The sequence below is a fragment of the Onychostoma macrolepis genome, chromosome 01 (assembly GCF_012432095.1).
Source record: "Onychostoma macrolepis isolate SWU-2019 chromosome 01, ASM1243209v1, whole genome shotgun sequence".
Classification (NCBI taxonomy): Eukaryota; Metazoa; Chordata; class Actinopteri; order Cypriniformes; family Cyprinidae; genus Onychostoma; species Onychostoma macrolepis.
In genome coordinates, this window is record NC_081155.1 from 25,556,586 (window position 1) to 25,675,978 (window position 119,393).

A 119,393-nucleotide genomic window follows, 5' to 3' on the forward strand; every position below is an offset into this window, starting at 1 on the left:
ATTTAATTCCGATTTATATTGCTTAGCAAAAAACACAAGTACACCCTGCAGTTGCTGGAATATTTTTTATTGTACATCAGTCAATCAGTTTTAAATGGAACTGCATGCTTCGGTTATGCTGATTGTCATTCTGACCAGCGGCTCAGCAGAGATAATCTACTTTCAATATGGAGCTACAAAATGCCATCTGTTAGAGGCTTCATATGGTCACACGTTACATTGAAATTTACAACACAGCCCACACCAAGACAAACAGAAGGAGACAAAATGTCTAGAGCAAAATGGTTTATCATAAATCTTTATGATATTGGCAGTTTACAGTGTCAGTAGTGAACAGTGCTTTTGCCTTGTTCTCCTTTCTCTTGCATTATGCTCAGATTTGTTTTGTTAATGACATTTATCTGCATGCATTGCTTCTTTACTTTCAGCTGCTTTTCTTTTCTTTTGCCCTGTGCTTCACTCGACTCATCTCAGAAGCACTAAGATGGTGACCTAGTTGTAATTGTCAGGGAGATTAAACTCAGATATGGCATCTATGTGGCCCAGAATGCTGGTGTATGGAACATTGTAACTGTTTCATTGCATGGATGATTTGAGATCCCAAATTTATTTATTTATTTATTTATCTAGTTAGGCTAGTTAATATTTTAGATCCAAAAAAGAGTAAAACTGTGTTTAGACTCTACCTTCAAATGATTAAAATGTTTTAAAACATTTTTATTCACTCAGGAAAGCTTTGGGGATAATATTAGAGTATTTTATACATTCGAATCACATCATTTGGGAAATGTAGCATATTTTTGTCATTATTCAAACAGGCCTACATAATGTCTATAACAGGCTACATTAGCCCCTAGTCCTTCTCTGAATTTAGCTGTTACTTTATGGATGAGATTACTGACTTTCCCACGGTTGTCCAAGTATTTTTTTTCTCTCTCTGCCCCTTTGTGCGCGCGCTTGCTTACTCGCGAGCAGCGGGTATGGCGCTGAAGGAGGAGCGCGCATGTGGGGATAAGGTTTGTTGAGCTGGTTACACTCAAGGAGACAGACATGTAGACTTCGGAGAAAGAAATGTCGACGAATAGTCTAAGAAGTTTGTGAGTGTTTGGTCATGGTTTCTCACATCTTCCGAAAGTCGGAATGAATGAGGTTCAGGTAGGGTTAAACTCGTTTATCCGGTCGTATTATTTTCGAAAATAGAAAGATAAACTTCCTTACAGAAACTTCAACTAGCCCGGCTTCATTAGGATTGAAGTCGGTTACAGCAGTCAATGGGAAAAGATCGACTGTCAAAAGGAAGGGGTGTAAATATGGTCATACGATGTACTTGAGCACCTGCTACCTGTAAAAAATGCAAATTTAAAAAGTAATGTTGGACTATGCTACAATGTAGACCTGTCAATTGATTAACGGTAAGGCAAATATTACTGCTTTAAAAGATGTAGCCTACTTATATAATAAAAAGCAGTATGCACAATTTAAGGATGAATATTTACACTAAAATAAGTTTAAAATATGAATGTCTTGATAATTTATGAGGAAAAGGGAATTATCAGAATTCCTTGCATGAGCGATTAACCTACGTTTGTTTGGATTTTATTTAAAAATGTATTATTTATTACTTCTTATAAGTTTCTTATTTTTATATTACATAGTGTGTTTATGTTATATTTCATATTATTATCCAATGTTAATATTATTGTGGCATTACCCTGGTGGTGTTTGTGTGGATAACAGTGTTATGTTTTTAAAGGGCAAAATTGCTGGAGAGGCCTTGTATTGTCCATAATGTGCTGTCAATACATTTCAAAATAACAAAATATATTATAAAATTATTAATTATGGGATATTTTACAGTTTCTGGCATTTTTAAAGTTAAATGTAACACACACACACACATATATATATATATATATATATGTGTGTGTGTGTGTGTGTGTGTGTGTGTATGTATGTACGTGTATGCATTTACAGTGCAAAAGAGTGTTGCCAGATAAATAGTTGCTGTGAATTACAGACTGACAGGTGTCTTCATTTCTCTTTCCTGTAGGTAAGAGCGGTTGGCACTCCGTTAGTCACTCGGTACCGTCTGTATCTGCAATCTCAGCCAGTGTGAATGAGGATGTACCATGCTCCTGGATATACGCTGCTTTTTTAGTTCCAGTTTTATCTATTTTACTTACTGAGACCTTAAAATCTGTTCTTTTCATCTGTGATCATGATTAAAAGTGAAAACAAAAGTGAACGGGCACTGAGAAGTGCATCTCCACACAGGAATGCTTATAAATCAGACTTCCATTCCATCAAATGCTCATTTGATGGGAGCGCATCAATCAGCTCAACCTCACCCTTCTCCAACGGAGGCAGTGACTCCCGAGGCAGACCGTCGGGCAACAAAGTGAACAAAATAAAAAATATATTCTTGCAAATGGATGGAAAACAGAGTCAAGACGGTCCCAATATCAGCAAACCCACGTCACCCAAATTTCCACTGGATTCCACCCCTTACAGGTCCAGTCTGAGTAGTGTTACCAGTCTAGATTCAGCCTCCTTTGAGGCACGGAAAACGGAGGATGTTTCCATTGACAAGGCAGCACTGGCTGAGAAGTTCTCAATGACCAGGAAGCTGTTTGAGAGTGGCCTTAAAGAGCAGTCTCCAACAGAGAGATCTGGTTCTCCAAAAGTTATCTGGCCTCAGCAAGCGGAGAGACAAGACAGGAAAGCGTCATTTACTGGAGAGAGAAATGACAAACCTAAAGAGCTAGAGAAACAGGGAAAAGAAAGGGAAGACAAGGAAAAGGGAAGAAGTGAAAGTGAGACACCACCACATAAGCTGAGCATGTCAATGAATGCCGGGCCAATATCCAGACGTCTGGAGAGTTTTATGTTGGACAGTGATAGTGAATCCCTGTCAGCTGCTCCTTCCACAGAATCCCATAGTCCCATTAGTCATTCCCAGTCACCCTCCGCTGCTAGCGACCATTCGGATCCCCCTTCATCACCAGACAGCTGTAGTTCCCCTACTTCTTATTCACTATGGGCTGATTCTCCTGCTGAAACATGTTTGCCCAAGTTAAATGGTTCAGATTCTCACAGTACCCCTTTGAATGGAGTCTGTACGGAGAAGACATTACATAACACTAGTTCCACAGCTGAAGAACATATTAAGTCCTCAGGAGATACAGAACCCACTCTTGTGTATACAAGCGAAAAGATCCACCACTTGTCTGCAAGGAGTACCAGTAGTCAAGCATCTGTAGCTGAGGATCCTGCACTTCAAGAGCAGCAAGATGAAGGCAAGAACACGGAGAAGGTTCCTGGTTTGTCCACGGTCAGAGCTGAGCTGGTGGTGGTGAAGACCGAATCATCTGAAAGCGAGGGCAATGAGGAGGAACATATTGAGGATGATGTTTTTGAAGAGGCTGGAAAGGAGAACCAATCCCCAAATCGCAATTCTGAGGGGGTGTTGACCAGCGGCGAGGCGCTCCAATTAACATTCCTTGGGAAGGAATCAAAACAGAGCATTAGGGAACATGAGGAGGAATGGAGGGCGTGTGAGGAATCTGTACAGACTGGAAGAGAGGAAGACCATAGAGGGGAGGGAAAGTTTCTTGAGGAGAACATAATGGATAAGGAAGACGAGGAGGAGGAGGAGAAAAAAGACAACGAGGAAGTAGAACTAAAGACAGACCAAACTGAAGAGGAGGCAGTACTGGAGACTGTTATGAGGGAGAGTGAGCAGAGAGCTAACAATGTTGAAGACAAGGAACAGCAGGATGAACAGAGAGAAGGAGAGGACGAGGAAGAGGATGAGAGAGTAGAGAAAGCTGTTGAAGCTTTAGAGGAGGACGATGATGAACGAGAGATGGAAGATGTCTTAACAGGAAAAGAGAGGCAACAGCAAGATGATCAGGGATCAGTGGGGAAGAGATCTTTAATTTGTGGAATTGAGAATGCTGCCTTCGTGGATGACAAGGACAACAGAACCGATTTGGATGAATGTCAAGTGAAGGAGGAATTCCAGGAATCTGAGGAACTTCCAGGACTCTCTGATGAGGAAGACCTCACTCCAAAGAGAAAGATCACGTTCTCTACAGCACCAATCAAGGTATGTCTCATTCAATCTTACTTTATGTTTAGAAGAAACTCTATGTTTATATTTAGTACTTCAATGTCTTTTTTATTCAGCTTTAGCATTTATTTGTTGGTCCCTCTGAAATGGTTTAGAAGGTTTTTGTTAGAGCCTGAAGGAATTAGCCTGCCGGCAGTGACCCAAATCTGTGTTTGCACCTTTAGCAGATGCCTGTGGCTCAATTCGGTCAGCACCTCAGCTCTTATTAACTCAGCTATTATTCATGTTTATATGACAAGATCCTACTTGCTTTAAGGTATTTGGCACCCATGTCCTGTATTTTTGTTTTTTGCCCCAAAACACAAACAAACTTTTCTTTTAGTGTGAGGAAAACATTCTACTTATCGGAGACTTGTTTCACTTTTTTATTGATACTTACGAATTGTGACTTCGGCAGGGTTCCTGCTACAGTGTAAAAAACCTGCTACCCAGAACATTTAAGATAACAGCTCTCAACCAAGGTGTTGTCTGAGCTTGCATTACTTCAGGCATGTAATATCCTATGTCTCATGTTCTGACAGGTTTTTTTTGTTTGTTTTATTTACAGAGAAATGTCATTTAGTTCCATATCTTAGGGCTTTACCTCTGGTCTCAGGTGATGTAACAGATAAACAAGATTTTCTGAAATAGAAAGTTTATGTTAAAGTGATCACTCAAGTCTCACTAAAACTGCTTATAGAAACTGACTGTTGCATCAGTTTAATCTGTTTGCATACAACTAATTGTAATATTGAGTTCAGTCTCAGAATACAGATCACAGACCCACTGACACCATCAGATGCACACTGCACTCAAACACAATACAAAAACTGGGTTCCTAACCCAATTCATTGCTTGATACAATGACCGGCCGCTTTTAAGAGCTAATGAACTAATCACTGGATTTGCCCAAGTTTACCAGGTTAGTGGTATAAAATCTCTGGCACATCAGTATTTTTTGTTTTGTTTTCCAGTACAAATAACTAAACATTCATAAATCAAGAGACGTTTGCTTGAAAACCCAAATAATGTGAGATAAATCTTCTTTGACACATTTTTTTTTTTTTTTAATGTTAAGTGAGTTTATGCTTAAAATGAGGAAAAATAGTAGCCTGTAGGGTAAGAAAATAAATAACTTCTCGTAAAGTGTACGAATGGAACTCTGGTGTCCTTGCCAAATTGACTCCTTGGCCCTCATCAGTTGAATTGACTCAATCACTTTACTTTCTTCTCTCCACCTATAGCTGTTGCATATTGACTACCGTCACACCATCTAGGATGCTGGTGGTTGAGGAGAGACCCCTGATCCCATTGTAAAGCGCTTTGAGTATACATTAGTATCTAAAAGCACTATGTAAATGCTTCATTCGTTCATTCATTCATTCATTCAAAGGGAAAACGGGTTTTCTTATGCCATTTGAAGATATATTTTTAATACTCATTTAATTGTGATAAATGTATTTTGCACCTTTTTTTAACTTGATAGCAAGTAAACCAGATATCAACATTAGTATTTGTATATGTCTGTGAATAAATGTTTTTAGAGAAACTTTTGGAGAGACATTTTTGTGTAAATCTTAAACACAAAGTTATATATGTACATATATTTAGCAAATTTCTTGTGTTCTTCTAATTTATTTAATTATTTATTTATTTGAGTTATTAGTGTTTTCTCATGTGTATTTGTTAACGTAAATACGCAATTGTTAACGCAAACTGTGATTGGTCATTTTACTTGTCTTTGGCTACAGGAGACTAATGCTAGGCAGTACAGAATTTCAAATGTTAGTCATAACAGATCAAAGCAAAACACACAACTCTTTGATCTTACTTCATCTGTCAGAGACCAGGCACTGGGTTGCATCAAACAGAAAGTGCATTGTGCTGTCATTCATGTGTCTGACTTTGGGACCTCTTGAACGTGGAGTGTTTTAAAAGGATCCTGTTAAGGGAAGGGAAGGGAAGGTGTTCTGTCTTTGTCTGTGTGATTGGATATGAATATAAATCATATCATCATCTGTCCGTACCAATTCAATGCTGTGGAAGCTCTTGCCTTTGCATATTAATTGGAGTATAAATCTAATATACTAAACAGCTGATCAAAGGAAATAAAGATACATTAAGTGCGTTACAGTAGGTGGCAAAAGTCCACCGTTTTAACTGCCCAAAACCAGTCAATAACTGTTTGTGTGTAAGGGTGTTTCATTCCCTGTGGACCTTGCAGTTGTTCTCTAAGCACTCTTAAAAGATCTCTTAAGTTTGGAAACCAGGTCATGTATTTCTTCAGAGCCTGGCAGACTGAAGACGCCATGGATCTATAGTCTGGGTCAGAACACACACCGAATCAGAATACCATAGCTCAATGTTTAATGTGTCACTCTCCCCATCATCCCTTCCTCCTTGGTGTGTCCTCCTCGAGCGTGTAGAGTAGGTCAGTGTCAGTTTGTTTGCTGTGTATTTATAGAAGTGGGATGAGCGGGTGGTAACTAACATTTGTCTTACACTATGATGCATTTTCTCTCTAAATCAGGAAGCTTGGGTCTCCCTTTGTAAACATATTATAGTGTTCCTACATGTTTAGTTTCTACATTTTTGTTTCCTCTACCCTCAGGATGCTGCTGTTTCTGTATTTGTGGAGCTCTTGTGTTTACTCATCCTGTTTTCCATATATAGGATCAGCAGGAAGTGAGTTGCCTGTCTCATAGGTTGTGAATGAGGATTTCCTTTCAACAGATGTTTGTGTTGGACATCTTTTGAACTTTGATAAGACAATGGACTTTGAATATTAGCTCATAAAGTCTTTTTTTCTCTTCTAGACAAAATATTGTGTCTTCAAAATCCATCTTTAACCCAAAAATGCAGGGTTTTTTTTAAAATCACCCTTCAAAAAGAAAATCCTGCCATTTACTTACCCTCATGTCATTCCAAACCTGTATGACTTACTGTATTCTGTGGAACACAAAATATGATATTTTGAGAACTTTTTTGTCCATACAGTAGAGAAGTCAATGGTCACCAAAACTGTTGGTTTCCATTTATTCCATTAAAAATGTAAAGTTTTAAATCCCATTAAATTACTAAAGGCCAGGATTTCTTAATTATTTTTGATGGCTTGTTCTTACAACCAAGTTTGTTTTAATACTGTCAAAGGATGTATTTCTTTATTGGAACAGTTTAGTATTTCATTCTTAATCATCTTAATATTTCTTGGTCATGGCGCTGTTATGTTATTCCAACTGTGGGATTCAGGTTTGACTGAACGCAGTGACATCTGTTGTTTTTTCCTTATTGTAAGTCATGGTTCACTGACAGACTCTCTCAGTCCCAGGAAGAAATAGTCCTGTGTTCTTGCTAAAAAGCCACGGCTTAAAGGAGTGAGAGAGGGAGGGAGCGAGATAGAAAGAGACACTGTGCTTGAGCATGTTTGGGAAGAAAAGGACATTGTTCAGAGGTGCACGCTTACTCCATGACAACTAGAGTTGCTAGACAAAAGAAAGCGGGGAGAGAATAAATGAAGGGAAGGAAAAATGGGATTGTAGTGGAGAAGAAAAAAAAAGATGAAGGGGAAGTATGGGTGGAGAAAGCAAAAGTAAAATGGTATAAGAAAAGACAAATAAAGAGGAAATACTGTTACTTTGCAATGTCCAATTGATTTTTAGACAGTGTTTTCCTTCTGTTTAATTCTACTGCTGTACTCAGTCCAAGTCTGGTGCCAGTATTAGGAATGCATACCATTGACTGACCTGCTTTTTAACTGCCTGTGTCAGCCTAAATAAGCCAATGACAAAATGCTGTGGGCATGTAATTTAGCTAGCAACTTCATTAGGGTGCGCTCACTTTTACCTTTGTTTGGCGAAATTCTGCAGGTGAAATGCAACATCTCAATAGTTATCTGCATCAGAAGACAGTTAAGTTAAACTTTGAACATGCAAATTCACCATTTTAGCCAATATAAAACTGTGCTTCATGCATATTGACAGTGGACTTTCTTAGCCTGTAAAATTTCACTAGTACGTTTTAATAATGCAAATTAATTATTTTGCACTTTTGTAGCATGTGGAATGAAGAATTGTATTGGTCACTCTTTTTTCTTGTGATTCAAAGAATAGATACTGGCGCTTTCAAGCTTGAAAAAGGATGCAAAAAAACATATCATAAAAGTAGTCTATATGACCGTTGTGCTGTATTCCATTTCCAAGTGTTCTTGCTTTATGTGTGGAACCAGCCAAAATTGAATTCATTATTCACAGAAAAATCTTGACATCTTTCCTAACTCTTCTTGGCATGTTGTTGAGAGAAATGGCTGTCTGATTTGTAAACTAATCACTCTTGACTCATATCTTTTCAATAAATTATCTCGTTCACAAAACTGGTCTGAATGATTTGTTCACAGATGAGATTAGTCAGCCCCATTTCTTGAGTTCAGCTTAATGAATGAATAATCCATTCTTAGCTGTTAACAGCTCACTGAAAAAAAATGATCAGGGAGTAATAACTTAAATTTCAGTCTATTCCTCACACAAAGAAATTATATCTCTTCAGAAGACTTGGAATACAGTTGGAGGTCATATAGACAGCTTTTATAAAGTTGTAATGTGTGTTTTGAGCTTAAATGCCTGAGTCCTTATTCATCAGGATGGGTCAAGTTGCTATTATAATCAAGTAGGTATTAACATGTAAATGTGGGCAGTCATAAACGGGAAGATTTGAATGAGTCTGAATGACTTATTTTTTCAGAAATGGTCTGTGTGGACTTTCTTATCAGAACATTATTTTGCATCAACATTAATTGTGAAATCAATAAATCACAAATTCAGCTATGCAAGGTGATGGCCTTTGTGTGGGTGTGCACAGGTGTGTTATTTAATGTATTTCCTCTTCTCCAGGTGTACTTTACCTTCTCTAATGAGGATTATGATCGCAGAAATGATGATGTGGACCCAGTGTCTGCATCTGCTGAGTACGAGCTGGAAAAGAGGGTGGAAAAGATGGATGTTTTACCTATAGATATTCAGAAAGGTTTCTTTTAAACTTTTATCACAAAATGTATTTCCCCTGGTATGAAGTTCTAATTAACTGTAGAAGTATTTTATTTGAGATGCCTGTTTTGTTGTGTAGGAAATGATGGCCTGGGAATCAGTATAATTGGTATGGGAGTTGGGGCAGATCAAGGACTGGAGAAGCTGGGAATTTTTGTGAAGACCATCACCGAAGGAGGTGCAGCTCACCGGGATGGACGGTAAGAACTTGTCTTTTGACTTGGACTTATGAAATCCAGAATAAAACCTTCTCGGTGTGATAGCGAACAATGTGAGTAACAGATTCTGATTATTCTGCTTCCAAATAAAACAAGCATTGTTGTTTTGTCTTAACAGAGTTCGGGTAAATGATCAGATTGTGGAGGTAGATGGAATCAGTCTAGTTGGTGTCACTCAACTCTTTGCTGCTACCACATTGAAGAACACCAAAGGTCTGGTCAAGTGAGTATCGACAAAACAAACTGGACAAAAAGTGACCTGTGTACAGTTGTAGCTAAAGTTCACTAAGGTTGTGGGTTCAAACCCCACCAGGAACAAGCTTTTAGCTCACACCATTGTGTCTTGATCAAAGCAGCCCACTCCACGTTGCTCTAAAGGGATTTTCCCTCTATTTATGTAAGTAATGAACATGCATTACATATTAAGGAGGAAATGTCTGGTAATGATTCACCAGGGCAAATCTAATCTCACAGTCAGTAAAATAGCAGCAACGGTCATAGTTCTAGAATTGCATGAAGGAATTTTATGTCCTCCAATGCAGGTTTCTCATTGGCCGGGAGAAACCAGGAGTGGAGAGCGAAGTGGCCCGTCTGATCAGTGAGACTCTACAACACGAGACAAGCCCTGAAAACCAGGAGCCAAATGATGAAGATCACCATGAACCCCAAAACCATCTGCTGCAGGATGAAAAACAGATTTCTCAATTCCATGACCAATATCATGATCAACAGGAAATTGAACCACTGGCTGAAAAGAGTGTTGTGCAACAGGTATTTGAACATATAAAGATAAGCTTGATGTCATGAATAAATGAGTCACTAATCATTGTTGGGCCCATATTATGACTGATACAGGATAAACAGAAAGAGACCGAAAAGAAGCAGGGGGCGGAGGATGCATCAGATGACTTGGCACAAAAAGTGTTTTCACAACTGAGGAGCCAAGGCGTTGATCTACCTGAAGATATCGATCCTACTGAGCTAAAACAAAAATTCAAAGAGGTATAATGTGAATTTACACATACTGTAACTTATTCATTGTGAAATGCTTCTTTTTCACTTTTAATTCTCTCTTATAGCTGCAGATAAAACATAGTGTCACAGTAACAGAACTCAATCAGTTGAGAGAGAAGGTAGGATGCTTATAAAAATGCTCATTTCTTATTTAGTAACTTGTCTTACCTGCAAGTTTATTTAACTTTTTGTGTGTTTGCAATTTTAAAGCTGCAAATGAGCGAAGCCGAACGTAAGTCTTGGGAGACTCGAGGTGCAGCTCTTGAAAGGAGTGTGGAAGAGAGCAAGGAGCGCATTGAAAAGTTGGAAAAATACTGGCTTGATGCTCAGGCCCTCTGCAAAGCCATCAACCAGCGTTTTAATGAAGCCCAGAGTCAACATGATTCTCTGAAGCTCAAATACAATAACAGCATGATGCTTCTACAGGAGCATGAACAGAGGTGTGTTTGAGCATGTAATGTGTTGTCATAGCAGAATCTTTCTGGGAAGTTTGGTCAGGCGTTCTTGGAAATGTACAGATTTGTGAAAGCCTGTATCAAGGTCAATTATTAGAAATTCTAATGCTACATAGAGAAATACATGAGACAAGAGAATTGAGAAAAAGAAAATGTGAATTGTCATGTTTTGTTAATGGTGGGGCTGTTCTTGACTTGTAGAAAAGCTGAATATGCAAGGAAAGAGGCGGAGCTGATGAGAAAACTGGAGCAAAGGGAGAGAGAGTACAAGAGCACTGTGAGGCAATTACAACATAAGGTAAAACTGCAGCCTGCTCATGTTAATCTCTCTAATTTTGAACGAAATGAGATTACAAATATGAACATATTTTGTGATATGGCTTCACTGGGTGAATGATTGAATGTGCTATACAGTATATGTTTCAGTTACTTGTTTCTGTAACTTCCAGAGTGTTCGGCACAAAAAACAATTGGTCAGATTTTCCATGTGATTTGTCTTTTCAGACATTAGGTGGCTCTTTTAGAAAAGCAGAAAAACCCCGGTTACTACAGTACACAGAACTCTATGCAACCTTTCGTTTCTGATGCCCACTTGTCACAGAAATTAAGTAAAAAAGCATTTACATGTTTCAAACTGCATTTTGATATTTTTGTAATCCCTCTGGTGTTTAGCCAGCCACACCAAATATAAGAGTACAGAGGCAAGAGAGCTGATTCTGGATTTTTCCTCTGCTATTTACTGGTTCTATCCTAGTATTAGAGATTGTGTGGATTTCATGTGCGCTGAGCTTTGGCATTTTTCAAACCTGGGACAGTCTTGTGCACTTACTTACTGTTGTGTGAGACTGCAAGGGTGGGTATTGGGACAAATTTACTATTGCTTAACAAAATAAGGCAGCAGCTTTTCACTCTAAACATTCTTCTTGATTTTTCATTTGTTGCGGTCTTTATGTTTAGGGTTGGTTGTGGCTGTTAGAGTTGGTGTTGCATGTAATGATTAAGCTATTAAACAAATTAACTGAACATATATATATATATATATATATATATATATATATATATATATATATATATATATATATATATATATATATATATATATATATATATATATATATATTAGTTATCCATGTGAAAATAGAGCAGAAAAATATAGAGCCTTTTCTGCCTCATGCTTATCCTAGTATGGCACTAGCAATGCCAAGGTTATGGGTTCAAATCCCAGGGAAAGCAAAAGCTGTAATCTGAAGAAAAAAAAAAGTGTAACATGGATAAAAGCATCTGCCAAATACATAACTTTTAGTCATCATAGAAACAAAGATAACAGGATAGAGTCTTGTGATTTATATGCACATAATACCTCTCTGCATTTCTCAGATAGCTTGTCTGGAGGGCCGTACTGGATCAGACCAGCCAGAAGAGTCTTGCAGCCCTGCAGGAGAGAGTCAACCTAGCAGTCCAACCTCTGGTTCCTCTGAAAGAAATGGGCTATCTACAGATGACCTTCACTCTGGTACAGAAGAGCTCGACCAATCATTTATTCTGTATAAGAGCTGGTCAGATATATATAGTTTGATTTATAAAATATATAGTTTAGCTGTAATATCTTACACTAGTTTATTTGGCCAGATTGTAACACCTTTTATTAATAATAACCTTATAATCTGTTAAAGCATTTTTTTCTGGTTTTGAGATGTTGGTGTATGTCTGTTTGTCCTCAGATGCAGACTGGGGAGATGTTCCTCAGACAGCTCGCCTGGACTGCAGTGTATACAGAGCCAAAGCCAAGCTGGCACAGGGATCTCAGCGCAAGCGGCCCTCCCGAAGTAAACTCAGAGAGTCAGCGAAAGGCTCACAGGCACCAAGCCAATCACAGGTGCGTTGAACCACAAACATTCAAAAATACCTCACAGAGTTTCACTGCAGGACATTGCCAGTTTAAACTAAGCACTCCTAAAGAATCTCTGCTTCTTTCTTGCTATTAGAATAGTTTCACTCAGAAAGTCTCACACTTTCTTGATATGCTGATGCATCAGACTTTTTGTTTTGGGAAAAACAACAGTGTCACCTGTCCTGTTTTTTTTTTCTTATGGTTTATTATACAAAACAAAAGTTTTTCCAGTTTGACTAGAAGCAGCTTCTTAAAAGGAGAATTTAAAGAATTTAATTCAGATTCTTACAAATACATTTTTCATAATTATGGTAACAGGTTTTACATTTTAAGATTGTCCCCTACCGACAAACATAGCGCATAATATTTTGAAATAGTTTATTATTTTACAGAAGGAAAATATGAAGAGGCCCAAACTAACTTTTGTTTGCATCAAAACGTGCAAAATCATATTACTCAGTTAAATTGTTGGATTTTCATTGATGTGTTGAGAAAAGCCTATATGAACACTTTGAAAATTGGATCATTGGATATTTATATTTCACTCTACTGGTCTTATGGGTCTTTTGTGATGAGTCGTCACTGGGTGTATGATTGAATGCTATACACTAACGTTAGGTTCTGTAACTTACAGGGTGATCATTGTATTTACACACACCATCTGTTTAACATATTACCGTCATCCTGAATGTTTTGATTAACAATTTGGATTGAAGAAATCAGTTTAATTTTATCTCATTTTTAGGAATCTGTGTGCGTACAAGACAACAAACAGGAAAGAACAAACAGTGAAAGAAGGCGGTCTTACCTCGAGAGCCTAGCCATACCTGTTCCATCTATTCAGTTTGGTCATGACCAAACACTTGAACCAAGAAGTGAAGGCAGAGGTGATGTATTTATGCAGAGTCAAACACCCCAAGGAAGCAGCAGTACACAAGCCAGCTTGTCTCCACCTAAAGACTCATCCACTCCCCAGTCCCCATCCTCCTCACAGTCCTCCTCTAGTATGTTCCTCAACCTGAGAAACAGGAGGAGCAAAGGCAAGGAGCGCAGCAAGAGCAGAGCGAGCAGAGGTACAACTGATTTCTTAAGTATTTTTTATTTATATCTCCTGCTTCTACTGCTTATCTGCTTAGGCTCTTCAATATCAGTCTGAAGACTATTAGGAAATGTAAAAGATATTGAATTGTTCTTTTGTTTTTCAGATGAAGAGAGTGATTGTTCACCAACACGAAAGACCAAAAGACGATTCCCAGATTTCAGGTATGGCCTGGCCAGCAACTTCTTCTTGTGTGCCAAAATTACAATGGGACATTACAATAGGAGGAGATGAACCACTTGTAGAAAAAAAATTAATGGGACAAATCACAAAACTGCAAGTTCACTATTTATTCACCCTGATGTCATTTCAAATTTGTATGGCTTTCTTTCTTTTGTAGAACATAAAGTTTTTTTTTTGGTTTTTTTTGTAAGTTTCAGCTGTTTTTGTCCATTATTATGAAAGTTAATTGGACTAAAACTTTCAGGCTCTCCAAAGGCTAGAAAGAATTAAATTCATATGACTCAAATGGTAAATTCAGAGATCATAAAACATCATGGTATTTGATAATAAGTCATGAGAACCAATGAGGTATCTCATTAAGGCCAATTCACACTGCACCGACATACGCCGACCAACCAATCATCAGATTGCAGTACGTTACTTCTCAGACATTCCACGACCGGACTAGAGTCAATTTAGCATGTTCAATCAGCAAAAACTAGATATTCAACAGATGCCAACGGGGGTCGAATCAGACAAAACCTGACAAAATGTCTGTTGGCATTTGTCGAGAATTGGCCTTTAGTTGACATTTAAGCTTTGTGTTATCATATTTGATAACAGTTTTGATTTCAAAGTGAAAGGCTTTTTGATATATTCATTATACAAAGTGACACTGTTGTCTTTTCAGGAAGCTTTGTATAGATTAATTTCTCGCTACTTTTATGTCCTTTTTTGGCGCTTGAAAGTTTTGGACCCCATTGACTTTCAGAACATGAAAAAAACCCAATGAAAATATAAGGAAAGCCATTGTAGTTTGGAAGGACACAGGGAGAGCTTGAATTATCACAGTTTTTATTCCTGGGTGTTGTTTACTCTAAAACATGCATGTGCATAATTTTATAATTAAGCATGATATAATTTAGAATATATTATTAAAATGTAATCTTGACAGAAAGATGTCTGTCTTTCCACAATCAAGTAGATAAGGCCTGAAATTTAAACTGTTCTTCCGCTTTCTTTTGTGTTGCCCTGTAGTGGTATCCGCAGATCCGGAGGCAAAGGCAAAAAACGGGACAGCATCACACTGAGAGGATCTGTAGGGAGCAGGTGGGAATATTAAATCTGCTAATATTAACCTGCTACATTAGCTGAAGTTAAACAGTTTCAAATCATTTTAAAATGTGCAGGTCTTCTCTGATATAGGTCAGTTAGCATTGATTCTTTGTTGTCCAAACTCAGGGGATCGGGAGAGTTACTGGATGAGTCCAGCGGCAATGTTTCCCCCTCTGGCTCCATCTCTTCCATCCCTTCCTGCATGCCATTTTCCTGGTTTGGGGACAGAGAGAAGGAAAAAGAGAGAGAGAGAGAAAAAGAGCGTTCGGCGTCCAGTGGCAGTCTGCCTCGTACTCCTTCAGAGGCATACATAGAGGATCGTGCAAACAAAGTGAGTGGGGTCCAGATGTTTTATTTTCATAACAGAGAAATTAATTAACAAGTTATGTTGTCAGTGATTTAATGCATGCATTTTATGTGATTAATTAATTCAGCTTAAGCCATTTAAAATGAATTCAGTTTGCAAGGTTGCAGTTGGTTGCATTTCTGGATGTCATTTAAAGTTAATATGTAAGCAGTCTCATTGTGTTCAGCCTTTGATCTTAACAGGAAGTGAAGTTTTGTAATTAGACATATTCTGAAGGCTGCACTGTACTGTTTTTGTTTTGAAAAGAGAGTTACTGCACAAAAGTCTGAAACCATATTGAATATCTGCTATTTAAAATCTCATTTTAAGACGGCAATAAACAAAGTTTTAGGAATTTGTTAAAAAACAAATTAATAAGAGATGTTTACGAGTCTACACTATTGTCACTACAACTCCTTTGTATAAAAGGTCAGATGTTCTTGCTTCTTTTTGAACGTTCTTGAATTTTGCTGAATAACATGATCATCACATTAGACTGTATGTCATTTTGCTTATGCAGAATGTGCTTTTTTTGGAATCATCTTTAAAACAGACCAATCTCTCCTGGCCATCTCTCCTCTCTCACTCCTTAGATTTGGTACAGTATTCAGTTGGTACTCCAGCTAATGTATCTTTTGTGTGAGGACAGTAATACACTCAGTTTATAGCAGTTGCTACTAACCCTAGTGGACTAGTTTTTGGTGTGGCTTTGTTGAAAGATGAAATGCTCCATTGTAGTAAATGCATTCTTTCACAATATACCCTTTGGCCCACATTGATAAAGCCCAATCCTGTTTCTTAATGGAGCATTGCCATGAACTGTGTTAATTTAGAGACTAGATGTAGTTTTGTGTCTGAGAACACACCCTAGGGAATGATAGTTCTTGATGGTTTTAATACTTTAATAACTTGATTTAATTCAGGTTTAGACATTCATTAGTTTCACTAACACACGATAGGGATGCATGATAGTAGATGTAGTGTGTGATAACGCTCCATTGCCAGCTCTTACAAGTAATACAATGTAGTTTTGTGTTTCTACTGGTTTTGGTTTCTGGAATTGTTCTCCACTGGTACAGTTTTCCAGACTCTGAAGGTAATATCACCGCTTGTCACCACTACATTTCACCACATTTAGTCCAAACAAGCATTCAAGAGGAAAAAAAGAATCAATTGAAGCACCGAATACAGTAAATAAACGTGTTTAGGGTAATTTACAAATTGTGTCAATTAAATTTATTTTTCTTTTTCTTTCTTTCTTTCTTTCTTTCACAGATCTATTAAAGTACAATTCATACATACCGTGACTTGAACACACACCTTATATATATTTTTATGTAACATGTTTTTAATTTGTGCTGTCAAACGATTAAGTGCTGTCGCGATTAATCGCATCCAAAATAAAAGTTTGTTTACATAATATACGTGTATGTATATATATATATATATATATATATCTCAAATCTATTCATTTATTATAATTTATGATATGACATTTGTCAACTTTTTAAAATTAAGATGTGTACACTCACATGTATTCAAAGTCTAAGGGTTTTTATTTTTACTTTTTACAACATTGATCTCATTTAAATTTACATACATAAATTTCTGTTAATTTTGAACATAAACTATTTTTTCTTAAGTTTTCATTATCTTGTTTGTCAGTGACTCAATTACACTGAAACTGTCTTGCGTAAAAGGTTTTTTAGTGAACGTTGAGGAACTTGTTAGATATTTGCATTGATATTACACACATAGTGGCCCTTAAGCCATTAGCATTATCTGCTTTAAAAGTGCATGCCAATTAGCATCCCATCCTGTAAATACTGTATTGTGGAAACTGTTTGTAAGTAATTGTTTGTGTATGTTTACATGTGTATGTCCCCGTGTCCTACTTATTACAGAGCTTGTCTGTTACGGATGATTCGATCGCAGGTAGTCCTCGCTCTGTGTTGGCGGGGTTACTCAAAGAGCCCCGTCTCCTTGGGCGCTCGCACACACATACCTTCTCCTCCTGCGAGGTGAGAGGCCGCGGGGTCACCACTGCATGAGCTTTTCCTGTAGTTAATGTTTAGCAATCGTCATATGTGTATATGTGATCAGCCCTGAACTTGAACTTTTAGTTTGTGAGGTGAGGTTGAAGAGGAGAGCAAGTATCGCCGGTGGAATGTGTGCGTCATGAGAGAGGAATGGAAAGAATGAGATTATACTCATAGCTTTGAGAAAGAGAGGTGATAGTTCAGCACGCATGTTGTATAGCATGGCTAAGGCCTGCAGTATACAGGTGCAGTCACATTAGTTAAACTTCAGCGAGTCACTTTTAAACCAAACAGCTTTCTGTTGCTCAATGTGACGAATATGTGTGAACTTTTCGCATGGATTTCTATTGAAATGACTGGATTTCACTTGTGAAATTTCATCAGGCAACAGTAAATGTGATTTTTAGGCTCTTCCATCTGTGCATAGTGAGGCACAGGATAGCAGGTTTCTCCCGTCTTAATACATCCAGGCTGTTCATTCTGTGCTTCCTGCCTATGGTTAGGATCTTTCCGCAGTAAATTCTGTTATCCATGTGGAGTATATGGGTGTGGTTGTGAGTGAAGCAGCTCTCCAGTGTCATTTTTATGTATATGGTATGTGGAATTTCCCAAATGATTGCAACAGTCTTCCTACGCCCTGTTGGTAAGATGTTGCCACAGGTAACATTATTTTACAAGTTGTGGTGGGTGTGTCAGTGGCTCAGTATTAAAAGAATAATTTATAAAAAAAAAAAAAAAAAACAATGATTAGTAATACCCCCTCATGTCTTTACAAACCTGTATGACGTACTGTACATTCTTCAGGGGAACACAAAAGGAAGTGTTCTGAAAAATGGTCGTACTGCTCTTTTCTATAAAATGGAAGCATTTTATGAAATGGCCAACTCTAAAATGGTCAAAAAAGCACAATGAAAGTCTCATAAAAGTAGTTTATGACTCCCACGCTATATTACAAGCCTTCTGAAGCCATACAATACTCTGTTTTTATGTGAGAACCAACATTTCTCACCTTCCAGAAATAGTGGCAGGTAAATACCCAATTTTATCACCTCTTAAGATTTTTCACACACACACACACACACACATACACACATATATATATATATATATATATATATATTTCAAATTTTTTAAAACCCACTATATATGAAATTACATTAAAGTGCAAAGTAAATCTCAACAGAACATGTTCATTTTTGTTTTGTCAAAATTAATGAATAAATCAAAAGTTATTGACAGATTGATTGTTCCTCTATTATAAATTACTTTGGCAAAAGGGATCTGCTAAATGCATAAATCTTAAAGGGATAGTTTCTGAACTTTTCAGTTGCATTGCTGTCTATGCAGGGTCAGAAAGCTCTCGGATTTCATCAAAAATATCTTTGTGTTCTGAAGATGAACGAAGATCTTATGGGTTTGTAACAACATGAGGGTGAGTCATTAATGACAGAATTTTCAGATTATGATTGATCGGTTGTGCTTTTTTGAGCTTTGATGCCCCTGATCACTACATTTTATTGAAAAGAGCTGCAACAAAATATTTCGGAACATCTAATTTCAGACTTCAGTCTGTCTTGGTTCTTGATGTCTTCCACTGCTTCTGACCTGATTTCATAAGTGTGCTCTAGATTCTGTCTGCCCTGGTAGGAGTCTGTTGATCTGTAAACAGACACTTTTAATTCAGGCACACAAAATTAAAAGAAAGTTTGCTTGAAATATGCCAAACATATGTAGGTTAGCATTCGTTTTTTTGCATGGGAGAATGGTGTATTGCAGTCTTCCACACCTTATGACTCTTCTCATGTTTCCAGTTCAAACATAAATACAGTATATAATTCTCTTATTTTCAGACTCTTGATGATGGCCCTCTTCCAGCAGTGAAGCAATACCTGTGGCAGAACCGCCCTCTTTCCGAGTGGACCAATCAGCAGGTCTGTCACTGGTTGATGGGCATGAATATGGAACAGTATATAGCAGAGTTTACAGCGAAAGGTGTGGATGGCCAACATCTCTTGTGCATGGACAGCAGTAAACTTAAGGTTGGTCCATTTATTTTCTGATTGTAGTATTAATTTAAATAATATTCCACTGAAATATGTGTTGTCTTCCAGGAGCTTGGCGTTTCTAGTCAAAGAGATCGCTCCACCATTAAGAGGAGACTAAAAGACATGAAGAAGGCTCAGGAAAAATTTGAAAAGCAGCAAGTAAAAAAAGAAAAAGAAAGGGGGAGAGAAAAAGAGACCAAGAGTAAATGCAGCCAACCAACAAACCTTGAATCGGCCTGCTGAGGTAGTAACAAAGTCAAGGACCGCAAACATGCACGCTCACCGTCCCAAGTAATGATAATGTGTGCTGATAGAAATGGAGTAGACTGTCTCACTCACAGATGATTTGTAGACCGTTCAGAAAGTAACCATATGGGTGAACACAGAGGATTTCTGCCTGTAAAGCCTGACAGAACACATATTTTTTACTGCAAATGTGTCTTTGATAAGCTTGTTATTAATGTCTCTTTTTGACACAACCCAGGAGTTAAAGAATCGATTCCTGTCTGTCACACTGACATTCAACATGCATAATGGCACTTTGAGAACACGGGAATCTAATTATCTAGAAAGGATATGTCATTGCCTTTAACTGATTTGCTTGAGTGTTTTGGGATGCTGTACATGATACTAAAAACGATTTTACGGCTGTTCACCAGAGGGCGCCGATGTTAAATATCTAGCAGTCAGTAAAGATGTTGAGATCTTCAATCTCGTTTTTTAGAATTAGCCAAATTATCATGAGCCAAGCTGCTAGTGCACACTCTGCACTTTAGCCAAACGTTAACTAACAATCCACGTGTGAATCTCTCAAAGTGATGCACACACATTCCCAGGGTTAATAGAACACACCAGGTAAGCTTCGGCTCCCTCTTCTAGTGTGCACTTTTAAGTGAGCACTTCACCACCCTAGACAGACTTCTTTTCTTTTTTTGGAAAGAATCATCATTTTTCTTTCTTTTTTTTAATGTCTACTGTACATAACTCTTAGTGATGTACATTTTACTGCAGAGAGGAGAGCAAGGGGGAGAGTCTTCTGTCACAAATGATGATGATTTTACATGTGTATTAATAAATAAATATTTTACAACTACATATTTTAATTTATTTTTATGTCTTTTTTAATGAATTTCTGTTTAATTTTAGGGCATTTGTTTGTACCTCATGACACATGTAGCTTCAAAGATATTTAATGAACTGTCAATTAAATGATCTTTCAAAGTACACCTGACAAATTGATTTTGCATTCATTCTGATGATGCACCCAACATTTTGCATCACTGTCATCTTAGCGATCTACCTACATTTTATGTGTGATTTCATATCGACATGTGTGAAAATGCTTTATTGGCTTAATAGCCTTATTATTATTTGATACTTTATCTTATGCAGGTTGGTACAGGCACTACAGATATAGGATCCCAGTAACCCTTCAGTTTATTATTAAGTGTTCTTAGTGTTCAACCCACAAACTTTGAAGAAGGCATGTTTGTAGCAAAATTAATTTGGCAAAGTATGCTACCGTTTTAAATGTGATGACAAAGATTAAATTATTTCACAATTAATTACAATTACATGCATTACGTTATTAATTACATGTCCAATTTTTAAGTAGAAAGACTAAAATAGTATTTTCTTGTAAAATGCACTCCAATAATCTGTTCACAGCTTACATTTTTTAGTGCAAAGGGATAGAAAATACAGTTTGTACAGTATAAAAACCATTACGTCTATGGAATGTCACCATTATGATAGGAAAACATGTATGTGTGTGTGTACCTACTTAACCATATTTTGGGGACAAATTTGTACCCAAAAGTGAGCTAAACCTGACAAAATATCCAAAAACCTCCCTTTGGGGACGTCCTCATTTGTAAAACCAGTTTAAAAATAGAGTAAACAAAGGTTTTTTGAAATTGTAAAAATGCAGAAAGTTTCCTGTAAGGGGTAGGTTTAGGTGTAGGATTGGTGTAGGGCAATAGAATATACGGTTTGTACAGTATAAAAACCATTACGCCTATGGAATGTCCCCATTTAGATAGCTAAGTAAACGTGTGTGTGTGTGTGTGTGTGCATGCATATGTACTGTATGCATGTAATAGCCTCTAGTCCATATATACATACACTATAGCGCATTGCTTGTCTCTAAGCTATACACTAATAGGCACAAAACTCAACATTTTATCTAATAGTCACTATTATCTAAGAGTCAATACTTTATGAGAACATTAAAAAGTTGAGTTTCTGATAAAAGCAGACCATGTTTCACTAGCTTGAGCTTGTGGCATTAGTGACTTGGTAAGACAAAGACTGGAGGGGATTCACTAAGTCTGGATGAATGCCTCAGTATGAGTCTTGGTCTGCGTCACCTGCATCAGTTTCTGTGCCTGTCTACCACACAAGTCTGTGCCCGTTTATCAGCACAACACCTGTGCCATTCACGCCAATCACTAATCCTGCGCTCATGTCTCCGGGCTAAGTATTAGAGCCACTGTCTGCTGTGGAACTCTATCTTGAGTTGTCTGTATACCTTCTGTTCAGGTATCTGTTCTATCAGACCCATTACGTGTCTCTATATTCCATCAATTAGTCTGATTACGTTCTCACCCTCTATGTCTTTTGTTTCTGTCCGCAGCACCATCTCACATGTGTCTTTCTTTTAAAGGTATATTCAAAGAAAAATCATATTTACAGCTGACAAAACCACCAAAACAATATGTTTAAAAACATTGCACCTCTTATATAAATTTAGGTCCAGCAAAACTTTATTTGGAAAATGAATACCAAATATCTAATAATCAGTTTTGTTACTTCAGTGTCAATTTTGTGTGAGCTAATACATTTGTTAAGTGGCTAAAATTCAGACATCACCACTGTCCACTCAACAAGCCACTTTACAAATTAATACAGAATTAATACTTTTCATTATTTGAGCATTGCATTGCCAAAAGGTACTGTTTTAAAAAAATAAAAGCAACTTCACATTTATACAATGATATTTTCAAATGACCTTCAAAAACTAAAAGAAACCTTTAGAATCTGGTCTTACAATGGATTGTGGCAGTCAACCGATAATATATCAAACTGTTCATAACAAAGTAGTTCTTATTAAAATCAGTCCCAGTTGTAGTAGTTTAAGTACAGTGAAAAAAAACACCTATGAAAATAAAATATGTACCTGATTGGTTTTAACAATTAAGCAACAAATAGAAAAAAAAAATCCAAAAAGACACAAATATTTACATTCATCCATGTAGTTTTAGCTGGCTATCAAGATAAGAAAAAAAATATGAACCACGCAGTCCGGACTCACACAAGCCATTCATAAAACAAAACTCTTTGGCCTTTGTACAACAGAAATCTCTGCTGAGAATAAATACATTAAATGTATATACATTACTGTATGCATGAGAATTGAACTGTGATATGAAAATGGGGTGGAACATGGAAGCAAACACTCAACATGGAACAAAACTCAAGTAAACCTATTTTTTATCCTTGTTCATCATTCGTCTTCCAGGCACCATTTTGTAATACACTCTCCATCAAGCTCAAATGTTTCCTTTCAGGTTTTGATGGAATAGTAACAGTAAGAAAAGTTCAGTGTGTGCAAAAGTAAGCATTAAAGGCCTTAGGAAGGGAGTCTTTGGTTTGATTTCAATCAGATTAGCAATTAGCTATGAGTAGCTCTCATTTTCATTCCAAGAAGTCATCCATTGTTTCTTCTCCGGAGGATCCATTTCCTCTTTCCCCGGCTCTTTTCCCCTCTCTTCCCTCTTTATCCGCACAGCATTATAACTAGGGACGCTGTCATCATACTTGGTACGTTTGAAAAATCCACACTGTTCAGAAAAAAAGACAATTAGCCCAAGGTAATGCTAACAATGCTAAACAGCATCTTTATACAGGAAAATGTGCAAAAAACAAAGACGTAGTGATGTTTGCAGTGTGTGCAGCATGCCTTGCATGAGGAAAGAACGAAACATTCAATGTTTTAAAGAAGATAAGCAAGAATCTGGCTGTAGAAAGAACCGTATGCGCTGAAAGCGAGAGAGATGCTTCGGGAAACATCCCAAGCAGGCCAGAGAAATGCGCAAGTTCCCAAATCAAGCCACATCTAAAGGCTTCAAAGAGCTTTAGAGATTCAGACATTCAGTCATACCCAGTCACACGCACCTGAAGCTGAGTCAATGCAAACAAGTATAAACCCTTTTCCAACAACTTCACGCATGATTAGTTTGCATTCCTCATAGCATTTCGCTTATGTCTGAGCAATGAAAGCCATGGAAACTTCCACCGTTACCCCACATCTAGGCACTGACAGGCAGCACGTGCTTCAGGCTAAAGTGGGTTAGCATGGGCTAACTCTTCATGCTAGCTCTGAGCACGCAGGTCAACTTGATCTGTGAGATCTTTTACCCTAAGAAAGAGGTTCTCGTTCTCTGTTTACGCATCTGAAGTCAGCCTCTCTTTTTCAGGTTCTTTGCCGCTTTTGCCGAAAAAACCACACTAAAAGGGGTAAAGGTTTGTGTTTTAAATACTTAATGTCATGTGCATAGTACAATATGTTGAGAATCTGTTTTCAGTGTTCAATACAAGTGACAGTAAACACAGGGTTTGGTAGTCCTAAATGGGTCTGGTTGTGAGTTTAGTCATATCATCTTACCTTCCAAAGCAAGAAGACCAAAAGGCCCAGCAAAAGGAGTCCAAGTAAAATGGCCACCAGTATGACCCACCAGGGCATACCGCCGTACTGAGCAACTTTGCGCTCTGGAAACACGGTAATGCGTGCCTGTAACAGGACAAACGGTCTTTTATTAAAATGCATTTATCACCTCAAGATGAGTTTTCAGACCTGCATATAAAGTCAGTTTGATAGAAAAGACAAATTGATCAAAACATGGAAGGAGAAGTATATATGGATAGAAGCTGAAAATGTCCTCACCAATGCTGGTTCATTTTTCAGCTGTACATTTGTAGCTGAGGTCTTGAAATCAAGTGATGCCTTGACAATAATATCAATGTAGTTCAATTTTGCATAGTCCTGCAAGAAATAGTTTATTGATAGTTTAATGACATATAGTGTCCATGATAAAGAAAAGGAAAAAAATATTTAAAAAGGAAGGAGAAGGATCTAGTTATAACACCTGCCAAATTATTAGAAATATTTGATCTGTAGGCTATATATTGATGATATAAAAGAAAAATGTAATGCCTCATCTTATGTAACCGTCATGAAATACGAAGAAAAAAATCATCTTGAATACATGAGTGAACATCTCATATGATGATTAAAAGGTAAAAAGTATTTTTTATGGATTTCATTAATTAATCCTACCACATGACATTTTTACCTTGACGCAATAAGCAGTGGAGCAGTTTTGTTAAAACACAATTTTATTACTTTATTAATAATACAATTAATAGTTTATGCCATTTAAAAAAAATGAGGGTCACAAAAAAACGAACTGCCACACACACCTCCAGGAAGGTAGCGTTCCAAAGGTAAGCTCTCAGGCTGATGACAGCATTGCTGTCCATTCCCGTTAGAGGACATCTGAATGTTATACACTCCGCCCCGTCCTCACACGACTAAAAACACAAGAAGAAGACAGGACGCTGAATATCAGCTCAAGGACACACATACAGGGCATTCAAAAATACTTCATTATTGCATTATTGCTTAATTATTAAGCTTAAATACTTCTAATTATTGTTTTGAGGGTCTGAATAATTCTGTCAATGTGACATTTCAGTTTTTTCTTTTTAAAATATTTGCTAAGTTAAAACACATGTTGGGCTATTAAGTGTAGAGTGATGTAAAAAATTAGTCTATTAGTCTAAATGCATTGTATTCTTCATGTTTGGTTGACTTTACCAAAACTGTGTATTTCCTCTTGTCAGTAAAAAGAGAGACTGTTCCCTCTTTTGCAGGAGTTTCCCCAATTTCACGTTTAGTTCGTGACACTGAAGGCTCCTAGATAACCATAAGACAGAACAATAATCAGTTTATTTCAAAAAGGATGCAACGTTTCAATAACAAAAACTGTGACTTTTACCAAGATATTAGAACTACCTTCAAACCGAGTTTGTTGACCTCATCTTGATTGGAGCAGCTGAAGCTGTCTAAACCGGATGGGGTCATCTTCATGAGGTACAGCAGCCACTTGCCCTGAGAGTTATGCTTAGGCCATTGAATAATCATAGAAGCCGTGCCGAATGATTTAAGGGGTTTGCCCAAATTTGTAACCTGCAAATCAATATATTTAAAAAAAAAAAAAAAAAAAACTCTAAATACTGACATGTAAGATAGTTTGTATGCAAATAAAGATATATTTTCTAAACAAACCAAAGGAGGTATTGTAAATGTACAAAATGTATGCTTTATATACAAAATCTTAAGTTTTATGTAAGGAAATCTAATAGTTACCCTGAATTCATAGTCAATTGGACTGCCGACATCAGTTGCCAACTTCATTGCGCTCTCTCCTTTAACTTCTCCAGTAAAGTAGACCTGAGATGGCTTAGCAATGCTGGAGATGGTACATGATGACAGTACATGAAGATAATGAAAATAAAGGACACTGATATTATCACCATCAGAAGATGAGAAATGATAACCTACCCTGAGAGGGACAACAGCAGCTGGATCTTAACAATGGCTTTGGCTTTGATTGCTTGTAACTGCTTCTGTTCACTTGTTCTGCAAGAAAAATGGAAATATGAATCTATGCTAAAAACAAAAGAAAATACTAAGAAAGTTTTGATACTGTGCCTTTGGCAAGAGTTATGTTGCTACTCACGTTTTGAGCATAAGGTCAATTTCAATTTCAGTGGTATCCAAAGAAATTCCTCCCGTGTTCAGAATGATGTAAAAAGTTGTCTGAAAAAGTTTTGTTTTTTTTCACATGTAAGTCAAAACACCAAAAATAGAGCTTTTCTATCGTAATGACATAAAATACAAATAAAAAACTATTATATTGTCTAATATAATACAAATATTCACCTCAGCATCTTTTTTGAATGGATTTCCGAAGTCACAATCGGCTTGTGAGCCATTCTGATTGGCTAGACAGATGACTGGTTTATCCTGTAAAGATTTAGGAGCACTTCAAAACAAATTCTTAATAAAAAATATTGATGATAATAAAAATAACGAACAATAAATAAGTTGGTCGTAAGTTAGACATCTAGCAGCTGAACTTACACCAGATTTAGTGCGAACGGCAGAATAAGAGAGGGATTTGGGGAAAGAGGAAGACAGCTGCGCTTCATAAGCATCTTCACCCTGGTTCACCACCTTGATCTCCAAGGCGATGTCCTTCTGATCACTAAGAGACAGGATGGGAACTCCATTTTCCCTGTGAGAAAAACCAAGAGATTCAAATTAATTCTTCTTCTTCGTGACACTTTATTTTGCCATTTGTTTTGACATGAGGGAGCAGCTGCATGCTTTCCAAAATTCCGACATATTAAAAACATGATATAGTAGACATTTCATTAAAAAAAAACATACAAGAATAAAAACTTACTCAGGTAATGGATGAAAGATGTCTCTGTTTTTTTCCCTGGTGTGGAATTTATACTGTAGTTGCAGGTCACTCTGACAGATAAGATCAGCACCACATCCTTCCTTGATAAATTGAACCTGAAAGCCAATATGATCCGTACTGAATGAGATCTGTAGACGTGTTTGGTTCTGGTTTACTTCAGTTCAAGTTGAGCGCTTGTTGCTAAACCATTTTAAAACTATGGATTTAAGAGTAACAAACAGAAAATTGAAATAAAATGTTCACTATGAATATGAAAATCAACATACATTTGATAATATTCAACATACTATGATAATATTTCGATTAAAATATGATAAAAAAAAAATAATCCAAAGTTTGGGGTCAACATGATTTTTTTTTTTTTAAGAATTTAAGGATTCAGCACGGATGGATTAGATTGAACAAAAGATACATTAAAGATCACTTTTGCATTGTTATAAAAAAATTGTGCTGCTTTATACAAAAATACAAAGTCTTCATAATAATCAGAAATGTTTCCTGAGCAGCAAATCAGCATATTAGAATGATTTCTGAAGGATCATGTGAACCTGAAGACTACTGAAAATTCAGCTTTGCAACATAGGTATAAATTACATTTTAAAACAAATTCACATAGACAAAAGTTACTTTAAACTGTAAACATTTTTCACAGTATTATTGTTTTTACTGTATATCTGATCAAATCATTTCAGCATTGGTGAGAATAAGAGTTTTTTTTTTTCAAAAACATTCAAAAGTTTGGGGTTGGTAAGATTTTTCAATGACAGTGTATATCGTATATTATAAATAAGATCATGGTAGATCACTGAAAATGCAAAGATTGCTTAAGAAGATGATGGTACCTTGGTAACAGTGGTGGCTTCTTGGTTAGAGTCCAGGATGGGAAGCAGGTTAGGGAGAGCGCTCTGTCTCTTCCTGCGTGTGGATGAGTTCATGATCTCCACGGAGACTTCAATCGGGATACCTCTCAGTTTGTCTTTTAGGGTTTCCTTTGTACATAATATACTTGCATTATTAAAAGACATTAACATTTTACATTGTTTGCAGCATAATGCCATTCCATAACTAAAGCGTCAAACGTGCCCTTAATTCAGAAGTAAAAACAATCACCACTAGATGGCAGTACTTCCTTTTTTACTGCCATTCCTTACTACCCCTGTTGATTTATTTTCCCTGTAAGGTTATTCTGAAGTCCTCAATTTAACATCATGTCACTCAGTAGTTGTAATTTTCCCCTCTGAATGGGACCTGCTGTACCTGCAGTTTGAGGCCTCTGGTAACGCAGCTTTCTGTGCCCTGACCCGAGAGCTCTACGGATCCTGTGCTTTCGTACTCATTGGCTAAGTGATTGTTGAAGATGACTCTTGAAGGAAGACTAAGTTTCTTCCTTTCAGTTTCAACCTTGATAGTGTATTTCACCTCTAAAGAAGGAAAAAAAGACAAGGTCAAACAAAGCAATAACAAAATGTTGCCAGTTGTTTACAGAGATGAGAGATAAGAATTACTGAGTAGTAATTTACCTGTGAAGGGAAACTAGAAACATGTACTTACTCAGAGTAGGATTGTAGGTTTTGGGTTTGACTGAAAATTTGAAGCAGGCTTTTACATCAAGGCTAAAAAACACAATAAAACCTTGCTTTTAGATGGGGGTTACTGGCTGTTTGCTCATTTAATAAGGATTGCTTGTTTTGATTATAGTTTCTCACCATATAGTGTCTCCACAGTTTTTCTGAGTGAGGTCTAGCTCCTTTGGAGTGGTGGTGACAGTCTTTTCAATGCTGATAACTGACCGTGCCCTATAGTGTAAGACCCATAATTAATGCATTTAATCATTCATCCATATTGCTAAATGAAGATAAATAATAAATGATAATAATGATAATGATAATAAAACGAGGAGATATGAAAATTCATGTTAATAAAAATGTAATTAAATTGTTTATAAAAAAAAAAATCCTTAATAATCATTATAGGTTGTCTATCAATATGATCATACCTGTACACAAACACTGAATCAGATAGAGATCCGATAGCCAGATCAGGGTAATTATTTCTGTCTAAATCCATGTTCCCAGCAAGAGAGTATCCAAAGAGTTTCACGTTGTGATTTTGTCCTTCAAGAAGCTGAAATTATTGAATTTGAAAAATCAATGAGTGAATACTGATGGAAAACTGAAAGAAAAGAAAAGTGAATATATGGCTTTACCTGGGCTTTTTTAAGGCCTTGAGGTGAACCATGGAAGATATATACGTTTCCAGCTCCATTACTGTCATATGGGGCACCAACTGCAACATCTGAAAAACAGCAGGATTACATTAAGAAAATTTGTTACATATTACATCCAAATATTATTGTGGTTATCACCATTAACATAGAAATGTTTTAATGTTAATTGATGTATATTACGGCATCCTTTCTTCTCTTGAATCTGTTGGTTCTGGATGTTTTGCATTAGCTGTATTCATAAAAGAGACTATATACTAAACACATACCATGATAACCATCCAGGTTCACATCTCCCATGTTTTCCACAGCCAAACCAAACATGGAATAAGCAGCTCCCTCAATTCTCTTGGGGGTGATCTTGTCCCAAGCCCCTTCCTCGTTAAGATAGACATAGATGGCCCCACCGATATCACCGTCCTTAATAAAGTACTGAGGTGCTCCGACTACAATGTCCTGCCACCTGTTTTAATAATCAGTACAGAATAATTATACATCTAGCGTAGCTATTGATAAATAAATCTAAAACTCTAAAAATTTTAAAATACTTTAATTCGAAATAAAGCTGGAATAATAAAATTTATCAAATAAAACAAACATTAGATGAATAAAATAAAATAAAAATAAACCTTAGATAAAAAACCTTAACAACATTTTGAAATGTTGTCTCTAAAAAAAAGGTTAATTTGAAGAATCAAATTACTACAACTACAACAAAAACAAATGAAAACTAAACAGACATATTAAAAAAATTAAATATCAAAACCACATAATAAATTAACTAAAACTTAAATTATAACAACAGAAAATATATATATATAAAAAAGCTAATTTATGAATAAATAAAAGTATATAAATACTACTAAAGTAACACTGATCTACAACAAATAAAACACACATGTAAAACATATGCTTAATGACACTATTTTAGAAATAATATATTATAATATAATATATAATTCTGTTGTACTGTATCTTACCCATCTCCATTAATGTCAAGCACTGCAAGATCATAACCAAAGGAAGAGGCAAGTCCGGCACCCTCCAGGATGTATTCAGCTGTCAACATGGATGATTTAACGTCGTCTTTCTTTAACAGCACAACTGCCCCACTGTGATTGGCTCTTGGAGCCCCAGCAACTATAGTCAACTGACCTCTCTTGGTCAGCATTTTTCCAGAGTCCAGAGAGAAACCTGTGACAGATCCAACCAATTAGAAGATTTGGTAAAGATTAGTGAACCAAAAGAATAATCTTTTAGTGATGATGGAATATGCAATGATAAAACCCATGAACAACATTAACGCCAACATGCACGATTCTGACTGACTCGGACACTCATGTCACAGTTTTGCTCATGCAATGTGGATGTCAACACAAAGACAGCTTCAAAACAATAATGTAGCAACAACATTCACATGTGTTCACTAAAAGGACACAATGTATAGGATGTAGGTTGAACGCAAATAATTGATCAAGTTGGCGTCCGTGAAATCCCACAAACCTAAATAGCTATTGGAGGCCACATCGTAAACGTTCTCCTTTGCCACCTGAAGGGGAGGTGACTGATACACAAACTGATCAGGATGGCTACTGGATATGCTAGTCATGAACAGCACACCTACATTTACACAAACAAGATTTGCACCCAATAAAGCACAAACAACCAACCAGACCTAAAATGGATTAAAACCAAACAAAAGATAGGAAAAGCAATCTATTTCTATGCCTGTGCTGAAAACGTTTATACATCCTCCTAAACACACCAGAATTCTTTAGCGAGACTGAGTCGCATGATGGAGCAAGGATCGAGTGATATGGATGATGAATAGAATGTCATGTGATGATGGACTCACCTAAATAACTGTTACCAGGGACAGGCACCAGGTCTGGATCAAGTCGGCCCTCATCTCCAACTTCATATGGGCCGTCATCAAAGCTGTCCCACAGAGAGCTGTTCTTCTGCTCCATCCGCACCACTCCTGACATCCACCCAGCGGAGGAGTGAGTGAAAAGGAAAGGAAAAGGGTGAAGGGTTGAGGATGGAGAAAGTGAATGAGTGAAGAGGTGAAGCAAAGATGTCAGAAAAGAAGTTTCAAAAGGGGGGATAAAATACAATATGTCAGATGCAATGAACTGAAAAATAAAATGAACATGTCGTGAAGGTGCAAAAATTTAGGGATGTGGGGAATTATGGGTCTTGTTCGACCTTCCCATAACAACTGGGTTTTCACTTAACATTAAATATTGAGATTTAACTATACTTCAACACAAACATACATACAAGCACTCTAATCCAACTTGTCCTCCAATACCTTTCCAGTTGTAAGCCCCCGGTGCTCCAAACACCAGGTAGTGATAGTCCTTTGTGAATGTGGCAGAGAGACCCTGCTGGCATGATCCAAAGCGCTCATGTCCTCTGTTTCTCCCGCTACAGAACATCCAATCCCCTCCATCTTCATCAGCGGCATCATTAATCGTTAGGTCCTCACTTAGTACATAGCAACGACCCGTCACGTCACGCAGCTCCTGAACTGTGTTCACAAATAAGCGTCGCTGGTAGCGATGCGCACAGACCTGGAGAGAGACAGCAGAAGTTTGATGTAAATCAGTGAAATAAATAGCATAAAACTGTAATAAATAAATAAATAAAAAACTAAAAGAAACAATCATAAGAAATAAATTAAAAAAATAAATAAATAAAAACTTTTTTGCACAGTTACAAAAAGGATATTTCTATGACTTTTTTTCTCAGAATTCTGACTTCTTTTCTCAGAATTGTGAGATATAAAGTCGCAATTCTGAGATATAAACTCGCAATTGCGACTTTTTATCTCGCAATTCTGACTTTTTTCTCAGAATTCTGAGATATAAACCGCAATTGCGACTTTTTATCTCGCAATTCTGACTTTTTTCTCAGAATTCTGAGATATAAAGTCGCAATTCTGAGATATAAACCGCAATTGCGACTTTTTATCTCGCAATTCTGACTTTTTTCTCAGAATTCTGAGATATAAACTCGCAATTCTGACTTTTTTCTCAGAATTCTGAGATATAAAGTCGCAATTCTGAGATATAAACTCGCAATTGCGACTTTTTATCTCGCAATTCTGACTTTTTTCTCAGAATTCTGAGATATAAAGTCGCAATTCTGAGATATAAAGTCGCAATTCTGAGATATAAACTCGCAATTCTGACTTTTTTCTCAGAATTCTGACTTCTTTTCTCAGAATTGTGAGATATAAAGTCGCAATTCTGAGATATAAAGTCGCAATTCTGAGATATAAACTCGCAATTGCGACTTTTTATCTCGCAATTCTGACTTTTTTCTCAGAATTCTGACTTCTTTTCTCAGAATTGTGAGATATAAAGTCGCAATTCTGAGATATAAACTCGCAATTGCGACTTTTTATCTCGCAATTCTGACTTTTTTCTCAGAATTCTGAGATATAAACTCGCAATTCTGACTTTTTTCTCAGAATTCTGAGATATAAACTCGCAATTGCGACTTTTTATCTCGCAATTCTGACTTTTTTCTCAGAATTCTGACTTCTTTTCTCAGAATTGTGAGATATAAAGTCGCAATTCTGAGATATAAAGTCGCAATTCTGAGATATAAAGTCGCAATTCTGAGATATAAACCGCAATTGCGACTTTTTATCTCGCAATTCTGACTTTTTTCTCAGAATTCTGAGATATAAACTCGCAATTCTGACTTTTTTCTCAGAATTCTGACTTCTTTTCTCAGAATTGTGAGATATAAAGTCGCAATTCTGAGATATAAACTCGCAATTCTGACTTTTTTCTCAGAATTCTGAGATATAAAGTCGCAATTCTGAGATATAAAGTCGCAATTCTGAGATATAAAGTCGCAATTGCGACTTTTTATCTCAGAATTCTGACTTTTTTCTCGCAATTGCGGTTTATATCTCACAACTCTGACTTTCTCTCACAATAGGAAACTCCGTGTAAGGCTTTGCAGTGCTTTGTTCAATTTGCACTATCAAAATGAACTAGATAAATGCTGCGTCCGAATATGATTGTTGAACAAACATACAAATGACTAATTATTCTCCATTTCTGTGTTCTGCGCCGTTGGACAGTACCATTACCGCCGGGCAGGGTGCGGGAGGGGCGGCACGCACAGCTTTCAGACACAATATTCTTCATTTCTTTATATTTCTGCGTTTGAGGCAGCTTCTATCGCGTTATTTTAACAACAGCTGTCAAGTAAAGAGCGTATTATTGTAACATGAGTGTGAATGAATGCACGCAGGTGGATTTCCTTCACTCGCATAAACGCGCTTTCATCTCTGTTCTTGCTCTATCTTATCTCCTGTATTTAATGTTGTAAGATATCGACCAAGCAAGGCATCTCCGATGAAAATTGTAAATAAATTAAGGATTCATTATTTATTAGTTAGTAGCCTATTAGTTATTATTTTAAGTTTTTTTATTTTTTTATTTTTTTATTTAGTCAATTATATATGAAGGGTTCAGATGCAAAAGCCTCTAAGTGCTATCTGAAATTTTCTTCTAAAATGAGAGCATTTTCTCAGGTACAGCTTCTTTTCATTGTCATTAAAGTGAAATAACTGAACATAAACATAGGAGCCTGAGAAAATGCTCATTTTAGAAGAAAAATTCAGATAGCACTTCATATATAATTGACTAAATAATTAAAAAAAATACTTAAAATAATAACTAATAAAGAATCCTTAATTTATTTACAATTTTCATTGGGGATGTCTTGCTTGGTCGATATCTTACAACATTAAATACAGGAGATAAGATAATTCTAGAGCAAGAACAGAGATGAAAGCGCGTTTTATGCGAGTGAAGGAAATCCACCTGCGTGCATTCATATACTCACTCATGTTACAATAATACGCCTTTACTTGACAGCTGTTGTTAAAATAACGCGATAGAAGCTGCCTCAAACGCAGAAATATAAAGAAATGAAGAATATTGTGTCTGAAAGCTGTGCGTGCCGTCCCCCCTCCCGCACCCTGCCCGGCGGTAATGGTACTGTCCAACCGCGAGCGCAGAACACAGAAATGGAGAATAATTAGTCATTTGTATGTTTGTTCAACAATCATATTCGGACGCAGCATTTATCTAGTTCATTTTGATAGTGCAAATTGAACAAAGCACTGCAAAGCCTTACACGGAGTTTCCTATTGTGAGAGAAAGTCAGAGTTGTGAGATATAAACTCGCAATTGCGAGAAAAAAAGTCAGAATTGCGAGATAAAAAGTCGCAATTGCGAGTTTATATCTCAGAATTGCGACTTTATATCTCAGGATTCTGAGAAAAAAAGTCAGAATTGCGACTTTATATCTCAGAATTGCGACTTTATATCTCAGAATTGCGACTTTATATCTCAGAATTCTGAGAAAAAAAGTCAGAATTGCGAGTTTATATCTCAGAATTCTGAGATAAAAAGTCGCAATAACCTTTTTTATTTTTTTATTCAGTGGCGGAAACGGGCTTCCATATATTTCAGCTATATACTATTGTTTAAAAAAAAACAAAAAAACGGTTGTTTTTTTGTAACTTTCTTTTTTTTACCAAAGTTGCATTTATTTGATCAAAAATAGAGTAAAATATTGTGAAACATTATTACAGTCTAAAATAACATTATTCTATTGTAATATATTTTCAAATGTATTTAAGTTTACTAAATATCGAAAGAACAGCATTGATTTGAAATAAAAAAGCTTCTGTAACATTTGATCAATTTAATTCGTCCTTGCCGAATAAAACATTTTTAATACTGACCTTAAAACATTTTTCACCTTATTTTTACATTTAGATTACCTTGGCTGTCATCTTTAGAAAATCTCAAAATGAATATCTATTTTTTATACTGTACACTGTAATTCCTAAATTCACTTGTAGTGATTTCAGTTTTTTTGTTGTTGTTGTTGTTGTTGTTGTTTTAATTAACCGCGATTAATCTTATATCCAAATATATGTGTGTGTGTACTCTGTGTATTTATATGTATATATTAATATACACACATAATTGTATACTTACGTATATGTAATATTTACATTTCTATATAATATAAATCATATTATATATATATATATATTAGTGCTGTCAATCGATTAAACAATAATCATGATTAATCGCAAATTTAAAATACTAGGATTTACCTGTAAATGTGTTGAAAAACAGTTTAAGGAAACAGAACCTTTCACACTTCCGCCAGGTACGAGACATAATCCTTATTATTCTTTTGTTTTTATTCAGCCATTATCAGCCTTTATACTGGCAATAAAACATTTACCAAGCCACATCGCTTCAATCCCAGTATACATTTACCCAACTATTATCAAAAGTATTTCTAAATAAATACAACAAAACATTTTCTTGTGACCGTACGTGAAGTATTATGACCAAATGCATTATGAAGAAGAATTGGACCTGTTCTGCAGCTGCATTAGAGCTAATATTCCAATATTAGCGTCATGCTTCATAAGACAATTTATGAGATTAATACACTTTTACTCAGAACTCACTTCAAACCACCATCGAGTGTTTGTAATAACTTCCTTTTACGATCACATGTGGAATTTGGTCGTTTACTGTTGTTAAAATATGCTATTTATAGCCTTTTATATCGCCGCACAAATTAGCATTTCAGATGTACACATTCGTCTCAAGTAGCCCAAAAAACCGCAACCCACGGCTCTGTAATTTTTCCTGCGACTGTATTTTCAAAATACTTGTGCCGTTACCCTGGCAACACTGGTTCGCTGCACCCTCATCACACAATGATAGATAACCTTCCGTGCTGCGATGACGGGAAGAAGTTGGGGTCAAACCTTATTAAACGATTAATTTGCGTTAAAAAAATATTAACCCGTTAAAATTTTTAGATTAATCGCATGAGTTAACACGTTAACGTTGACACCCCTAATATATATATATATATATATATATATATATATATATATATATATATATATATATATATATACACCTGTAAATATTTTTGAAATATATACTTGTAGCCTATGTGTGTATTTATATATACATATAAATATACACAGTACACGATATATGTAAACACAGACTTTTATTTTGGATGCGATTTGACAGCACTATTTTATTTTTACTCATTTAGATTAAATAGTGTATCATTAATATTCTGCACCATTTACCAATTAGTGCTGGCAATAATTTTAATAACGGTGCATCCATAATGTAAGCATGCACGCACACACAGACACAGACACGTCTGGTTTGCTATCCTTGTGGGGACTCTCCATCAGCATAATGCTTTTTCTACTGTACAGACTGTATATTCTATCACCTTACACCAACCCTACACCTAAACCTACCCCTTACAGGAAACTTTCTGCATTTTTAGATTTTCCAAAAACTTCATTCTGTGTGATTTATTAGCTTGTTTACCCATGGGGACCTCGATTTAGGTCCCCACCGTGACACGAGTGTCCATGAGTCTGTGTGTATTCAGGTTTAAGTCCCCACCTGAATAGAAAAACAGGTACACACACAGACACACACACACACACACTCTCTCTCTCTCTCTCTCTCTTACCAATATCTTTCCTCCAGGTCCCTGGCTCTGTACTGTAACTCCCATCCACTGGTTTTCCTTATTTTCAGATGCCAGGTTTTCTACATGCACAATAAAAATGCTCACTTAACACATGCAGTAACTCATTATAATGTGTCTTACTTTCATGTGTTTGAGTTTACCTTCATTGTCAAACATCACTCGTTGGCATGACTGACTGAGAGAATTTATGTCACAGTTGTACATGCCTCCCGTAATTGTTGACCTCTGCCTGGGCAATGCTCTAGCTTTTGGGGCACCAACCAGCAACCTGTAAACCAACAGAAATGTATTCATGGATTTGCAATATATTGAATTTCATATTACAAATCTGCAATGTGCTTTGACTCCCCCTCTTATGCCAATGCAGCTCCAAATAACAAAAAAGAATCATGTGTAAATAGTGTTTTAATATGTTTTCCATTGAGAAAATGGCATTTTTGAGAAACATGATCAACAGTGTGGTCAGATTGGTGGTCATAATAGTCCTAATAAATTGAAAATCTGTTTACACCGATTCAGTCATTAGTTGCACACACAACAAACCACTTATGAAAGTTCGGAGCAATATTTCAAACTCTATAAATGGATATTTGTTCATTAAATATGGACAACGTGTTATGAAGCAAATGGCTCAAGCATCTCTAGCATTTCATTATTATCTTCTATTTCTCCCCACATGGGTCTTCGGTAGGATCTTCAGTGGAAACAATGCAGATTCAACAGCCCACATAGAAAATGAGCCATTGTCTGGACACACTACTTGTGCACTGTGTATTAGAGAGTGGCGGAAAGTCTTCTGTTCACTCTTTGTATTCTTTCAACTGAAAAACTCCAGAGAATATCTTTTCTCTTCTGAATAAAAGAAATTTAGTCCACAGAAAACCTAGGACATTCACCACCAAAGGCTGTATCTCTGGTTTCACTTCATTTATGCGAGTCAAAGCCTCTTTTCTCTTCTTTGGATTGACTGGTTCAGCGATAACATTCATCCCAACACTTCACAGATTTTAGCTACACAAGCTCTCTTTGTGGGCATAGACAAAAAGGGTCTGACAGAAGAAAAGCCTACATTTCCCACAATACCCTCACCAAAGAGTTGAAGGAAGAGTAAAAGCACTTGGCAATGTCCTAGAACTCTTTAGATACATACACTGTTCTACTTTTAGGGGTACAGCAGCTTGACATGGGACTTTATCGTTTACATTTTACTATCTACCCCTTAAAAGGTGCATATTATTACTACTCTAACGTACTATGTATACTCAAGCCACGGGGGGGGGGAATTCCTTTCATTTCATGCTTTGATCTACAGATAATTCCAACAATCACTACTAATTCCTTCTGTGAGTGAACAACTATATAGACCAAGATCTGTCTGGATCACAAAAAAAAGAGAATAGCTTTAAAGTCACATTTTCCAACAGACAGAGACAGCACTGTTTTTCTGAAAGGGCAACACAAACTTTTTTTGTGCTGGGCAAAAATAGCCACTGAATACCTGCTATTCATTGCACTCTTGAGAGCATACCGATTGCTATATCTGATGAAAATGTTCATGATTACATTAAATTTAATGCAATGCACAGGCCTGAAAATCACCATATTACACATTACACATCCTACAACTCAACAAAGAATGTTCTAGTGTCCATTAACTTTAGCCATAAAAGTAAATAAAAACAACAACAAAAGATATTACTGACAAACATATTCATACGAATATATTCATACACACAGTCAACAGCAATTCACAACTGTTTTATGTTTTGCAAACTGGTTTCAAATTCATATTGTATTATGTAATTTGTATTTGAAATTCAGTCTCATTCATACATTTTCATGCAGTCTTCTTACACCTCAGAAAATAAGTATGTTTTCTTATGATCAGGTTGATTTATACTCTGGAGCCGCAATATTTCCTAAAATGAATGCAGACAAAACCCCTTCATTTTATTAAAAGCTTTGTTATTGGATCAGCATCCCTTATGTTAATTGACCTACTCCACAACAACCCCATAATTGATTTGTGGGTAATGTAATGTGTCTCCATTAATCACTCCCCAGAGAGATGTAACGAATAGCACAACAAGGATACGCCTCACTACCACTATTGAGATGGTTTGCTCCGTTACAGTTAGCCTATATCTACAAGACAACAAGCCCAAATTCCAAGAAAAAAAAAAAAAGATGAAACTGGAAAGAACATTGCACATTTTTATTTCATATCTTTGGAAACTTTAAAGAGAGAGAATGCCCACAGAACAACAGAGGGGAGAAGAAGAAAGATTCAGAAAGTGAGAGGGATTAAGTGATAGAAGGAATGAAAAGAGAGAGGTGGAGGTGGGGGAGGGGAGAACAGAGAGGACAAGTAATCTATTTACTAAGAGCTTTTTCAGAGAGAGTCCTGAGGCCAGAGTCTGACACTGGCATTCAGAGAAATATGTCTCATCTATTAAAAATGTAAGGCTCTCAACATACTCAGAAAGAAGCAATTAAGCAATTACTCATTCTAGAGAGTGAATGGTCTTGACTTCTAAAGCATTTCATAAAACAGGAAAGCAGAAACTGCAGGCCTGGCAAATTGAAAAACGTTACTCTGATCTAGTAAAGTATTCGCAAGATGTTTTACTCTTGCAGCGCTAGCCACTCATGTGTTGAGATGTTTGACCAAATAGATTTCAAACTGCTGATTTTAATTCATCTTTTCATTAAACAGCAATAAAGCAAAATACCCCATTAACTTTTAATGCAAAGTGTAAGAGTGTTTGGCACTGGTGTCAATAAAATGATTCTGGCTAGCTAAATATTATGGTGCATTTGACCTGTGCCATGTCAGAATTACTGTAATTACGAGCTTCCAACTTGTCCTTTCATATCTTTGTCAAACACATAATTATATAGACCATGTAAAAACAACCAAAATTGTTGCTAACAGTAACAATCTCTACGCACATTTCTGTTGTGCCACTTTACAATAGCCAGTGTTACTTGTTGCGCTTTCTTTGGTTTTACAAGAGAATATGAATTTTGCTGTCATTACAAACAAAGCCACACTTGGAATCATTTTTGCATTTATGACTGTTGCTGTAGAAACAATTATTTCTGAAACAGAGTAGTATCATCTTGTAACTACGATAATTCCAATATGGCATGAACACTGTGCATTTAATCCAAAACTTTTTGCCTCAATTCTTAACCCACGCTTGTTTACTCACTGATACGACTAAAAGCATGTTATTATTTGAAAAGCAGTAAATCATGGTTATATTGTAGTAGGCCAAACTATTTTATAAACACGCTCTCATAATTTTGCATGGAATGCTAAGCATTGATGTTTTGAGGAATCTACAGAGGAGGCCATTGCTATGGTGCAAGAGTTGGGTCTGCTGAGGAGGTTTGGAGTGTCATGGTTCACATTACGGTCTGACAGCAGCTGAATTACAGCTCCAGATGTGCCTCAAACATTTCAAAGACTCCAGGCTTATAGATACAGACTGAAAACTGATATTACCTGACCTACTGTGCACAACAACGGTGCTGTTGGAGAACAAGACTTTCCAACTCCCTTTAGGCAATAGGGGTCAGTATTCACAAAATATGAATTGAATAGAGCCAAGTTCATTGCTAACATTCACAGGGCCTAGCTTTGATCTTTTCGGTGGTTTGATATTTCTCTATGGTTCAATAGGCTATACTATTCAAGACCTTAGTGGGCCCCCTTATCACGGGGTCTAAACTGGAGGCTACAATGCACATGCATGAAGTCCATCAAATATGGTGAACAAAAGCTCAAACATGCTTGCTTGATATACAAGAAGCAATGTAGTTTGTTCCGGTGCATCAAGCAATTACTATGATGCTGCCATTGACCATATTTAATGTGCTCTTTGCTCTATGTATGTGCATTGTTCAGTGTCTACTTGTAAATAACAGTTCGATTTCAATCTATGGGCTTTTTGAGATTGAAGAAATGAGAAAGTAGAGAGACAATGGGATTGGGAAATGACACATCGAATGGGCAAACTACAGTGGGTTAATAATACTTGAGACTGGCCAACGCAATGTAACAGATGAATAAGACCAATACCTGCCTGTTCTTACTGACGTACAAATTCAGCCCAATCTTTATGCCTACTCCTGCACAGGAAGCTAAGAGAATCACAGGAAGGAAGCAGTAGCCCATTTCCATGCAGACTGGACCCACTGCACTCTGGGATATGAGCCAACATATTATTGTATATATTGAATGTGTTTTCAGTGGCTACATTGTTCCACCATATGTTAAAGCCAAATTAGATTAAAGTTTGATTATTATTGTTCAAGCACGTGTTGAGGAAACACTAGATTCAACCTTCAAAATATGTCACACAGCAAAGTTAACTGTGAAAGTTGGAAGACACAACACCCCTTCCCCCACAGACACTCAGATCCTGTTTGCACCAGGACATGCATCTCAGATATGTCTCCTGTGACCACTTGTGATCAGATTTCAAAAGGAGGATCTCAGATTTCAACAATAAGTGATTTTGTGACTAGATACATCACTCACAAATGTCAGAGTGTTATCGCAGGTGGATAAATGCCAACCAAAGTAAAAAATATATAAATAAGACAAGCACTAAAAGTTGGTGCATGTCATATGTGACCCTGGACCACAAAACCAGTCTTAAGTCGCTGGGGTATATTTGTAGCAATAGCCAAAAATACATTGTATGAGTCAAAATTATCCATTTTTATTTTATGCCAAAAATCATTAGGATATTAAATAAAGATCATGTTCCATGAAGATATTTTGTAAATGTCTTACCATAAATATATCAAAACTTCATTTTTATTAGTAATATGCATTGCTAAGAACTTCATTTGGACAACTTTAAAGGCGATTTTCTCAATATTTTTTTTTTTTTTCACCCTCTGATTCCAGATTTTCAAATAGTTGTATTTCAGCCAAATAATGTCCTATCCTAACAAACCATACATCAATGGAATGCTTATTTATTCAGCTTTCATATGACATATAAATCTCAATTTAAAATCAATTCACATATTTCAGGTTGAATGCTCACTGTTATTTTTTAGGTGGATACCAGCATTACATGAACTGAGGTCACTGCATGTTCTGTGAAGCCTTCTGCATGTGTATGTATGGGCTTGTCAGAATGTTTCAATTGGATGTTTATTTAATTTAATTTCTGCACAAACTTTTAAAACCCTTATCACAGTGATTCATTGACAGGTGACTAGGCGGTGCTTCACTCTTGCCCAGAACACATTTTACTATTGAATGAACTGGTGGATACCATTTTGTTTAACTAAATCTTTTAAAACAAAAAGAAAAGAAAGTGCTGCAATGTACTTGTGAAACAACTCCCATTATGAAAGCACCACCAGCCCAGACTGCTTCAGTGAAGTACTGGCAAGTCAAAACCAATCAATTACTGGTGCCAAGATGAGGGCTCAGGTTCAGTGAGAGCTTAGATCTTAAAATTACTTTCTGTCAGGTTCTGCCTCCTGAGTTAAAATCTGGGCACACTTGCTGAATAGTGTTTCCCACTATTCTTACAGGTTCTCTGTTACAACAGGATCATTTCACAAAGAGTAACACAGAATAAATGAGACTCCAGGGTACTGACAATACCTCCCTATGTTATGCTGACCACAATTACATGTTAATATTCCACACCTTTGACTGAGACATTGGGGGAAAATGCATTGATAAATAATACTTATTATAGCTGTGAGAAACAGTATTGTAGACAGAGATATCTGTAATGTAGAAAAATAAATAAAAGTACTTAACATTTGAAAAAAATTTAATTATTTTTTTAAAAATCAGGTCCTGGTCAGGACATTTGATATATTCATGTACCAGACTTAACATCAAGGTGTCTTACTCTATTTCTGCATTTGTGTCCACTAACAAAGTAGCCATTGTCTGTTTGTATCTGCCTGTATGAGGTGGTTTGCTCAGATAGAGAATCTGTTTTCCGAGTCCCCTTTAATTAGCAGCATTATGCATTTTAGTAGTGAGCACACACAGAATAAGAACGGAATCACTTCTCAGGTTTGTGTTCCTCATTTCCAACTTTGGACAGTGTTTGACTGTCACAAGATAAATGTCAAGGTGCCAGACAAACACACACACTGCCTACATTACCAAATAGCGGCTCCATCCTGCCAGCTATGACAAGCCAAGGAATTCTACATCAATGCTACACTCCCCCAACACACACATCCTGCCCTGCCTTGGCCTGCAGTAATGTGAATCACCTCCACACATACACACACCTGTAGGGCATGTGTTACTGACTAGAAGATTTGTTGTGTTCCAACACAGCCAGCCAATCTGCCAAGCCCATGAGATACACACTGAGGATATGAGTCAGAGCGCACACACACACACACACACACACAAAAATGTGACTTTCATACACTGGGTGTGGTTTGCAATATTTGAAATACATCATAAATCCATACAAATAAGATGCTGCTATATGAATTGCACAATTCAGGGGTTGCAAAATGTGGGTGATGTGAGGTTTGCTACTAAGCAACAGTTTGTCTTTCTTAAATTGTTATTCTGATAACCAAAAGTATGATGTTTGAATTTTACTGGACATATAACCACAACTATGATAAAAGGCTGTTCTCATAATCTTCTTGTTCCCTCTTTTTCCTGCTTTCCGCAGTTTTGTTTCTGTGGTAGTCTTGCTTAATCATCAAACCTGGCATTGTGCTAATTCAAGTATTGTTGGCTCTTGTATGATCAACAGCATGTGGTGTTCTACATTTGTTGCTTTGTATAAAAGAACGTGCTAAATAACTAAATGCAAATGTAAATCTAACACATCAAAACTCTACACCAGTCCCTTGTATAACTGGTAGACTCACTCTCTGCAGGACAAACATGAGGTCAATCCTGGCAGTCTCTCTCCTGTGCTGCCAGGGTTGATGGCAGCAGTGAGGTTCAGGAATGAGTTACAGGCTTCTGCACACATTCTTTCACTTGTGTGTTAGGCTTGAAACTTACAATGCATGTCTGACGCTGCCAAGGCAACACGGGTGTGTTTTTTAGTGAACCACCAAAACAATATCAAATTGTCAATTCCATAAAATGCGTTCTAGAAACACTTTCAATAGTCTGCAAATCTCAAATAACCTTAAGTACTAAGGATCCCACCTACAGTCTAATCCTTGAAGTGCTTGAGGTCAAAGAGGTTTAAAATTAAAGGATGAAGGAGACCAGACATCTCCACAGCGAGGAAGGAGAAGGAGACCAGACATCTCTAATGAGCTCCATGAAGCTAAATATGCATGCAGAACTTATTTCCCAGTAATGAGCACAGAAGTGGGTGGATAACGTTATGCCCTGAAATGACATAAACCTCAGAGTCTCAAATAAAAATGTTCCTAAAGTCAATATTTAAGCTCCTCTCCCTCATACTGTTCCAAATCCGTATTACATTACGTTTTCCATTTTCCATGAGTGTCAACCCTCAAAACACCAAAAAAGTGTCTTAAAATTGACTACACGACTTTTGTGCTATATTCCATGTGATACAGCTTCAGAAATAAACTCAAAATAATGGCATTATTTGCTAATATTCTTCACCATATAGCAAATCGCGAGAAACAAATCTGTTCGAATCATTCAGACCCCGAATCAGATCTACTACAGATTCGTTTAAAAGATCCGACTCGTGTGAAACAGACTCGTTCACGAATCGGACATGCTACTCCTGTCGTGAACGATCTAAGAAGAGCTAGGGGAGGATGTTAAGATTATCAGCGAATAATAAATTACATTTCAGTTTTTTTGTTTACATAATGACTGTTTTGCTTCGAATATAGCGCGCGAGTATGCTATGATATATTTTGGTGATGTTGCAGCTTCGCCTTTTTTGAAATTTGGCATCTTCAGTCAACATTTTAATTACATGGAAAAGTAATTCTTCGAAACTTCTCCTTTTGTTTTCCGCAGAAACATATGCTATGGGTTTAAAACGAAATGAGAGTGAGTAGCCTAGCTTAATTTTCGGTTGAACTAATTGTTTGGGTCACATTATCTAATGCACTTGCTTGGAATGTGGAGCAGTGCATGGGGGCGCATATGCCTTGAGGCTTAACATTAAGGTCAGGTGTGGATTTCCTATGAGAATAGCATATCATATGTGCATTGGTGTATACTGCCAAAAAGAATCCAGCTACATACTATTAAATGTGGAATAAACTCCACACGAAAGACACGATACCCGGACTCCAAAGAGGATAAGTAAATGCTTACATTCTTTTATCAGCTGGTCTGAGTTGTCGGTGCATGGCAAGGGAGAAACCGAACAAGCTGTTGGCATCTCCTGTTTTCCTGATAACATTGTCTTCGTCCAGGTTGAAGGCAGAGATCAGCGTCCATCCCAACAAACTGAGAAGCGGCAAAGTTAAAGTCCTGTAAGATCCCATTGCGATGTTGGGTTGAGTTCGTGTCGGGTTCTTGCTTTAGAGATGAGACTGCAGCCCGCTTCTGCTGGGTTTGTGGATGTCTATAAGGGAGGTATCTGTCTTACGTCCCTCCTCTCCTCCTCCACCCGTCCCCACCCTCAGCCGTGTCCCTACCTGCTGATGCAGCTCCGGGCTTCGTTTTTTCTCGTTATTCTGCATTCTTGGAGTTATTCGAGCGTATTTTAACGGCTTATAGAGGTTTTTGTGTGTGTGTGTGTGTGTGTGTGGAGTGTCATTATTCTTTCACAACACTCATGATAAGCTAGCTGTGTTGTGGATAAAACTGTATTTAGAGACCAGGGAGTAACACATTTTGTAACACATGCCTGTAACAGCTTTTGCTTTTCTAAAACCACATCCCTATATTTATTTGATTATATTTTATCTAATTTACCCATTTATAAATTTACAACCCTAAACTGTGCAAGATTAACATGAGCCTATACTGTGCAAAAATGTACCTTACTATTAATACCTTAAAATACTTATTATATTGTAGGGTACTAATTTAACAGCTAAGATAAACATTGTTACATTGTTACTTTTTTCTTTCACATTTTACGCTCATACGCTCATAATGTTTCATTTATTTATTTATGTTATTTTTTTTATTATTATTTTACACAGACTTGCTGTCATCTCATATGTGATCAGTGTAGCTCATTTCTAATTGGTTTGACTGATTTTACAACTCATCCTATGTTAAATCACGTTCACATAAATGTTATGCACGTTCACCCCCATGCACAGCAATATTACAAATTAAAATTTGCTGATCTACATCAGGAGGTTATTGCTGCGAACGACACAAACATTACACCTTTATCTCTGTTTATCTCTTTGTCTATGAGCATGTATTCTCAGATGCAAATTAACACAGACATCACAGCCTCTAATCTCTGGTTTATTAGACTCCTGAGTTTTGCATGATTTGGTTGAACCTGGCTAAAAGCCTAGTAGATATACTGTCCCAGATCTGTTTTTAGACAATTGGGACATTGAGACAATATAAGCATTGTAACCAACCATAAGACTAAAACTATGAGCTTGTTTAATGCTACCAAGGGGATTGGGGATTGGGGATTGGGGTTGGGGGAAGTACAAAAAAGGAATGAAAGACAAAGGTTAAATAGCCTAATAAACAAAATTGACATTTGAAATAGAGACAAATGGTCACTCATTGACTGGTTAATACTGTCATTGAATCTACTATCACACATATTATCAGAACATCACTTCATCAAAATGCCACCATAATCCTGAAATAAAAACTTCAGAACTTTAGAAACAGAACATCAGATGCATTGGAACAATTAGGTTTAACTCAATTAAGGTGAATTGGACAAAAAGAACACAGTCACATGAACTTTATTGAGAATGACCACTAAAAGATCAAGATGAACTTTAACCTCTATGTACTCTCCTCTCACAAAAATGTGTAAAAATGTCACGACAGGAATCTAGTCCTATTTAATACATTTTTCAGCTATAATAATATCATTATTGGCTTAAAAAGTACCGCCTGTGCAAGTCAGGCCCTTCTGATTATTTTTATAGCCTAGTAAATTACATCTGGGATAGTAATGCATGAAGCCACTTTTCATGTGGGAGATTCACCCAAAATTAAAAAAACAAAAAAACAAAAAAAAACAAATATCTTTTACCATTTGGCATTTACTCACCTTTATGTCATACCGAACCTGTATGTCATACTATTCTCCTGTGGAACAAATATATATATATATATATATATATATATATAAAACAAGTATATTTCTAAGTGTATTTTTAATCCATGCACAAAAAATCAGTAAGGTCCAGTTGTTGTTTTGGACCCCACTGACTTTCATTGTACGAACAAAAACAGTTGAAACATACTTCAGATTATCTAGTGAGTAAATGATGACAGATATTTAATTTTTGGAACCGTTTTAAGCCTCGATTGTTCTACTATAAACTTAGCCACTCATAAATATTTATTCCTTTTTAGCTCTGGAGAAAGGAAAGAAATCTGTAGAAGGGAAAAAGCCCAGTCTCATGAAAATCAACAGCACATATTTTTTTTTAATTATTTTTTTTATTTTATGTGCTATTTATACGCAGAAACTGACTTTACCATATGCACGTGTTTGACATGCATATAATACACAGTTTTTGCATGCATATGATATGCACTCCAAAGTCCATTTTTGCGTAAATAGTACGCCAAATAGAAACAGAAAATCGTGCCATTGAAATGCACATTCATGAGATCGGGTCATTGTGGCTACCACAGAGAATCTCTAGGTGAGACATTGCGAAAACAAATGGGCACACAAAATTGTCTGATTCATTGACCTGGAATAGCCTTACAGCCACACCCTTTGAAAGAGGACACAGCATCTCTCTCTGTTCTTTACCCAGGTGAATTTTGCTGTTCTGATGTCAGTAGTGTTGAAATGCAATGCCTGAGGCCGGGAATGTTCAGAAACACTGGGCGTTCCTGGATCAAAGTCTGCAATCAGACCCCTCATCCCCCCCCCGCCTTTACCTCCATACCTTTCTCCCTTTCTCTATCCACCCACTTCCCACTTCCCTCAAACACAAGCACTCCAATCACTTAGTATGCACTCCCTCTCACTCCCTCCTCCTCTTTTTTTTTTCTTTTCTAAGTGACATTGGTGGTCGGTGTTTCCACACAGCAGCAGCAAATAAATCTGTATGGAGAGCAGAATTATCCAAGAGTCGTAAATCTCAATCTTCTGTTCCAGTTCCATTCCGGTTGCTTTAAATCATATTAATGTTCCCTCTGTTCTGTACCTTTAGATTTTTTGTTCTGGATTTCTCTGAAAGTTTGTAAACAGATTCATAGACGTAGTGCTTTAAAGACAGCTCTGGGACACTGCAGTCTGACCAGAGAGAGTGTATTCTGTCCGCTACTGTGTCTTCAGGGGTTGGGCTGGGGCTGCTAATGGAGAGATATGTTGACAGACTCAGGTTTTGTCATGTTCAAGGATGTAAGTGATCTCTTAAGTTGCTTGCATTTTTTTTGCCTGTTTTTGAATTCTGAGAGCTCTGTGACCCTCCCATAGACAGCAAGGACCCTAACACGTTCAAGGCTCAGAAACGTAGCAAGGACATTGTTAAAATAATCCATGTGACATCAGTGGTTAAACTGTAATTTTACGAAATTCTACGAAAATACTTTTTGTGCGCAAAGAAAACAAAAATAACGACTTTATTCAACAGTTTTTCTCTTCCATGTCACCCTATAGTGCCATTTTGAAGAGTATCCCAAACATGATGTATCCCTGGCTTTAACATGATGTTATCATATTTTATCAAAAGAAAAAAAAAAAATCTGAATTTAAGAATTTTTATATATATATATATATATATATATATTTGGTGTGAATTAAATTGGCCATACCACACAGGATGTTGAATTAAAATAAAAAATAGAAATAGAATTATAAATAGAATTTATTTGTATTGTTATTCGCAGTCCTTCAAAAGGTAACTGTATCATTCATTTTGACTAATTATAAATTCAGTGCTGTCAAAATATTGACATTATTGATATTTAGGTTACATTTAAGGATTCTGATAAATTAATGTAATTAAAAAACTACACTTACAGCGTCACAGTAATTTATTTGCTTTGCATTGCATTTTTAATTCTTCTTACCTAAATAAACAATATGCATTCTATTTGCTACCTCGCTTCATATTCACAAATTTGGAACTGAAACCACAAAGGACTTCTCTGTTTAATTCTGACAGGAGCACATCCCTCCTGTACATTGACAATATTGATCTTTTCACCCTATATTAAACACATGACTAATTTATGTTTCTGAGGGCCAAACATGACATATTTCATATTTCAAAGCACTCACTTTCTCGCTGAAGTTATTTAACCACATTGCAAATAAAAGTTTGTCAGCATCAGTTTGCTAAGAAAGAGAGACCTCTAGCTTTCAATAGTAGGTGACAAGAGTGAAGAAACACATAACAAGTATTGTGGATGATTACAAGCAGTACAATTTTTATTTTATTTTTTATCTGAAATATGCAGAATTTTAGGGCCTTAGTGATTAGAAATGTATACAGTCTACATGTGTGTAGGCGCAAATTGGTATTGATCTGAATCTCATTGCTCTTTCCTCTCTATTGATTATTGACAATTCAGTTCTACAATTCTAGATCCCATTCCTCATGACCTCCTTTCTCTCTCTTGGGCCCTTCTGCTGTAAGCTCCTCTTTCCTCTCAGCCAGGTGGGATAATCCATTAATTTTTACTTGCCCGGCAGGGTGAGAGCCAATACTCAGGGTCTCTGTGTCTGTGTGTAAGAGACACTGAAACGAGAGAGGGTGAAATCTGTGAATTTTACACATTTTATTAAACAAAACAGCCAAAAAAAAAAAAATTTAAATCACCAGATTAATCTAACTTTGTACAATCTAAAGTTTGTACACTTTTAATCTATGTGTATTCTATATCATTACAGACAGACATAACATTAACTTCACAGTCTTTACATACACTGTCTATTCATTCACATACATTTTGTTCACACTTTCTATGTTAACTCCCTCTTTCTTCTCAACACAGGGCTCAACAAGTAGAGACAAATTAGAATGAGTAATCCCTCAAGTAGCCTCAAATCCCTCAATAACCCCCGTCAGTCACTCTCTTACTGCAATCAGTGCAGTCTTAACACCACTTTATCCTTCATTTTTGTTCATTTTTCATGGTGATTTTAAATAAAATCATGATATGAAGATTACAAGTTTTAGTACAATTCTATATGCACACCCCGAAAAAAAATGCAGTCATTGAATATTAATGGATAGTGCCAGTTCTGGATGCAAATGTACACTTTTCCAGCTGTACTAACATAGACTGTGCAGTAACAGCTATGATGTGCAACAGTTGTTAATCTTAGTACTGTACAATACCAATAGAATAGCATTTTGAAAATGCTTGCGTGAAGTAACTGTTTTATAAAAGAAACGAGTCACTCAAGACCAGGCTATATAATTTCTCTTTGTGTTGTTCTGAATTTGTATGAACATAGCCTACTGTTTAATATTTTATCAAGTGTATGTAATTCATTTTAAATTGGCATGTAACAAATGGATTTTTTTCAATGACAAATATTCCAGTTAGTGTCTCAATTAATGTAACTTTCAAAATACTTTTGAATTGAATATAGCATGTCATACTGCAAAACATGAACTTTTCAAAAGTATTTAGGCTAATGCAATCAAGTGCTGAAGAGGACATGTGGCGAAAGTGTTAAGTGAAAAGGGAAAAGATCTTCTCTGGGATGGCAGATATGGAGCCAAACAGAGGAATAAGGTGTTTAATTGAGTCATTGGGCATTGTTTTTGCAGTTCAAGTAGTTCAATTTTAGTACCTACTTATCTGGTGTAGAACAGCAGGGAACAGTAGAACAGTAAAGGGCCCAACGCTGAACCCTGTGGGCCCTCAGTTGTGAGAATGCAGGGAGTGAGCCTTTTCAGCTGTATAACCTGTTATCTAAGCATTATATGTGACCCTGGACCACAAAACCAGTCATAAGTGTCAGTTTTTCGAAATTGAGATTTCTACATCATCTGAAAGCTGAATAAATAAGCTTGAAATAAGCTGTTAGGATAGGACAATATTTGGCCGAGATACAACTATTTGAAAATCTGGAATCTGAGGGTGCAAAAAAATCTAAATACTGAGAAAATCGCCTTTAAAGTTGTCTAAATTAAGTTCTTAGCTATGCATATTACTGATCAAAAATTAAGTTTTGATATATTTACAGTAGGAAATTCACTAAATATCTTCACGGAACATCTTTACTTAATATCCTAATGATTTTTGGCATAAAAGAAAAATTTATCATTTTGACCCATACAATGTATTTTTGGCTATTGCTACAAATATACCCCATTGACTTAAGACTGGTTTTGTGGTCCAGGGTCACATATGAGTAAAACCCAAATTCAATTGCTTGTAATACCAGCAGAATGATCTTTGAAAAATCATATTGATTTATTGCTTTGGCTGACATAAGCACTTTCAAAATGGCAAGTAAAACAGTTTCAGTAGGATGACCATGTTAAGCCTGATTGATTGGGGTCCAATATGATATTGGCATGAAAGACTGACATCATGTTAAATTTAACAGTATCTTAACAGAGGTTTAAGCAAATAGTTTTTACAGCAAGTTTTACTACAAGTGTTTATTTTAGAGGATATTATGAACTTTTGCTACACTGCATACCTTTTTATGTGTTTTGGGGGACTGAAAATGCAAAATTTTAAAAACTGATTTCAAAATGAAAATCGATACTGTTATCACCTCTGTGGAAAATACAAAAACGTGATTTTATGAAAACAGTGGCATCATGCGCATACATATTATGTGCTCAGTGTGTGCTCAGGAGTGTAGCGTTTCTTTACAAAGTCACATTGCCAACTATATAGACATTTACACAGAGCGCTGTGTACGGAGAGCTGGTAGTATCCTGAAGGACTGCATACATCCACTTAATGGATTGTTCTCATTGATGCAGTCAGGAAAAAGATACCGTAGCATAAAAACCAGAACTTCTCGGCTGTTGAATAGCTTTCTTCCCACAGCAATTAGGCTGCTAAATCAGAGTTTGTGACTCTTTTGTGATTTATTCTTTTAACATTTTAGAGCATTTGAAATAATTTTATTAGAATATTTATGCTTTATTATTTTAAATAATTTTATTGAACTGATTTATATGTATTATATAATGCACTGAATTGTAAGATGTGGACGTGTGAAACACAATTTCGTTTCTATGTGACATAGAAATGACAAATAAAGTATCATCATCATCATATATGCATAATATAACATTTTTAGTTATGTGGATCTGTGTAAACAGGGATCGTTTTGACAACATTGTCATATGTAAAACTTTTCAAAAACTCAAAGAAAAAACTTTTCTGCCATTAGTTTATTGTTGTTGTGTAATTGTACCCTAAATGATTTAAGTGAATGACTATTAATCATATTCAGCTTCACTGTATCACTCAGTGTTATTCACATCGAGTTTGTTTAAAGACTTCGGGAGTTACTTGATGTTCAGCCAGTTTAGGGGGATTTGACCTCTGTAAAGCAAACAGTAAAGCATTATATAGATTATGTTATTTTATACATATGCAATGACTAAGAAATCATGATAAGCTTGTTAAACTTGATGACTGCAAAACTGTGAGACTGACAGATGGGCGTGATTGAGGGAAAGAAAAATAGAAATTAAGAGAAAAACAGTAAATGCTATAATAATTATTTGTACTGTACACCACAGATTTGTGGCTGTTTCTGCCTGAGCAAACAAAAGCAAACTAAACCCTGCTGGGAGTCATGGCTAAACACACACACACACACACACTCACACACACACACAGAGGGAGTGAGGTGGAAAACAGAGTAATGCCATAGCAACAGGAAACAATACTGTAAGAACTTGTACCCAGAATGCATATTTGGTGAGTGAATAAGATTACCGTGCCTTTTTATTACAGTTTGGCTGAGCCCAGTGCACTCTGGAACACTGGGTATTTTTAGGAGCCACTTCACACAAGTTTTTGAAAATATAAATTCGTTAAGTTTTAATGTGCAGAATTATTGCACACAAAACCCATTAGCCATCTCCTCGTGATCACCATCGGTTTGGCAGATGGAGAGCTTATAGTTGCAAAATGTTACAATGAAACAAGTGGAAAACTATGTCCCATTTCTGGTGGAGAACATGGGGAAAAAAGCTGATTTTGTAACACTGGCCTGTGACATTTACCGTAGATTTATTTTTAACAATGTAAAGAGGTTTGTGTGTGAGAATCCCAAGGCTTTGTAGCATATGTGACTGTGTTGGTGCATATGTATACGTGTCTGTTCTTTTCAGATGTCTTGACATTCTCATTGCTGTCGTCCTCAGCTATTCCCTGTTCTCTTCCCTCTGCTCAAGACTTCCTTCCAGTTGTTATTGTTGAGTCCAACAGCCATTAAGCCATTGTTGTTAAAAATAAAACTTTAGTGGAAAAAGACAGAAAGGTTGGGAAACATGACTGGTAGTCAGAGCAGAAACAGCCATCTGTGTCAATGGTTTCACATAGAAAAGTTCAACTGCAGCTACTGGGTGGGTCTAGATCTGCCTCTGTCATTATATACTCTGGAATTTGTTTCCAACACACTGTTATAAACCTGAATCAAATGTGCGAACAGATGCTGTTTTGTATGTTGTTCCATACTATCTGTTACTGTCTGCTCATACTGTACTCTATTCATTTTCTCCATGCTAATTTCACAGTGCATTCTTTATGTTCATGTTGGGTGTGGAAAAGAGAGAGGGAGGAAGAGAGGAAAAGAGAAATAAAGCAAGAATGTGACTGTGCCAGTTTTCCTCGCATTTGTATTGATCTTTTTCAAAACCATGTGTTTGTGTGTGTGTGTGTGAGAACTGGTATATATGGTTTATGAGGACACAAATCTGTATAGTAACATGGGTACTACAACGTGAAGGTGGTTTATGAGGACACTGTGTCCCCGTAAACCAAAAGGCTTAAAAAACATACTAAATGGTGTTTTTTTGAAAATCTAAAAATGCAGAAAGTTCCTGTAAGGGGTAGGTTTAGGTGTAGGGTTGGTGTAGGGCAATAGCACATACAGTTTGTACAGTATAAAAACCATTACACCTATGGAGAGTCCCCGTAAACCACATATACCAGACTGTGTGTGTGTGAGTGTATTCAACCTTTTTGTTTTGCTCAGCATTGGAGAAAACCGGTTTGACAATTTCAGTCTCATAGACGCCAGTGGGGCCTATTTTCTTCCACCAGAAAAGGAGGTAGAATGAATGACAGAGTTCACACACACACAAACAAACACAAAATGCACCCTCAGGGCACACATAGCTGCCAGTGTTCAGCCCTGTCTTTTAAGGGAAAGTACAAGCAGATTGTATCTGTGTCTCACACAGACACTCACATACAAAGCCACTCATTTTTCCCTCTTGAAAACCCACAGAACAGCTACATTAGATGCAATACTGAGGAAACTGGAATACTGGGTCTGTTTTCTCAAGGCAAAAGACCTTAAATCTTCAGCTAAAGATGTCACTCTGAAAAACTGTTAACCTTAAAAGTGAGCTTCATAATGTGTAAATTTAATTGGTTTTGTTTACGTCAAAAATCTAATTTAACACACTTAAATCCATTTGGTTATATCAGCAAAATTATTTCTACTTTTTACAGTGTTTGTGCAGACATTTCTTAGCAGCACTTTGCATTTTTCCTTATTTTGGATATAGTGACATCGCAGAATTTTATTTTTCATTTTTAGATTTTTTTAGTTTTTGTTACATTTGATTAATCAAAAAAGATCGAAATCTATTTTGGATTATGATGATCCTTGTTTATGTGGTAGGGCAGCTCTTTTAGCAATGAACATTTGAAGCAAAGGTTCAGATACAGGTCAAATTCAGTAACCTGGACTCATGAAAGGCACTTCATTAAGTTAAGTCTTTTTACCTTAAGAAGAACATAATTCAGTTTAGGCAGACATCCCTCCAGAGACAAAATAATTGAACTCCACAGCTGTTGCCCTCGAGACGTGATACTCTAAAACATTTTAAAAGTTACACTTAAGTTGTTATTGATTTATGTACATTTTTTAGTGACTTTAACCCTCACTTGTTTTGTATCTCTCACACAAACCTTTCAGCCTCTCCTAAATTCAGTCACTTAGAAGCTTTGATGTCGCATTAACAATAACAGCACAAAGGGGGACGTTTGTTTCAAAGTTACAGCTAATAAACTCAGGAAGCTCTCACTATTTTGTGTGTTAAGGACCGGCTTTAAAAAGGAAGAAGGAGACGAACAGGGAGACAAACAAACAGTTTTACGTGTGCATCTTTATCACCCTTCTTTCTTTTCATCTTTCACTCTCTTTTCAGGGTCAGGTGATAGGCAATGCATTCCTGTGGGTTAGCCATAATTAATGACCATGTGATGCCACTACAGATTGATAGACTGATTTACTGTGAGAATGTAAAGACCTTCACCAAGTTCACAGTCTAAAAGTCATTTTCTTGACAAAAAGTCTTTTTAAAATAATTGTCTCACACTTACAAATTGCAATCAAATTTACAAGCATTTAACAACACAAATATAGACATTCTCAGCTGAAAGCCCTTTAAAATTAGCTGTTTATTTATGATGAAATAATCTTTTGGACTTTTGGACTTACAGTATCCTATATTGCTGGTATTTAGATGTTTTATTAGAGTGCCCAACTCTTTTTAGTAGCTATTTAAAATCCATGATTTTTTTCTTATAATATTGGTTTGTAAAGAGTTTGTAACTAAGCAGGTCTACCTGGAGAAAGCTATCTATTTCCATTTCCATTAATCTCAATGGCAGTTGCTTGGCTGGTGCAGGACCCATTACGTTGGGGTATGTAATTTGATATCTGACACCTTTTCTCATGGTCATAATTGTATTTCAGCCAATTGTCTGAGCCGTAAATGCCGCATAACTTTGGAACAACAGGACAAAGCTGATTGGCTGATTGATCATCATTGGTCCAAACTCACTGTAAAAAAAGATCCATCATTTTTTCAGCCAACTTATATGTTCTAAAGATAATAAAGGAGACGAAGAAATAAATATTTATTTTACAATTCATTTCACTGTTCAGACATTAGCCTACATGTTTTCAGTGACTTTATAAAATAATGCAAATGACTTTATCATCTTGAAAGAAATCGTTCACCCCAAAAATTTTAATTTCTTGTTAATTTACTCACCCTCAGGCCATTCAATATATATGTGACTTTATTTCTTCAGTAGAACGCTAAAGACTATTTTTAGCTGAAACCATGGAGATTCAAAATATGCAAGTCAATGGGTGCCATCACTTTGAGAGTTAAAAAATAAGGTACAGGAAACACAAAATTAATACCCACAGCTCCTGACGATATATAGAGGTCTTATGACATTTACATATATTCATTTAGCAGACGTTTTTATCCAAAGCGACTTACAATTGAGGAATACAATAAGCAATTCATCATAAAGAGGCAAATAAACACAGGAAGTGCTTGCAATACAAAGTTTCAGGCATTGTTCAGAATAATGCAAGCTAGACAGGGAGTGGTTAAGGAAAGAGAAAGCAAAGTGTTTTTTTTTTTTTTTAGATGAAGTCAAATGATGACGGAAAAGATGAGTTTTCAGGTGTCGCTTGAAAATTGTTTAAATTTTCAAACTCGAAAATTATGAAGCAAAACAATCCATCTGTGCAAGAAACTGATTATTACTTGCTATATTCAATCAATACAACATGAATCACCAAGGTTCAGCTAAATCATCTTTGTTGTACTGAAGAAGGAAAGTCACCAGATGTTTATGACGGTTTGCTGCATAGTTATTTTCCTGTGTGGATATGTAAATTAAATCTCACCCCAAGCTCTATAATCTTAAACAGATGCACTGACAAACTTTTACTGTCTGAGCTCCGAATGCCTGAACCACACCCAGAGGGTTCATAAACCACTGTAATAAAGGAATGGAGAGGGAGGGTGAAGAGGGAGAGGAGATGAGGAAGATGATTAGGACATACACGCACTGATTCACACCCTACTCACTGTGCAACACACTTCATAACATGAGTGTTTGACCTCCGGCAAGGATGAAGGTGAAAGATGGTATTTTATTTGCAATTAAATAGCTTTGTTCCCTTGGAGAATATAACACACCCACAGTTACGGAAGACACACTTACACGCACATCCTCACTGACACCAATAAGAAGAAGAGAGTTCTAAACCAATCATGACCTCCTGCCGACTGCAGCTTTGGTCCATTACATCTCACAGAAGGATTAAACATGTTTTAAAACCATAACCTGCTTGAACTGGCTCTTTTTATAAAGCATTGCGTGTTATGGAATCATATGAACTGTGTAAATTCTTTGTACAGTAATATTAAAAAATGCATAATTACTACTTTTAACCTCTCTAATGTTATGATTGTTTGTAGTTTCTGATGTTACTCTGATGTTATATAAATTATATATTGAGAGTTACCTTCAGACCTATTAAAAAACCCACACATTAATAAAACAGAAACATTCCCAGAATTCATTACATACACCAACACAATTCCTCACCCTTCTGTCTTCTTTATTTAAAACATATTTAATTTCTCCTGTAACATATTATTGCAGTTACCCGTCCTCCTTTTCCTCCTTTCATCAAAAAATTAGTACATGTTATAGGGAGAATACTGTTTTCTGTTTTTCCCTCTACTCCCTAAAGACATAAAAAAGTGAAATGTGCTTGAGGATATTACTTCTTTCATGACTGTAGAAGCTTTCATCCATGAACAGTCACTAAGGTATGTCATTGCATGAACCTGTAGTGACAAGACTGCAAAAGTTACCTTTAAAAGACCTTTATCGTTGTTGTCATACATTTTACGTTTTATCATCTAAAATTTAAGTCAGTGTGGGATTTCTAACTAACTATGTATATCAAGTGCACATGTAGAACATTTTTATATAGTTATTATTGCTATTTCTCTCAATTTTGACACAATTTTGTGGGCTTCAGCTTTTCTCATTGCCTCACTCTTTCTCAGTCAGATACAAGAGTGCTGTGGTTGAAGCATATGGGATTCTTTCCTACATATAAAGCTTTAAAAAAACAGCCAACTTCATAACTGGCAAGTTACTTATAGTCAGTATAATGTCTGTTGGGGTACCATCATAATAAAGTGTTAACAGATATAAGCAGACAGTCTACTAATACTCTAATGACTGCTAGGTGACATGTAGTTGCCAAAGTTACTTATATAGTGTTACACAGTAAGGTAGCAGCTGCTTGGGAAGGCTGTTAAATTTCTTTTTTGGTGGGTACAAGTCTGGAAGCTCCAGAAATTACAGCTGCATAAATGCATTGCATGGATTGCATATTTATTTAGTTGAGAATTTAGATATTTCCCCCCAAATAATGTTGTAAAACACTCCAAAGCCTTGTTGGCTGATGGTACATGCAAGGTTTGTATGTGGTACTCCTTCCAAAAGAGTGTTGCATATTCATTTGTGTTGCACATCATGTTTTCATTTTCAGCATTTCTCGTCAAATTTATGTGAATTTGCAAGTGTAAAGAAACTGTTTGAAGAAAGGTCATAAACATATCCTCAGAAAAGCAGATCAAGCACAGCAGGGATTGTGGAAACCTTCATAATAATTTAAAACACTCAAAATATGCTGCGATGTTGTGTTTCTAAGAAATTCTTTTACTGAGGCTCACATATTTTCTCATTATTCAGCAACATTCATTTGCAAGTAAGACAAACAGAGATATTTCCTGAGCAAAGCTGTTTCTTATGTTAAGATTTAAATTGAATCTGATTTCATTTAAAGTGTGTGAATGAGCTAGTAGTGTAGTAGTGTCTCTTCTCCCTGTTGTACACTGTAAAACTTAACAGTCATGAAAATGAAATAAATGAATTTCAATCAAATATTACTGAACATTCTTCAGATATCATTCAATCAGTATGCTGATTTGCTGCTTATGAAACATTTCTTATTATTATGAAAGTTAAAAACAGTTGTGCTGCTTAATATGTTTGTGTGTGAGATTTTTCAGTATTCTTTGATTAATAAGGTCACTGTCACTTTTGATCAAAGTGTCATTTAAAAAAAAGAAAAAAAAAGAAAGAAATCTAATGACCTCCAAACTTTTGAACAGTAATTCAAGTGAATTCATGGTTTTCTGAACATTGTGAGGAAATTTGGCCATCACAGTGATGGTAAAAGCTCACATGCACACACACACACACACACGTGGCTGCCCCACCCAGCCCCTCCTCACTTTCCAAACACACCTCACCTCCCAGCCCTCCAGCTCTGTTTTTAACATGTTCCTGCAGGTCGTCCTGTTCTCAGAATGCATTTGAGCTGCTGACGAAGGATCAGCAAAAACAGCGAACATTTTATGCAACCTGACTTATGATTGAAACTTTGGCTGCTTACCAGTGATTTTCAAAAAACGGCTGTACATGCTGTCCCAAAACAAAATGTCCTCAATGCCTTGAAAATGTGCACTCATATTTATTTATTTAACAGCATTAATGTGTTTGTGTGTGTGCTAATCAAACACTGACTGAGATTAATAGTAATGACATTCGTATATCAACCTCAAGAATACCTGACAGACAGACAGACAGACAGAGAGACAGAGATCTCTATAACCTTGAAATTCTATTCTATGAGACCATGAGAGCAGCAGATCTATCAACTTCATCTGGAAGTGATATTCACAAAAGCGCAACTGACAGGTGTGCAGGTCACATCACGGAAAAAAGGATTGGAGTTGGGGAGAAGAAAGAATGCTGGAATGTTAAAATCCTATTTGCCTTGTTTGTTTGTTTTGTTATATATTATACCCTTTGGCACAACACATTCTTTTCTTACTTTCTTCAAAGCCATAAGAAAAGTGAATATTTGTCTTGCTGCAGAAAAAATCCCGGAAATCTGGATTATGAATCCACAAACTAATTTGTCAAGTAGGATTGGCTGTCGGGTCTTTCCTCAGAGTACAAAGCACACACCCACAGGAAGTTCACACTCCTTGGGACAAGGATGATTACTAAGAATCACTCACTCAGGGCAGCACAACAAATTCATGCTTATAGCAACCCATTTAGAGAGTCTTTTTAATAGCTGAGAGCTTATGTGTCATATTCTTGTAATATAAGAAGTATGTAGGGCATTGAATTTAATATTGTGCATGTAACCGGACGTTATGAATCATAAACTGACTTCAGAGAAAAGTACACCAAACTAATTTCAGCTAAATCTAAATAGATGATTTACAGTAAGAACACAGGAAAAGCATAAATAAAGAAAACTTTACTATGAAAGGAAGCCTAATTTTTTCTTGTATGTGTACATATTTGTATACTTCTGATTTGGTCTTCTCTAAAGAAAGCTGATATTTATATTGATGAAAGCTAGGTGTATCTATTGTTGGACCAAAGATAGATTTTATGTTTGCCTTTTGTTTTGTCAAGTGACCTCTCTATTGGGTTCTTGTTAATGGATGCCATTGCTTAGTTTGCAATATTAAAAGGCATTCTGTTCTGCATTTGATTCAGCAAAAACAACATGCATTTAGTGTATCAGTCTCAATGAATAGAGTATTAGTTGTGATATAATAGCATAAAGTTGATATCTGCATTTGATGTTTAGGCTACCTAAACCTAAATCATTTCTTTTTATAACTACACTTATATGACCTCTTTGCTCTGAGTCTCTGACACACACAAAATAGCCTGAATTGGTATTTAAGCAAACAGTGCCATCTCGTGTTTACTAATGCAGTTCAGCGGTGCAAGAGCAACTTGTATAATTTTACAATGCACATTCGGTAAATGTCATAAACTATAATGGATTTTAAGTTTTAAAACAGCTACAATTAGCTACAGTTTAAATAAAATGGACTTCTTGTTTTCCTTCTGTGTTGTATTCACCCACCATCTTAAAAACACCTTTTGTTAGCTTCTAAATTTAAAGTCTAACTTTTTCCCATTATATATAGCCTATACATATATATATATATATATATATATATATATATATATATATATATATATATATATATATATATATATATATATATATATATATATATATATGTATATATATACACACACACACACACACAGATTTGTTTGGTGGCTTATTATATGCTAGTAAAACAAATTAAAAAATAAAATAAAATAAAATAAATAAATACGGAAAATTGTTGTTGTTGTTATTTTATCCTCTTGCAGAAGTATCATCATATTTTAATTGTATTTATTTAATAGCATGTAATAAGCCACCAAACAAATCTGAATCGGTATAGCTGCGGGTGGGGTGAATTTGGAGTGCATTGAGGGAAGATAGACATCATCTCGAAAAAGGTAGTTTTATATCTATGGACGCAGGAGGGCGCCAGAGGTCCTCTCGAAGACTTGTCCCCTGAACACCTGACCTGAGCAGAAAAGGAACCAGGGACTGACTTCACCTGCGAAACTTTTTTTTTTTTTTAATATCTATATAACTTTACAGTAATTTTGTGCATACTGTAGCCTATAATGACCAACCATGTTTTGAGTCATCCTTCATCCAACTAACCTAATCGAGTGTCGACAACATTAACATTATCAATTTCATTGGAGACTTTAAATAAGGCTCGCATAATAGTAATACTTTTAATTTTATTTATTTATTTATTCATTATTATTTTTTTTAATATAAAATAACAAAATTCTATTTTAAATCGCTCTACAGCAGAGACAAGTCACCCAGGGATTATAGCTGGCAGAGCTCAGGCCACAAGGTTTGTTGAGTTGACAGAATACTTAGTAAATTGCCAGTTCTCGTGACTGAGGTAGTTTTCTATGTAGGTCTGTGCACGAGGCGTTTGGCGCGACAGAGCATCATATAGGGCTGGTTCCGCGCTTTATCCCTGGTGTTTACCGGGGAATAATTGCTGTTTTGCGCACCTGTGGGTGTGAGGAGACTGGCGCCGTCTGTGATTAGTCAGAGGAATGCAGACTGCTTCCGTAAGATACACTGACAACATTTCAACGATAGATGGCATTCCAGTTAAACCGTGCTTCTCAACAATGGGGAAATATATCCCTTTAATCAAGACTGTAAGCTTCATTTGATACTTTTAGACTATTAGTCGGTTTAAATGTAGACCATTGATCGAGTAATTTACATGCGCACTGCTCAATTTGAAAGGCTAAAGGTTCAGGGTTCATCTTAGGTTGCATATAAACAAGAAAATCACATTCGAATTACATGATTCAGTTAGATGCACAAAAAATGTTCATACTACAGAAAAAGACAATGCTCCTTTATATATTTCATACTCCCTGGCTATTCTCCATCTGCAAAAAAAAAATAGTCCTGTCTTCTTTCATTTTGTCTCTATAGTTAGTTATTTTCTCTCTCTTTTTGAAATTCACCAATTTTGCTATTTAAATTTATTTAGTAAGTGAATAGTTATATTTTTCAACTCTTGCAAAGAGCAGCTAAATCCCTTAAGACCAAGGCTGCAAGATATTTTGTTATTTCGACTTGTCAGAGGTCTTCCTTCAGCTGGCAGTACTTCTTAGGACTGCCTGCTAACCGATTGGTTCGCTCTGCCACATGACGCCCAGTATATGGCCCGCCCGTCAGCATCTCCAAGGCAGAGACCGCCGCGGAGCTCAAACCCTCTATCAACTATGGATATGTAACTTAAGGCGAAACAAACTACCTCCATAAGTTGTGTGCTTTTGTATCACCGGTTATTTGTTAGAGGTGCAGATTTTGAATAGGCTATTTTAAGTGGTCACGGTAAGTAAATTCAGTTCACTGTTTTTTCCTGCAAAATGACCGCTGTTCTGGATAGCCTTGGCTCGGATATGCATACAAACCATATTACCTCGAGCAGCTTCAGTACCGTTCACAAGTCGCAGGATTCCCCAACATTGCCGGTGTCAACTGTGACCGACAGCAGCTTCTACAGTAGTTCACAGACAGGTCACTGCGCGGGGACAGCGTACGCACAACTGGCATCTTATTCCTATCATCCTGGTACAGTGGGTAATGTTCACTACAGCCCAAAGGCGTACGATTTGGGCTATGCTTCATCCTATGGCGCTTATGGAACGTATGGACCCAGTTCTTCACCAACTCCAACCGAACCAGGTAAGACCGCCTCAGTATTCCCAAATGTCGTTTTCAGTGGTGATATTTTACAATGACAACTTGTGTGGTGAATTTTCATAGAGAAAGAAGAGAGTGAGCCAGAGGTGCGCATGGTGAATGGAAAGCCAAAGAAAATCCGGAAACCGCGAACCATCTACTCCAGTTTTCAGCTGGCGGCTCTCCAGCGCAGATTCCAGAAGACCCAGTATCTCGCGCTCCCAGAACGCGCTGAACTGGCGGCGTCTTTGGGCCTCACACAGACCCAGGTCAAACGCGGCTCTTTTACGGCATACTGTGGCTATAAGTTTAAAGCTGTATTTCTGTAGTTTTATTTATTTTAAGGTAGAGTTGTGTTGGTTGTATTTCATGTTTAACTTAGATGCGCTTTGTTTTGCACCACAGGTGAAGATATGGTTTCAGAACCGGCGCTCAAAATTCAAAAAGTTGTGGAAAAACGGCGAGATTCCGCCAGACCAGCAGGTCGCTGCCGGTGACTCTCCCTCTAGCACTCCTCCACCACAAGCAGGTTGGGATTTCCCACCGAACCAGACACCGAACGACGGAGACACAGTTTCAGAGCAGCCCACCGGGCCACCAAACACCACCGCCCCATCGTTTTTGACAAACTATTCATGGTACTCATCCACGAATACGGTCACACATCTACAGCCCAGCACCTTAATACAACCTCACCACAGCTCTGCCATGAGTGCTGGGACCATATTCTAACAGAGGACTAAAATGGCCGAATACACCTGTTGTAGGAGGATATAGGCCTATTCTGTCACTGGACTTATATCTTAGGAAAACATTAACTCTAAAATCTATTTTCAGGCTGGGTTTGCTAAAGATGTTTGCCGTGGAAATTCTTTGGCGCCACTAACGCGCGCAAGCAACGCACATTAAATTATTTTTCTATTTATTTATTTGTTTTCGTTATAGTCAAAATGAAAGGGGTAATCAGATATGTTTATTTCACATTCCAAGTACAAACGGGTAGCCTTTTTTCGTGTGTTGTACAGAATATATTAGATTTAGTGATAAATCTATTAAAATGCTTATAACCTGCAGTCATAATTAAATGTGCGTTTTACTATCAGTTTAACGTTTGGTTCTTTGATTGTCGTTTCAAGTTGTTTTTCTTCAACCCAAGGATTTTGTGGAGCTGTTTTTTTTTCTTTCAGGTTTTGCTCTGTAAAAACGATTCTTGGTAGCCTACCTATTATCACTGGTCGTAAAAATCTCGTAAAGGATCGTAGGCTACAACTGGTCTGTAACGTGTGTGTGTGTGTTGATATTTCCACGTTGTTTTAACCTGGCATCTAACAATGTTTACTTTTATAGTGGCAACCAATCACTTTTTGACTAAAACGCATAAATCGTTTGAATGAAACCGTATAAATGAAAGAAACCCAGTTTGAATTTGGAACGCTCGCTGCGTAAATACAACATGGGTTCATGTGCACTAATTTAATTTTTACAAAAATTAAGAAATTAGGTCTGCATAGGTTTGTAAAGAACATTACTCTTAGCCTGTGTACCCTATGCAGACTTTTTCTGTGCATTTCTCCGTTTCTTTTGCACGCGTAATGCATGTGTGATTATTCAGTAGGACGAATCGGATCCTATTTAATCCTTTGTAAATGTTTTTGGTAAGGAGGTATCCTGTACCTCTGGGCATGAGAGGGAACGCCTGGCATTCGGACGCGTCTTGGCATGCGCAGAAGGAGATGCGAGGGCGTTCCGCGTGCGGCGAGGGCTCTTCCCACTCCAGACTCTCTGGAGTCAGCTCGCTCCTCTTCCAGACGTTTTATGAACGCCACTCAACCAGAGAAAAAATACATAAAACCGCCTCAAGCAGACCGCCCTGGAAACATTCTCCTCGAGTCCTCGCTTCCAGCTCCAGCACAGCCTTGAGCTATTCTTGTACGGGGACACGCAGTTTCTCATAGCTTGCCTCACGTCTTTACATGGTCAAGTTCAATATTTTTGGAACTAAAATAGTTACTGGAATAGGTGGGAGACCCGGTTTATACTCTAAGGGCAAAACACCACTTGCACCAATTATACAAATTAATATGAGGCTTTGCTCATGTTTCGTATACAGCACCTGTAATCTAGCCCATGTGTTTATTTGTCATTGTGAAACTGGGATTAAAAGTTGCTTTACCTAATTGTAATTAAGGCAAATGCATATTACAAATGGATTTGCTTTATTAGGCCCTCAAATCGTGTGAATATTTTTGTATACATTTCTTGAACTATTATTAATCGCTAAAATTAACTAAATAAATAAACATTTGAAGAGTTCCAATGCAAAAGCCTCTAAAAGCCATCTTGGTCAAAAATGAGATAATGATACTGAGTGAATGCTCTCCACACATAGTATATGTTCATCAAGTACTTTCACTTCAAAAGCACTAAATCCCAGCCTCAACCCATTCAGAAGTACCAGTACTTACATAGAAACCCATACATAGTAGCCAGTAAGAAATGCTAATTATAGCGAAAATATCAAATCAATCAGCTCGGCCGAACAAACATAGAGCAGCATAACAAAACAGCATCATAACAAAATCATCAGTAGGCCTATTCCCGAAGTTTACCCACGAACTATCTATAAAGAATAACGTTTCAGGGGCTGTTGTAACTAATCGTTTATCTTATATGATTTGTTTCTTTTGAGGTTCATACGAGCTTCCGCGGTTTTTCTAAATATGGACACAGTGGTTGAGGCCCGGATCCTTTCATTCTTATTGAAAAAGACGTCTATTTTTATTCTGATTTTGGGAATCTCATTCTCAAACCCACCAGGTCACCATGACATATCTTTGCAGGTACAGCAAATGCTACTATGATTGTAGCACATTTTAACGTTCTGCTTCATTCCTTATGTCAACATTCACAGCTGGCAGTAATTGAAATGCCAGGGCTTATTTGCAACCACACCACTATGAGTCCAAATGACTGCTTCCGTTTGGATTCAAAGCTACATCTGCATGAAGCAGAGCAGAGGGTCTCTGTAATATTTCTAGAACAGAAAAGAAAGGAAACATTTTGCGGTTTAATCTGTAATGATATTTTGTAGTCCATTGGCATTATTAATCACGCACTTTCTGTGTAGTCCTAGCCCACTACTGGTGGGCTGTCAGTAACGCAAAAGTTGATTTGCATTGCCAATATTCTGCTGGATCTCATGAATTGTTTTTTTTTTATGTGCTATAATGACAAATGCATTGTACGATTAAGGAGAAAGCAAATAACTACAGAGCATTCACGTAGCCAAACCAAGCCCAAATGAAACGAACAACAAATAAAAAAATATATATAGCCTATACTTCAGATAGGAACAGATCACGAAATGTCGTAAACTAAATAAAACAGTAAAAGAAATATGGAAAGATGCAACGAAAAGTGAGCGAAAATACGAGATTTTAAGTTTAAAATCAATTAAAGTCAATATAATGATGATCAGGAACATCCTTAATGACAGAATACAGCACCTGCAAACGGTTCAGCGCTGTATATCTACATAAGAAAAACGCCTATTGATTCCCTGCCTATTCCTTTTTCTTTTGTCCGACTGAAAAGATTCCCTCCGCGCCAGAAATTGCTCGTAATTGCGACAGACAGATGAAAATGCGTGAGGATGCACAAAAACCAAATGGCTGCAATTATGATTCGATTTAATGAGCACAGCTTAGAAAGGCAGGCACCATGCGGTCAGAAAGTGCGATCAAATCACATAAACTAATAGACCTACTGAAATAAACAGATTATATGCTTAATAATAATAATAATATTGTAGAAACGATTCCTTTTAAGCTTAATAATAATAATGTAGCCTATAGAAATAATTCTTGGTCTTTACATAGTCCATCATCTTCATAATCTAAGGAGTTTAGTTCTTTGTGATTAAAAATAATAAGATGAACAATGCGCGTTGAAATGTTATGTGGTGTCGTTTACATCTCGTTTTATACGTACACATTATTTGCTTTATACTACCGATTCTTAAAAACCAAACAAACGGCGTTAAGTGCGCGTTTCTTTAGTCTAAATATAGCTCTTATACGGACTGTTTCAAGCAAAAGCAGAAGGAAACTTCCCAGATGGCACAGCCACCGAAAGCTACGGATTAACTAGTAAGGGTCACAATGTAATTAACTTTAATTGTACACATCATAGAGGCACAGCCATTAAACAGATGCAGAATAAGCCGGTTCGTGGAGAGAGTATCTAGGCTATTTCATTCAGTGTGTGTTTTTAGCGATTTAATATTTGCAAAATATGATTTTTTTTTTTTTACCATCCACACACTCTCAATAGTGAGAATACATGCGCATTTCAGACAGCAGAATTCAAACTCTGTCAAATGTCAGACAGCATAAGCAGTTTGCCAATGATGTCGTGAAGCAGATATGATTATAGGGTATTCTTGATACGCTACACATGGCTCATACGGAAACCCATGGCCCATAAATATAATCACCTCTCGAGAGATGCACAGCGCTAACTACATTACTGCGGAGTAATATTATGATGTACGGAGAAACCCCGCCATAATAATAAGACGTAATGACATTTCATTCCCTGTGCTTTCAATGAGTTCAGTCAGAGATGACATCAGAAACCAAAGAGTTTGGAATAGTGAAGAGATTCTGAAACTCATTACATAATAACCAGCATGCATTAAACAATTAACCCCATTAATTCAAATGTACAAACCCAGGGCTGGAGACAGAGTTACACAGCTGTTTCAGGAAGCCATTTGCTCAGGCTAACAAAATAAGATGAAACACTGGATAAATGTTAAGAAACGTTTATTTAAATAACAGATTCTATTACTCTAAAAATGCAGATCCGTCTCACAGGTCACACTTCAAGATGTCCCATAATTCTTGTCCAGTCAATCTTCATCTGGTAGTTTAGTCAGAATCTCTACACCGTCGCTGGTGATTACAACCGTGTGTTCAAATTGGGCCGATCTGAGTATTAACACAAAAGAAAACAAAAACACACAGGTGAACATGCTGAGATTTAGTCATTCATCTAAAATCAGTGGTTCTCAACCAGGGGTCCAGGGCCCACAAGAGGGCATCTCAGCAAACTTCTATGGGTGCCGCAAGATGACAAAGTAATTTAAAATAAGAACCGAAACGAGCATTAACAACTAAAATATATAAATGTGTGATTTTTTATACCTGGGAAAAAAAATCTAAAATAATAATAATAATAATAATAATAATGAGATCTTACACCATTAGCATTTTTATATATTTATATACAATTGTCTAGTTATGCCAAGCTCTAAAATATTTTGTCAGGTAAAAAGTGTCAGTTACTTATTTTTTTTAAATCCTTTTTCAGTAAATCACAATGAGAGCTTTGGGGTCAAAAAGGTTGAGAACAACTGCCTTAGATGTAGAATTAAAATAAGGAATCTATCCATTTTCTTATATTGCACATTACCCCAGTCAACCTTAAAAATCAGAGCTCTAATCAACCACTGACCAAGTAGTAACACTCTGCTCTCACCTGCCAACAGGGCAATCAGCTCATTTGCAATTAACACTGAAGTGCTCTCCAGTGAAATATATGCAGTTAAAGGAAAGTTTATCCCAGAGCACTTAGCTCTATATGTGCTTCAAATGCTGAGGGTACTTAGTCTTTCAAAGCTAAATGTCAACAGCCAATAGAAATAAAGTTCTTGAAGATTCTCAATAGAAATTGGCCACTTATTCTTGCATGAAGTAATGAATGATTAATGTAGGCTACATTTAAATGGCTGCATTGGGCTCTCGTTAGAAAGGTGGTGAGAGAAGTGTGGGAGGGGAAATTGAACACAACATGCACCTTTTGTCGTCCACAGATACAGCAGTCCACTTGTCCCTCAGGATCTTGAATTCTGAGGATCCTTCCATAAGAATGGGTTCTGTAAAAATGGACGGATGGTTTAACTTCCTGAAAATGTACAAATTCATGCTTCTGTTGATGTTCTTAATAATATTCAATCAGTCGGTCACCTAAAACAATGAGTACACACATACAGACCTATGGTGAAGGACATGCCCTCTTCCATCTGTAGGTCATTGTCATTGGCTGCAAAAGAGAAAAGAAGCATGATCGACCATTGGTGCTTGGGCCCTAATTAATGGTAAAACATCTTAGCTGATCACATTAATGAACTGTATTCATATGGCTACAACAGAGTTTAATAAATGAACTAATTAAATTGAAAATTTAAATCAATTAAAGAGTTAGTTCACCCAAAACTAAAAATGATGCCATCATTTACTAACATCCATATTAATCTAAACCTGCACTAAAGAAGATATTAGGGTCCAAACTATATTTGACTTTATTATTATTATTTTACCAGGAAAAGAAGCACATTGAGATTAAAAATCTCTTTTACAAGAGCATCCTGGCTGAGATTGACAGTAACACACAGCTCACGTGGGTTCAATAGATAACATCCATACTTGCATGCACAGTTATCAGTTTCATTGTAGGGACAAACAAAAACAACAACAAAAACCCCTGTTATGTTTTTCAAAATAATGTTGGCTAAAGAAATTTAGTCATACGGGTTTGGAACAACATAAAGAGTAAATAATGACAGAACTTTCATTTTTGAGTGAAGTATTAAGTATAAGTCAACCATAGCTAACTGAGATATAATTTCTAAATAATGATGTATAAACTCTCACCATGATGCCATATCTCTGGATAACCATGGAAATACGTTCCGATCCCATGACCGATAAAATATGGACACACACAGAATCCATTTGAATTTGCTATTTTGCTGTAATTCAGAAACAAAAAAGAAACTCAAATTTATGTTTAGCCAGGTTTATTATGGTTGATGTATAAATTGCTTGTATATCTTCCTCTTTTGGATAAAAGTGTCTGTTAAATGATTCTAAGTGTAAAATTAAATTTTCTAAAATTCTGGTTTACCCACGAGCCTACACCCAATTAGGGCGTTGCCTTGGAGATGTCAAATTTAACTATGTTGTCTACATGTAAATAACATTTTCACTGAATAAGGCATGTTTGAAATGTTCTCACATAGTTGTTTTTTTATATTCCGGGAGGGGGAAGGTAGAGGACAAAGGTGTATAACAGACAAAAAGAAAAAGACGAAAGAGAAAGAATAAAAGACAGACAAAGAATTGCAAAGAGAGAACAGCAGAGAGGATGCTAGGGTGCCAGCATGATAAAAAAAAATAAAAGCAAGAGATGGAGAGAAGGAGTGAAAGAGAGGTCTAAGTGCTTTTTCCTGAGGAGAGGTAATTGTTCCCTCTGTGTGTATATAATAACAGTGTATGTCCCTGCAGAAGCTCAGAATCCTACGCAGGGAGAGAGAAAGAGAGGGAGAAACAAAAGCATTGCTTCCTCAGACACAGAGGAAATATCTATTGCTGCACTGCACAAAATGCACAAAAAGCTCATTTAATCACTTAATTGGATTATTTTCAAGATACAAGTACAATCACATTTATATCATGAAAGTAATAATAAAATATTCACACTTAATAGCTATACATTTTGACCTTGAACCCATTTCAGCATCTTCACAATTGATATTGTGCACATTTAAGTCTTTGTACTAGAAGTGGAAATTCAATAGGATTTTGTTAAAGATGTTTCTGTACTGCATGTGAGTGATTGAGTATGTCCTCTCTCTGTGAAAAGGCTCCTGCGGATCTTTTCGTGTCTCTGTGGGGAGCTGAATCCACCCTGGCAGAGTCTACGATTCTCAAAGACAGCAGGAGCAAGCCTGTAATTTACATCGCTCTCTCTCTCTCTCTCTCTCCCCCTCACACACACACACACACACACGGACACTTGCACACATGCACACATCCAACAAGACAAACTAACCTGTAATTTACATCCCATTGCAGGAAAAACCCCATTGCACTCTGGGTAATTGCTTGCTCGGAGCTCACTGAGAAATACATTAACTCTGTGCAGTCCTTCTTCTGACACTACACTATCAAATAAGGACTGACAAGGCAAGATTGCTGTCTTTTTTCTACTTTTGCACACAAGAAGGATAACAGAGAGGTTTAGGGGTTAGATGTGCTATTTTTAACAAGAGCAAGTTGGAAAATGCAATGAATAAAAGAACATTTCCCACAGACATCACTCTTGAAGGTGCGAGATGCTGTCAGGTATTCAACTTGTGATGCAATCTGGGATGAGTGTGGGAATGAACACACCTGATAGTGTTGCCAATGACACACAGAGGTTGACCTGGTCCACAGGCGGCGATTGCCTGATCTCTGCACTGTCGAGCCACATCCACTAACTTCCTGCCCTGTTCATTCACTGAGCCAATCAGAAATGTTTCTGAGGTGTCTCCGTGGAAACCTTCTAGATAAACCTACAGAATACATATAGCATCCACTATTTACATTTTAGGAATTAGCCGACTCTTTTATCCAAAGCAACTTTCAAATGACAGGCCCGGATTAACACAGTGTAGTGCCCTAGGGTGACCACATTTGAAGTGCCCCCCCGTTTTTTTAATAAAAAAATTCCATAAGAACAGGTAGAATAAGAAGAATAAGTTACTAATCAAAAGAAATCATTTAACAAAATTAGTTTCCACTACAAAGGTGGCACAGAAGAACACAAAAGTGGCATGTAGGTAAATTTACAGACATTTAGAGAGGCTCAGAGGTGGCATGGATGTTTTAAATTCATAACAATGTTGTGAGATTAATGTTTTAAATATAACATTTTGAATATAGAACTATTGTTTGATTGAAATTATTTAAATAACTGAAAGGACACTTTAAACATAAAAATAAAACTGCCAACAGGTGGCGGTAAATCACTGATTCGTTTGAACAGCTGATTCATTCAGGAACGAAGCAAGTGACTCACTTTATGAGTGGGTAATTGAATCACAGGCAATATTGTTAAAAGTAATACAATGTACATCATTTTATATAACTTATTGTTTATTGAGCTGTTGTATTAATTTAATATCACATTTACAAACACCTTTAATAATCTTTAAAAGCTGTTACTCACTTCAGCAATCTCACAAAACTCCATTATAATCAATGAAGCTCTCTACACTGCACAACGAATCTCTTATTTACACCATCTACACTTTGTTTGTTATAACGAGAGCATTTGTGAGCGTGCATAACTCAGCAATGAACAAAAGTATTTTGAGCAGTGAGTGGATTCTGATTAACATTGCATTCAAGGAATCAACATATGTCTGCGATACATTACTCAACGCTGCACAAACACGCAAGTAGAAATCTTTGAAGCTCCTCTCAGCGCAAACACAAATAGCCTATGCTGATCCAACCCATTCTCACACCCAACTCGTCACATATTGAAGCTTGGTCAGGACCACTTGGCGTCGCTTTTGACGCTCAAGGTACCCTTAGCGTCATTTTTCGACTTGCAGGGTCCTCCGTTGCTTTAAATAGGAAACCCTTAGCGTCAATATGCCGACGCCATACTGGGAATTTTATCGTCATAATTAAATTATATATTGTGTAATAACATTGCCATTATTGCATATATGTTGGGGTGTGATTTTTCAATGTAAACAGCCACAACAGTTTTATTTATATTACATTATTTACACATTATGAGCACATAACCCAACCCCTGCCCCTAAATTTGTCAATAAAACACAAGATATAACAGGCAGATACAACTACTGTCATAATTTATTCAAAAATATTAATATTCCAAGTCTTCCGAGGCAAAACATTTGATTTGTGAGAGGAGTAGACGCGTTAAGCTCATCCCGTATGCAGTCTGTGCGCGAATTCAAAAATGCCGCCAGAAGAAGCCTTGGTTGTGAAATGCTATTGGCTCTTGTGTGTCTCGTGACCGATTATGCTTTTGCTGTTCTGACAGGCTATTGGCTCTTCTGTGTCTCGTGACCAATTGCGTCATGCTACGGACTTGAGTATCTTTTGAATGAGATGTGAGCGTTAACGGAGCGGGATCATTTTCAGCGATTAAAACCTTATGTTTTGCTCTCTTCTTCTCATAAAGACTTCGTATGGCTTCAGAAGACCTGGAATGCAGCACGACTTGTTTGTAATGCTTTTATACTGCTTGTTTATGGGCAGTTTTGCAATAAACACCGGTGACTTAACTTACATTTGCCTGTTAACTGTTACGTGTTTTATGTTGTTCAGAAGTGGGTAGGCTTAGGGTAGGGGTGGGTAAGGTGCTCCAATAAAAGTATAAATGTATATAAAATTATTTATATTTTTACAAATGCATGCAAACCATTAAACTAAGACAAACAACTGAAAACAACGGCGGAGAACGTGTTGTCATTTTCCATAAGCGTCTTGACCTGACGCATAAAGCAAGCAATTGAAAGCAATGGAGTTCCTATTTTGTCATATAATGACGCCTAGGGGCACTTTTGGCGTCTTCATAGTGACGCGAAAGGCGTTTGACCATGCTTCAGTTTTTGACGCCTTGGGAGTGAGAATGGGTTGGCTGATCGGGTTAGTCGCACAGGTGCTCCTAAATATGTTTTGATAGTCGCACAGTAGCTACTTTTCAGTCGCCCTGTATAGCCCTGGCAATGTGTCATGATATTTTCTCTTCTTTTTTTTAAATTTACGTTGCACAACCGCCAAGTCGATGCTGCCTATCCATTTGTGAATAAATATGCTCGACTCTGACTGGGGGGAAGGGGCAAATACACTGGGACCTGACCCAATCGCAATTCTTTATATGCGTGCATATATTTGATATTCTCTCTGTATATTGTATCATTAACTGTTCATTTTCTATGCATCTGTATCTCTTCCAGCAAAATAATATATACAAAACATGAAAAATATTTTAAAGGTCTTGTCATTATCGTAATCACTTGGTGCCCCCTATTGGCTGGTGCCCCAGGGCACTCGCCCAATCCGTCTATGGATAATCCGGCCCTGTCAAATGAGGGTATCGAAACAACAAAAGAGTAACAATATATAAGTGTTGTGACAAGTCTAATGCAGTGTACATAGCACGTTTTTTTATTTATTTTTTTATTTTTCAGAGTAAATTAAAAGAATAAAAAGTAGACAGAAAAGAGATAGAATAGATAGAGCTAGTGTTAGAGGATCAAGTTATTATAACTGTATAATAATTAAAAAGAAAACAAATAAATAAAATAGAAAAAGAATATAGAACACTAGTGTTAGAGGGTCAAGTTTTTTTTAAAAAGTAAAATAAATAAATAGAATAGAAATAAAATAGAGAGATTTAGTGATAGAGGGTCAAGTGTAGATGGAAGAGATGTGTCAAACTATGTACAGATTCTGAGGTGCATAAACAAAAACTTTATTAATTTGAAATCTAACAGCAATTAACTAGCTTAGAATTTAAACAGAGGACTCACTGTGACATCTATATTGATGATATCGCCATCTTGCAATGGCCGACTAGAAAACAAAACACAACACTGACAGTATGCAAGGTGATAAAAATACATAAATACAAAAAATAAAAATGCAATTCATACATACATGCTTTTAACTTCTGAATTAAAATTAATTTCTATATATTTTTGGGTGCATAAAGTACGAAATGCAGTGTTCTTCAGACACAATAAGAAAAGAAGCCTCAGTAGAGAAGAATAAAATTATAAAAAATATTAAGTAGCTGGTATTTTCTTAGAAAAATGTTTTAACAAAACTGCTTATTAATATTTGAAAAAACAAATTGTAGTCATGAGGTGCAACCATTAAAATTACGTAGTGCAACTATAACCAGGGTTCCCACACCTTGGTTAACTTCAAATTCAAGGACCTTTCAAGGACTTTCCAGGTCCAATACCCTCAAATTCAAGGACTTAATGTGGGGACACATTTCAAGTGAAAACAAAGGTTACATCGCATCACCTTGTAAGATACATTGTTACAGTTTTCATGTGTCAAACACAACTATGCAAAAAAGCAATTTATGTTTTTTGTTTTTTTTGCATTTATTTTTGGCCATATGACAGAAATCTAATATTTGTTGTATTTCTGTTTTGCATAAAATTGAATAATATTTGGTACATACTATACTGTATTCTAAAATGATCTGATATTAACTTTTGCATGGATTTTATTGAAAAGAGCTTAGGCTCATGTAACCAGAAGTTTTAAGATATATGAATATGCTTTTAAGTTTTTCTTGCCTCATGGCTTTACATTATCTTAACAAGCAAAGCAATTCAACATTACATCCTTTGGATCTCTGGCAAGCCATTCTTTGTAATCTTCTTTGGTGAGCCAAATATCTTGAAATTTGCATTTTCCAGGCATCACGTTTCAGCCTATTTTTGCAATGTTTCACGGTGTGTCTGTGAAACGTTGAGGTACCATCCTAATGGTTAGGGAGTCGGGCTTGTAACCTGAAGGTTCTGGAATTGAAGGTGGGGATTGTGAATGAACAGCACTCTCTCCACCTTCGATACCATGACTAAGGTGCCCTTGAGCAAGGCACCGAACCCCTAATTGCTCCCCGGGCGGTGGAGCAATGGCTGCCCACTGCCCGGTGTGTGTTCACTGTGTGTGTGTGTGTGCATTTGTTCACTACTCACTGCTGTGTGTGTGCACTTGGATGGGTTAAATGCAGAGCACCAATTTCGAGTATGGGTCACCATACTTGACAATACGTCACGACTTAACTTAACTTAACACAAAGTACCTCACGTGGGAAACACTTAACGTAACGCATTAGCGGACCGGAGGAAATAATATGGAATTTTCAAGGACCTGTATCTATGTTTGTTTATTTTCAAAAACTTTCCAGGGCCTTGAAAATTTTTAATCAGATTCACAAACTTTCAAGGATTTCAAGGACCCGTGGGAACCCTGTATAACATCCAGAAAAAAACCCTGATGTTGTGACTCTCTAAAAACTTTTTAGTTATAAATTAAAAATTATATTTTTTTTATCTTGACATATTTATTTATTTATCACAATAACTCGCATCTATTCCAGCAAAATATGTTATTACTTCTTACTTGGTTACACCACTTGACTTTTTGAGTCATTGAATTCAGACCTTTCTTGAAAATGGTATAAGTTTTTAAACAATGAATACAACAAGCATACAAAGAGGGCTGCTACTAGAGGGCAAATATCCTGAAATGTTTAGCTCCAACCCTAAACATACCTACTCTAATTAACCAATATCTTTAGGAGTGGTAGAAACATAGCCGCATTAGGTCAAGTCTCCAATGTTAACAGAAAATGTGTAATGCTGCAGTACACTACTAGAGAGAATGGATGTCAATGGACAGGCTTCAGAACACTGAACAATATGCTCTTTTGAGAAAGCAGCTTATCAATTAATGAACCGACAACCTGTCCACTAATCTTCAACCTGTTTGCCATTAAACATTTATTTTGGAGTGACAAATATTTTAGTTAAAAATAGTTTTATAAGAGTAGTCACAGACCATTTTGAAAGAGGTAGGAATCAGTTAAGACACTTCTCATTCATTTCTATGAAATCTGTGAACAGTGATTTGACCGTCACACAACAGACAAACACCATTGACACATATATTAACAAACAAAAGTATAGACATGCAGTCACAACAAAGCACTAATGTTTGATAGCACCGAGTTACCTGTCTGGAATGCCATGGCATACTACATTGTTAACAGAGGTACAGACTGACTTCGGAAAGCCCCCGTAACGTAAAGGAGAGGGGTAGGCATTGTGACGAATGGCTTCCTGATGGACTATAAAGTCTACTTCATCTGTCGTCATACCAACCTAGAAAACAAACAATATAGGTGACAGCGTCTGCAAAAAAACAGTTCATGGATGTGTCACATCAAGCTTATTCACCGTTACATTCTCAAATTTCAGGAAAGTGTAGACCAGAGTATACCTTCAAACTCTTTCCTGCCAGAAGCAGTATGTGTCTGGCTAGTTGACATGCTCGTCTCAATCCCTGGATCTGCTCCTCATCTTTAATCTCTATGTAATCTGGCCAATCTGGTACTTTTCTGGATGACACATAGTCAGGCTTCTGGATGTGCTGAGAGAAGAGAGTATATAAAGCTCAAAATCAATTATTTTTCCAAATTAATCAACATTAAATTGTTAGTGTCACTTGGGCCGAATTACCTTGGGTACAGCATAAGAGGGCCGTACTACAGCAGGCCGGATCACACTGTGGGAACTATTTGATTTCTTCCAGAAGAAACATCGGTGAGGTGGGCATTGGTGGACAGCAGATGAGCTTCTATGGCAGCTGGGCAGCTGTGCTACTCTCTGTAGCAGCCTTGAACCACCTATACACAGCCAAAGAGATGATCAAATGATGTGCAAAGTGGATTTCTCAGAGGTGTGTGAAGTATGATGTTTGTTTGTTTATTCATTTTTTTAACACCATGTTAGCATTGGGGCTATTTACATGGCAAACACAAGGTCAGCATCATAATCAACTGATGCCGTAGGTCACATGACAGTGAAAACATGAAACGGAAACGTTTTTTAAATTTGAATAAAATGAAAACTAAAAGACTTTCAAATCACACGAGCCAATATTTTATTCACAATATAACGTAGAGAACATAACAAATGTTTAAACTGAGAAGTTTTACACTTTTATCCACTAAATGAGCTCATTTCAAATTTGATGCCTGCTACAGATCTCAAAAAAGTTGGCACGGGGGCAACAAAGGGCTGAAAAAGCAAGACATTTTGAAAAGATTCAGCTGGGAGAACATCTAGCAACTAATTAAGTTAATTGACATCAGGTCTGTAACATGATTAGCTATAAAAGGGATGTCTTAGAGCAGGGATGTCAAACTCAGTTCCTGGAGGGCCGTAGCCCTGCAGAGTTTAGTTCCAACCCTGCTCCAACTCACATAACGTGTAGTTTTCAAATAAGCCTTAAACACTTGATCAGCTGGATCAGGTGTGTTTAATTAGGGTTGCATCTAAACTGTGCAGGGCTCCGGCCCTCCAGGAACTGAGTTTGACACCCCTGTCTTAGAGAGGCAGAGTCTCTCAGAAGTAAAGATGGGCAGAGGCTCTCCAATCTGTGAAAGAGTGCATAAAAAGATAGTGGAATACTTTAAAAACAATGTTCCTCAACGTCAAATTGCAAAGGCTTTGCAAATCTCATCATCTACAGTGCATAACATCATTAAAAGATTCAGAGAAACTGGAGAAATCTCTGTGGTTAAGGGACAAGGCCGAAGATCTCTGTTGGATACCCGTGGTCTTCGGGCCCTCAGACGACACTGCATCACTCATCGGCATGATTCTGTGGTTGACATTACTAAATGGGCCCAGGAATACTTCCAGAAACCACTGTCGGTAAACACAATCCGCCGTGCCATCTGCAGATGCCAACTAAAGCTCTATCATGCAAAAAGGAAGCCATATGTGAACATGGTCTCTGAACTCTTCAGCAGCTGGAAAACTATATCAGGCAAGAATGGGACCAAATTCCAACACCAAAACTCCAGAAACTCATAACCTCTATGCCCAGACGTCTTCAAAATGTTTTGAAAAGAAGAGGAGATGCTAAACCATGGTAGACATGCCCTGTCCCAACTATTTTGAGACCTGTAGCAGGCATCAAATTTGAAATGAGCTCATTTTGTGCATAAAATTTCTCTGCTAATGTCTTCACTGCTAAAACAATTCGCCTAACTCTCGCATGCTCCGTCAAACATTTTCCTCCCTCCTTTGTCCTCCTCCTCCCCCTCCTTCATCAACTCTAACAGGTGACGACTTTGCCACATTCTTCATTAATAAAATTACAAACCTCACTGCACAATTCTCCACACCACAGTCAAACACATCTTACCAGCAAACATACACTCGTTCACATCCTTCTATCAGCTCTCTGAGGCAGAAGTCTCCAAACTCATCCTTTCCAGTCATCCTACTACTTGTCTGCTTGATCCTATTCCATCTCATCTCCTTCAAGCCATTTCTCCTGCAGTTGTACCTGCATTCACTCACATCGTTAACACATCCCTTCACACTGGAGTTTTTCCCTCAGCATTTAAACAGGCTCGAATAACCCCACTTCTTAAGAAACCCACTCTTAACCCAACTCTTTTAGGGAACTATAGACCGGTTTCCCTTCTACCTTTCATTGCAAAAACACTTGAACGAGTTGTGTTCAACCAAGTCTCTGCCTTTCTCACACAGAACAACCTCCTGGACAGCAATCAATCTGGCTTCAGAAGTGGACATTCGACCGAAACTGCCTTGCTCTTAGTTGTTGAAGCCCTAAGACTTGCGAGAGCAGCCTCCAAGTCTTCATTACGTATTTTGCTGGATCTGTCCGCTGCTTTTTATATGGTCAACCACCAGATCCTCCAATCAGCCCTTATGAGAAAGGGCATCTCAGGAACCGCACTCCAGTGGTTTGAGTTTTACGTCTCAGATAGGTCCTTCAAGGTATCTTGGAGAGGTGAGGTATCCAAGTCGCAACATCTAGCTACTGTGGTGCCTCAGGGCTCAGTTCTTGGACCACTTCTCTTCTCTTCTCAACATGGCATCACTAGGTTCTGTCATTCAGAAACATGGCTTTTCATATCACTGCTATGCTGATGAAACTCAACTCTACCTCTCATTCCATCCTGATGATCTGACGATAGCTACTCGCATTTCAGCATGTCTAACAGACATTTCTTGCTGGATGAAGGACCATCACCTTCAACTCAACCTAGCTAAGACAGAACTGCTTATAGTTTCAGCAAACCCATCACTTCATCACAATTTCACCTTCCAGTTAGGCTCATCAACCATAACTCCTTCAAAAACAGCCAGAAACCTTGGAGTTGTGATTGATGATAAGCTGAATTTCTCAGACCACACTGCTAAAACTGCTTGGTCCTGCAGATTTGCTTTATACAATATTAGGAAGATCAGGCCCTTTCTTTCGGAACATGCAACACAATTCCTTGTTCAAGCTCTTGTTCTATCCAGACTAGACTATTGCAATGCTCTCTTGGCAGGTCTTCCAGCCAATTTCATCAAACCTCTACAATTAATCCAAAATCCCGCTGCAAGATTAATCTTTAATGAGCCGAAGAGAACGCACGTCACACCTCTGTTCATCAATTTGCACTGGCTACCAATAGCAGCTCGCACAAAATTCAAGGCATTAATGTTTGCCTACAAAACCACCTCTGGCTCTGCACCCCTTTACCTAAATTCAGTATTTCAGACCTATGTGTCCTCTAGAAGCTTGTGTTCTGCAAGTGAACGACACATTATTGTGCCATCCCAAAGAGGCACAAAATCACTTTCACAGACATTTTCATTAACTGTTCCCACCTGGTGGAATGACCTGCCCAACTCAATCCGAGCAGCTGAATCCTTAGCAATCTTCAAGAAACGGCTAAAGACACATCTCTTCCATTTTTATTTGACCCTAACTCTATCTCTAGTACTCTCTGTCTTCTTTTTATTTAAAAAAAAAAACACACACACATTTGACCTCAATTGCATATTTATTCTCTAATGGCTAGCTTTTCTTGAAAAACTAACACTAGCCTTATTTTTTTCATTCTATCTACTTGTTTCTTAAAAAAAAAAAAAAAAAGGTTTCTTTTTTCTATATTCTATCTACTCGTTTTCTTTAAATAAAAAAATTAAAAAACTTGCTATGACAAGCATTAGGCTTGTCATAGCACTTGCATGTTGTTGCTCTTTTGTTGGTTTTGATTGCTTCTATTGTTCTCATTTGTAAGTCGCTTTGGATAAAAGCGTCTGCTAAATGACTAAATGTAAATGTAAAATATCTCAGTTTAAACATTTGTTATGTTATCTATGTTCTATTGTGAATAGAATATTGTTCATGAGATTTGAAATTCTTTTAGTTTTCATTTTATTCAAATTTTAAAAATCGTCCCAACATTTCTGGAATTCGTATTGTTCCGAAAAAAAAAAACTTTACTCAACTGTTTTAAATATTATTATTATTAATAATAATAAAAACATAATAAATGTTTCTTGAACAGCCAATCACCCTATTAGAATGATTTCTGGAGGATCGTGTGACACTGAAGACTGGAGTAACGACACTGAAAATTCAGCTTTGATCAGAGGAATAAATTACATTTTAAAATATATTCAAATAGAAAGCTATTATTTTAAATAATAAAATTATTTCACAATATTACTACTTTTGCTGTATTTTGGATCAAATAAATGCAGGCTTGGTGAGCAGAACATAATTCTTTAAAAAACATAACAAATGTTACTGTTCAAAACCTTTTGACTGGTATGTACTATGTCTGAATTTCATTCATATTACATATATTTGTATCATACAGAACATATTTTTAACGGTCGCAAAGCAAGTTTCAAACCACATACAGTACCTACTAGATAACATGCTGTGAAAAACAATGTGTTAATTTGTGAATTGTTTTCCCCACATCCTTTGGCTAGCATTAAATTATTGGTGAGTTCAAGGCATTTTGGAAAGATCATATTTACACGATGAAAGCACACGAATGGCACAAAGTCATAATTATAAGTAGGAAACTCAACTTTTGGGCCCCAAGTTGCCAGGTTCAGGGAATTTCGGTGAAAAACATGGCTGACAACAGATGCAGCATCGATGTTGACTGTAAATTTGTTTAAATTCATTAAATCATTTTTTTCCCATTTACAATAAAAAAAGTTGCATGTACAAAATGCAATAGTTTTGTACAATTACACTGTAAAAAAAATTCTGTAAAGTTTACAGTAAAAAACTCTAAATTCTACCATAAAATATAAGATAGCAACATTTTAGGTTTCACGGTTTTAACTTAAATTTACAGTTAAATACTGTAATTTCATTAACTGATATAATGTTAATATACCAACCTATTGAAGTACTGACATCTGTTTTGTACCTTTGAAATACACTGATAACCACCAAATGTAGAAGGTGATGAGAAAGTCACATGACGAACCAAAGCCCATCACAAGCAGCTTTTAAATAATAACATATATAGAAGGTGCAAAGTGTCATTCAGACAAGCACTAAACACCATCATGGTGAGACTCATTAAACTGAAATATGCAATAAACATTAATTTAACAACATTAGATGTAGCATACAACCCTAATAAACATAACTGATAAGAAAAAACTAAGAAGAAACCTAGTTATTTCAAAGAAAAAAACATCAAACTCAAACAAAATTTGAAATGCAACACAGGGAATTCTGGGAACGTCAGTTTATGGTTTTTCCCTGTAAATTTTACATTCTTTTTTACTTCCAAAAGTGGTATTTCACCATAAAATTGTCTGAAATGTCTATTACAGTTTTTCACCGTATATATTAGGGGAACTTACCGTTAACCATTTAACAGGTTTTTACCGTAGCTTTTCACAGTTTTTTACCGTTAAAATCACGGTCATTTTTTACAGTGTACGATAGAATATCTTATTCATTTTACAGCACCATCAACTGAATAAAAACATAAAAATGGAAAAACACACTTGTAAACATACTTTTAATTAATCATCCAGTGGAAATAGAGGTAAAAAATCTTGCTCCATCCAAAGTGACTTGAATGCACTTGACATCATAATTGCGACTTCCTAACTTGTAAATATCGGTGCATTCAAATCCTCCTGGGAAGTTTGTATTCATGGGTTGGGATGTCATAATTACAATGTCAGGCATGTTTAAGTCATTTGTTCAGAGCAAGCAACCTGTGCACTTAAGATCATTTTTGAATTATTCTTTTGTAGCACTAAATTAAATATATAAAATTCATATTGATGAATTACATTATATACAAATACATATAGGAACATAATGTTTAAATCTAAATAATTTATACAAAAATATTACATCATAATATTCTAAACTACACTTGCATGACTGTTGTCAAGTTAACATCCTGTGAATCATGTGCCAAAAACCCTCTCCCTCTCTCAAAAGAATAACACAGCTGCAATGTAAACAAATAGTCCACTACAATACAATTACACAATGCAATAATGCTCACACAGTATGTTTAATTTTGAATCTGAGCTACAAATTAAAATAATCCGAGATCCACCACCACACATCAACAACCATGTCGTAACTCATGCCAACAAGGACTGCAGAGTTTTGTCTTCAGAAAAAAAGGTTAAAAAGAACTGCGACCAAAACACAGTGGTCAAAAGCCTAAAATAAGTGCAGTTATACACAGGAGAGGGCTTGAGTTACAAAGATGAAAATACCAGTGATGAAGGGAGTAGCTCAGAACCAGCGAGGGGGCGGCTGGGGGGTTAGAATAAAGGCAGTAGTGGGTTAACCCAGGGTGGGGTAGCGGCTGTGTGTAGTGACAACAATTTGGGTGGTAGAGAGCAAAGGATGTGGCCAAGGATGTGGACTGAACTGAATTCCCTTTGTGTGTATGTGTGTGGTCGACTTTAGAGTTAGTCTTGAGCTTTAGTTGTAATATATAATCCTTACTTCAGGACTGCAGTACATCAATGTCATGTGTCAACCTTAATGTCAGTTTATTATTAATAAATTCTCTGTAACCCCAAAGACAACATTCCCAGTTCATATATTATTTATCCTAAACAATATATGAGATTGGAATTTGTGTGCTCCAACTGACAGTATGCTGAAAAGAGTATGCCAAAGTTCTATTATTTGGTTTATTATTATTATTGTTGTTGTTGTGTAGAAAATCAATTGTATTATTACTTCTTAAACAACATAAATGTCATAAAAGTTTAATGAATAATGCAGTGAAAAAGATAAACTACTTTGAGTTTACCTAATTGGTTTATTAAACCATTTTCGTCTCATGTCAACTCAATAATTTTTGAGCATCTACTGTATTGTTTATTATGCTGCTCCAGTTTGTCCTAAAATGTTCCTTGAAAATAATCTTAAAAGAAAAGTCTTTGGAAATCCTTGAAAGAAAAGTGTTAACATTATGAAATATGACTCATTCTGTGTCAGGAGACTCTACATTTCACTTTTGGGTTATAATTCACTTAAATGTAAAAGAAGAAAATGGCTTGAGCAGAGGGGGAGGGTTGTATGCTTCTTTCTCTATTTACTTCTACTGGACCCACAAAGACTCTGCCAAACCAGCAAACAATAAAGAACTTCAAGACGGTGCCATGAGTCCAGCCTTCCTGCAGTCTTGTTCATGTAAGTTAGTCTTGTATAAAACTCCAAAATGCAGTACATAAAAGGTAGACGAATTGGGACACAGTGCAAATGGTCAAAATTGGAGGGAGTAAATATAAAAGTTTGAATTGCATGCTGTGTTTATGCCTATATGCGCCTGCAGACACATACCATGTAGGCTACTACCACTTTTTAATTGGAAATAAGTTTATCTACATAACTAACTATTTCTTTCATTGTCTCTCTATCTATCTGTCCTCTTCACAAAGGTTTTATTTGCCCGTAAATAAAAACAGTAATACTGTGAAATATTAGGCTATTACACGTTAAAATACCCGAGTATCAGTGTCCGTGGACAAGTAGCTAAAGAGGTGTGTTTATATCGAATCATTAAGACAAACAGTTTTGTAATTTTCTATCAAGTGTTTTATGTTTGTAACGTTATGTGTTAAAAGGACTGATAGTTGAAAGTAACGTTAACTCTGTCTGAATTTGGCTCTGTCCAACGTTACCTAATGTACATTCCTACATAGCGACACTGTCACCGAGTAATGCACAGCTTGTAAACCAGCGCTTATTTGGCTGGAAGGTTTGGAGTTTATATTAACAGCTAGATATATTCCGCGATTATTAAAAATTAGATATGAGCGAATACTGTCTCGTTTGGGTCAATGGCTTGCCACAGTCTGAGTCTTTATGCTCTACAAATTAAATAAATAAGGCTAACTTTTCCTGAAGTAAACTGTAAACATACCTGTTCTGTAAAAGCATTGAGCGGCACAGGGCGCAGCCATTTTTCCACAGAGGAGAGTCACGTGCTCTTTCAAACAAACAGCGTGTGGAGTTGAAACTGAAGAGATGCATTTATCATATTAATGTAAAACTCTAGCGTGGGCTTGGCAAAAATGTTCATTGTGCCCATAAATGCCATAAAATCTCCAGAAATTGACGTCACTCATATATCAGTAGGCTATTTCCTTTATTTTGCTTTATTAATTTATATTTTACCTAGCCTATTTAACAAACGTCTAAAGACTATGAGCTTATCTTTCTTACAGTTTAACCTACCTGTTTGTGATTTCTTTTTCCTTTCCTTTCCTTTCCTTTTTATTTTATGTCCGTTGTATTTCAAATGCATTGCTGATTCTTCTTTGCCAATAAAAAACACACATTTTGATTAAATGAAACATTCTTCAAAATGCAACACACTAAAGACATTTATTTATTTATTATTTATTTGTTTGTTTATGCAGTCCATATTGACCTTAAACCCTTCTTCTAAATATATGTGTGCATTATGCCTTCTGTCTAATCAAATTACCTTTGATTTAAAAAAAATAAATAAATAAATAATGGAAATATTGATTCAGTTTTGTTTTTTGTTTTTTTGCATATAATGTTGCAGTAAACACAATCCTTAACAAAAAACATTTTGTATTAACTTGTTAAGCAGGCATTTTTTGCCTTATTTCCATACATAATGACCCTCAATTTTATCTGAAGGGCTTGTACATTGTGTATAGGGTGAGTGAAAAGAGTCAAGACAAAGGGGATCTGGTTCTCCAAGGCCAGGGAACATAAATGAGGGGTGTGAGATCAAGCCAGCTCTGCACCTGCTGGTGGCAAAGACCCTCTAGACCTCAGACCAGCTCTTCTGCAGAGACTGAGCCCAAACAATAATGGTTTTTGGAATTCAGAAGACAGAAGGACATTTGTGATTACATAATATCATGTTTGAATGGTATTTTCCCAGCTGCACATGTTAACTATAAGGATTATCACTCTGAATGATACGATAATGCCATACTGTAAAATCTGTCCTGTTTTTGAACTTCAAATCAGTAAGAGTAAGTTCGATTTAACATACCATGTAATATGTATATTATGTTTCCAAATATGAAAGCTATTAGAAATTGTAACAATTTTATATATTAGCATATCAAGCCCGTACAAATACTGTACATGTATATCCATCGCAAAACCTCTCAATATGTTGATATTATATAAGTAAAAATAAAATAAGATTTAAGAAATGTATTACAAAAATGTGTATAAACATACAGAAGTTGCATGAAAATAAAATATATATTGTTGACATATGTGGTTGATACATATAATACCAAATTAAAAATCATCACATAGCTATTATTTACTATGGGGATTTTATATATGTTATATAAAAATGTGAAAAATATGAAATATAGCAATATCACAGGGCAGTATTTTTCAATAAAGGATTGCATGCTAATAATCAAAGATTACATAGATTATCGGTCATTTCCGATCGGTCATTTCATAATCACTGAAAAGAACTGAATTGCAGGCATATTTTCTAGTGCTGTATGATTGCACAGTCAAAAGTAGCATAATAATTCCTTTCCTTCTTCTCATAGCATGTGGTTCACTGTAAAGCAGTCTTCATTTTTCAAAATATGGCTTTTGTGTGAGTCATGAATAAAGGCAGCAGTGCAGTTGTTTGCTCTGCTGAGAGTTATTAGAGGAAAACAGTTTTGGAACCGGCTAGGTAAGACCATACGTGCAAGACTGTAATGTCTGACCTATCTGTCTGGGATCTGAGGAAACACACCAACCCGAAACACTCACACATTTTCTCTCACATTTACATGAGCCTGCAGACTGCAAAATTTGTATTGAAACATGACATTACTACAGCTAAGCTTCAGTCAAACATTCATGTGAATGATTAGTGATTATTTCGTTATTAGGTATTTGTGTTTGAGTCTTTTGGTTCATCATTCAGTGAATCATACAGGAATTTATTCTGCCCTCCAGTGATCTAGGGCTCTGACTCATGTGTATATCAGAATATAATTATATGAATGCTGATGAAACTAAGCTCTTAAACTTTTAACATAACCAGTCACCTTCAAGCTGCGCTGCTCTGATAACAAATATCTAAGGACTCAGAAAGCTGTTATATATGGGAAATATTTATAAATCCAAATATTGTATTTTTTACATTTATGAAAATAATCACATTTATTTAAATTCTGAATATACCATCTTTATATTTGTAAAAAACAAGGTCTCAATTTGTTCATGAACAGATTTTAATTTGAATGAACACACAGGTGGCTGTTATTAACATTATGCAAAGTGTATGTCCTAAAGAGAACATATTTTAGAAAATGTTCAAACTAATTATGATCATTAATCATCATAGAGTTATGAGCTAGTATGACATAAACCATTTTGGGTATAATTAATAGAGCTTGCTAATAGTTGAATTAGTTACTCTTTTGATGGTAGCTGGTTTTACATTTCAGGATTCTAGTTAAACCATGCAGGTGTATTAAGCAGGTGCCAGTGAAATCTTGGAAGAATTGTGATTGTGTCCTTTGCTACATCTATAAATGAAATAAAGGAAATTAGGCCTATGATTTTGAAATAAAAACATGTTAGGGTTATAAAGAATTTAAATAGTAGGCTACTAAAGTAAACAAACACAAAAATGTATTTTTAAATACATTATTTTAAATGACATTAAATATTGTTTAACATCGTTAACATTTAGTTGGCATCACGAAAAGCTTTCAGCAAATTTAGGCCTACTAAGAACTAAATTATAAATAAATTGAGCCTGAGAGCCTGAGAGAATCAAATCAGTATGTGAACATAAATATATATATACACATACATTCATTGGGATGGTGTTAGAATGACATTAGCTTTGCAGTACTTTTTTTTTTATTATTATTAAACAAATAACATTTACAGGGGATACAGTCAAGGCAAAATAAATACATACACAACCAGAATACAAAACAATATTTACCTAAACAAAAGTAGTAACAAAATAAATAAATAATAATAAATAGATAAAAAAGGAAAAATTACACATAAAATGTCAACTTCAAAGAATACTCAGGAGGTAACCTTTTTCCATCAATACGGTTGTTTTAGCAGCTTTCTTATTAAGCGATGAGCAGAGAGATTCATAAAATAATTTTAAATCAATACAGAAAATCCTAAAATTGGGCATACAATCAGTAACTTTAAATTTAGCTTTGCAGCACTTTCCACACACATTGACGCGCCTCATCTTGGATAATAAGGGCTCTATTGCTCTCTAGTGGTGTAATATGGTAAACCAACTCATTTTTAGCCCCACCCCATTAAATACACCAAAATGGCCAGTCAATAGCTTTCGAAGTGTTTAGCACGGTAGGGACAAGCTAGTTTATAAACAGAATATACTGTGGCTGCTTGGAGCCTCCTGATAGTGTGTACTTCAAACAAATACACAGTGTGTCATTTTATAGGTGCGTATGCTGTTCAAAATACGAAACAGAGAACTTTTCCGTCTCTAAATCACTCCGGAATAACATTTAGTTGGCACACCGGTACACACGTGGGTTAACTTTGTGGTGTGTTTTGGTGGAACAGCTCCTCAAAACCGCTGTCGGTACAGTGATTTGGACCATGCTGAAATCCAAGACGTTTGTGAAAAAGACCCGCGCTGGTGGAGTGTTGAAAATAGTGCGCGAACATTACCTGAGAGATGATATCTGGTGTGGAAGTGAAGTTTGTAAGGAGTGTAAAGATGAAGCGCCTGTGCTGCAAGAGGACGCCTGCATAGAGAGCAACCTGTGCTCATATCCTCACTATTTAATCCCAGACACCAATGTGGTTTTACATCAGGTATGTGCTTTTCATTTATGCATTTATTTTTTATTAATAGCTTCTTATTATAATAAGCGTATTTGTTCTGAACAGCTTTTGTAAACAACTAACTGTCATCAAAGTATCTGTATAAGAATTAGAGGACGTCTTGTTTAGTCAATGTATGCCATGTCACTAAACACCAAATGCATCTATTACACTAAAGAAGCAGGGTTTCCGGGTTATTTTATTTTATTTGTTTATTTATTTATTCAAGTTAAAGGTTTCATTTATAAGTGTAATGGGCAAGGCTCGAATTGAGGGGGGATGGCAAAAAAAAAAAAGACAAAAAGCATCCCCTTTGGATTATTAATGTTGTGTATTATGTAAAACTTCTAATGCAAAAAATGCTCTACTAACGATAGTTTACGAACTAAATAGCGGCGATTGGCCAATCAGAACTCGGTACTGTAACGCAAGCTTTTGTCATTTTTCACTCACAATGGCTCAAGCGCAACTTTTTGAGTTCTTTAAAAAGAAGATAAGTTTTCCTTGATTAGAATTGAAAGACATTCCCCTGATATAATGTTATTGTGCTGTATGTGTGACTGTGAGGAACTGAGAGACGATAGGAGAGCTGACATTGTCGAGAGTCACCGACTTTGCAAAAAAAAAAAAAAACGTCTCGACTCCACAATAATAGTCATAGTTAATTCTTTATCATAAAAACTATTAGATTTCAACATTAACACAATTTTTGGTATTTCGTGTTTTCTTAAATGTTTTTAATATATGAGACATTTTAAAATGAAATATGCGCTGAATTGCATATGTTAACAGAACAGAAGTGATTTTGTTGAGTTATTGGTGTTAAAGATTATAAAGATGTTTTTAACCATTATACCATACTATATACTGTTTAACCATTTTAACCATATTTTTAGGAATAAGAGATTCTATAAATCAGCTGAATGATATGAACAGGAATAAAACTCATGTTAGTGCTGCTGAAGTGTAAAAAAAACAAAACAAAACTCCCAGCCTTAAAAGATAAACGTGACCCTGGACCATAAAACCATAGAAATTGAGATTTATACATCATTTGAAAGCTGAATAAATATGGTTTCCATTGATGTATGGTTTGTTAGGACAATATTTGGCCGAGATTTGAAAATCTGGAATCTGAGGCTGCAAAAAAAAAAATCAAAATAGTAGAAAATTTACAAAATATCTTCATGGAACATGATCTTTACTTAATATCCTAATTATTTTTTGGCATAAAATAAAAAAATTGGGCATACAATGTATTGTTGGCTACAAAATATGCCTGTGCGACTTATAACTGGTTTTGTGGTCCAGGGTCACAAATATTGAATTACAATATACAGTCACAAATAGATAAAGTGTAATAAAATATACACTTAAATGTGTATTTAGGATGTTTTCCTTCCACTAGTCAAAAAAGACAAATTTCATAATTGACCTGTCCAGTGCATGAATACACAATTGTTTTGCCTGTAGTGTCTTGCCTTAAATGAGACAAAACTGATTTGGTATTCAATTCTGACAGATTGACATCCTCGAGGACCCTCTGATCAGGAACGTCATCATTCTTCAGACTGTTTTACAAGAGGTCAGACACAGGAGTGCCCCAGTCTACAAAAGAATCAAGGATGCTATTCATGAGAAGGAAAAGCACTTCTACACCTTCACTAATGAGCATCACAGGTAACACATCCTAAGAAAGCTGTATTCATCCTAACACTAACGTTTTGACATGATTTGGCTTGAATACAGCTTCACAGACTGCGCTTGATGTTAGGGACATGGGTGTTAGTGTCTCGTTTTTATTTTTGTTTTAAGGGAGACATTCATTGAACGAGAGCAAGGGGAAAGCGCTAATGATCGCAATGATCGAGCCATCCGTGTCGCTGCTAAATGGTACGCAGATCACCTTGCTAAAAAGACCAATGGTGGTTCACTGAAAGTGGTTCTGCTGACTGATGATCGGGCCAATAAAGAGAAGGCAGAGCAGTATGGTCTGATTGTGTACAAATGTAAGAGACACTTATTTTTGTCCTTTTTTTGTTGTTCTTGATGGCATAATTCTGTTGTTGTTTTTCGTATATACTCTGCCATTCAAAACTTGAGGATGTTTTTTTCTTCAAAATAATTAATACTTTAATTCAGTCTAAAGCAACACTGAAGACATTTATAATGTTACTAAATATTTATATTTTAAATAAATGTGACAAATAAATGAAGCAGCACAACTGTTTTCACCATTAACAACAACAATAATAAACATTTCTTGAATTATTTCCGAAGGATCATGTGACTGGATATATATATATATATATATATATATAGAAAAAAGTATACATACGTATATATGTACATAGAATACATAGGCATTTTAAATTGTAATATTTTACAATATAACTGTTTTTAATCCAATAAATACAGCCTCAGTGTGCATAAGAGATTTTTTAAAACATCAAAAAAAAATCTTACCCGCTCCAAACTTTTGAAGGGCAGTTTTGCATTCTCACATGTAATAACTTATAATTAGCTATTTTAATTTACATCCATGATCTTCATATGAGGCTTAATTGTAAAATATTAACATTTTCAAAAATGAATGCCGGTTTTGTCTGTTCTTTTCTCATGTAGGTGAGGAGTATATCAAGAGCTTAATTGGCAACCCTGAGCTTGTGGACAGCCTTGCATTGCAATCTGATGATCAAGTGTGTACACGGTGATGGATGATCAAGAAAGCTTTTAGTTTTTTATGTTATGTTATATTATGATATGATTTGTCTTTTATGATTCTTTATAGAATGAAATCATTGGCAGTAAGTTACTGTTTCCAGAACATCTACCCTTATCCAGGATTCAGAGTGGCATTAAGAACGGAGTATTCATTCAAGGCACGTTCCATGCCAACAGAGATAACTATCTGGAGGGCACGGTCTTTATAAATAGAGAGGGGGAGGATATCAATGAGGTAAGTAGGCTATCACGTGGAAAGAAAAGTCATTGATTATTTGTTTTCCTAGGATTTTTTGGAGTACTTTTTAAAGTTAGTTCACCCAAAGATGAAAATGAACTCGCCCTCAGACCTTCCAAGATGTAGATGAGTTTGTTTCTTCATGGGTTTATTTCTTCATTTGGAGAAACTGAGCGTTATATCACTTGCTCGCCAATGGATCCTCTTCAGTAAATGGGTGCCGTCAGAATGAGAACCCAAGCAGCTGATAAAAACAATAATCCACAAGACTCCAGTCCAACGGTTAACATCTTGTGAAGTGAAAAGCTGTGTGTTTGTAAGAAACAAATTCATCATTAGGACATTTTTAACTTTAGACTGTAGATTCCACTGAAATTACGAGTCCATGATCCATAATAACACTTCCTCCTACCTTCACAGGAGAAAGCAATATTATGGATAGAGGACTCCTATTTTAGCTGGAAGTAATGGTTTGAAGTTTAAAAATGTCTTACGAACATGCAACTTTTTCAGAAAATTTTCCATAAAATGTTCATTTATGGAGTTTAGTTGTATGGAGTGTTGTGATGTTTTTATCAGCTGTCTGAACTCTCATTCTGACGGCACCCATTCACTGCAGAGGATCCATTGGTGAGCAAGAGATGTAAAGCTAAATTTCTCCAAATCTGTTCCCATGAAAAAACAGACTCATCTTGGCTGGCCTGAGTAGATTCTGAGTGAATTATCATTTTTGGTTGACCTATTCCTTTTAAAACATTTGTGAGCAGAAAAATCTTTTAACATCACATGTTCTGGCAGGTTCTTCTTCAAGGCCTTCAGAATTTAAACCGGGCTGTTCATCAGGACGTAGTGGCTGTTGAACTATTTCCCAAAGAACGCTGGGTTGCTCCATCAGCTGTTGTGCTGCAGGATGATAGTCCAAATGATGAAGATGCTGAGGAAGATGAGACTGAAAATAAGGTAGAATAAGTCTCATAAGATCATTTGACTGTTAATATTATTACTCAGATGTATCCAAAGTCACCGTTTAGTTGAATCCGGAAGGTTCTGTATTGGAAGCTGTGTAGTGTAGAACCCATTACTCTAATAATGTACCATGTGTTTGTATATTTTTATGACCTGTATGGTGACTTTTTGCTGTTGTGTTGTAGCTGAAGACTGTACCATCAGACTCTAGCGTTTTCAAGCCCACTGGACGAGTGGTGGGCATTATAAAGAGGAACTGGAGGCCTTACTGTGGAATGCTCTCACAGGCAATGATCAAAGAGGTAACAGTGCTTCACCACTATAATATAATTTAAAAAAAGTATCATTCATAGTGCTAGGATATCTAGCCAATTTTCAGTCACTGAGCTCTGTCGACTTTAAAGACAACTCTCAACTTGCTTGAAAATGGTAGTCTTGATGGTGACTTTGTCCTGCTTAGAGCTGATTTGAGCTTTGTCCTTGGCACATTAAAAGCCAAAAGGTGATTGTTATACATGGTGATTGTATAACCAAGTGTTTTTCTATTTCGAAGTCTGGGGTCAGTAAGATTTTTAATTTCTTTTATTATTATTTCATATTACTTATATTATTTTTCTTTTATTATTAATTTCTTTAAAAAAAAAAGAAAAGAAAAGAAAAAGAAAACACTTTTCATTCAGCACAGCGGTATCCAGTTCATAGAAGAAAATGACTTCTCATGATCACTGCACGACTATTTCACAAATTATACTGCGCACTGCATCATTTAGGCTTAAAAGAATTGTTGCCAAACACATAACATGCCAGAATGTTAATCGCTGCAATAATGATCCAATCATATCCAAATGGAGTTTGTTTGTTTATTTTTATTTTATTGGCCAGGCAGTATATATCAAAATAATGAATATTGCAGTAATTCAGTTTTTTTACTGAAGGTTTGATCAAATAAATGTGTAAGCATAAGAGACAGTAGTGTGACTGAAATAACGAACTGAAGCTCTGAATGAGCATATACATTTCACAACAAGTTCTGAAGAGATAAACAAACAATATAATAATAAAGTTTTTGTCTGAATAATTCAGTACTCTATAGCATGATTAAGTCATTTTAAGAATCTATGTTTCTTGAAAAATCTTGATATATTTGTCTGATGCATTGCGTTAATTAACTTTTGAATTTCACTCCAGTCAACAAGGCACCTCTTCACCCCAGCAGACCGACGAATCCCACGGATTCGTATTGAGACCAGACAAGCCGCCAATCTGGTTGGACAGAGGATTATGGTTGCTATCGATGGCTGGCCTAAAAACTCCAGATACCCAAATGTAAGTGTTAGTGATTTACGGTCTCATTTTATACAAATGATGACAAGTTTTAAGCCACAGATTTCCTCAGAGATGCTTTTGTTTTTGCAGTAGTTTATTTTTAATTTTATTGGTTTGTTTAGATGGGGATGGTACAAAAATCTGGATTTCAGCCAGAAGCAGATGAAAAATATGCATTGTACATAGAGAGTATAGCATATGCTAATTTGCATCTTGAGTCCCTAGAAAGGCCTGATGCAAACTTGCATATAGGATTATTAATCCTGCTGATTGTGTATTAATAGCCACCTTTGCTTAATTTTTATTTAGACTGATTTAAACATAACATGAGTCTGGAGGCCTGGATGCTGAGATTCCACTGATCATTTTGAGGTCACTTTATATTCCTTTTCTCGATGTCTCTCAGGGTCACTTTGTGAAAAACCTTGGCACTGCTGGAGATAAAGAGACTGAGACCGAGGTGCTTCTTCTGGAGCATGATGTTCCTCACCAGCCCTTCTCTCAGGCTGTTCTTAGCTTCCTACCCAAGATGCCCTGGAGTATTACTGAGGAGGTCGTGTAGTCACGCATTTTGAAAGACTTTGTTGTGTCGGATGTTTCATGATAACTGTTGAAATGCTCAAAGCTTGGTATTTATCTGTGTTTTGCTGCAGGATTTGAAGGTCAGAGCAGATCTCAGACACCTCTGTGTGTGTAGTGTGGATCCTCCTGGTTGTACAGATATTGATGATGCTCTTCATTGTCGGGAACTGGAGAATGGAAACTTGGAGGTATAGCAGCTTGCTTAAATTATCACAAGTGGTAAAGAGAATGTACTGGAGCAATTGCATTGGGTTTTTGTATTGAGTGGTATGCTTTTGTTTTAGGTCGGTGTTCACATAGCAGATGTCAGCCATTTTATTCGGCCAGGAAATGCTCTAGATCAAGAGGCAGCAAGCAGAGGCACTACAGTCTACCTTTGCGGAAAGGTACTTATTTGTGGAAATGTAACATATGGAATGATAATGGGCTGTAGTAACAAAGAGAAATGCACTGAAATTAAAAATATTGTCCCAAATCAAAAATTCTGGATTTTCTGGGCCAAAAGCCTGGAAATAAAAACAAATCAGCATATTAGAAAGATTTCTGAAGGATCATGTGACACTGAAGACTGGAAAAATAATGCTGAAAATTCAGCTTTGCATCACAGGAATAAACATAAATGACAACATTTTACAGTATATTACAATAGAACCGTAATTTCTACAGTAAAAAGAAACAGCCTGGTTTTGACTTCTTTCAAAAACATTAGAAAATCTTACCAACCCCAAACTTAAAAATAAAACTATTCAGTTGAACAATTTTTAAAGAAAATAATTTGGTGTGTTGTAAAAAATCTTGTCAGATTTTGGCTAATTTCTCCTTTCAGGTGAAAAATGAAAAGTGATATTTTTTTGGGGGGCATTTTAGTGGCTGAATTTATGATCTATGGATAGTAATTGTAATTCCTCATTTCAAATATAACCTTTAATCGTGTAGAGTTTTTGTGCATATAACGTTCTTTTCATTTGCATGGTAAATTTTGTCATTTCTTTTCACAGAGAATTGACATGGTTCCTGAACTTCTGAGTTCCAACTTGTGTTCTCTGCGATCCAATGTTGAGAGGTGTGCTTTCTTGCATAACTACCATCACTCAAGTGGATACCTTTTACATACACTTCTTATTATATGTTTACATAGTAAACATAATTTAAAACCTTCACTGTCTAATGAGCACTTCCACCCTCAGGTTAGCGTTCTCTTGTATTTGGGAGATGAACCACAATGCTGAAATCATCAAAACTCACTTCACAAAGAGCGTCATTAACTCCAAGGTTTGCTGCATCTAATTTTCAAAAATGGATTTAAAATGATGGTTTATGATGGAATGTGCACTGTAAGGAACTGTTGTTGTTTTATCACGTAAGGCCTCCCTTACATATGCCGAAGCTCAGATGAGGATTGACGACACCACCATGAATGATAACATCACGAAGAGCCTGCGGGGCCTTAACAGACTGGCCAAGATCTTAAAGGGTCGGAGGATTGAAAAAGGGTATTTCCATTTGAATAGAATAAAATAAATTATTTTGAAACATATCTTTATACATGAAGCAGTCTTTAACCCTTGTCGTTGATCCAGTTTGTAAGAGTTGCCTATTTTACTGTTTTTCAGAGCACTGACCCTCTCCTCTCCTGAAGTACGTTTCCATATAGACAGTGAGACACATGACCCTATAGATCTGCAGACCAAAGAACTGAAGTGAGTGCTATATGGGCCGTGCAAACTGCTGTCCCACAACCAAAAAAACACATTTAAAAAGCATTTAAGTATTCAAATCTTAGATGTTTATTAAGATCCTTCTATTATCTATTGAAACCCACAAAAATATTTAAAATATTAGTAAGCTATAGATATATAAAATCATATTTTTTGGGGTACTTTCAATTGGGAGGTGGCTGTCCCGAACCCTAACCCCTAAATGAAAATTTTTTTTTTTTTCATTGTTGTTTTTAAAAGTATCTTTTTGATTCTTTTAAGTGAAGTGAGAATTTAAAAAAATATATTTTCTTTGTAAATTATGAAACTTAATGTAAAAAAAGTGTCCCGCATTTTTCATGTCACTACCGAAACAGTGTATGTTTTAGTCTATTGGCCGAGTCTGATTTTAACTAAACCCATAAATTTATGATCAGGGAATATTTAAAATATTTCCACCATCGCGCTGAACGGTTCTCTTTGCATAACCGTTCCATTCCGTGCCGGTACGGTTATGGTTTCATTTTCCACTGCGGGGCTGATAATGGATCTCTTTGGAATGTACTTCAAATGAGTCAGTCGTTGCTGTGGTAACACAAGTGTTTACATATGATATGAGGTGTACATAGCCACCGCGTTATGGAGGATGATCAGAAATTTCTTTAGATTTTATTACTAATTTGTGTTTACATTGCTCAAAATAGCGCGCTTGGCAAGCTACGGAGAAATTATCAGCCAGGCAACAGACAAGTGACAGATCCTGAGTGGCGACTTCACGCACACGCACTCTTACCAGCACGGCTTAGCACGGTTGTCTAACCGTGCCGAGAATTCCCAAGTGGTGCTAATGGTTTATAATCGTGCTGCGCCATACCAGGCTCACATGGAAATACAACTGGAACCGTACCTGACCGTCCTTAGAACCGTTTCGGACCAATAGTGGAAAAGCAGCTACTGTCTCTCATAGCTAGGTGTGAGTAATTAGGTCCCATCATTTTGAGGAAAATGTGTGTGTAACGTTAAGGAACTTCACTACCATATAAACTTTTTTTCTTTTTTTGGGGAGTTATTCCATAACATTTAGTTTTTATATGTATACCAGTGTGCTGATTAGCATCTTTGAGTGAAGTTCAAAATTATCTCAAATTGTCACTACGAAACATGTCATCATTGTTTCGGTAGTGACAAAAGGGAACACATAATCCTCATATTTGGGGGAAATAAACAAAATTTTAGTACAGTTATGCTTTTTTTTTTTTGTATTTTAGTATGTTTTATTAGTGTTTTAAAATTCTGTAATGTGATGTGGTTGCTACCAAAGCATTGCTGTCACCACCGAAAATGTGCCATCACTACCGAAACATGGGATGTTTTGTCAAAAATAAAGTATACTGAATTATCAACCAAGATTTTATGATAGTTTTTGGTTCAATGTATATTCAGACTAATGAATCATTAACTTATTTTAGCCTTTTACAAAGAAAAATTGAATTCAAAATACAACAAATATCATAAATTACATTGAAATATTGTTAAAAATTGAATTATGTATTTACCTTGCAAAAAATGTTAGTAAAATGGCAAAAAAATATATTTATAATCTAGATATAAGCAAAATCTTAATAGGTCAATATAACCCTTCTAATTAAATTATTATTACTGTGTTTCAGTAGTGACAAATTTGGGGAGAGGACAAATACTCCAAAACCTTCAGAAAATACAATATGAGAATTAACTGCACAATTACTAGAAATGTGTACCTTGGATATTGTACAATTTGCTTGCATACAATTTATTTTGGAAAAAGACACATTTACATGTTTCCAACTCTGACTTTGGACCAGTTCTGTAGAATGGCCCATATATATCTTTCTGCCAAAGGTTTTAAAATGTTAATATTTAGATTTTTTCTTTCTGTTATTTCTGCTGATTGTATGGCGAAATATAATATCATTCGTTTTTCCGAACTGTCTTTGTCTGGATTCTGGAAGTTCAAACTTTTACATTTTTCTCCAGGGAGACAAATTCTATGGTGGAGGAGTTCATGTTGTTGGCGAATATCTCTGTAGCACAGAAGATCTATGATGAGTTCTCAGAATGTGCCCTACTGAGGAAACACCCTTCACCACCGCCATCAAACTACGACATCCTCATTAAAGCTGCAAAATCAAGGGTGGGTGGAAGCTCTGTAGTTTCTTTCATTTTTATATAACCTACAATTTGCAACTACAACATGATGTATCTGAGCAAAAGAGGTTTTGTCTTATGATGTTGAATAATTCACTGAACAGATTCCTGAAGGGTTTTGGATGTTTGTTTAAATCCTATCACTAACTTACCAAGTACCAAACACCAGCATTAAACCAAGCCAGTGTCAAACATATTTTTTGACTTGTAAGTTACAACATTGACTAGAGTTTATTTCCACTGACAATTTTTGCTCTGATTTAATTCAACAAAATCAAACATCAAACGTGTAATATTCAAACAAGATTTGGCAAAAACAAAAGTGGTTGGAGTTAATTTCAGTGGTTCAAGACCGCTCAACAGCATAAACGTTCTGAAGAACTTCACGGATATTAAACACCTTCAAAATGCTGTTGGTCCATGATGATGGAAAAGGGTGGGTGTGTTCTGGGACACCACCTTCTTTGAAATGGAAATTATTTCAGGAGCACTTGTTCTGGTCACTGTTCTGTTTTCACATGAGTGAAAAACATGAATACACTGCAGAGCTGGTCCCTATGAGCAGATGCTTTCTAAACTGCTGTTTTTATTTTTATTTTTTATTGCTGTCATTTTTTGTAGTGTTTGTTGCGTTTTTGAGAAAAAGAGTATGGCCCATATTTACATACACATCTAAACACCACTCTCAGCATCATGGGTAGTGTCAGAATGAACACTTCAAATTTTAACCCCTGACAGACAAACAAAACAGAACTTCACCTTGAGTGTACCATGGCTTTTACACCAGTAGGTGGCGAGCAGTAGGTGTCTTTTCTATTGTGTAAGCCAGATCATCCCAAACTTTTTTTCATGCTGCAACCCACCTAGATGGGTATAATCATCCCCACATTTTAAATGTTTGCAGAATTTTGGTCACTTTCATTGATTTTTGCCTTATTCCCTTTTTCCAGGACCTTAACATCCACACAGATTCAGCCAAAGCTCTGGCTGATTCCCTGAACAATGCGACAGTTGAGAACTTTCCGTACTTCAACACCCTGCTGAGGATTCTGGCCACCCGCTGCATGATGCAGGCTGTGTATTTCTGCTCTGGCATGGACAGTGATTTCCACCATTATGGCCTGGCATCACCCATTTACACACACTTCACATCACCCATCAGAAGGTGAGACTCCCTGGACCACTGAATCAATTTAAAGGAACAGTTGACCTAAAAATGAAAGGCTTCTCATGTCAACTCACATGTGTATGTCTTTCTTCAGATGAACACAAACAAATGTTTTTAGAAAAATACTCTCTGTGAGTCCATATAATGCTAACTGAATGGGTGCCCAAACGTTGATGCTCCAAAAAGCACACTGCCATTGTGACGGCATTCCATACGACCCTAGTGGGGAAAAAATAGTAATATTTAAAACCTATTTGAACTATAAGCCATTACTTCTCAAGATACTGTTGAATGTGCATTCATAAGAGGGTTGCATATGACAGTTTTGTGAAGCAATTGTTAATACTTAGTTTAAAGACCGCCTGTGGTGAAAATTAAGTTTTTAACAATGTTTACCTGTCTATCTGGTATTTTTAATTTGCTGAAAGGCAAACTATGTGCAAAATCAACCTAACAACTGTTACTTGTTCCAACATTATAGAGCGATCATTCCAATGTGATGATTTTTTAACACTTCTTCACCCATTCACATGTTGACCCCCACCTTGATGAAACATTTATGCTTTTTTTATTTTGTAGATATTCTGATATCATAGTTCACCGTCTGTTAGCAGTGGCTATTAACGCAGACAGTACTTACCCAGAATTGATGGACAAGCATAAGCAGTCATCCTTATGCAACAACCTCAACTACAGACACAAAATGTCCCAGTATGCACAGAGAGCCTCAGTGGCGTTCCACACTCAGGTGAAGTGCAAACCAAACTGACTGTAATGATTTTTGGAGTAACTGTCACAATTTTTTTTATATATGGTGTCTTTAATCTTGACCCTTCAGCTGTTCTTCAAGAATAGGGGAATCATAAATGAGGAAGGCTTCATTCTTTTTGTAAGAAAAAATGCCATCATCATCCTCATCCCTAAATTTGGAATGGAGGGCGCTGTGTTCTTTGACAACAAGGATAAACCCAGCCCTCATCTCAAGTTTGACTCTGAGGTACGGATTAACTTTGATATCAGTCTGCGGAGCCAGGCAGTATTAGCCTTACAGGTCATATTCTTAAGATATTGCATGATTATGTATACATGATTGAACCCGTTATTTTTTTTCTCCTCAGGGTCCTACACTCGAAGTGGAGGAGCACACTTTCCACATGTTTGACAAAGTTAAAGTAACAATCAGCCTTGATGCTTCCAACATCCAGCATCAAAGGATCAGAATGGCACTCATTGAACCAGTGGTATGTGTTTGTCTTCTAGATTTTGTTTTATTTTTTTTTTTAAATTGTGAGATACTGCAACCACATAATTACATGGCTTTCTGGAATGATTCTGACTGGTCGATCACAGCTGCATAATAACTTCTAAATTACGATTGACCAGTCTCCTATGCCAGGGGTGTCAAACTCAATTCCTGGAGGGCCGGAGCCCTGCAGAGTTTAGATGCAACCCTAATTAAACACACCTGATCCAGCTAATCAAGTCCTTCAGGCTTAATTGAAAACTGCATAGTATGTGAGTTGGAACTGAACTCTGCAGGGCTCCGGCCCTCCAGGAACTGATTTTGACACCCCTGTCCTACGCTGTGCAAGTTTCATGCCTCTTGAATCAATTCTCAATTTCTTTCTTGCAGTAAAATAAGGTAAAAACCTCTTTAATAAGCCCCTTATCACAAAATAAACCTCTTTAGGCTGATCAGGACACTGACATGGTGTTTTATTTTATTTTGATGAGCATCATTTGCGCTAATTAAGGGATTTATTATGCAACAACTTACCAAATAAGTAAATAAATGCACAAAAATAAATTAATGTTTTTTTTTTGTTTGTTTGTTTTCAAAAACGATGTGTACATTATCATTTATCCTTTATGTCCCCATAGTTTATGGCTTATTTGTGGTGATATCTCCCCTTGGTTTCAAAACTTGTTGGTTGTTATAAGCTACAACTCTACACACACGTTAGATCATCAGACTCAAACAGTTGAAACTGTTTTTTTTGTTTTGTTTTTTTAAACCACTAAAGTATAGTTCTGTCTTTTCCAGATCCCTGGGGTTAGTGTACCTGTACCTGAGTCAGAACCAGAGGCCAAAAAACCCAAGCTTGACTGCTGACACCTGAGAACCAACAGTAACACTCATTATAAAAGCAAAAATGACATGAAAAGCCTTTCGGTTCATATACATTCACTCAAGTTTCCCTTGTAGAAGTGGAAAAAAATTGGCATGAGTGTTTTTTAAATCAGTGTACAGCAGTACTGTTTTTGCTTTTGTCTACATTTTAACTTGATAATGTACTGTTTTTTTAGTCTAAGACAAACTGTGGAATTATTATACATTCTATTTGAGCAATAGTGGTGTGTTGCCATCCTTCAAATCTGAGATTCACTGAAAACATATTAAAAGGACTTTTGTTTTTTTAAGAAATTGTGTGATGACAATTTGATGACAAGTGTGATGATTTTATTTTATTTTTTCAGAAAACCAATTTCTCATGTTTTGATCAATGTATTTCCATGACTTAAAACCAAAATGCCAAACCCCAACATTTAATTTTGAAGTTGACACTAGTGGGATTTTAACTTCATTGATAAGAACAAATGTTCAAAAAACACTTGGCTAAAAACTTTAATACAATCCATATGAACACATTGTGGAGCTCAAGGGATTATCACCTTTTAACAGAATCAGAGCCACTGACAGTTTGTGCAGAATCGGATTTGATAGCTGTATCAAGTATTTCTATACTACGAACACATGATTAGCCGTAAAATGTTAGTTTATTTTATTTTAGGATAAAGCAGAATAAAAAAAAAATAATCCATGATTTTTCCATAAGTGAAAATTGTTGATTTTCATAACTTTTTTTAGGCCTGGAAATCATAAGTTACCTAATTTTCCATGACAATGGAACCCTAAATATTGTGATATGCATAGCATTCCAAAAAGAAAAACCTGTGCTATGGTTTATATTTTATTTATATTTGCTCCCTTTAAGAACAGCAAAGCACACAGCTGTCAGTACAATGGATTGGACTAATTTAGATCAGCTGCGTACAAAAACAATGGTACATTCTACTGTGATGCCTTTTTGTTTAGAGATTAATATATTAGAGGACAATGAAGTCATCGTCTATCCCAGGTGAAAAACAAGTGCACTTCCATAATGTACTTAAAGTGCTCCATTTTCGCGCACTAATTTTGTACTTAATGTACTAAAAATGATCCTTTAGTACTTCTTAAGGTCAACTTAAGATCATCCAAGTACTCAACTGTGCTATTTTGAGACGCCATGAATATGAACTAAAATGCCCTTTTAAGGCGAGACACTGCAGGTGAATAGGGTAAATTTTTTTACTAATAGTTATCACTTTACTTACCTAGTTGATTGATTGCATTGATAATTGCAAACATTTTTTGTATTACAAGTTTTCTAAAATGTTAGGTTTAAATATGCAAATGAGGCATTATTTAATGAAATATGCACTAATTTGCATACATTTCTAGTATAAAAATCTGAACACTGGATGAAGTCAGTTTCAAAATTGTTTAATTTTTTTGACATATTACAGTCAAAAGTTTTTACAGAGGGAATTTGGGGTATCTCACTTTGTTACTCCATAATTCAGAAAATACTTAGAACAGACAGAAAACACTATATTTTGACAATTTTGGGGGGATTAAAATGTTGTATATAATCAAGCAAATTATATATGAACAAATCCCTCTGTAAAACCTTCAGGATATAGACAGGAATAAAAATGTAAAGTTTGGTGTGTAAGTGCTACTGAAGTGGAGATTTATGGCTCAGTGTAGGAGAAAAATTCATTTTGAGAAAACGGCCTTTAAAAATATGTATTGTAATTGAAATCTATTGACAAATAGATAAACTGCTATAAAAGAAACACTTAACAGTGTCTTTTGGATGTTTTCGTTCTACTAGTCTGAAAAAACACTTTATGAAAAACCAAAAAGCCCAAAATTGACAGGTGCATGAAAAAACTGTGTTTTTGCCTGCAGTGTCTCCCCTTAACATACTATCTTTGTATTTAAAAAAAATGTAGTTACCACTTGAACCCATCTTTCATACACTAGTACACTCAAGTGTGCTACAAGTGGTAACTAAATAAATTTTTTAAATACAAAGTATGTTAAAAGTGCATTTTAGTTCATATTCATGGCGTCTCAAAATAGCACAGTTGAGTACACTTAGATGATCTTAAGTTGACCTTAAGTAGTACTAAAGGATCATTTTTAGTATATTATTAAGTACAAAATTAGTGCGCGAAAATGGAGCACTTTAAGTACATTACGGAAGTGCACTTGTTTTTCACCTGGGATAACAGGGGTGATGAATGTCGGTCCTGGAGAGCCGCAGCCCTGCAGAGTTTTGCTTCAACCCTAATCAAACCCACCTGAACAAGCTAATCAAGGTCTGAAGGGTTACTAGGAAGCTACAGGCAGGTGTGTTGTAATTAGGGTTGGAGCTGAACTCTGCAGGGCTGCGGCTCTCCAGGACTGGAGTTCACCGCCCTGGTCTATAAGAAGAAATTGCAAGCAGATAAAGGACACTATCACCATTTTTATCTAGACATTTTATTACAATTCAGATACATGTCGTCATAATATGTATACCTTGCAGTATCTCCATACGTTTGTTAGTGATTGATTAATTCATAAATAGTTTTAAGACTGTAAAAAAAGGCCCTATAAAAACAGCTAGAGGAAATGGTTACATATCTGCCACCCTCTTTGAACAAATCACAAGTAACTGAAAGCTACATTTCCCAAATCAATAAAACCCATACATAATCTTAAATCTAATTCAAGTTTTCTCAGTCCCAAAGTCATCTCTTTTTTGGAGCAAGAATAAATACTGTAGATTAGTCAATACAAAAACTTTCACAAGGCTCAGATAGTAAAACCAACCACAGTATTCAGCATTCATATGAGATGACATGAGCACCATACAGCTTAATGTGTAAATGTGTCACGCATTTCTTCCACAGCTTTGGGGGTAAGAGTGTGTAAAGTGCCTGTTCTGTCCCTCATGCTCAGTGCGGCAGGGCAAACAACTGCAGAACAAAACATTTCTTAGCGTGGTTATGCACAGTATAAACTAGAATAAAGTGAATACAGTGTATTTTGAGCGTACAAAACTAAAGCAACAAAACAGCTGAATGAAGTATTAAAATGTGATACACAGTGAATGATGTTTTTTTCCCCTGTTGTAGAGTGTGTGAGACTTTACCTTTGGTTTAGTGTGTCTAGTGAAAGGTACACCCTCTTCAGCAGTGTGTGTGTCCAGCATGTCCTTACTCTGGCTGTCTGAACTGAGGGTGTCCATTAAGCTGGTAGTGCACACCGAGTAAGTGTTATAACCGCTATCCACCTGCAGAGAACATGAGGGACAGATTAAGCCTAACAATTAGCTGAAGACCGTAGTTCACAATTCCATCATAAAAACCTGCAAAAATAATTTATAAAGCATAAACTTAAAGTAACAATAATATGTAATAATGATTACCACATTTTAGTCTCATTAAATAGTGCTACTATAAAAAATTTTAACGTTTATGCATAATCTTTAAATAAAATGTGTTTTGAAATTTATGCTTTATCCACACCAAACTTTAAACACACTAAGTTTGTCCTTTAGAAATAAGCAAGCATTTTCTATAATTTATTAAATAATATTAACATTTAAATAAAGAATGATAAATTATATATAGAGATATTATTCTTAAAGTTTGTGCTTTAGAAATAAGCACACATTTTTATAAATATATAATATTAATTTTAAAATAAAATAATGATCTCATATGTAATGTTCATTATTTTAAAATTAATATTATAGAGAGGGAGAGAGAAAGGAGAATATGCTTAGTTTTTAAATGTATGCTTTAAAAATATTTTAAGCTTCTTAGATGTCAAATTTTTAACATAAAAAAAAAAAAAAAACAATTGACTAAGGTTCTTAGAGCAAAAGAGATTCAGTACAGCAGCAGCTGCTTCCAGCCGGTTTTATGTCAGTTACACCTGCTGGGCTACTGATGAAATGACTCTTTATTTAGTTTTCTAGTGTTTGGAGGCTACTTGGAAGCAGCTGGCATTCTGGTCATCTGACAGCACGCATACTAACCTGCATGCTAACGTCGTACGGTGTAATGCTTCCTTCCGCAAGCAGGGATACAAACATGTGCGTACTCTCAGCGTTGGGCACACTGCCTGTTCGAGAGCTGGACAGTCTAGCTGGTGACGCGGTGTCCTCTTCAGGAACCCAACCACAGGATTCCTCTCTGCTCCTGCTGATGACCTCATCCTCATTTTCCCCTCTGTTCATCTCATCTCCTCCACTGTCCTTCACAAACTGCTCGTCTTGATCCATTTGCTCAGAAACAGCCACGGAGGCCTCTGACTCACTTTCCCCAGATTGGTGTCCATCTCGCTGGGCATGAGGTCCTGTCGAGTTAGCGTCCAGGTCCATGGTGGGTAAAGGTTCACTGGGATGGATGTTCTCCTTGTCCTGGAGGTTTGAGTGAAGGATAGGGGAAATGTGAGTAGGAGAGGCCCACATACAGGCTCTGTTTCTGGGTCGGGATTGAAAGGGGGAGCAGCTTCGAATAGGGGAACAGCCCTCCACCAATGGGCTTTCTCCACATTGGTTCATGTCCATGTCTGAGCTGCCCATAGGAATGCCATTGGGGGACAAAAACGACAGCCTTTTCCTCTCACCTAGAAAGACAAAGTTGTCACTTCACATACACTTATCCAAAGTCCAAACGGGGGTTTGTGAGTTGGTGAAGAGCTAATAATTAGTTACAAAAATTATTAAATATTTTAGCCATTTACTAGTATGTCATGTGACCATTACCCAACATCAGAGAACCATGAACATGCAAATGTGTTGTTAAAGGGATAGTTCATTAATTACTCACCCTTGTGTTGTTCCAAACCCGTAAGACCTTTGTTCATCTTCAGAACACAAATTAAGATATTTTTGATGAAATCAGAGAGCTTTCTGACCCTGTATAAACAGCAACGCAATTGACACGTTCAAGGCCCAGAAAGGTAGTAAGGACATCATTAAAATAGTCCATGTGACATCAGTGGTCACTTTCTGGGCCTTGAATGTGGTAGTTCCATTGCTGTCTATAGGCACTTTCGCACCAGGTAGTTCAAGGAACTTAGTTCTAGGAATTAGACAACAGGTTCGTTCCTAGAGAACCAATTTCTCCCTTGGGCCGTTTTCCTGGTTGCATTCACACCGGCAGCAGGAATTCTGAAGTGGTCAACAGTCTTTATTCATGGCATTTACAAACATCAACAACCGGTGAATGGAGGATGACGTGTTTGGAGCTTTTTTCATTGTGTGTCGTGGATTTTGCAATAAACCAAGATGTTATGTAAATGCACAGTTTACGAAATTGAATGTGCATGAAAATCTGTCTAAATCTCCCATGACAACTTGCAGTGTTGCATATCGTCGAGGCTGAGATAAAAACACAATGCTGCAGACATGCCGTTATCGCTGTTTTCCATGTTTCTTGAGTAAATATTTTTACATAGCTTTTTAAAAATGCCAGATAGCCAATGTTTCATATGCGTTTGGCCAATCAGCGTACATTACATCGCTGATAGTTCCTATAGAACCGTTTTAGCCTCTGCTCTAAATTAGGAGCTAAATTAGTTCCCTCAAATAGAGTGAACACGCCAAAAAGTGTGAACTTCCGCCAATAGTTCTAGGAACTATGGAAAGGTTCCTCCGGTGCGAAAGAGCCTTATGGAGGGTCAGAGAGCTCTCGGATTTCATCAAAAATCTCTTAAATTGTGTTCTGAAGATGAACAAAGGTCTTATGGGTTTGGAACGACATGAGGGTGAGTAATGAATGAAAGAATTATCATTTTTGGGTGAACTATCCCCTTTAAATTATTGAAATATTAACCGCTGTATTAATGTTACCTTCTCAGGGGCTACTTTAAGTAAAATTTTATGTCTTAAGGGGTTCAGCTGACAAAAAAAAGGTTAAAGGAACCCCTGAACTTGCATATATAGTCATGCATACAACATTTAAAAACAAAACTGGCACCATCTTATATTCCTCACCTGATACAGGCGTCACAGAATGCTGAAGTCTGATGGGCGACAGAATAGGAGACTTGAAAGCAGGTGACGATCTCTCTGAAAACATGGGACTTGCGACACTGCCCAGACTGTGTGCTCGACCCTGGCCTTGGATGGGACTGGATGAAAACTGGCCCTGAGGATTATGGATAAAATACAATATTAAATTTTAAAGATCTCCGATATCAAGTACCCTTGAACCACATTTTATTGGTCTACAAGGGTGTAGTTTCACCCTCGTAATGTCATCATCTATGATCTGGTACGTACAGACAAGGGCGTCCCAGTTGGAATGCCACACTGAATTGGAGAGACAATAACAGAAGACATCATCTCTTGACTGCTGGGAGGAACATTATGGGAATATCTGTCTGGGCTGGAAGGGGTAGAGGACTCAGAGCCACTGTCATGGCCATCAAGAAACAGCTTCCGCCGCAAAGAAGAGGAGCTGAGGCTCTCCTGCACCTGTTCGGTTAGCTCTTCTGTCTTGTAGTAATCACCTGGTACAACAGAAAGGAAATTCTCAAGTTAATATCAAAATATATATATATATATATATCCAAGCAAAGAAAAGTATGCAAATATTTGCCACATTTAAGTCATCAATAGAACAAGACCTGACACCCCAAAATTTAAGAAGTGCAATGAGGTCAGACTGTTAACAACCTTTTTGTACTTGATCTAACACTGTACTGTCAAATGCACTTTCAGGATTTTGTGGAGGGTGTCTGGGATATTAGTCGTTGCATAAAAAGCTTGTAGATGTCTTTTAATATGAATAAAATGGCAACCATGTAAGATTTTCACCATTTACTTATTATATTTTTTCCCCCATTACAAATTCCTCTCATGAGTTTTTAAAAGGACAAATATTTAATCTTATTTCTCAGTTAATGAGGTCATATAACTATGCATGAAAATTTTATTATTTTAATAATAAAAAAAAAATTAAAAAAAAAGCAAAATGGTGCTTAAAATAATTTTAGAAAAAAAATACAGAAAGTCACACTATGGAACAGTTTTAAAGTTAACGTCTTTTCTGATCACCAAGGCTGGATTTATTTTATAAAAAAAAAAAAAAAAAGGTAAAAACAGTAACACTACAAAATATTATAACAATTAAAATAAAATAAAAATCTGAATATATTTAAATGCAATTTATTCCTCTGATGCAAAAGCTGAATTTTCACCATCATGATCATTCATTCTAATATGGTGATTTGCTGCTCAGTAAATATTTATTATTATCAATGTTTAAAACAGTTAAGCTGCTTAAAAGTTGTCAAAACTGTTATACATTTTTTGGATTATTAAAATGGTCAAAAGAACAGCATTTATTTAAAATAGAAATCTTTTGTAACATTATAAACATCTTTACCATCACACTTGATCATTTTAATGCAACACTGAAAAAAATATTAATTTCTCTAAAAAAATAAATAAATAAAAAAACTACTTACTGACCCCATACTTTTGAACAAATAAATAAATTACATGTTTAACTTCATTTTGAAATGAAGTAGTAATAAAAAAAAATAAAATAAAAAAAAAGGTTTACCCAGAACTTTTTCAAGATTGAAGTCCACAGGTAGAGACAGGACCGTCTGACAGATGGCTAAAACACAAACAAGCAAAGACCAGTTACTCTAAAACCACATACATACATTTCTAAATTTACAGTGGTGATCATATATGAATTGTCTTAGAGCTGCTGAACAAACCATTTATTTTCTTTGATGACTGAAGTGTCTCTGTTACCAGTGGGGACAAAGAACCTAAAATGAGACAGTTTAAGTTGATATCTAAAAACTACATCGGTTGTAATAAAGTAGCATGCAAACATCTCTCTCTTTTATGTGCCATGACTTACTTTTCTGATGTGGCATTTTTACTGATGGTTTAGCTGCTGGTGGTCCCCACGGAGAGGGAACAATTGCACCTTTAGTGAAAAACTGAACAAAGAAAAATAATATAATGACACATCTTTCTCTTTAGTTAAAATAAAACATTTTCACGAACAGGGGTTGTTTTATAAGAAATAGAGCCGTTTTACCTGTTCAATGGCATGTTGCCGTTTTTCCTCAATCTCAGTATCTGCCCTTGATGTGTTAAAACACAACTGAGTTAATATCATGAGAATATGAACAAATATTTACAAAAAGAACGTCGTTGTTGTAAAACTCTACAAATAAACATACTAACAGCAATACATACCTGGCTTGGCTCAGAAACATAGCCTGGCGGTGAATGTCCTCTGGGTCTATTTCCACAGGAAGTAAATTTGCCATTTCATCAATGGACCATTTGAACTTAGCTGGCGTCTACAACAAACACCACAAACAGAAATGACATTTATATCCTTTTCTTGATTTTCTCTCATATGCGGAGTCAGAAACTCACCGCTGAGGAGCTCCTGGAGCTCTTGAACACCGACGGACTGGGCACCACGGGCTCATGCAGACGGTGGTAGTCGTTTGGGCTCTCAAACGGGTTCAAGATAGCGGGTCTTCCAGGAGTCTCGGGTGTTATATGAATCTCTGCTATGTCTCCCATCTTAAAAACGGCGTCCAGCCAACCAGGCTACGCTTTAATAAATAAAGAAATGAGTGAAAGACTGGAGATCCTTCAGAATATCAACAAATCTTTGGTCATTTACCATTGCACCTCATTAATAACGATCAAACGATTATTGAACGGATTTTCTACCTTTGTTAGTCTGCAGTCTTTACGTGTGTTTAAAAAGATAAAAACGGGTAATAAATGTTATTAATTAATACTCACAACGCAACGAAACTCAAATAAGCCGAACAGTGATCTCTGAATGGCTCTAACGTCTTATTTAATTTTCGCTCAAGAGGTGCTAGCCAATCACAATTCAGCAGAAGATGTGAAACAACCAATCAGCTGACGAGAACGACCGACCTGGAGTCTCGACGTAACTTCCTTTCGAACATCTAAAACTTTATCGACAGGATTCCAACAACAAAACGCGCGAGGTGCGAGCAAAATTGTTGTCAGTTAGTTTATGGATATTGTGTAATGCAAAATTTGTGACGCTGCCCGGTTTTTAATTCGCAAATGGTTGGAAGACATCAGGGATTAACAGGAATAGACGTGTTAGGTCTTCTGAATGAATGATAGTGTTTGTTATTGTCCTTAAGTAATTAAATAGCTTTAGCACGTAGCATCATGGCCAGTCCCGCGAGCGCAAACATGAACGCTGTCCGGGAGACTATGGATGGTAAGATTAAAATGTTTACAACAGAGACATGCTCTTTAGAGATGTTGTTGTTTCGAAACATATTTGAAAGTATACTGAATGTAATGTCACTAATTTGACATTCTCTGTATTGTTACTGGCACTGGTTTGCACACTGCATGATTCATTCGCTTAAGTCGCACTGTTAATTCAATGGAGCAGTTATACGTATCATTGTGTTTTGTTCCTACATTTCCAGTTCTTCTGGAGATATCCAGGCTGCTGAATACAGGATTGGACATGGAGTCTCTGTCGATATGTGTCCGTCTCTGTGAGCAGGGGATCAATCCCGAAGCCCTGTCATCAGTTATCAAAGAACTCAGAAGAGCCTCGGACTCATTAAAGGTAGTGGATTTGCGGTGACAGTCTTATTTCTGCTTCTCTCCACTCAATGGTTTTAACCATTCTGCCTTGTTTTGGTTTGATGCCAAATCATGAATAGCCATGCATATATGTGACCCTGGACCACAAAACCAGTCTTAAGTCGCTGGGGTATATTTGTAGCAATAGCCAAAAATACATTGTATGGGTCAAAATGATCCATTTTTCTTTTATGCCAAAAATCATTAGGATATAAGTAAAGATCATGTTCCATGAAGATATTTTGTAAATTTCTTACCGTAAATGTCAACTTCATTTTTGAATAGTAATATGCATTGCTAAGAACTTCATTTGAACAACTTTAAAGGCGATTTTCTCAATATTTATATTTTTGTGCACCCTCAGATTCCAGATTTTCAAATAGTTGTATTTCGGCCAAATATTGTCCTATCCTAACAAACCATACATCAGTGGAAAGCTTATTTATTCAGCTTTCAGATCAGATGATGTATAAATCTCAATTTTGTAAAATTGACACTTAAGACTGGTTTTGTGGTCCAGGGCCACGCATAAATATTCTTGTTGTATCAGTAACCTAAGAAATTAGTCTTATAAGTCAACATTTTAAAGTGCAAATAGTTTCTGAAATGCCCAATCGTGAGTTGCTCTACCAAGCAGATTACATATTGGGCATTCAGTTTGTTTTCCTTGTGGAGCACATTGGAGTTTCTGTAAAATGCTTTCTAAGTAAGCAAGGAATTAGTAATAACCTGTTCAATTTCTGCCAAAGTAATAATCTGAAGCAAGTACTCTATTTTTATATAAGCAGATAATATTAGGCTTGGTGGGGATCGTTCCACTTTTCAACATTCGTTTGTCACTGCTGAACTATTTAAATAAAAATAGTGAAGGCAGATGAAGCTTATATATAGGCCTTAAAATATACCATTTACTTTCTTTTATTTATTTATTTATTTTTTGTCATTTCATTAACTTTCATCTTTTATTGATCTTTTAGGCTTCTGAAAACAGCACTAGTCAAGGATGACCAGTCGAAATTTCATCTATGACAGAGTGGTCCCTGTTTGAGAAGAAAGAAAACTGCACAATGCATTGTGTATATAAGCATGTACATAGGATTAATGTATTAATACAGTTGTTTTGCCTTGATTGACCTACTTTCATGTGCCTCAGTATGTACAATTGGACTGTTAAAGTGTGCTTTTTTTCCTTTTTGTTTATCCTTTTTTGTTATTTAAATAGTGGATACTAATAACTATAATTCATTATAATGCTGAAAGGAAAACATCCTCAAAATAGAAATTACTCTGTGGAACCATTTTTGCCTCCGTAAAATGTTGTGATTTTTTTTTTTTAACCCTAACTTTCTGTTTTTATGATCACTAAAACATTTGATCTGTACCTCCATGTGCGTTTACATCTTTTAGCCACATGATGGCGACAGCAGTGCACTTATAGTGCGTTGTATTCTGTCATAGCGTTATAATTTTAGTCTTTTACGATTTTTTTTTTTTTTTTTTTAAATTTACGATAAATGTCATGGCCAGGACTCGTATCAGATTTGTTTTCAGAGCAGCAAGTTCACAAAAGAACTTCAATCAGATCATCAGGCCTGTTCTGCCAACTCACAGGTGCTTTTTTGCACAGATCTGACATCAATCTCTGGGAATGTTTAAGGTCACGTTTGGTAAAAGCACTGTGGATCTTAGATCAGCCCAAAAGGCAGCATACCTGGCGTGAGCTTCATTAACACCCAGCCGTGCTGAGAGGGAGAGGTGGCTCTGTCCTTGGTTCCTGCAGACAGGAGGCATAATGTTTCACTCCTGCAGCGAGAACTCATTTATGTGTCTGTAATCACCTCAACCTTATGTCTGCTCTTATTGCTAAATATTTACCCTGAGTTCAGTTGTTTCTCAAGGAGAGGTTTTCAGCAGAATGCTCTAGTTTAAAGAAATAGTTCACCCAAAAACGAAAATTTACATCACTTTTTCACCAATGGATCCTCTGCAGTGAATGGGTGTGAGTTCAAACAGCTGATAAACACAAATCTAGGCCATCAATTAATGTCTTGTGAAAGTGAGAAGCTGTGTGTTTGTAAGAAATAAATCCAACATTAAGTCCTCTATCGATAATTTTTGCTTTCACCCATGAAAAAGTTGTCTCGTCTGAATCAAAGCTGAATTTCTCAGAATCTGTTCCCAATCTCATCTACGTCTTGGATGGCCTCGATGTGAGTGTTTTAAGCAGGTTTTCATTTTTGGGTAACTGCTATTGAATTAGAGAAGGCAAGTATAGCCTTATTTAGTGGATTCAAGCATAATAGTGTTCTTTTATGCTTGAATGCACTAAAGGCTATAGCCAACTCATAGTTTTAACATGTTTTGATAGTAATCTATAGAAATAATTTATTGGTTTTGTGGAAGAAACCACCTGTTTTGAGTATGGGTCAAGGGTGCACCATCTTCAGGCCTCTACATTGAATCACCTTTAACAAAGACGCAAACACCAACAGCATGTGGAGAATGATTGCGACCGCTTGTTGGAATGACAGGTGTTATCAACTAAAGCGGACCAGGCGTGTCTCTTCATGAGGCCGGCTAATGATGCGCAACGATGGGGTAGTTTATTCCTCACTGTGAATTAGTATCATAAAGGTTGCCACAGTGACAGTGGCATCACTCATCAGTACCAGCAAATAATTTTTGCTAGCTATTTTTGAGTGACCATCAGTCTCCAAATAATATGCATCTGACTCCTACAGCACTTGAATGTTGTCCGTGATGGTCAATGTTTTATAATGGACTTTTTCAAGACGAACACCATCAAGAGTTTGTAAAGTGAGCCTACACTGACTTTGGTTAATTGAACTTCTAAAAAGGATGAAACCAAATAACACAATTAAGTATTCTGAGGTTGATGTGTAATTATCATATTCCCATCCTCTAATTCATGCATTAATTGCTTTAATTAGCAAAGCAATTTAAAAAACAATGCTTAGCTCTGTAATAGCATCCACCTTCAGTAACTGTTTATGTAAATTCCCTTGTGTTTGGTGTAGGTTAATGAAATGTTTGTTATTAAATGGGAATTCTGTGTGTTCAAGTATGTAATTATCAATAGTTTAGCTGTAAATTTAATAATTGTGTTTTAACCTTCTAAGTGATGCATGCAATGCAACAGGGTTCTTTGTTCACAGGTATGTGATAAACAACTGGTATTAATCTAAAGCCGGTGGAAGTGACAATACCCTTGTGCAAGGTTAATTGAAAGTTTAAAATGTATAATTGTAGGTTATAATCCCATTATATTTTAACATAATTCCTTTAAAAAGAATGGGTCCGATGACCTTTGTTGGAATATTTCCTTTCAGCAAATATTATGGCCTTTAGACACTGCTTGGAGTTGGACCATCTCAGTTTTCTCCACTGTGCATTCTTTGCAGAAACCTAAACAACTAAGCACAACACAACTTCTTTAGACAAGTTTCTACAGTAATTTAAACATACAATATATCGTTTAAAGGTATGGGGTTGGTGCAGTGAGAAAAAAAAAAGGTAACTTAAAATGGTAACATCTTAATATTGTAGTTTAGTTCAAGGTTCAAAATATTATTTAACATCATTGAACTAACTATTAATATCCAAACGAAGTTTTATGGGTTAAATCAGGAAATAGCTCAATTGCAGGTTACCCTTTTTTACAGTGTAATTTTTTTTTCTTGTTTTTGTAAGAAGCCTTTTATGCTCATTATATGCATTTATTTGATCTAAAATAAAGTAAAAAAAAAAAACGTTATATTGTGAAAGGTTATTACAATTATTATTATAATTAACTATGTAAATACATTTAATTTATTCCTCTGATGCAAAGCTGAATTTTCAGCCACCATTACTCCAGTCTTCAGTGTCACATGATCTTTGGAAATAATTTTTAATATGCTGATTTGCTGCTCAAGAAACATTTCATTTACATTTAGTCATTTAGCAGACGCTTTTATCCAAAGCGACTTACAAATGAGAACAATAGAAGCAATCAAAACCAACAAAAGACCAACAACATGCAAGTGCTATGACAAGTCTCGGTTAGCCTTCAGTACATGTAGCAAGGTTTTTCTTTTCTTTTCTTTTCTTTTCTTTTTTTTAAAGAAAACAAGTAGATAGAATATAGAAAAAATAACCTTCGTTTTTCAAGAAAAGCTAGCAGTTATACAATAAATATGCAATTGATAGTGTGTGTGTGTTTTTTATTTTTTATTTTAAATAGAATTAGAATAGAGAGTGCTAGAGGGTCAAATAAAGATGGAAGAGATGTTTTTAGCCGTTTCTTGAAGATGGCTAAGGATTCAGCTGCTCGGATTGATTTGAGCAGGCCATTCCACCAGGTGGGAACAGTTAATGAAAAAGTCTGTGAAAGTGATTTTGTGCCTCTTTGGGATGGTACAATAATGTGTTGTTCACTTGCAGAACGTAAGCTTCTAGAGGACACATAGGTCTGAAATACTGATTTAGGTAAAGGGGTGCAGAGCCAGAGGTGGTTTTGTAGGCAAACATTAATGCCTTGAATTTCATTAAACATTTCATATTATTATCAATGTTGAAAACAGTTGCTCTGCTTCATTTTTTTCCCCTTTTCTTCATATATTTGTGGAAAGGATATTTTTTTTAAATGAGAAAGGTCAACTAAATTTACACTGTAAAGGTGGCACAAAGGCACTTCTAAAGTGGCATTAATGCTGCTCAGAGGTGGTAATCTATCAGATAGATCTATTTATCTATCTTTTAAATTCTAGCCTATTACCCAAAATCTTTGTGGTGTTGTTTTTTTAAGATGAAGATCATATTCTATGAAACATGGCTCAACGTGACAATCGTGTTGTGATTTGTCTCACGTTGAACAACCACAATACAATTTTGGCGTCGATTAATCTTTGCACAGCCGCCTCACACACCTGTCAAAAAACCTCTAAGAGAAAACTACGTTTCTTTCACGCTTAATAATATCCTTTACCCTCTCATGAGGAATGTCACAAAAGCTCTACGTCCGACAGACTTGAACTCTTCCGGATGTCAAGCCTGTTACTAACTTCATCAGAAGTGCATCAATTCCCATTAGCTGCAAATGAACGTATACGCGAGCGCATCACCTCGATGCCCGTTTGATCAGCGGCGCCGTTTAAATGCCACTTCGACTCTCATTAACCTCCGCACCGGACATTTACCGCGCGTCCGAGCCGAGCTTCCCACTAGACAAACAAAAGGGGTTGATAATACTAATGCTCCTGTTGTGACAGCGCTGTTTATAATGATTAATGATCCCGTGTTTTAGTTGATTACAGTGCCGCTGAGTCTCCATACTTGTTTCAATTAGTGTTGTGAAGGTCGCTAAACTAATCCCTCACCCCGGTACGCATAATCTTTTCCCATTAATAATCATACAATGCTTTCTGCCCTCGTGCTCATTTGAATCACAGGCTCTGCTAAAGGAAAAGACATCTTCAAGTACTACTGCTTTAGACAGGAAATATGATGATGATGTTGATGATGTTTGGTGTGCTCTTCCCAATGCTGTGACTCATTGACCTGCTCCCTCAAGGGATTTCTCAATTGGGCTTTAGCATTTAATACATCGTTATTTGTCTAATTAGAGTGGATGGAATGATATTTAGGCCTCATGAATTTGATCTGCTACCGAACTCTTTCTCTGCAGGCTTGAGTGGGTCATATATTATTGTCGACAGGACCAGAAGCAACCTGTCATTTTCTATAAGGCCTAGTTCGTTGTACTGCACACAGAGCTTTAGATGCATAAGACATGACTATATTTAAATTATTTTTATGTGGCAAGATCCATGTGGCCTGGAAAATGCAGCCAACAACTGTACATTGCCTTGGGGTATATTAGGCTACAGCTGAAAAGATGTGGTGCTTCTCACAGAAATAATTATGATGTTGGCAGCGTAAAATTCCCCATATATTGAGAGAGTTTCAGATGTCACATGGTTGGGTTTAGACCCTATTACATGTATCTTAGATGGTATGTTACACATTTTTATAGGAGTTACTTTTACCAAAGTTTCCTGAGTTTTCTGTGAATCCATATATTCAGACTATAAGCAATTCATAGTGCTGCAGGAATGAGTCCTAAAATCACTGTCACATGTTACTTCTGGTGTTCTCCAAGGCTCAGTCTTGGGGCCTATTCATTATTTATTTACTGCTTCTTGGACAAATTTTCACAAAGATTGGAATTAATTTCCATTACTATGCTGACGACTCCCAGCTTTGCATATCTTCCATGCCTAATTCATTTTTTTCTTTTTTCAAAACATAATCTTTGACAACTAATAGCACTGCTACTCTTGCACATGTCTTGGTTACATGTATATGTATATGTTATATGGTTATATGTATTGATTAACACAACTCTCTTCTATTTGGTCTTCAGTCTAAAATCTTACATAAATTATTTCTGGAGCCTCTTCCATAGAGCACATTTCTCCTATTCTTTACCACTTGCATTGGTTTCCAGTTAAATATCTAATTGATTTCAAAATCTGCTTCTCACTTACAAGGCTCTTAATAAATCATATCGCTCTGATCTTTTTCAAATCTACACTCCTGTACGTACTCTTTGATCCTCTTTATCAATCTCTTAGACCAACCACGCATTCGTCTGAGAAGTATGGGGTCCTGGGCTTTTAGTTATGCTGCCCCTCATTTGTGGAATGCCCTTCCTCATGCCAATTCCTCAGCGACAGTCTTCACACTTTTAAATCACGTCTTAAAACTCATTTAAACAGGCTTATCTATGATTGTTTGTGTGCTGATTTGTTTCTTATTTTTTTAACGTTTACATTTATTTTGTAATCTGTCTTGTTTGCTGTTGTTGCATTGATGTTTTAGGATGATTTGTTAAGTGACCTTGAGTGTCATGAAAGGCGCCTATAAATAAAAATAAAATAACTAATGAATGAAATCTGTAAATGAATTAGCATTTTTTTTTTTTGTACTTCCTTGTTTTTTGGTTAAACACCTAAAGGTCTGCAGTTAACAAACGCATATATCTACAGTATATCTTACAGCATAAAATACATCCAATACCCACACAAATGATTTTAAGTTTTTAGGTCTTGATAAAGGCGGTTACTCAATGGTTAAGTGTCTAAAATGGAGGTTGTTGGTTGTTAGACTTAGATATCATCATCACGCTGTATAGTTAAACTCATCTACTCTGCTTTTACATCCTCGTTGTATTTATACTAAACACTCTTGCAAACTATTCTAACTTAAATTTTTCAACTTGTAGATTTTAAATAAAGATTGAAAGAGTCGGACTCTCAGTGGTGATGATAACGCTGAAGTTATGCGACCGTCGTGTAGTTTGGTTATAGCTTTGTTGAATTTAGTAATGTAATTGTACTTGTGCTTCAAATTTTAAACATTATATTATGTCCAATTCAAAAATCCAATTGCACAAATGTATGTTTTCTCTGACCACGGGCCATAATTTGAGCATGTCTGTAAAGTATACTTGGATTTTCACCAAATTTGGAGCAGATTGTCCTCAGGCTTTGCTGACCAAACTTTTCATATGTAATGCATCAAAAACTTTGACTTTGAGAGTGTATCTTCACAACACTTTGCCTTATTGAAACTAAGTTTAGCATGTTATTGCAAACATGTCCTGACACAACAAATTAGCGACAGCATTGGTCAAACGAAAACTAACAAACTACAGTAAGTAAATAATGTTAACACATACCTGTTATTTGTTTAATGAAAAGGTTCATCTTCCTTAGGATGTCATCAAAGCTGCTTCT

General features: G+C 36.3%; 7 protein-coding genes across 17 annotated transcripts; 4 read left to right on the top strand and 3 right to left on the bottom strand.

Annotated features, from left to right (window-relative positions):
- The first annotated feature begins 950 nt into the window (after positions 1–950).
- Positions 951–20,761, top strand: ppp1r9alb (protein phosphatase 1 regulatory subunit 9A-like B). Of its 7 annotated transcripts, none has more exons than XM_058787545.1 (20): positions 951–1,016; positions 2,051–4,108; positions 8,998–9,130; positions 9,230–9,350; positions 9,487–9,591; positions 9,911–10,139; positions 10,224–10,370; positions 10,448–10,501; positions 10,593–10,822; positions 11,039–11,135; positions 12,215–12,350; positions 12,559–12,713; positions 13,474–13,801; positions 13,934–13,991; positions 15,028–15,099; positions 15,232–15,436; positions 16,005–16,049; positions 17,356–17,472; positions 19,341–19,529; positions 19,602–20,761. In XM_058787545.1, exons 2-20 carry the CDS (start codon positions 2,219–2,221, stop codon positions 19,776–19,778), a joined length of 4,488 nt encoding a protein of 1,495 aa, XP_058643528.1. In that variant the 5' UTR covers positions 951–1,016; positions 2,051–2,218; the 3' UTR covers positions 19,779–20,761. The 7 variants fall into 7 exon arrangements, with proteins under 7 accessions (XP_058643528.1, XP_058643511.1, XP_058643548.1 ...); XM_058787528.1 differs by having other exon boundaries at positions 1,001–1,097; XM_058787536.1 differs by lacking the exon at positions 951–1,016 and adding an exon at positions 1,020–1,155.
- A 1,512-nt stretch (positions 20,762–22,273) lies between these two features.
- On the bottom strand, positions 22,274–45,443 carry itga6b (integrin, alpha 6b). Its single transcript, XM_058791019.1, has 25 exons — positions 45,190–45,443; positions 37,046–37,173; positions 36,885–36,964; positions 31,627–31,888; positions 31,168–31,293; positions 30,293–30,506; positions 29,582–29,775; positions 29,295–29,383; positions 29,085–29,212; positions 28,795–28,884; positions 28,640–28,701; positions 28,346–28,509; positions 27,931–28,077; positions 27,068–27,183; positions 26,743–26,896; positions 26,542–26,625; positions 26,339–26,418; positions 26,161–26,238; positions 25,966–26,068; positions 25,612–25,785; positions 25,414–25,512; positions 25,017–25,127; positions 24,481–24,579; positions 24,202–24,327; positions 22,274–23,377 (listed from the first exon to the last, which is right to left on the bottom strand). Exons 1-25 carry the CDS (start codon positions 45,360–45,362, stop codon positions 23,213–23,215), a joined length of 3,246 nt encoding a protein of 1,081 aa, XP_058647002.1. The 5' UTR covers positions 45,363–45,443; the 3' UTR covers positions 22,274–23,212.
- Positions 45,444–62,573: 17,130 nt separating this feature from the next.
- On the top strand, positions 62,574–64,232 carry dlx2b (distal-less homeobox 2b). The gene is made up of 3 exons (XM_058783483.1): positions 62,574–63,169; positions 63,251–63,435; positions 63,572–64,232. The coding sequence occupies exons 1-3, from the start codon at positions 62,851–62,853 to the stop codon at positions 63,896–63,898; spliced, it is 831 nt and encodes a 276-aa protein (XP_058639466.1). The 5' UTR covers positions 62,574–62,850; the 3' UTR covers positions 63,899–64,232.
- Positions 64,233–67,975: 3,743 nt separating this feature from the next.
- Positions 67,976–85,154, bottom strand: metap1d (methionyl aminopeptidase type 1D (mitochondrial)). The gene is made up of 10 exons (XM_058769111.1): positions 85,046–85,154; positions 77,304–77,470; positions 77,065–77,214; positions 76,798–76,946; positions 74,571–74,613; positions 71,404–71,567; positions 69,883–69,980; positions 69,224–69,271; positions 69,026–69,104; positions 67,976–68,157 (listed from the first exon to the last, which is right to left on the bottom strand). Exons 1-10 carry the CDS (start codon positions 85,083–85,085, stop codon positions 68,079–68,081), a joined length of 1,017 nt encoding a protein of 338 aa, XP_058625094.1. The 5' UTR covers positions 85,086–85,154; the 3' UTR covers positions 67,976–68,078.
- A 3,288-nt stretch (positions 85,155–88,442) lies between these two features.
- Positions 88,443–102,379, top strand: dis3 (DIS3 exosome endoribonuclease and 3'-5' exoribonuclease). Of its 2 annotated transcripts, XM_058792526.1 has the most exons (22): positions 88,443–88,574; positions 88,699–88,953; positions 90,485–90,642; positions 90,778–90,971; positions 91,588–91,661; positions 91,754–91,921; positions 92,723–92,884; positions 93,076–93,192; positions 94,079–94,216; positions 94,623–94,769; positions 94,870–94,986; positions 95,083–95,184; positions 95,797–95,861; positions 95,986–96,070; positions 96,164–96,291; positions 96,412–96,498; positions 98,512–98,668; positions 99,633–99,847; positions 100,430–100,598; positions 100,689–100,847; positions 100,969–101,091; positions 101,895–102,379. In XM_058792526.1, the coding sequence occupies exons 2-22, from the start codon at positions 88,735–88,737 to the stop codon at positions 101,961–101,963; spliced, it is 2,853 nt and encodes a 950-aa protein (XP_058648509.1). In that variant the 5' UTR covers positions 88,443–88,574; positions 88,699–88,734; the 3' UTR covers positions 101,964–102,379. The 2 variants fall into 2 exon arrangements, with proteins under 2 accessions (XP_058648509.1, XP_058648500.1); XM_058792517.1 differs by having other exon boundaries at positions 88,469–88,953.
- A 2,051-nt stretch (positions 102,380–104,430) lies between these two features.
- On the bottom strand, positions 104,431–110,882 carry bora (bora aurora kinase A activator). Of its 4 annotated transcripts, none has more exons than XM_058790956.1 (12): positions 110,755–110,882; positions 110,374–110,558; positions 110,188–110,294; positions 110,027–110,072; positions 109,844–109,925; positions 109,695–109,748; positions 109,532–109,588; positions 108,244–108,473; positions 107,956–108,109; positions 105,991–106,583; positions 105,100–105,240; positions 104,431–104,923 (listed from the first exon to the last, which is right to left on the bottom strand). In XM_058790956.1, exons 2-12 carry the CDS (start codon positions 110,524–110,526, stop codon positions 104,903–104,905), a joined length of 1,638 nt encoding a protein of 545 aa, XP_058646939.1. In that variant the 5' UTR covers positions 110,527–110,558; positions 110,755–110,882; the 3' UTR covers positions 104,431–104,902. The 4 variants fall into 4 exon arrangements, with proteins under 4 accessions (XP_058646939.1, XP_058646962.1, XP_058646949.1 ...); XM_058790979.1 differs by having other exon boundaries at positions 110,374–110,553; positions 110,755–110,852; XM_058790966.1 differs by having other exon boundaries at positions 110,680–110,817.
- A 69-nt stretch (positions 110,883–110,951) lies between these two features.
- Positions 110,952–112,975, top strand: mzt1 (mitotic spindle organizing protein 1). The gene is made up of 3 exons (XM_058790986.1): positions 110,952–111,214; positions 111,432–111,577; positions 112,572–112,975. The coding sequence occupies exons 1-3, from the start codon at positions 111,163–111,165 to the stop codon at positions 112,599–112,601; spliced, it is 228 nt and encodes a 75-aa protein (XP_058646969.1). The 5' UTR covers positions 110,952–111,162; the 3' UTR covers positions 112,602–112,975.
- The last annotated feature ends 6,418 nt before the right edge of the window (positions 112,976–119,393 follow it).

What these genes read in the sequence shown, in the direction of transcription:
- ppp1r9alb (XM_058787545.1), top strand. Translation starts at nt 2,219, where the DNA reads ATGATTAAAAGTGAAAACAAAAGTGAACGGGCACTGAGAAGTGCATCT. An exon ending in GCAGCTCACCGGGATGGACG is followed by an intron (nt 9,351 to 9,486) that starts GTAAGAACTTGT and finishes TTGTCTTAACAG; the next exon opens with AGTTCGGGTAAATGATCAGA. An exon ending in TCAATCAGTTGAGAGAGAAG is followed by an intron (nt 10,502 to 10,592) that starts GTAGGATGCTTA and finishes GCAATTTTAAAG; the next exon opens with CTGCAAATGAGCGAAGCCGA.
- itga6b (XM_058791019.1), bottom strand. Translation starts at nt 45,362, where the DNA reads ATGGGATCTTACAGGACTTTAACTTTGCCGCTTCTCAGTTTGTTGGGA. An exon ending in AACCTACAATCCTACTCTGA is followed by an intron (nt 28,510 to 28,639) that starts GTAAGTACATGT and finishes TTCCTTCTTTAG; the next exon opens with AGGTGAAATACACTATCAAG. An exon ending in TGAAAAATGAACCAGCATTG is followed by an intron (nt 24,328 to 24,480) that starts GTGAGGACATTT and finishes GTCCTGTTACAG; the next exon opens with GCACGCATTACCGTGTTTCC.
- dlx2b (XM_058783483.1), top strand. Translation starts at nt 62,851, where the DNA reads ATGACCGCTGTTCTGGATAGCCTTGGCTCGGATATGCATACAAACCAT. An exon ending in ACCAACTCCAACCGAACCAG is followed by an intron (nt 63,170 to 63,250) that starts GTAAGACCGCCT and finishes GAATTTTCATAG; the next exon opens with AGAAAGAAGAGAGTGAGCCA. An exon ending in TGGGCCTCACACAGACCCAG is followed by an intron (nt 63,436 to 63,571) that starts GTCAAACGCGGC and finishes TTTGCACCACAG; the next exon opens with GTGAAGATATGGTTTCAGAA.
- metap1d (XM_058769111.1), bottom strand. Translation starts at nt 85,085, where the DNA reads ATGGCTGCGCCCTGTGCCGCTCAATGCTTTTACAGAACAG. An exon ending in TGCCATGGCATTCCAGACAG is followed by an intron (nt 74,614 to 76,797) that starts GTAACTCGGTGC and finishes TTTGTTTTCTAG; the next exon opens with TCGGCCATTGCAAGATGGCG. An exon ending in TCATCAATATAGATGTCACA is followed by an intron (nt 71,568 to 74,570) that starts GTGAGTCCTCTG and finishes TGTATTCTGTAG; the next exon opens with GTTTATCTAGAAGGTTTCCA.
- dis3 (XM_058792526.1), top strand. Translation starts at nt 88,735, where the DNA reads ATGCTGAAATCCAAGACGTTTGTGAAAAAGACCCGCGCTGGTGGAGTG. An exon ending in CTGCAGACCAAAGAACTGAA is followed by an intron (nt 96,499 to 98,511) that starts GTGAGTGCTATA and finishes ATTTTTCTCCAG; the next exon opens with GGAGACAAATTCTATGGTGG. An exon ending in ATCTCAAGTTTGACTCTGAG is followed by an intron (nt 100,848 to 100,968) that starts GTACGGATTAAC and finishes TTTTCTCCTCAG; the next exon opens with GGTCCTACACTCGAAGTGGA.
- bora (XM_058790956.1), bottom strand. Translation starts at nt 110,526, where the DNA reads ATGGGAGACATAGCAGAGATTCATATAACACCCGAGACTCCTGGAAGA. An exon ending in GCTCCAGGAGCTCCTCAGCG is followed by an intron (nt 110,295 to 110,373) that starts GTGAGTTTCTGA and finishes TGTTTGTTGTAG; the next exon opens with ACGCCAGCTAAGTTCAAATG. An exon ending in CAATCTTGAAAAAGTTCTGG is followed by an intron (nt 108,474 to 109,531) that starts GTAAACCTTTTT and finishes CTGTTGTACCAG; the next exon opens with GTGATTACTACAAGACAGAA.
- mzt1 (XM_058790986.1), top strand. Translation starts at nt 111,163, where the DNA reads ATGGCCAGTCCCGCGAGCGCAAACATGAACGCTGTCCGGGAGACTATG. An exon ending in TGTCCGGGAGACTATGGATG is followed by an intron (nt 111,215 to 111,431) that starts GTAAGATTAAAA and finishes CTACATTTCCAG; the next exon opens with TTCTTCTGGAGATATCCAGG. An exon ending in GAGCCTCGGACTCATTAAAG is followed by an intron (nt 111,578 to 112,571) that starts GTAGTGGATTTG and finishes TTGATCTTTTAG; the next exon opens with GCTTCTGAAAACAGCACTAG.